Source organism: Acomys russatus, chromosome 4 (genome assembly GCF_903995435.1).
Source record: "Acomys russatus chromosome 4, mAcoRus1.1, whole genome shotgun sequence".
NCBI classification, from domain to species: domain Eukaryota; kingdom Metazoa; phylum Chordata; class Mammalia; order Rodentia; family Muridae; genus Acomys; species Acomys russatus.
In genome coordinates this window covers 27,999,696-28,142,374 of record NC_067140.1, presented here as the reverse complement: position 1 = coordinate 28,142,374, position 142,679 = coordinate 27,999,696, and the positions used below count along the sequence as shown (strand labels likewise).

The 142,679-nt window shown below is 47.1% G+C and overlaps 5 protein-coding genes and 3 pseudogenes across 6 annotated transcripts; 2 read left to right on the top strand and 6 right to left on the bottom strand.

Moving 5' to 3' along the window:
* The window catches only part of LOC127187854 (zinc finger protein 431-like), a 15,223-nt pseudogene extending 7,462 nt beyond the window's left edge, over positions 1-7,761 (bottom strand).
* Positions 4,047-4,845, top strand: LOC127187853 (60S ribosomal protein L4-like; annotated as a pseudogene).
* Positions 7,762-16,971: 9,210 nt separating the features above from the next.
* Positions 16,972-17,897, bottom strand: LOC127187850 (olfactory receptor 4A5-like; annotated as a pseudogene).
* A 9,376-nt stretch (positions 17,898-27,273) lies between these two features.
* Positions 27,274-29,177, top strand: Plcxd1 (phosphatidylinositol specific phospholipase C X domain containing 1). The gene is made up of 5 exons (XM_051144862.1): positions 27,274-27,430; positions 28,016-28,144; positions 28,236-28,391; positions 28,558-28,741; positions 28,909-29,177. Exons 1-5 carry the CDS (start codon positions 27,308-27,310, stop codon positions 29,154-29,156), a joined length of 840 nt encoding a protein of 279 aa, XP_051000819.1. The 5' UTR covers positions 27,274-27,307; the 3' UTR covers positions 29,157-29,177.
* Positions 29,178-29,386: 209 nt separating this feature from the next.
* Gtpbp6 (GTP binding protein 6 (putative)) lies at positions 29,387-32,588 on the bottom strand. The gene is made up of 10 exons (XM_051144063.1): positions 32,130-32,588; positions 31,290-31,427; positions 31,063-31,133; positions 30,848-30,978; positions 30,710-30,771; positions 30,439-30,597; positions 30,146-30,354; positions 29,911-30,059; positions 29,688-29,840; positions 29,387-29,601 (listed from the first exon to the last, which is right to left on the bottom strand). The coding sequence occupies exons 1-10, from the start codon at positions 32,461-32,463 to the stop codon at positions 29,478-29,480; spliced, it is 1,530 nt and encodes a 509-aa protein (XP_051000020.1). The 5' UTR covers positions 32,464-32,588; the 3' UTR covers positions 29,387-29,477.
* Positions 32,589-36,605: 4,017 nt separating this feature from the next.
* On the bottom strand, positions 36,606-39,273 carry Polr3k (RNA polymerase III subunit K). The gene is made up of 3 exons (XM_051144062.1): positions 39,072-39,273; positions 38,103-38,190; positions 36,606-36,936 (listed from the first exon to the last, which is right to left on the bottom strand). The coding sequence occupies exons 1-3, from the start codon at positions 39,180-39,182 to the stop codon at positions 36,809-36,811; spliced, it is 327 nt and encodes a 108-aa protein (XP_051000019.1). The 5' UTR covers positions 39,183-39,273; the 3' UTR covers positions 36,606-36,808.
* A 9,689-nt stretch (positions 39,274-48,962) lies between these two features.
* Pcmtd2 (protein-L-isoaspartate (D-aspartate) O-methyltransferase domain containing 2) lies at positions 48,963-60,948 on the bottom strand. 2 transcript variants are annotated; one of them, XM_051144057.1, is made up of 6 exons: positions 60,685-60,944; positions 59,295-59,609; positions 57,324-57,426; positions 55,757-55,928; positions 52,254-52,377; positions 48,963-49,575 (listed from the first exon to the last, which is right to left on the bottom strand). In XM_051144057.1, exons 2-6 carry the CDS (start codon positions 59,599-59,601, stop codon positions 49,205-49,207), a joined length of 1,077 nt encoding a protein of 358 aa, XP_051000014.1. In that variant the 5' UTR covers positions 59,602-59,609; positions 60,685-60,944; the 3' UTR covers positions 48,963-49,204. The 2 variants fall into 2 exon arrangements, with proteins under 2 accessions (XP_051000014.1, XP_051000015.1); XM_051144058.1 differs by having other exon boundaries at positions 49,310-49,575; positions 52,254-52,381; positions 60,685-60,948.
* Positions 60,949-76,074: 15,126 nt separating this feature from the next.
* Myt1 (myelin transcription factor 1) lies at positions 76,075-138,066 on the bottom strand. The gene is made up of 23 exons (XM_051144056.1): positions 138,040-138,066; positions 122,260-122,360; positions 112,705-112,759; positions 111,697-111,727; positions 108,079-108,141; positions 107,134-107,381; positions 105,020-105,922; positions 102,534-102,668; positions 101,967-102,057; positions 100,491-100,604; positions 98,602-98,816; positions 96,977-97,101; positions 95,993-96,262; positions 94,219-94,373; positions 93,358-93,420; positions 93,135-93,203; positions 89,511-89,573; positions 89,015-89,098; positions 83,474-83,695; positions 81,756-81,847; positions 80,963-81,066; positions 78,276-78,419; positions 76,075-77,909 (listed from the first exon to the last, which is right to left on the bottom strand). The coding sequence occupies exons 3-23, from the start codon at positions 112,757-112,759 to the stop codon at positions 77,769-77,771; spliced, it is 3,387 nt and encodes a 1,128-aa protein (XP_051000013.1). The 5' UTR covers positions 122,260-122,360; positions 138,040-138,066; the 3' UTR covers positions 76,075-77,768.
* Positions 138,067-142,679: the final 4,613 nt, after the last annotated feature.

The following is a 142,679-nucleotide window of genomic DNA, read 5'->3' as shown; positions in this document are numbered from 1 at the left end:
TGCTGCTTTCCTCTACCAACCACGCTCTTTGCGTTTATTTCTGCCCGTGTTGTGGCTTTTCTTCCCTGTAGTCCTGAAGGAGTCGCCGGTAATAACCATTCAAAGGATTCAATACTCCATCTATGAAATCAGCCCATTTTCTTTTTTTAATTCTGCCTTACTTAATTTCTCAGGGCATGAGCAGAATAAAAAAGATTTTGGATTTGGGGAAATATCACACAAATGACCTCCAGCTAAATTTTTCACAAAGTCTATTTCCTGCTGAACTCCTGTGGCCCTGGCTTCCTTTGTAAGCTACCTACTCTTAACACCATGACCTTCCGGGTCCTGCCTGAACAGCCGAGTCAGCTCTGTGGACAGCTTTCTGTGCCTTCTGCCATCTCACTTGCTGATATTTTCCACATTCCTCCAAAAGAGAACTTCCTAGGTTTTGTCCAGCAGCAAAATCACTTTTGTTTGTTTGTTTGTTTAGTTTTACTTGCTTGGGTGCTGCTGTGGTTAAATCCTCCAATCAAGAGCATCTCAGGTAGTAAATGGGAGTTTTGGATGGTTCTGTCAGATCACAGTTTCATCATTTTGGGAGCTTAGAAAATGAGGAAAAGCCCATGGACAAATACTGTTGCCTGGCTTGCTCTCCTGCTTGGTCACTGTCTCATGCTCATCTCTTATCCAGCCCAGGCCCACTTGCTCAGAGATATCGCCACCCTCAGTGGATGAGCCTTCTCAAGTCAATCGTCAGTCAGCACAATCTCTAACAGACATAGCAACCAGCCATTCTAAAGAGAGCACACCCTCAATTGAGGCGCCCTCAGATGACTGGGATTACAGGCGTGTACCACTGCGCCCAGCAACATTTCAGAAATTAAACAGAGAAATGTTCCAGCTAACTGACATACTAAATGAAATGAAGCCAACTGATATTTACAGAACACTCCACCCAAGCACCTCAACAACTCATGGAACTTTCTTCAGAATTGATGACATACTTGAATGCAGTAAAAGCCTCAACAGAAAATGGACATAAGCCCTGCATCCAATCAGACCACTGTGGATTAAAGCTGCACATCATCAGCAACAGAAAGCTTTAAAACTCATGGAAACTGCACAACTCTTTACTGACTAAAAATGGTCAGGACAAAAATAAAGAAAAAATTAAGCCAGACAGTGGTGGTGCACGCCTTTAATCCCAGCATTCGGGAAGCAGAGGCAGGTGAATCTGTGTGGGTTTGAGGCCAGCCTGGATTACATAGTGAGCTCCAGGACAGCCAAGGCTACACAGAGAAACTGTCTCAAAAAACCAAAAAATAAATAAAATAATTACATTAAAAAATAAAAACCTGAACTAAGAAATGGATAATTTAATTGAGAGGTACCACTTACCAAAGTTAAATCAATATTGGATAAACAATTTAAGTAGACCTATAATCACTAGTGAAATAGAAGACATCATTAAAAGACTCCCAAACAAAAAAACCCAGGGCTAGGTGGTTTTAATGCAGAAATCAACCAGACATTCAAAGAAGACTTAACACCAATACTGCTCAAAGTATTCTACAAAATAGAAACAGAAAGAACATAATCCAATTCATTTAATGAAGCCACAGTTCCCTTGATACTCAAAGAATATAAATACTCAACAAAAAAGAATATTCCCCCATGAACATAGATGTTAAAATACTCAATAAAATATTTGCAAACTTAATCAAAGAACAGATTAAAAATATCACACACAATGTTTGAGTAGGCACCATCCCAGAGATGCAGGGATGGATGGTTCAATTTACAAAAATCAGTAAATGTAATTCACCATATAAATAAACTGACAGGAAAAAAAAAGGAAAACACACAGGATCATCTCATTAGACACATACCAAGCCTTTAACAAAATCCAACACCAATTCATGATAAAAGTCTTGGAAAGATTAGGGATACAAGGGACATACCTAAATATAATAAAGGAAACTTACAGCAAGCCAATAGCCAACATCAGAGTAAATGGAGAAAAATTCAAAACAATTCCACTAAAATCAGGAACAAGACAACCCTGTCCACTCCCTCCATATCTATTCAATACTGTATTTGGAGTTCTAGCTAGAGCAATAAGACAACGGAAAGAGATCAAGGGGATATAACCTGGAAAGAATGAAATCAATATGTGCTAATTGGTAGATGACATGATAGCATACAAAATTCCAATATCAAATTTCTACAGCTAATAAGCACTTTCGGGAAAGCCACTAGATCCAAGATTAACTTTTTTAAAAAAAAATCAGTAGCTCTCCTATAAAAAATGACAAAGAAACTGAGAAAGCAACTGGGCAGACAACACCCTTCACAATACACTCAAATAATATAAAATATGTTGGATTAAGTCTAAAGAAGCAAGTGAAAGACTTGTATGATAAAGACTTCAAGTCTTGGGGCTGGAGAGATAGCTCAACAGTTAAGAGTACAGGCTGTTCATCCAAAGGTCCTGAGTTCAATTCCCAGCATCCATGTGGTGGCTCACAACCATCTGTAACGGAATCTGATGTCCTCTTCCATCTGATGCTCTCTTCTGCCATACAGGCATACATGCAATAGAGTGTTTATATATTAAATAAATATTTTTTAAACCCTCATCTTTGAAGGAAAAATTTGAAAAATATATTAGAAGATGTAAAATCTCTTATGTTCATGGCTCAGTAGGAACACAGTAAAAACAGCCATCCTACCAAAACCAATCTATAGATTTAACATAGTTCCCATCAAAATTCCAACAAAATTGTTTACACACCATGAAATAAAATTCCCACCTCATATGGTAAACTTAGGTTAACTAAAACAACCCTGAACAATAAAAGAACTACATGGTGTTGGTATAAAAACACACACATTGATCAATGGAATCGTACTTATACCCAGACATAATTTCACCCACATATGGACACCTGATTTTTGATAAGGAGTTCAGAAATACACGATGGAAAATAGACAGTGCCTTCAACAAATGATGCTGGTTAAACTATCTCTCCAAATAGAGCCATATTCATCACCCTGCACAAAACTCAAGTCCAAGTGGATCAAAGACCTCAAAATAAAACCAGACACACTACACTGATAGAAGAGAAAGTGGGGAGCAGCCCTGAATGTACTGATACAGGAGACAACCTTCAATAGTGCAGGCACTAAAATCAACAGCTAACAAATGGGACTCCGTGACGCTGAAACGCTTCTGTCAGGCAAAAAATACAGTCAAGTGGACAAGGAGACAGCCTAAGGAATGGGAAAAGATGTTTACCATCTCTACAACCAATAGACACCTAATATACAAAATGTGTAAGGAACAAAAAATTGAATTATAAATAGGGTACAGATCTAAATAGAGAATTCTCAAGTCTTTCCTTCTCCTGTGGGAGCAGCCAGGTTGAGAGGAGCACAGCTCTCCTCTCCCTGTCATGACTTGTGCCCGTCCCCTCATATTGCTGTACTCTGAAAGGGGGAGTCATCTGGCAAGAATGTCACATTGCCAGCTGTGTTCAAAGCTCCTATTCTACAAGATCTCGTGAACTTTGTTCACACCAACTTGAGGAAAAACAAAAGACAGTCCTATGCTGTCAGTGAATTAGCAGGCCATTAGACCAGTGCTGAGTCTTGGGGTACTGGCAGAGCCATGGCTCGAATTCAAGGTAGTGGAACCCATCGTTCTGGCCAGGAAATATGTGTTGTGGGGCCACATGTTTGTACCAACTAAAATCTGGCATCATTGGCACTGCATAATGAACACAACCCAAAAACAACATGCCATCTGTTCTGCCTTACCAGCTTTGGTAATGTCTATTTTTCTTTTTCTGTTGTTGTTGTTGTTGTTGTTGTTGGGTTTTTTTGTTTTGTTTTTTTGTTTTGTTTTGTTTTGTTTTTTCGAGACAGGGTTTCTCTTTGTAGCCTTGGCTGTCCTGGACTCTCTCTGTTGAGTAGGCTAGCCTCGAACTCACAGAGATATGCCTGCCTCTGCCTCCTGAGTGCTGGGATTAAAGACATGCTCCAGCACCACCTGGTTTTTGGTAATGTCTAAAGGTCATCCTATTGGGGAAGTTTTGAGCTGCCTTTGGTGACTGAAGACAGGGTTGAAGGTTACAAGAAGACCAAGGAGGCATTCAGCTGCTTAAGAAACTTAAAAGTTAGAATGACATCAAAAATGTCTATGCCGCTCAACGAATGAGAACAGGCAAGGGAAAATTGAGAAACTGACAGCATATCCAGTGCAGGGACCCTGCATCATCCATGATGAAGATACTGCTACCACCAAGGCCTCCAGGAGCATCCCTGGTATTACTCTGCTTAATGTGAGCAAGCTGAACATTTTGAAACATGGCTCCTGGTGGGCATGCGGGGCATTTCTGCATTTGGACTAAAAGTGCTTTCCAGAAATTAGATGAGTCGTAGGGCACTTGGCCTAAGGCTGCTTCCCTCAAGGGTAACTCTAACCTTCCCTCACACAAGATGATGAACACAGACCTTAGCAGAACCTTCAAAAGTCCAGAGAGCCAAAGAGCTCTCCGAGAACCGCGCAAGAAGATTCAGTGTAGAGTCTTGAAGAGGGATCCACTGAAGAGCCTGAGAATCACGTTGAAGCTGAAGCCTTATGCAAAGGCTGCACACAGGGATACCACTCATCACCAGGCCAGAAACCACAAACTCCATGTGGGGAAACTGGCACCACCAACAGCAGCAGCAGCAGCAGCAGCAGCAGCAGCAGCAGCAGCAGCACGGGCAGCCAAGTCAGAGGAGATTCTGCAGAAAAGGGGACTGCAGACAAGCAGCCTACAGTAGGCAAGCAAGAAAAGAGGCCTAGAGTTGTCAAGAAGCTGAAAAACCTGCAGGAGAGAAGGCTGCCCCTTCCATGAAACCAGCAGCCGAGTAGAACCCAGCAAAGAAGAAGCCGACCACAAAGAAAAAGCCTGCTGCATCAACTCTTAACGTGTGTTTGATTCCATGTAGCAAATAGAGTCAAGCCTATTTGAATAAAAACCCAATCTCTAACAGGCCTGGCTAGCATGCTGCTTATCTGTTGGGTATTTTAGAGGCAGTCCTCCCTCAGCTAAAGTCTACTTGGTGTCACTTCATGTCCCCTAAGCATTGGTAAGTCATTTACGTCATCAATTCTACTCTTTCACATCACAGCTTAACATTGTGCCACTCAACACACGAGCACAGATGCAGGCCCCACAGTGAAGTTATTCAGAGCTCACTGCCGGGTCCACGATGCGACAAGGACTAAATGAGACCTCACAGGTGACCTTATGTGGCCACCACCTACCACCCAGCTCCAGGGTGGGCCGCCTGCTACTCCCGGTTGTGGGCAGTGACCCTGCACTCACTATGTCGAGACGTCAGAGCTTGCCTCAACTCCCCTCACAGCACCCAGCTGCAGCGTTTAGAGTACCACACAGCAAGCATTCACGCCTGCTCAGCTACAGGGAACCTGCAGCACCTCACCAGGAAGAACCCGCCTCTGCACATGACCGACAGGTCCACCTGGAGGCCCTGATTGGCCAGTGAGTCTTGAGTGACATGAACACCTCCCAGAATATTAGGGTGTGCTGAAAGGGACACAGCATAGTGAGTCCTGTCCCAGACCTTTTCCAGATCTGCAGAGAAAGTGATTAAACACTCCTCCAAGGCCATTGCCCCTCTAACATTCCCCCCTTCTAAACAATACTAACCTTCATTTTTGTCTCTTACTTCAAACTCTGACCTTGTTGGGCGTGGTGGCCCACGCCTTTAATCTCACCTCACCATTCATCAACTGCCCTACCTCTGGCATTGTACAACCCCCCACCATTTTCATATCACCCTCTTTGGCATGGCAAACTGTTTCAAGCATCTGGGATACGTTCTGTAGGAACGCTACGTTCCCTAGACGGCAACAAAACTATAATCCCCAAGACTTCATCTCAGCCCCAGTGCGCTACTGCTTCTAACACCTTGATTCTTTGTGGTGCTCAGGTTACCATCGTCTACCTGCTGGTTGGTCAGGAGTTTGCACACTGGTGCTTCTCTTCCCCGAGTTGGGGGTAAAACATGCAGAAGAGCCCTTAACAATCCCAGTTGTGGACTCAGCAGCTGCCCATCATAATAAGAGGGTAATTGAAATCTTGCTTCTTCTGGCTACTGAAGAAATCACTGTAGGTATCGGAACTGGGGCAGCAGGACTGGCCATTTCATTAACCTTGTAGTACTGGCTTTCTTCCCAGTTTATCTATGATCTCCAGCAAGTGGCCCAAAACCAACTCTTCAGGGACAAATTGATTCTTTGGCAGCTGTGGTACTCCAAAATCAACAGGGGCTAGACCTCCTTACGGCTAAAAAAAAGAGGTGGCCCTTACCTCTTCCTCTGAGAAGAATGCTGCTTTTATGTCACCCAGTCAGATACAGTAAAAGATAAGATTCAACAGCTTGAAGCTGACCTCCACAGCGAAGGGAACTATGCAATCCCTATAACCCTGGGCCTTTGATAATCTCCTACAGAAATGGATTCCATCCCTCCTGACCCCTCTCCTGCTCACTTTCTTATCCCCTCCCCCCTTTACTATTGGCACCCTGCTTTATTAACTTCCTCTCTACATTCTTACAACACCGAATCCAAAAGATGTTTAACCAAACCGTTAGTCAGTTATTTTTGTGGGATTATCAGCCCCTGGCCACAGAACCAGATGCTAACAATTATTCACTATGCCCTTATGGTGAACAGAGCTACACCCTGAGAGAGGCAATGTCCCTAAATGGCAGGAAACAGCCTGATGAGCATGAACTTCGCCCATGTCCCCTCTGTTCACCATCACCCCTTCCCAGTTCCTCTTTTCTTTCTTTCTTTCTTTCTTGTGTGTGTGTGTGTGTGTGTGTGTGTGTGTGTTACTGTTGCTGCTGCTGCTGCTGCTGCAGATGCTGTTGCTGCTGTTGTTTTTCGATACAGAGTTTCTCTGTGTCTCCTTGGATGTCCTGGACTCGAACTCACAGTGATCCAGCTGCCTCTGTCTCTGGAGTGCTGGGATTAAAGGTGTGCGCCACCACGCCTGGCTCCTCCAGGTTTTTTGGGTTTTGTTTTTTACTAATAACCCAAAGTGAGGAATGTTAACAGTCAGGCATCTCTGTGGCCAACTGCAAGGGACTTACAATGGAGCAACAGGCATCTAGAGGCCATCCCCAGAGACTCAGCAACAGCGGACCGACCGCGCCATCACCAGCTGCCTAAATTGGAAAGTTCCCTACACCGGGTGCGCTCTTCTGTGCATGCGCTGGGGTCGCGCGGTAGAAAGGGACTCGTCCCCTCCGCACCGCTCCTTCCTTCTCCCCAGGGACAGTCTCCGTAACTTCCTTCCCCAGTAAAGCCTCTCATATGGGCCTGAAGAATGGTGTGACTTGTGTGTCCATCACATAGCTGCGCTACATAATCCCAACACTCTCCAAGTGTGGCACCCTGCAAAGGATGTTTCTACACACGAGCCCGTACTGCAAATGCTTTGCACAGCTGCAGCCACTTTGGTGAAGTTATTCAGAGCCCACTGCGAGGTCCAGGGAGTGACTAGGACTGAAAGACACCTCACAGGTGGCCTTATGTGGCCGCCACTTACCACCCAGCTCCAGGGTGGACCGCCTGCTACTCCCCGTAGTGCGAAGTGACCCCTGTGCTCACCATGTCTCAACTTCGAAGCTTGCCGGAACTACCCTCACAGAAACCAGCTCCAACACTGCACAGCTACACAACACCCGCAACTTGGCTCCCGGAAGAACCCGCCTCCTTTTTTGACTGGCAGGTCGGCCTGAAGGTCCTGATTGGCCAGTGAGTCTTGAGTGACATGAACACCACCCATAGCGTTAGAGTGTGCTGAAGGGACACTGAACCGAGTTCTTTGCCCAGGCTTCCAGTCCATGCCCAGACCTCTTGCAGATCTGCAGAGATTTCCATTGCACTGGCACTTGTGCCTGTCTGCCCACCCAGCCCCAGGAAGGACCCACCACTCCAGCTCCCGAAGCTCAGCTGCGCTCTCCCTTTTATGAGCAGTGCTCCTGAGCTCACTAAGTAGAGACCTGGGAGGGTGTCTGAGCTCCGCTCACAGCACTCAGCGGGTACTTCCCCTGCTACCCGTTAGAATCAAGTCGGATAGCTTGCATAGTCCTTTAGAGTCCATTACGCAACCTGCAGTGGTTATCCATCTGTCCCTCAAGTGGAACGGTGCCCAGGATATTAACAATTAAAGGGAGATTTTTAGGAAACAACATTTTTGTTTTGTGGCTTCATGCTGGGTTCAGGCAAACTGCAGCTACTTTTCACCTGGTAAGTGTGATGCCACCCTGGGAGAAAAGCAGGGAAACAGATGACAAACACTATGGAGTACTGTTGGTAGCCTTCACATCTTCCTTCGTAGGAAGAGGCGGGGCGGGGGGAGCTGTGTAAAGGTTCTCTAGATGAATAGACCTGATAGAATAAATCTGTCTGTGTTTGGAGAAAGTGGATTTACTAGGCTGTGGTCCACCTAGTCCAGCAATGGCTGTCTACCAATGGAAAGTTGAAGAATCCAGTAGTGGTTAGGGTTAGGGTCAGACAAGTCAGTGTTCATGCCTGCAAGTTCTTTTTCTCTCCTTACAGTAGGCATAAAACTCAGCAGGGGTATACCTGACATGTGTCCTTGTGGGCTCCCATTGCTGCCTATTTACCACATGGGAGATAAACTCAGCCTTGTAGATTTGGTCAAGTGTTCAACCACTTTGTCAAGACTTGTATTGTCAGTTCTTCTCCTGATCTGTTGTTGTTGTGTGTTTGTTTTTATTCTTCCCTAATTTTGTTGAAATTTAGGCTAGGAAACTTCTTTAAGCACCTTGTCTAAGTTAGTTTCTGATGCTATCAACTTTATATTTCTTCTGGGTCATTGGACTGAGGTAAAGATAAATATAGATCTGGGGCATGGTGGCGCATGCCTTTAATCCCAGCACTGGAAGGCAGAGGGAGGTGGATTGCTGTGAGTTCGAGGCCAGCCTGCTCTACAAATGAGTCCAGGACAGCCAAGGCTACACAGAGAAACCCTGTCTCAAAAACACAAAACAAAACAAACAGAAAGGACAAACTTAGGATGATCCATTCACACCTTACTGCTGTTAATGGTGTTCATGGGGCTGGATGGATGGCTCAGCCCCTAAGAGCGCTGGCTGCTCATCCACAGGACTAACGTTGATTCCCAATACCCAGGAGACAGCTCACAAATGTCTGTAGCTCCAATCACATCATGCAGGGTTGGGCACTCTCTTCCGGCCTCCACGAATACCTGCCATGCACTTGGTGTGCACAGTGGCAAAGCTTATGCACCTAAATTAAATCTGTTTTAGTAAAAAAGAAAAAAATTAAATAACATACATGAAGAAAACCTTTTTACAATAGGGAATCACTTATGTATGTGTCTTTTCACCATTTGCATATCTGGCGTCCCAGGAGGCAGGAAAAATGCATCGGATATCCTAACCTGGAATCACACTAGGAACCAAATTTGGGTACACAAGAGAAGCATTCCAGCGCCCAATACATTATTGTAATGAAATGGATGAAGGTACTCCCTTACTCATCCTGTCTCCCATCACTTGAAGGTGATGAAGTCCCCACTAGGTGGTTGTTGCAGGATTCACTGGATTTCTATCTCTCTGTGAATGGACTCTCCAAATTGTTTATTTTCATTATTAACACAGTTGTCTTAATGTGAGTAAAGATAACAAAAGGTTGGGTTGAAACCAGTCAGATTATATTAGGAAAATATAATTTGAGATATACACTTTGTTTTAGGAGTCTTTTGAGACAGAGTACCTCTACATACATAGCCATGGCTGTCTTAGAACTTGCTATGTGATCAGTGGGCATGGTGGCGCATGTCTTTAATTCCAGCATTTGGGAAGCAGAGGCAGGCAGATCGCTGTGAGTTCTAGGCCAGCCTGGTCTACAAAGCAAGTCCAGGACAATCAAGGCTACACAAAGAGACCCTGTCTCCAAACACCAAAAAAAAAAAAAAGAACTTGCTATGTTGGACCAATCTGGCCTCAAACTCAGAAAGTTGGCTTACCATTGTCTCCCAGGTGCTGGGATTACAAGGATGCACCCTAAATTCCAACTGAGATATGTTTTTAAAGTGATCTATCTTTGAATCAGAGAATGAAGGAATAACATAAAATTTAAAAGGGAACCATCAATTTTTTTATGAATAGTAATACTTATTGAAATTCTACAATAATTTAAACTGCAAAATCATTTCATATGATCTCCATAATTGAATTATTTTCTTTGATTTGTTAATTCCATGCATTTAAAGATGTTTGAAATGTGTTTGTATGTATACACCTGTGCCATGTGTGTGTGTGTGTGTGTGTGTGTGTGTGTGTGTGTGTGTGTGTGGCAATGAGAGGACAATATATTGCTGTCTGTTATCTACTTCCCCTATGTGAGTTCTAGAGATGAAATCTAGGGAATGTTTGGTTCAAGTGACCTCGTTGGCCTTTCCTTGAGTTTACAAACTTTTTGTTTATGTGCTGGTGTGTGAGTGTGCATATGCCACAGCCCACGTGTAGAAGTTGGAGATAAACGTGTAGGAGTGATCTGGGTCTCCCCGAGATTGAACTCAGGTCATCAGGCTCAGCAGTGACCAACTTCACCCTCTGAGACAATTCTCTGGCATCACCTGTGGTTCTGAGAAAGTATAAGATCAAATCTCTAGTGCTACAGATAAACTAACACATGAAAAAAAAAAGATGGCAGGGTACCATTTTCATTTGCAAATATAGTTTATTATTCAAATCATCCTGTTTTATGCCATCCTTAGATGACAATATGTTCACAATCTGAAAAGAAGACAATATTTTACTGATTTAATGTTTCAACTAATCACATCTGAGCATCAGTGAGATGGATCAGCAGGAAATGTCTGTGATGTACAAATCTGCCAACCTGACCTTCAAACCATATAAAGATGGCCAAAAGTAGGTGCCACAAAATTGTCTTTCAGGCTCCACATATCTATCATGGCCTAAAAACCCAAAATTACAGTACACATACAGAAGGATTTTTTAAAATAAATCTCATTGATGATACATTATCTTGCATCTCTAGAGAATTCCCTTAGAAGACACACTTCAAGATGAAGTGACAAATGGTGACTAATGGAACGTGAGGAAGCGTGGAACATCAAATAATATATACATATCCATACCATTCGAGCTATGTTGTGAGATATACAGTTGATTGCTGATTATCCTACTTCATCATAGCTCTACCAGAAAGATGGAAGTGCTGCTTGGATACACATATGAGGTACTTAATGTATCTTATATTCTTTTCTTTTGGGGGGGATTGGGGGGTTGGTTTTTTTTTTTGTTTTGTTTGTTTGTTTGTTTTGGTTTTTCAAGACAGGGTTTTTCTGTTTAGCTTTAGCTGTCCTGGACTTGCTTTGTAGACCAGGCTGGCCTCGAACTCACAGCCATCCACCTGCCTTTGCCTTCCCGAGTACTGGGATTACAGGTGTGCACCACCATTCTGGCAATATTTCAATTCTTAACAGCTATGCCCCAAACAGAAGCGTACTCATCATTGTAAAAGAAGCACTTCTGCAGCAAATTGCACATTGACCCTCAAGCACAGATAGTAGGAGGCGTCGGTATCTCACTCTCACCACCGGACAGGTCCTCCAGACAAAAACTAGACAGAGAAATGCTCCAGCTGACTGACATAATAAATGAAATGAAGCCAACTGATGTTTACAGAACAGTCCACCCAAGCACAATACACTATACCCTCTTCTCAGCAACTCATGGAACTTTCTCCAAATTTGACAATATGCTTGCACACAGTGCAAGTCTCCACAGATACAAGGAAGTTGAATAGTCCTCTGCGTCCTGTCAGGCCCAGTGGATTACAGCTGCCCATCAACCAGAGCTTAAAAACTGATGGAAACTGAAAAACTCTCTACTGACTAAACAATGGTCAATATTGAAATAAAGAAAACAATTAAGGACTTTCTCGATTTCACTGTATACAACCTATCAGAACTTACGGGACACAAGGAAAGTGGTAATAAGAGAACAGTTGATAGCACTAAGATCATGTATGAAAAAAAATTGAGAAATGTCTTACTAGCAACTTAACAGAACACCTGGAAGCTCTAGAGCAAAAAGAAGTAAGGCCATCTGAGGTGGAGAGACAGCTCAGAGGTTAAGAGCACTGGCTGTTCTTCCAAAGATCCTGAGTTCAAGTCCCAGAAGCCATCTATAATGAGATCTGGTGCCCTCTTCTGGCCTGTTGGCTTACATGCAGGCTGAATATTCTATAAGTAATAAGTTTAAAAAAAAAAAAAAAAGGTAAGCACATCTAAAAGGAGTAGACAGCAAGAAACTATTGGCCTGAGTGTCAAAAATCTAAAATAGATAACAAAGAGAATAATATGAAACAGAGTTGATTCTTTGCAAAAATTAACAAAACAGACAAACTCTTATCCGAACTAAAAAGCAAAGAATGTGCAAACTTTTTAAAAATCAGAAACAAAAAGGACCTAAAAACAGATAATGGGGAAATTCCAAGAATCATAAGGACATACAAAATAGAAAAATCTAAAGGAAATAGATAATTTAATTGAGAGCTATCACTTAACAAAGTTATATCAAGATCAGACAATTTAAGTAGACCTATAACCCTTAGTGAAATAGATGAACTCATTACAAGATTCTCAACTAAAACAAAACAAAAACAAAGAAGCACCAGGGCTGGATGATTTTAGTGCAGAGTTCAATCAGAAATTCAAAGACGATGTTGCCACCACTACTTCTCAAAGTATTCTACAAAAAAGAAACAGAAGGAACATTACACAATTCATTTTATGAAGCCACAGTTACCCTGATACCCAAAGTATATAAATACTCAACAAAGAAAGAATATTACAGACCAATTTCCCTCATGAACATAGATGTTAAAATACTCAATAAAATATTTGCAAACTTAATTAAAAACAGATTTTTTAAAAGATCATACACAATGTTCAAGCAGGCTTCATCCCACAAATGCAGGGATGGTTCAACATACAAAAATAAGTAAATGTAATTCACCATATAAATAAACTGACAGGGAAAATAAAACACAGGATCATCTCATTAGACACATACCAAGCCTTTAACAAAATCCAACACCAATTCATGATAAAAAGTCTTGGAGAGATTAGAGATACAAGGGACATACCTAAACATAATAAAGGAAATTTACCACAAACCAATAGCCAACATCAGATTAGATGGAGAAAAACTCAAAACAATATCGCTAAAACCAGGAACAAGACAAGCCTGTCTACTCTCTCCGTATCAACTCAGTACTGCGGTTGAATTTCTAGCTAGAGCGATAGGACAATGGGAAGAGATCAGGCAGATGTAATTTGGAAAGAAACAGCTCACAATATGCTATATGGCCGATGCTATGCTAGCATACATAAACGACTCCAAAAATTCCACTATCAAACTCCTACAAGTGATAAACACTTCCAAGAAAGTGGCTGGATCCAAGATTAACTAAAAATTTTTTTAAAAATCTATAACCTTCCTATATAAAAATGACAAAGGGACTGAGAAAAAAAAATCAGGCAAACAACACCCTTCATAGTGCACTCAAATAATATAAAATATGCTGGAGTAACTCTAAAAAATCAAGTGAAAGACTTGTGTGATGAAAACGTCAAGTCTTTGAAGGAAAAAAAAAACTGAAGAATATATCAGAAAATGTAAAAATCTCTCATATTCATGGATCAATAGGATTAACACAATAAAAATAGCCATCCCACCAAAACCAATCTACAGATTCAATTTAGTTCCTATCACAATTCAACAAAATTGTTTACACATCATGCAAGAAAATTCCCACCTCATATGATAAACTCAGGGTAACTAAAAAAGCCTGAACAATAAAAGTACTGCATGGTATTGATATAAAAACACACACATTGATCACTGGAACAGGATTGAATACCCAGATGTCATTCTACCCACATATGGAGTCCAGAAACGCACAATGGAAAACAGACAATGCCTTCAACAAGTGGTGCTGGTTAGACAGGCTGTCTGCATGTAGAAGAACTGCAAACAGAGGCTGGAGAGATGGCTCAGAGGTTAAGGGCACTGTCTGCTCTTCCAAAGGTCCCAAGTTCAACCCTCAGCAACCACATGGTGGCTCACAGCCATCTATAATGAGATCTGCTTCCCTCTTCTGGTGTGCAGGTGTACATGCAAGCAGAACACTATATAAATAATAAATAAATATTTAAAAAAAAGAATTGCAGCCGGGCGTGGTGGCGCACGCCTTTAATCCCAGCACTCGGGAGGCAGAGGCAGGCGGATCGCTGTGAGTTCGAGGCCAGCCTGGTCTACAAAGTGAGTCCAGGATGGAGAAGGCTACACAGAGAAACCCTGTCTTGGAAAAAAACCAAAAAAAAAAAAAAAAAAAAAAAAAAAAGAATGCAAATAGATCCACATTCATCACCCTGCACAAAACTCAAGCTCAAGTGGATCAAAGACCTCAAAATAAAACCAGACACACTACACTGATAGAAGAGAAAGTGGGAAGCAGCCCTGAATGTACTGTCACAAGAGGCAACCTTCAATAGTACAGGCACTAAAATCAACAGCTAACAAATGGGACTCCGTGAAGCTGAGAAGTTTCGTTCCCTTGATGTTTCTGATAGGTTTGCCATTAAATGTTATTTGGCCCTTTTCCCTTGCAGCTTTTAAATTTTTTTCTTTGTTCTGTATGTTTTGTGTTTTGATTATTATGTGACGGGCAGTTTTTCTTTTCTGATCAATTCTATTTGGTGTTCTGTAGGCCTCTTGTATGTTTATAGGCATCTCTTTCTTTAGATTGGGGAAATTTTCTTCGATGATTTTGTTGAGAATAGTTTCTGGGCCTTGGAGTCTGATATCTTCTCTTTCTTCAATGCCTATTATCCTCAAATTTCTTCTTTTCATGGTGTCCTTAATCTCTTGGATGTTTTGTGTCAGGAGTTTCCCAGATTTGGCATTTTCTTTAATGGTTGCTTCAAGATCTGTGATTGTATCTTCTACACCTGAGATTCGTTCTTCCATCTCTTGGATTCTGTTAGAAAAGCTCACCTCTGTGTTGCTCGCCTTCTTCTCTGAGGTCTCACGTTCTCGTTTTTCTTCTGTCCGTGTGTTTATCATTGACTCCATTTTCATTTTCAGATCTTGAACTGATTTTTTTATTTCTTTCATCTGATTGTTTGTATATTCCTGCAGTTTTTCCAGTTCCCCTCTATGTGCTTCTTTAATGTCTCTCACCTGTTTGTCTGCGTCTTCCTGCATTTGATTACGAATTTTATTTGTTTCCTCCATTACCATCATCATTACTAAGGATTTGAGGTCATTTTCTTGTATTTCCATTGTATTTGAGTTCTCTGGGTTGTTTTCTTTGGGATAGCTGGAAACTGGAGACGCCATGTTGTTTTGGGGTTTTTTGTGTATGCTTTTTCGCTGTCCTTTAGACATCTTGCCGTCTTTGTTTTTGTTGGGTAGCTTCCTGAGTTGGATGGAGGGAGTCTGATGATAGATTCACTTGTTTTCTCAAGATTTCTCTAGGCTGGGAGCTCTAATGCTTCACTGGTGTGGATGTTAGGAGGTTAGCCCTGTTGTTTTGGACTCTCACAGCCAGTGATCTTCAGCTCCCCTGTGTCGTGGGTCCTGCAATTTTTCTGGGTCTCTGAATGAGCGTTGGGTCAGGCCAAGGTAACCACAGCCTTTTGTGTCCCCTGCCAAGTCCAGCCAGGAACACTGGGCCCAAACCACGGGCCGAACTCAGCTAGATTCTCAGGGCCTGAACCATCTGCTGAGCTCAGCTAGGAATTCTGGGCCCAAAATGCACACAGGGTCCAGCCAGAATTTTTGGGCTGGGACTACGCACCAAGCTCAGGTAGGGGTTTTGGCCCAAAGTGCATGCTGTGGTCAGTTATTGACTCAGGGCCGAACTCTCTGCCAATTTCAGCCAGGAATTCTGGATTCAAACTGCACACTGTGTCCAACCAGAATCTTAGAGCTGGTGGAACTGAGCACTCCGCCCAGCCTGCATCACAGCAGAAGAACTGCGGCTGCGCTGAGTCAGCACCGATGGTGGGAACTGAGCGTCCGCCCAGCTGCTTCACAACAGAGAACTGACGGCTGCTCTGATCAGTAGCTGGTGGTGAAACCTGAGTTGCTCCGCCAGCCGGCGTCACAGCAGGAGAGACTGCGGCTGCGATGAGCCTGTTCCGGTGGTGGAACTGAGCGCGTCCGCCCAGCCCTGCGTCACAACAGGAGAACTGCGGCTGCGCTGAATCAGTGCTGGTGGTGAAACTGAGTGCTCCGCCCAGACTGCGTCACCGCAGGGGAGCTGCCCCTGAGCTGAGGTAGTGCCTAGGGTGGAACTGAGTGCTCCGCCAAGCCTGCGCCACAGCAGGGGAGCTGTGGCCCCGCTGAGTTAGTGCCTCGGGCAGAATTGCTTGCTGGGCTGGGCCATAACCCGGGACTCTGGAGCCGAACTGTCTGCCAAGTCCAGTCTGGGTCCGAAGGCACCATGCGACCCAAATCCTGCCCAGAGTCCCCTCTCCCGCAGCAACTCCCACCAGCCACCACAACAATCGCCTCCACCGGAAGGCTATGAGCTGCAAACCTCAGCCACCGCCGCTGGTGCCAATGGTGCTGCTGCCTCTGCCGCTGCCGCTCCGACCCGAGAAAATCCATGTTCCTCCTGTGTGCAGGGGCACGTAGGTCCTCCGCACCCTGGTCCCTCCGAACCGTGGAGCACTCCCGCTGCCGTGGTGTGGGGACCTCGGTGTTCCTGGCTCAGAAATCTGTGCAATTCTCTGAATTGTTCACTGGAGCCTCCAAACACGGTCCACACTGCTCGCCGACATCTTGGATCCCTCAAGACTTTCCATTTTAATCTGCAGGCAGCATTTTACTCCAAAGCTTTTCCATAGAATTTTTCATCTCTGAATTTCTCAAGGTATATATTAAAGGGTTCAACATGGGAGTGATAATTGTATAAAAAACGGTAATGCACTTATCAATAGGAAAGTTATAAACTGGCCTGGCATACATAAAAATACATGGAACAAAAAAGAGGACAACCACCGTGATGTGGGAGATGCACGTAGACAGGGCTTTGCGCCTCCCTTCCTGACTGTGAGTCTTAAGAGACCTTAGGATGACCACATAGGAGCCTAAGAGGAGGATGAAGGTCACAATACACATGGCTCCACCATTCGCGATGACAGTGAGGCCAATGAAGTAGGTGTCTGTGCAGGCAAGTACCAGTAATGGAGACATGTCACAAATGAAATGATCAATGACGTTTGGGCCACAAAAAGGAAGGTTGTACACAAAGACAATTTGAATCAGGGAGTGTGTAAAACCTCCAGTCCAGGCGAATATCAACAAAGTGACGCAAAGCCTTCGATTCATGATGGCTAAATAGTGCAGTATGGCTTACAGATGGCTACATAACGGTCGTAGGCCATCGCCACCAGAATGACAATATCAACACCACCAAATAGATGCTCTATAAAGAGCTGGCTCATACAAGCTGTGAAGGAGATGGTCTTTTGATCACAGAGTAGGTCCATAATCAACTTGGGTGAGATGGCAGTGGAGAAAAGAGCATCCAAGAGCAATAAAGAGGCAAGGAAGAAGTACATCGGGGAGGCCAGGGAAGGACTGGTGATGATGGTCACCACAATGAGCAGGTTGCCCACCATCGTCACAATGTAGATGAGTAAAAACATGACAAATAATGCTTTTCTCCCAGCAGGATCCTGAGTGAGGCCCAGCAGGATAAATTCTGTAATATTACTGTTCTCTCTCATTGTCCTTCTTAGTGGATTGTATCAGAAACGGCAGCTCCAACAGACCCTGCTGTGAAGTTAAGAGCATGGCTTTATTGTGACATGGAGAACATCTTCATCCTTGGCTTCTACAGTGATGAACTGCAATGTGAATTCAGTAAACAAGTCTTTGGTTTCATCAAAAATCTAAATAAAAACTTTCTTTGAATTTTTTATTTCCCTATGGTGGTCTTATCAAGTAGTACTCTGTTTCTCATGACCTCTTTGGCTCTATGTATTATAATCATTCATAAATTGAGAATTATTTAAAATACATTGTACCATAACGGTTGTCAGTAGTGACAGAAAAATAATGCCTACTTTTCAGAAATCTGTCTTCTACATTATCATAAACCTCAATATTTAAATTAATTTGTAAATTGATTTATCTGATAAGATGATTATCAAAATATGACTGATTTCTAGAAGCATGAAGCTCATTGCGAAGATAATGTAACAAGTAGATGACCTGCACTTCTCAAAAGACTAAGTCTGTGTAGAACTGTCATGAAATCTAAAGAGGTATGATTTTAACCTGCATCAAGTAACTACAAATGCACTTGTCACATTTCTACTTATAACAATTATTTCAATTAATTCTTATGGTGCTTCTCTGGATTCTGGCCACACATCCTTGATATTATGAATTTCAAATAACTCAGTAATCTTCTAACACTGGATTACATCAGTTACTATATGAAAAGTTAGCATTTTCTCATTTTTTTAATTTTTTATTATTAATTTATTCTTGTTACATCTCAATGGTTTTCCCATCCCTTGTGTCCTCCCATTCTTCCCTCCCTCCCCTTTTCCCCTTATTCCCCTCCCCTATGACTGTTCCTGAGGGGTATTATCTCCCCCTGTATATGCTCATAGGGTATCAAGTCTCTTCTCGGTAACCTGCTGTCCTTCCTCTGAGTGCCACCAGGTCTCCCCCTCCAGGGGACATGGTCAAATATGAAGCACCATAGTACGTGAGAAAGTCATATCCCACTCTCCACTCAAGTGTGGAGACTGTTCTGACCATTGGCTAGATCTGGGTAGGGGTTTAAAGTTTACCGCCTGTATTGTCCTGGGCTGGTGCCTTAGTTTGAGCGGGACCCCTGGGCCCAAATCTGCCTATCATAATGTTCTACTTGTAGGTTTCTAGGACCCTCTGGATCCTTCTACTTTGCCATTCTCCCATGCTTCTCTCATCTAGAGTCCCAGTAAGATGTCCTCCCCTCTGTCCCAGTTTCCTGGTAAGTGAAGGCTTTCATGGGACATGCCCCTTGGACTAGTATGCAGATATAAGTGAGTATATACCATTTAAGTCTTTCTGCTTCTGGTTAACTCACTCATTATGATCATTTCTAGCTCAATCCATTTATCCACAAATTTCGGGAATTCCTTGTTTTTAATAGCTGAGTAGTATTCTATAGTGTATATGTACCACAGTTTCTTTATCCATTCTTCTACTGAGGGGCATTTAGGCTGTTTCCATGATCTGGCTATTATGAATAAGGCTGCTATGAACATGGTTGAGCAAACTTTCTTGTGTGCTGGAGCATCTTCTGGGTATATTCCAAGGAGTGAAATAGCTGGGTCTTGAGGAAGCCCTATTCCCATTTTTCTGAGATAGCACCAGATAGATTTCCAAAGTGGCTGTACTAGTTTGCATTCCCACCAGCAATGAAGGAGTGTTCCTCTCTCCCCACATCCTCGCCAGCATGTGGTGTCGCTTGAGTTTTTGATCTTAGCCATTCTGATGGGTGTAAAGATGGAATCTCAGAGTTTGTTTTGATTTGCATTTCCCTGATGACTAAGGAGGTTGAGCATTTCTTTAAGTGTTTCTCAGCATTTGATATTCCTCTGTTGAGAATTCTCTGTTTAGTTCCAAGCCCCATTTCTCAATTGGGTTATTTGGTTTGGTGGTGTTTAGCTTCTTGAGTTCTTTATATATTTTGGATATTAGACCTTTGTCAGATGAAGGGTTGGTGAAGATGTTTTCCCATTCTGTAGGCTGTCGCTTTGTTCTCTTGACAGTGTCTCCAGCCTTACAGAAGCTTCTCAGCTACATGAGGTCCCATTTATTAATGGTTGACATTAAGGCCTGGGCTATTGGTGTTCTGTTCAGGAAGTTGTCTCCTGTGCCAATATGTTCCAGGCTCTTCCCCACTTTTTTGTCTAAGTGACTTAGTGTCTCTGGTTTTATGTTAAGGTCTTTAATCCACTTGGATTTGAGTTTTGTGCAAGGTGACAAATATGGGTCCAGTTGCATTTTTTTACACATAGACCTCCACTTAGACCAACACCATTTGTTGAAGATGCTATCCTTTTTCCATTGAATGGATTTGGCTTCTTTGTCAAAAATCAAGTGACCATATGTGTGTGGATTCATATCTGGGTCTTCGATTCGATTCCACTGATCAACCAGCCTGTTGCTGTGCCAGTACCATGCTGTTTTAATTACTATTGCTTTATAGTACAGTTTGAGATCAGGTATGGAGATTCCTCTGGAGCACCTTTTATTGTACAAGACTGTTTTAGCTATTCTGGGTTTTTTGTTTTTCCATATGAAGTTCAGAATTGAACTTTCAATGTCTTTAAAAAAAATTGTATAGGTATTTTGATAGGGATTGCATTGAATCTGTAGATTGCTTTTGGTAGGATGGCCATTTTTACTATGTTAATTCTCCTGATCCATGAGCAAGGAAGATCATTCCATCTTCTCAGGTCATCTTCAATCTCTTTCTTCAGAGTTTTGAAATTTTTTTCAAACAAGTCCTTCACTTGTTTAGTTAGAGTGACTCCTAGATATTTTATATTGCTTGTGGCTAATGTGAAGGGTGTGGTTTTCCTAATTTCTTCCTCTGCAAGCTCGTCATTTGTGTATAGGAAGGCTACAGACTTTTTTGAGTTAATTTTGTATCTAGCTAATTTGCTGAAGGTGTTTATCAGCTTTAGGAGTTCTCTGGTGGAATTTTGAGGGTCACTTATGTACACTATCATATTATCTGCAAATAGGGATAATTTGACTTCCTCCTTTCCCATTTGGATACCCTTGATCTCCTTTTGTTGTCTTATTGCTCTGGCTAGAACTTCGAGTACTATATTGAGAGATATGGGGAGAGTGGGCAGCCTTGCCTTGTTCCCGATTTTAGAGGAATTTCTCCTTGAGTATCTCACCATTTACTTTGATTTTGGCTATTGGCTTGCTGTATATAGCCTTTATAATGTTGAGGAAAGCAGCCAAGTAATATTTCATTGTGTGAATGTACCACATTTTCTTTATCTGAGCTTGTTTCCAGTTTTTCCCCAGTATGAGTAAAGCCGGTATGAAGGTAGTTGAGCAAGTGTCCTTGTGGTAGGATGGAGCATCTTTTGGATATATGCCCTAGAATGTGTGCCTGGGTCTTGAGATAAACTGATTCTGTTTTCTGAGGAACCACAATATTGATTTCCATGGTCTCCAATTCAACTCCATTGATCAACGGGTCTGTTTTTATGCCAATGTCATGCAGGGTTTTTTGCTGTTCTGCTGTTTTGTTGTTGTTTCGTATTGTTGTTGTTATCCTGCATTTTTGTTATTCCACATAGAGTGGGATATGTTCTTTCAATGTCTGTAAGCAATTTTGTTGAAATTTTGATGGAGACTATGTTGAATCTGTAGTTTAGTTTTGGTAGGATGGCCATTTTTACTGTGCTAATCCTACCGATACATGAACATGAGAGATTTTTACATCTTCTGACATATTCTTCAATTTCTTTCTTCAAGGACTTGAAGTTCTTATACAAGACCAACGTATTTCATATTATTTGAGGGTTTTGTGAATGGTGCTGTTTGCCCAATTTCTTTCTCAGTCCATTTGTCATTTCTATATGGGCGATGAATTAGAGGGCTAATGATTCTTTTTTTTTCCTTTTTTGAGTTTAATCTTGAATCCAGCCATTTTCCTGAAAGTGTTTATCAGCTGTAGGAGTTTGGTAGTGGATTTGTTGGGGACCACTATGTGTGTTATTGTATCATCCGCCAATCAGGATACCTGGAGTTCTCACTTTCCGTTCTGTAGCCCCTTCATCTCCTCTAGTTGTGTTTTTGCTCTAGATAGAACTTCAAGTACTATACTGAATAGATGTGGAGGGAGTGGGCAACCTGGTCTTGGTCCTGATTTTAGTGAAACTATTTTGAGTTTCTCTGCACTTAATTTGGTGTTGGCTGTAGGCTTGTTGTACATTTCCTCTACTAAGTTTCCGTGTGTGCCTTGTATTCCTAATATCTCCAAGACTTTTATCATTCATAGTTGTTAGATTTCATCAAAGGCTTGGTAGGTGCCTAATGAGATGATCCTGTGAGTTTTCCTTTTGTTCTTCCAGTTTCTTTACATGCTGGGTCACACTTACTGATTTTCATATGTCGAACCATCTCTGCATCTCTGGGATGATGCCTCCTTGAACATTGTGGTTGACCTTTCTGATCTGTTCCTTGATTCAGTTTGCAAGTATTATATTGAGTGATTTTGCATCTGTGCTCATGAGGGAAATTGATCTGTAGTTATCTTTCATTGTTCAGCCTTTAGGTGCTTTGGGTGTCTGGTTAACTGTGGCTTCCTAAAATAAACTGGGTAATGTTCCTTCCGTTTCTATTTTGTACCATAATTTGAGCAATATTGGTCTTAAGTCTTCTTTGAAAGTCTGGTTGAATTCTGCACTAAAACCATCCAGCCCTGGGTTGTTGTTTTTTGTTTGTTTGTTTGTTTGGTTGGTTGGTTTTTATTGTTTGTTTGTTTGTTTAAGTTGGGAGTCTTGTAATGAATTTTTCTTTTTCACTAAGGTTTTTTTTTAAATTGTCTATCTAATTGTTTATCTAATCTTGCCGTCTATGATAGGCTTTTTATCTTCTCTTCCTGGGTGATGCAGATTTAGGCCATATAAAACCAGATCAAAAGTAGATACAGACAGGTTTATTAGGAGGCAGCTCTCTGGTGAACAGGTGGAGGTCAGTGAAGCTACTTAGGTGAGGAGTGATGATGTGTCAGCTAAGAGCTGGGACTGTGTCCATATGTCATCGTCAGAAACTGAGCCCCTGGGCAGGCACTCTCGAGTGGCTTGCTGGGAATGCAGAAACAAGGAGTGATGACACATTAGCGCCAAGCGGGTGGGGGAGGTTGAGTTTTGGGTTTGGTGGTGGTGGTGGTTTTGTTTTGGTTTTGGTTTGGTTTGGTTTGGTTTTTTTCTGTGCCAGCCAGGTTGAGGGAAGAGGGCAGATGAGGCTTCCAAGTTTGTGCTGGGATAAGCTGGAGTTCCAGCCTAACATTCCAGTCTCTTTGGGTATAAGGTTCAGATCTGGCTACTTCCTGCTGGAGAGGGACAGGGCGGGGTGGGAGTGCCAGGAGTTGGTGAGTTTGTGCTCAGCAGGAGGTATGGGTACAGAAGCAATGGTTTGATAGTTACCTGGGAAACTTTGCAAATCTGTTCGCGGAGAAAGTGGAGGATGCAAAATGCTAGGAGGAACAAACAGATGAGTGTCATAGGCCCTATGAACAGGCTGGGCCACATGAGAAGTAAAGACTGAAAAGGATGGAACGGCCACGTGGCCTGATTGTGTTGGCTGAGGTTTGTTTTCGGGGACGCCCTAAAGGCATACTGACCTCACCTCCCCATGGGAAACATCCAGTCGTCTGTTCCTCCTAACAGGCGTTTGGGGTGCCTTGTGAGAATCTCAAATCCCTATGGCCACATTAAGGGCTTCTAAGGTTACATGCCTCTGCAACCAAACTTGGACAATTTTAAAACTAAACTCTTTTCATTATTGCCAGCAATCTGGTAAAATGGAAGGAAGCTCCCATACCCAGACTTTTTCTTTGCTCTCACAAAATTCTCACAAATTGTCTCTTAAGCCTTTTCTCTTTGCTCTCCCAAGAGTTTCAAATGTACACCTAAAGGGAATTTTCTCCCTAACCTACTAACCTTGTCTTCTGCCCACATATATGTTCCAGTGTCCTGCCAGACTGCCTACATCTGGGACATCGTCAAAGCAGCTGCCCACAAACGCTCCTGTCCAACCTCAGAAATCGTGCCAGCTGAACCTGCACCTTTCCAGCTGCAGATGTTCTCAGACCCTGGACAGCAAATGCCACAGCCTGTTCTTCCAGAACCTGGCCAACATTTCAGCCTTTTAACCTCCTATTGCCGCCCTACTGTCAGCAGGAAGTAGCTAAGACGATTACTTCCTCCCTTATCCATTTGCAAAAGACTGAAATGGTGTGCTCCAGGCCCGGGACAGACAGCAGCTCCAGGTTCCCCCAGCACTCCTCTGTCCCTGTCTGCTGCAGCACATGGCTGACATAGCCTGCTCTCCACCTTGAACTTTCAGGGCAGAACTTTTCCTTCCTCCTCACCATATAATTTGAACATTTTGTTGCTATTGCTTCTCTCTCTCTCTCTCTCTCTCTCTCTCTCTCTCTCTCTCTCTCTCTCCCTCCCTCCCTCCCTCCTTCCCTCTCCTTCCCCTCTCTCTTTACTTCCTCTTTCTCTACTTTCTCTCTGGGATATTCCTCCCACCCTTCCTTCTCCTTCCATGCTCATTTAATAAACTCCATATAACATAATATCTGCTGCCTGGTACCTTCTATCTATCATTGCTTTAATTATTAAATATAAAACCTGCCCCACTCCCATGCCATCTCTTTCTAATAATTTCTTCAAGCTACCTCCCATCCATAATCCCAGATACTTGCTAATTATCATCATCTGGACCAACCCCACAGCATCCACGCCAGCAATGTGCTTCTCCTCCATCTAACCCATGGCACAGCCTTCCTCTTCCTCTCTTCCCCAGTCTCTTCTCTCTCCCAAGCTTCCGTCTCCCCAAGCCCTGGAACCTTAGCTACGCCCATCCCATTTGCCCTGCCCAGGTATTATTGGTCAAACAGGTTAGGCTCTTAGGCAAGGAACAAGGTGGGGCCCAGAGACAACAAGTAGTAATTAGCGCCAAAACACATCAGAGCAACCTCCAACAGGATCTGTACTGCTGATTGACAAAGTCTCACTTTTCATTTCACAATCAATTCTGAAAATTTTTCCATATAGGTCTTTAATCTTTCACTCTGTGTGATAAATATATACATTCTAACACGGGAGAAAAATAGAAGGCAAAATAACTAAAATATAAACCTTCTTTGGATCAAGACCATACATACATATGTACATCCTGTAATCTCTTGTTCAGCCTCAGCTGATAATTTGCTTGGGTATTTAGGTCTTTATCACCTCATAGCGTCTTAAATAAATTACTTAGTTCTTGAATAGTTAATCCACTGTGGCTCTTAGCTAACCAATGTCTTCCGTCACTTTTTGAAATCATTTGGCCTGACCTGATTTGTGCTTTCTGTGGTTGAATCTTTCGGAGACCTAGATTATATCCTAGATAACTAATAGAGTCTCCTCTTTGTTTTTTTTTTTTTTTTTTTTTTTTTTTTTTTTTTTTTTTCAGAAGCAATTTGTAATCCGCAACAAGGCAAAATTCTCTTTACTTAGTCAACATTTTTTCCTATGGAATCTATTTGAATCATCCATAGAATGGTAATTGATGAACTGAGGAAACTGCTTATGAGTCATTTCTAATGGTTGCTGTACAAAACACCGGCAGGAGGAGGGACTATTTGAGATCCCTTGTTGCCAGACTTTCCAATGGTGTGTTGTGGTTGGCACAGGGCGGTTAAACGGGCACCGTGAAAGCACATATTTCTCTATCTTGTTCGTGTAATGGGATTGCAAAAAGTAGAATTTTAAATCAATCGCTATAATAAACCATTCTTTGTTTTATTTTTATAAAACTGTGCTTCTCTTAGCTTCTCTGTTAACCTCGATATCACACAAATAATTGAGACTCTTTTATATTTGTTTAAAATTAAGCTTCACAAAAAAAATAAATAAATAAAATTAAGCTTCACACACAATCTTGGGCAGTTAAGTCTGCTCTTAACCCTCAGTGTCAAAGCAGCTCAGGGCCCTGAACCCGCCGGTAGCAGCGAAGGCTCAGCCCGCTCGGTGAGGAGCCGGCTGTGGAAGCTCGGGGCCCTGAACCCGCGGAGCAGAGGCCGGAGCCCGGGTTCGTCGGGCAGAGAGGACGGCTGCTTGGGGAGCAGAGGGCAGAGCAGCTGGGAGCCACGCGGACACTCCGTGAATGGCAACAGCTCCAGGGTCGGGCTAGCTGATTTACCACCAGCCAAGCTAGCTGTGTGTGCACCGTGTGACCCCGGCACCCGGCCGGAGGCAGAGGCAGAGGAATGGCTGTGAGTCCAGGGTCCGCCGATGACAGAGCTAGAAGCCTACAGAAAGGGGCAGGGCCCGGGAAGGGGCATTGGGGGCGGGGGGGGCGGGAACCTCAGCGTGGTGACATCAGCGCGAGGTGTTCTGGGTAGGCACCGGGCTTATTAGCATGCCCGCATACATTAACCTGGAATTAGCATATACACATACATCAACCAGGCTCATTAGCATCCACGGTCACCCTGAGACCAGAGGAAGAAATGACAAAAGTGGGGAGGGCGTGAGGACTTGGGCGGTGACGTCACCCCCGCCCTGCGCGTAGCTGCAAAGTGACACAACCATAGTCCACGCGGCTATGTCCTTACTGTGCATGACGTCACGCCACGGAGTCAGGGCGGGTCACCCGGGAAGGAGCTCGCAGTAAGGAGCAGTAAGGACAGATGCGCGGGACAGAAGGACGGATGGACAGGGACAGGCTAGCAGGTCAGTGAGTGGGGGGAAGGGGAGGAGGGAGAGGGAGGAGAGAGCGGGTCATGTGGGGCCGGGGCAGGGGTCACAGGGAGAAACTGAGGCAGGGAAGTGTCGGCCCCCTCAGCCTATCACAGAGGGAAACTGAGGCAAGGAAGTGTCAGCCCCCTCAGCCTATTACAGAGGGAAACTGAGGCACCAAGGAAGTTTCAGCCCCCTCAGCCTATCACAGAGGGAAACTGAGGTAGGGAAGTGTCGGCCCCCTCAGCCTATCACAGAGGGAAACTGAGGCAGGGAAGTGTCAGCCCCCTCAGCCTATTACAGAGAGAAACTGAGGCAGGGAAGTGTCAGCCTCCTCAGCCTATCACAGAAGGAAACTGAGGTAGGGAAGTGTCGCCCCTCTCAGCACCATGGACGACGACCTCACCGACTGGATGTCGCAGCTGAGTCCACGCCTGTGGGACGTCCCCCTGCACCTGCTGTCCATCCCAGGTGAGTGGGCGGGCGGGGCCTGTGGGAGCTGTCAGTAACCGGAATGGGAAAGACCCGCCCACACCCAGCCTGTCAATCACAAGGAGCCCTGAGACCCTCTTGGGCCTGGTGGGGAAACCGAGGAAGGCAGGGCCGGTCCTTGTGTGTGACTCCGTGACCCTGCAGGCAGCCACAGCACGATGACCTACAGCCTGACCCGGAAGTCGCAGATCTCCCGTGAGCGCTCACGTCTGCTACGCCTGCTCGGCCAGGTCGCGCCATGTGTCACTGGGCCCGCGGTGCTGCGGTGGGGAGTCACGCAGGTGTGTGCAGTGGGAAGATGGGGTCACGTAGCTCTGTGCAGGGGGAGGTGGAGTCACGCAGGTGTGTACAGGGGGAGGTGGGAATCACGGAGGTGTGTGCAGGGGGAGGTGGGGTCATGCAGGTGTATGCAGGGGGAGGTGGGGTCACACAGGTGTGTGCAGGGGGAGGTGGGAGTCACGGAGGTGTGTGCAGTGGGAAGGTGGGGTCACGCAGGTGTGTGCAGGAGGAGATGGGGTCACACAGGTGTGCGCAGGGGGAAGGTGAGGGTCACACAGGTGTGTGCAGGGGGAGGTGGGGTCACGCAGGTGTGTGCAGGGGGAAATGGGAGTCACGGAGGTGTGTGCAGAGGGAGATGGGGGTCACCCAGGTGCGTGCAGGGGAAGGTGGGGTCACGCAGGTGCATGCAGGGGGACATGTAAGTGTGTGCAGAGGAAGGTGGGGGTCATGCAGGTGTGCCCATGGGTGTGGTAGTGTGACCCCGTGACGTGAGACCCGGGAGGCGGGGCAGGCTAACGGTGAGGAACTGGATGATGTCACCGTCACTGGTCCAACGCCGCACACACCCTGCCCGCCCCAACCCGCAGACCCGTGACGTCACACAGCAGCTGGATGCGGGTGCGCGCTACCTAGACCTATCCGTCGCCCTCGCGCCAGGCGGCTCCGACCAGAACCTGCGCTTCGAGCACGTGACATACAGCACGGCACTGGTGGAGGTGCGTCAAGTGGGCGTGACGTCGTCTGTGATTCAGGAAGTGAGTCCCTAAGGTGACCCCACACACACACACAACCCCTCTCGCCCCACAGGACACGCTGACGGAGGTCGCGGAGTGGCTGGAGTCCCACCCCCGCGAGGTCGTCATCCTTGACTTCCGGGGCTTCGCGGGGATGACGCACATGCTGCACGACCACCTAGTGGGGGCCTTGGCCAACATCTTCGAAGGCGCGATCTGCCCGCGCGCGGTGAGCACAACCTACTCAGCCTGTCCCGCCCCTTCCACCAGGCCACGCCCCCAGCTCCCATGGGCCCTGCCCACCGCACAGGCCGCGCCCTTCTGGCCCCGCCCCCACCCCTTCCGGGCGCCCACCCTCTCAGGCCACACCCCATCAATTTCCCCTATTGAAGGAGGAGGCCCCTACACTGAGGCAGCTGTGGGCACGCGCGCAGCAAGTGATCGTGATGTATGCGGAAGAAGCCGCTGTGCAACGTCATGCGATGCTGTGGCCTGGGGCCTCTCACTGGGAGACCATCGCGGCCAACACACAAGGGCTGCTGGGATACCTGGAGGACATGAAAGGCCAAGGCCGCCCAGGTAGTGTGTGGGGAAGGGGGATATGTGCGGGATCAGGTAGGTCATGGGGTGGTGGGTGGGGCCACGGCCTGTCAGTCATGTGGACATGGCCGGGCGCGGATGTGACATCATCCCACCGGTGAGGTCATGTACCTGTCTCCCCCCCCAAACACTCCCGGGTCCCGCAGGCAGCTTGTTCGTGGCGGACGCAACCCTCACCCCGGACTCCTGGTACGCGCTTGCACACCCAGTCGGGTCTCGGGAGAAGATGGCGCTGCAGGGTCTCCCAGCGCTGACTGCGTGGGTGCGCGCACAGCGCCCTGGACCGGAGCCCGGCTGTACCAACATCATCGCCTGCGACTTCATAGGCTCTGGTGCCAGCTTTGCACGTGACATCATCGCCCTCAACCAGAAGCTACTGCTGCCGCCGCCATGACGTCACCTGCCAGTCACTTCTGGCACCCACAGGACCCGTGGGGGAGGCAGCTGTCAGTCCCCCAGTTACTTTATTTTCGGTCACTTCCGGCCACTAATTAAAAGACCCTGCGGATAACCCTGTGTGCAGATGTGCGCGCGTGCATTTGCGGCTCCTGGAGCCCAGGCTGGACCCGGGGCCACAAGCACCCCAGCATATTATGGGATGCGCTTGTCCTCATCCAGGGGGTGAGAAAGGCCTACACTGTGCATTCAGTGGAGCGGGACTCCGGCCAGGCTCCCATGGCCATTTGCGACGCCATATCCGGTCCAGTGATGTCACTCAGGGGATCCCCGGGAACAGCTTCCGAAACCGGCCCAGGGCGGCCTGGCTGATGAGGACAGTCACGTGGACCGCGTCCGGCAGCTCCTGCACCTGCTGCACTGTGGCCTCATGGTACAGCCAGCTGCGGGGAGAGCGGCTCATGACGGGAGGGCAAGGGCGGCGGGGCATGCTGGGAATGATGGGTGCACGTACCCGCGCGGGACCCACCTGAGCTCGGGCCCACCCGGAGGCAGCCGCAGCGTGGTCACGCGCAGGCCCGTGGCCCGCAGCACCGCGTCCTCCAATGCTGCCTTCAGCTCATCCAGCCCGAGGCCTGAGAGCGCGGACACGGCGATGGCGCCCGGTGTGGGAGGACAGGACCTGCATGCGGAGTGGGCAGGGTCAGCGGACGAGGGACACGGGGAGACGGGGGCTCAAGTCATGCACTCACCCCGACACCAGGTCGGCCTTGGTGTGCACCTCCAGCACCGCGGCCATCTTGGCCTCTGGCAGGCGTAGGCCTCGCAGCGTGGACAGCACCGTGGCCTTCCGCCGCTCGGAGTCCGGGGAGCTTGCGTCACGAACGTGCAGAATCACGTCCTGGGGGTTGGAGCAGGGTCAGGTGTGGGGGCCGGGGGTCAGGACACAAGCATCCCACCCTGGTGCCCCCACGGCTCAGGACCCACCGCGTGCCCCACGTCCTCCAGGGTAGCTGCGAAGGCCCCCACGAGCGCGTGTGGCAGCCGAGACAGGAAGCCCACGGTGTCCACGTAGAGCACACGCAGGCGTGAAGGCAACCACCCCGCGTGGGCTGTGACCTCCAGGGTTGCGAAGGGCCGGTCACACGGGTGCAGGTCAGGGTCACGGGTCAGGGCCTTGATCAGCGAGGTTTTGCCTGTGTCGTGGTCGTGTTACACACTCACGGACATGCCCTGCCCCACCCGCGCCCGCCCACGCACCGCAACACATATGCACGCACCGCTGTTGGTGTACCCCACCACGGCCACAATGGGCAGACCCTTCCGCATACGCTCCTTGCGCAGCAGCCCCCGCCGCTCGCGCAGACGCACTAGCGCCTGGCGGATCCTCCACTCGCGCTCTCGCTGTGCACGGTGATGCAGCTCCGTGGGGGATTCGCCTGTGGGGGGGGGTGGTGAGAGAGAATCCGTAGTGACGTCATCACCACACAACCCGTGTGAACCCTAGCCCTCCTTTGCGTCACCCTCTTGTGACCCGCTGTTGACCCTCACCTGACCCCAGCATGTACCTCGAGCCCCACCCCGCCTGGTCACGGTGGCTGCCTGGACTGCACCTGGGGGAGAACAGGGACGTCATGGCTCTGGGGGCCGCGAGGCATCTTGGGAGCCTGAGGCCCACCACAACGTCACCTGAGCAGTTGCACTTCTGCCAGCGCCAGCTGCAGCCGAGCCTCCCGCGTGCGCGCATGACAGCGGAAGATGTGCAGGACCACGGACAGCCTGTCGAACACGGGCATGCCCCAAGCAGCCTCCAGGGCGGCCTGTGGGAAGGGAGTCAGGGAGGGAGTCAGGTGTGGGACAGGGCGAGGTAGGGTGGCGTAACATGACACAGGGCTCCAGCCCACCTTGGTTGGGGCGGACATCCTCTCCACGTTCAGGAAGACAGAAGTGATGTCGCGACTCCCACGGATTTTCTCTGATGGGTGGAGCAGTGATGTCACATGGTGCCACACCCGAAAGGGCGGGGCCGAAATTTGTCAAGGGCACAGGCTCAGGCACACAAGAAGGGGCGGAGCCAGGTCACCCATGACGTCACAAGGCACGCACAGTGGAAGGGGCGGACCCCGCTCACCTGTTATGTCTCGGAAAGTGCCCTTTCCGAACACCATCTTGCTGTCAGGGACCCGCGTGGGCACGACCAGGGACCGAGTCACCGACCACCCAGGCAGTGCCTGCACTACCGACGACGCCTCTTCCACCTCACTCTCGGCTGCGGGGGGAGCAAGGCGGATCAAGGGGGCGAAATCAGGGGCTTGGCACATGACGTCATTGTCCGGCAGAGACCCAAAGCAAGGTGCCAGAGCCCCCAGGAAACCCAGCTGCTGCCTAGGCCCCACCCCACCACCACCGCGAATAGACTAACCTGTCACTTTAATGGCCCAGGCCCCACCCCCAGACTCCCCAAGCCCCGCCCTCACACCGCCGCGGTGTGCCAAGGCCCCGCCCCCGCAGAGGCCCAGGCCCCGCCCTCCAAGTCGCTGTGCGGTTTCTTGCAATAACCTTACGCACACAGGCTCCTCCCACCCGCGCCCGTCCGGTCACGCTTAAAATCCCGCCCCCAGCAAACTCTGGCTCCGCCCCACAGCAACCTGGCACGTCTATCACACAGAGGCCCCGCCTACAGACCCAGGCCACGCCCATCGCCTAATCCCGACGGAGCACCCAGGCCCCGCCCGCCATCATCCAGGTCTTAACACAGGCCGCTTCCAGGCTGGGTTGTCATTCGTAATTCTCCCTGGGCCCCAGCACCACCTCGACACCATTGATTCCCGTGGCTCCGCCCCTTCTGCCGTCACTTCTGCCGTCATTTCCCGCCCCTTCCGGCCACCCCGGTCCGTTGGGCTCCCTCCTGTTCCTTTAGGGAAAGAATACTGCACACTTAACCCCACGTCCCGCCCCAGCCCCCGGTTACCTGTAGGTCGTGGCGTCCTTCCGGCCGGGCCTCTGACGTCAGGGTGCAAGATGCAAACGCGCTGCGCTGCCACCGGAAGTAGCGGCGGCTCATCGCTCAGGAGTTCCTCCTCTTCCTCCCGTAGCCGCCGCTCATCCTCGTCCTCCTCGCCTTGCTCCTTACCCCGCCGCTCCTCCCAGCTTCCTCGCGCGCGCCCCGCCCACGCGCTGTCGGTGCCGCGGGCTCCCGCGCTGACGTTACGGGCCGGACATGGCGGCCGCGCGCCGGCGTGGATGACGCGGGAAGCACGCAGGATCCGGAGCCCCGAGAGGATGGCGGCCCGCATGGACAGCATGGGAGGGGACAGGCCGGAAGTGTGGGTGGATACAGGAGTCGGGTTCCCAGCGGCTGCCCGGCGTGTTTCCGGGTAAGACCGGAGCGGACAGTGGTGGCCACAGCACGGGAGGGTATGGGGTTAGGCGTCGGTCTTCCGGGGGCTACTAATGGTGTTTCCGGGGAGAACCTGGGGAACATATAGCCACAGACTCGGAAGGAACAAAGGAGCGGAGCGCAGGAGCAGCATGGGAAAGGGCGGTGCCCGGACTTGCGTATCCGGCGGCTGCTAGTGGTGATTGGAAGCGTCCGAGTAGGATCGGCGAATACGATGGAGGGAGGCCCAACCTACTGCCGAGCGGGGACCGGAATAAAAGAGGCGGATCATAGAGTGATGTTCCCCGTTGCTGCACGTGCCGTTCCAGGGAAGAGCGCAGCTGTGTTCACACGGAGACACAGCATGCGGAGGCCCGGGGACACGAGTAGTACTGGCAACTACAGCAAATGGTATTTCCGGTGGCTATGAACGCTATTTCCGGGAAGTGTTCGTCGGACACCCAGGAGCCAGTTACTCCGGAGGAGGATAGTGGCGGCTGTGCTCCAGGGCTCCATGCAGATGGGGAGCCCCAGGAATGGTCCCTGATTGACAGGAGATAGCCCCTCCTGTAGTGGGCGTGTCTGCGGCTTCATTGCCTGTGACTAATATAGTTTTCCCTGCCCCCATGTGTTCCTTGGTGAACCTGTCAGTCATACACCTGACGTCACAACCCATCACCCATAAACCCTGAATCCAGCATACCAGAAGCCTGTCAGTGTCCTGCATTTCAGGGAAGCCCTGAGACTCGTGACTGGAGGAAGGAGCCCATGTCATGTGGGTATGACATCATTGTGTGCACAGTCCCTCACATGTGGAACCTGCCTTGTGCTGAAGTCACTGCCAACGCCCTCAGGATGAAAACCTACGAAAACTATTGCAAAGTACAAACTTGATGTGCCCCTCCCACATGCGGAACCAAGAGCAGGAGCCACAAGAACTCTGGCAGATACCTCCCCTTCAGCACACAGCCTTCAGCACACAGCCTTCGACTGAACCTGGAAGTTCTTCCCCTACACACAGGATATTTAAGCACTGTATGTGCTGCTGCGTGAGTCAGGAACCCTGGCACCCTAGCCCCAAGGAATCAGACACATTAACCCTCAAGCCTCTCCTCACTGCCCAAGCTTTATACATCTCTGATTCATGAAAGTAAAGGTTGGTTAGTTTGCCCTCTCACTCCATGACCGTATGAGCCTCAGCATTTATTCTGGGGAGGAATCGCCACTGGACACCCAGGGCTTGACTGTCAGTCAAGGCAGCGATGCCAGTGAAGCACACACTGGGGCTGTGTCTCTCCAGACCTGCCTCCCAGAGCGGCTGCCCACATCCCTGTGGTGCTTAGCACAGCAGCTTAACCAAGAGCAGTAACACTTAGGTATTATCACAGGCCTTTGGCACACCAGAGTTTCCACGGCTGTCTGATACCAGCAGTTTTATTCTTAAAGATCTAAATTGTGGGCTGGAGAGATGGCTCAGAGGTTAAGAGTGGCTGTTCTTCCAAAGGTCCTGAGTTCAATTCCCAGCAACAACATGATGGCTCACAACCATCTATACTGAGATCTGGTGCCCTCTTCTAGCCTGCAGGTGTACATGCTGGCAGAACACTGTACATAATAAATAAATCTTTAAAAAGATCTAAATTGTAATACTGTTAGAATAAATTCTAGCCTAGGAAGCCAATAACTGACACAGTATGAAACATACTTTAAAGCTGCAAGCACTATGCTGGGCAGACCTAAACTGATTCTAATCTACTCGTAAATTAAAATAAACTACTCTAAACCTCATAATATACATATATCCCGAGCACATGCCAATCTGGTCCTCGGAGACTTCCTCCTTTTCCAGTCAACCATCAACTCCTGGCTCCTCCCCTCCAGGAAGTCCTGCCTCCACTTCTTGCCCTTCTGCCCAGCTGATTGGCTAAATGGCATTTTATTGACAGTTGTTAGATACACTTAAGACACTCCTCCACATCTGTAGAAAACTCTTTCCATAGCCTGGCCTAGTGCAAGGGCCTTACCCTAAAGTGCTCTAGCTGTTTCTGAGAGAAACAAGACCTTTCATCTTAAGGTCCATCTGTTGTTGGACCAACCTGCCAGACACAGAACTCAGGCCACTCCTCCTCCCCCCAGCCGCTGAATGACAGGCTGGCAGAGAAGCTTAGTCAAGGCTGGTGGGTAAGTCAGGACTTCACTCAGCACGAGTGTGGGAGAAACAGCCTTCAGAAATAGTTTTCAGTGAAACAGCTCTTTATCAGGGGAGACCGAGGGCTATGTAAACCTTTGGCAGCGGGCAGTTTCCAGGGTGAATGTACATCACTGGCTGAGGCCGGGGTGCTGGGAACGCTTCCATCTGTATGAAGAGAAATTTCAGGCGCTTGGTGGACATGTCCTTCTAGGAAGAGAGGACGCTGACACTGTAACCTGGCCACCAGGCTGCATGACTGCCTCTAGGGTGTGAGGTGAGTCACAAGGCTTATCACGCTCAGATGTGCAGGCCCAGAGCAGGGAGGAAGCAGTCCTACGCCTTCTCTGGATGAGACCTTCAGGATTTGAACACATCTCCACCTCATCCGTGCCCTAGACTGGCTCCTCGGTCACATGGCTTTCTAGCCCCACAGGTTCTGGGAGCACAAATGAAGATGGTGGCGAAGACTTGCTGAACACTCCCCTTAGGAGGCCGCCCAGATCCTGAGTTTGGCTGTTGTTCAGACACTCGACTAGTGTCTTCGTAACTAACTACCCTGAAATTGTTTTCTGTGGCCTAGTCCAAAATACCAGCTTCACAGAGGAAAGTTCACTGAAAGAAAGCAGGCTGAGACAGGCGGAAGCTTGGCACTGTGTCTTCCCTTCCAGCTGCTCTGCCACTGACAGCCCAAGCTGGACCTCCTCGTGCTCCCGCTCCTGCCTCCTCCTAAGTGGTAACACCGACATCTGTGCCACACCTGAGCATCTTTTTTTTTTCCGAGACAGGGTTTCTCTGTGTAGCCTTGGCTGTCCTGGACTCGCTTTGTAGACCAGGCTGCCCTCGAACTCACAGTGATCCGCCTGCCTCTGCCTCCCAAGTGCTGGGATTACAGGCGTGCGCCACCATGCACCTGAGTGTATCTTAAATACTGATAGTTTGCATTATTGCCCAAGAACTACTGCACCAACTTCTCTTCCCACCAGCCATGTGAGAATGTTCCAGCACTTCCCAACAGTGAGCACCCACCCGCCTTCTCCCCTCCGCCTCTGCCATGCAGGACCAAGAACTAAGCCCAGAACTTGTCCTACGCTAGGCAAGTACTCTAATATTCAAATACACCCTCACTGCAAGAGGACTGTGCACCTCTCCTTCCTAACAGAGTTACTGAACAGAAATAATCAGCAAAGTTCCAAAGGCTTGAAAGCAACCATAGATTAAGATTTCAAAGTCAGCTTTGGTTTTTGAATTATTCATGGTACACTAGTTATTTTGAAGGTATCAGATATGCTATATCCACGGGAGGGCACTATTATTTCAGCTCTTCTATCTGCATTCTTTATCATATGTACAACTGTCCAGTTGTGTGGAAGGGACCAGAACTTCCCACATATAAATATGTCCACCTTACAGATTAATATCATTAGTGGTTTCAACAAATATGTAACTTTTCTAAATGTACTGGGGATGGAGTTCAAGTGCTAGGCACAGGCTCTCCTGTGGACCTTTCTCTCTAGCTGGAAATATAAAATGTTTTGGCTACTTTTAAATTCCTATCAAAATCACCCAGGAAATCCCACTCACAGAACAGTTATTAATCATACAAGATGAACCATGTCAGTCTAGAATTTTAAAGTTATTTTCAGTGTTTTTATAAGTATTTTTAAAATTTAGAGAGAACAAATAAAAACAAGGACAGGAGATCCGGCTCAGTTGGTACAGCACTTATCTAACGTGTGTGAGGCTCAGCACTGCACAAAATGAGCATGGTTCGCATGCCTGTGATCCAAACACTTGTGAGATGGGAAGCAGGAAGATTAGGAGACTCAAGATTATCCTTCGCAGTGGTGGCACACACCCTTGGTCCAAGCTATCCGGAATCGAAGGCAGGCATATCCCTTAGTTCAAGGCCAGCCTGGTCTACAGTGAGTTCCCAGTTCTAATGGAAGTAAGGAACCCTAACCCTGACTTGAATCCAGGTGAGCATCCTTATGTGTACCTCCCATGCGCCTGCTGACTGGCAGGCGGGCTACGTTTACCCTGGTTCTCTACCTTCCGATCACACAGCTAAGACCTCATGCCCTCAGTCCCTCCATCGATGCCCGCACTGAGCGTTGCAGCACTTGTAGAAGGTGGTCATTGGCTCGTCTGCCGAACGGGTCTGAAGCTGCATGAAGTAGGCACGGGGATGCTCACATTTCGGACATGGCTCTGACAAAGAGAAAAACAAGTTCTCCACATTACACAAGCACCATTAGTGAGTAAGCATCCCTCCCCCATGCTGCTAACGCTAAGTGTGTCAATGGCAACACCCTCCCAGAGCGCATCACTAATAAGGAGACTAGAGGCAACAAAAGCAGCGGCTTAAAGCTTTTTTTTTTAAATACTTCACTCTCTGGATCCCACTGCCCTTCTCAAATTTGGTTGAAGAATGGCTAAAAACCTAGCATGGCAAGGGTTGACTACAGTCTGTTTTGTGGGACTGTAACAAAAAAATACCACACAGCTACACTCTAGCACTTGAGAGACAAAGCAAGAGGCTTGCTACAAGGCCAGCCTGGGCAACATAGCAGGATTCTATTGCAAAGATAAGCAAAACCAAACGAACAAAACTTTAAGCCTCTGCTCCTTTTCAACTTTCAGGGCTTTTGTTGCTTTTATAAAACAAGTTCTTGAGGACAGCCTCAGTCACTGGGTAGCTAAGATGCCCCTGAACTCCTGATTCTCCTGTCTCCACCCCTCAAGTTGTACACCACCTAGGAGACCTGTATGTTCCTCTAGAGGGGAAACGACTGCCAGTCACACATGTGCTCTTCTTTCTAACACTGAAGGCCATCTTCTTTCATTCCTTTATTACTTTTAAGACTATCAAACATAAATCAAGACTTAACATATTTACTTTTCAATGCCCCCAGTTGCAACTATTCCCTTAAAGATAATGTTCTTAAATCAATTTATGTGTTTGTTTTGCCCCAGTGCTCTGTGCACCATGTGCCTGCGTGCCCTTGGAGGACAATGATCACCTGAGATAGAAGCACAGAAGGTTGGAGCTGCATGTGGGCAAACACAGCTATTTGTCATTACTTTATTGTTTATATTTTCTTGAATTCTTTTACATTTTGCCTGTGTGTGTGTGTGTGTGTGTGTGTGTGTGTGTGTGTGTGTGTGTTGCGGGGGAGTCAGAAAACAACTTTTCACGAGTCAGCTCTCTCCTTCTACTATCTGGGCTCCATGAATCAAACTCAGGTTAACAGGTGTGGCTTTTACCTGCTGAGCCATCTCACTGGCCCTGATAATAAACATGGTTGTATTATAATAATAAATTTATTAAGTATAGCAATAATAAGCAGGGTTGCGGCGCTGGCCGCACTTCTCACCTGCAGTGGAGTCCACGTTCTCCCAGGCAGCTGCCCCACCAAGCACATCGTCCACTTCTTTTAGCTTTGGATACTTTCGGTTTGTTACCTAACAAAAACAAGCCATGAGGTTTCAAGTGATCACAATTTGACACACGGGCTACCAAACTACAGCATTCCCCCAGCATTCCCTCTCCTGGGTGAACAAATGAAAACAAAGTTTATCTTCTTCAGAATGCAGCACGAGCCACTGAAATGCAGGGGTTTGTGACTGGGGTGTCCCCAAAACAGCACAAGGTTCGATGTCAGAGCCCTCTAGAGACTAGAGGAAACACCAGACAGAACAGGAAGAAAAAAACCAGCTGATCTCATACCGCTAAGACACCTACTATGAAACCAACCACCATCGTTTAGCTGGGTATACGGGATCCCCCAAGGCACATTTGGTTGCTTTCCTAAATTTATCAGGCATACTTCAAATTTCAAAATTAAATTCCTACCACAAATACAACTCTAATGCGCAAACTTTAAGAATGAGCTATCAGGCTGGGTGTGGTGGCCCACGCCTTTAATTCCAGCCCTCGGGAGGCAGAGGCAGGTAGATTTCTGAGTTCAAGTCCAGCCTGGTCTACAAAGCGAGTCCTGGACAGCCAGGACTACACAGAGAAACCCTGTCTCGAACCCCCCCCCCCCTTAAAAAAAAAAAAAAAAGATGAGATATCAAGGCCTGTGATGAGTGGTTATTCAGGGAAGGACCTAACAGTTCTGCGTGCACCGTGAAGATCCTCCAGAATAGTGACAGGGGCTGGGAGCCAGAAAGATACTGAAAGAACGGGATGGCACGAGAGCTCCGTGGGCTGAAGAGTTTGGCCCAGCGCAGAGGTATGAACCGAAATTCTCGCAAAGCGGGCAACGGAGAGCGAGCCGGAGGCGCAGGTCCCTGCGGCGACCAGGAGGGTCGAGTGGGGCGGGCGCCGCCCCGGGACTCACCTTGCGTGTGATGTTGTGCACGTAGGGGCAGGTGTTGCAGGCGAAGCGATGGCAGCGCTGCCCCTCCTCCACAATCAGTCCGTTCCCGCAGCCCGGGCAGAAAAGCAGCATCGCTGCAGCCTGGACAAACCGGCTCCTTCTATCGGCCGGCAAACGCCGCCGCGGACGGACAGGCAGCGCGTTCCCAGCAAGCACTGCGGCCGACGGGCAGCCCGTTCCCAGCAAGCACTGCGGCCGGCAGCTTCGCGCCAGCCGTTGGTCAGCGCGTCCGCCAATGGCAAGTTGTCTGCGCTGTGGTCGGCCCTCGGCGGGGTCACCCGGCGACGAGCCTTGGACCTGTTGGAGGGGTTGGGGGTGCTAACCTACATGGGAAGCGGGTGGGGTGAGGCCTGGGCGGGTTGTTGTTGTTGTTTGTTTGTTGTTGCTGACTAGTTTAGTTCACTGAAGAGAAGAACCCAGTTGAGAAAATGACTCTATAAAATTGACCAGTAAGTAAGTTGCATTTTATTGAGTACAAATTGATAGAAGAGGGCCCAGGCCATTGTGGGTGGTGCCACCACTAAACCGGTGGTCCTGGGTGGCATTAGAAAGCAGGACGAGCCGGGGTGGGGTGCTGCACGCCTTTAATCCCAGCACTCGGGAGATGGAGTAAGGCGGATCGCTGTGAGTTAGAGGCACGCCTGGTCTACAAAGTGACGGAGTCCAGGACAGCCAAGACTACCCAGAGAAACCCTGTCTCGAAAAAAAGAAAGAAAATTTCTGACACACTGTAAAGACACAAATATGTGTATGTTTCTGACGTAGCACACTCATGTCAACTCCAACAATCACTTTATTGTGTATGAAATATAGTCAGTCTTAAATACATAAAATAAAAAGGCTAGTTTTTACAACTACTATATTAATTATTTGAGGCTTTATTTTGCCTGCATGTGTATCTGCAGCATGTGCTTGTCGCACCTGCAGAGGACAGACCAGGCATCAGACACCCTGGGGCTGAAGTGACAGCTATGAGCTACCATGCGGGTGCTGGAATAGAACCTAGGTCCTCTGGAAAAGCAGGCAGTGCTTCTTTTCTTTTTAAAGATTTGTTTATTTATTTATACAGTATTCTGCCCGCCGGCCAGAAGAGGGCACCAGTTCTCATAATAGACACTTGTGAGCTACCATGTGGTTGCTGGTGATTGAACTCAGGACCTTTGGAAGGGCAGCCAGTGCTCTGAGCCATCTCTCCCAGCCCCCAGGCAGTGCTCTTCATCACTGAGCCATACCTCAAATCCCCTAATTTATTATTTTAATAAGGATAAATCTGAATGTAAGAGAAAATAGTGTCTGTGCCTGCTCCTACCATCGTCTGGAGTGCGTCCATTTTCATGCGTGCTGGAGCTGGGGAGTGATTCTTCAGTAGACAGGGCTGCGTGTGTTCCCTCATCAGCCCAATGGTAAGTGGCACAGCATTCTCTCTCTCTCTCTCTCTCTCTCTCTTTCTCTCTCTCTCTCTCTCTCTGTCTCTCTCTCTCTCTCACACACACACACACACACACACACAAAACCACACACACCACACATAACCACACACCATACATACATAACCACACACACACACCATACACACACACACACCATACACACACACACCATACACACACACACCATACACACACACCAACACACACACACCATACACACACACACCATACACACACACACCATACACACACACACCATACACACACACACACCATACACACACACACACCATACACACACACACCATACACACACACACCATACACACACACACCATACACACACACACCATACACACACACACCATACACACAATACACCATACACACATGCCATACATACATAACCACACACACACACCATACACACACACACCATACACACAATACACCATACACACATGCCATACATACATAACCACACACACCACACACAACCACATACCACACACATAACCACACACACACAACCACACACAACCACACGCACGTCCCTCAGCTTCTTTGACAGGCTGGAAACTGATGTGGCATGGTGGCTTTTCATGAAGGAGTGGGGAGCTGTCAGGAACCCGGAGCTCCTCCACCCAGCTTCCACCCTTAGTTCAGAACAGCTGACCTAAAATACAGCTGGGTGGTGGAGGTCCAGACACAGTGACAGCCTGGGCGGCAGCATCAGGTGAGAGGTCTACCAGGTAGATACCGGAGGCCAGTGCTCAGCACCTGCAGTTTTCCTGGTCACAGCAAAGAGGCTGAAGAGCAGAGCTGCTGGTTAGCTCTAGAGAGACTGTGCCTGTTTCTTTGAGGGATCCATGGCAGTACGATGAATTTAGGGATTCTGATCAAGTCTACTTGTGGAAAACTAGGCTAAGCTGAGGCCCCAGTGGGATACCTGGCTTGAGCTTGGTAACAGTTTGAAAGTCAAATACCCTGCTGTTCCTTCAACTTGGCCGGTCAGGGTCCAGAACAAAGCTGTAGTGCCAGCTGGACCCCTCCCTCTAGTGACATCACTTCCTATTCCTTATTTCACTAGGAACTGAGAAACTGCTCCCTTCAGGTGGGAGACTTATCTCATGCCAGGGTTCTTGACAGGAGTGTGAAAACGGGCTAGAGAAGGAATCTCTTTGAGTGTGTGGGCACATAGCCAGCTAAGGTGCTTTGCGGGGGTCACCACAACAGTGGTTAAGGTTCCTCAGAAGCCAGTGACAACAACAAGCATCCATATAAGAAGACATGAAGCCTGGCGTGGAGGCGCACGCCTGCAATCCCAGCACTCAGGAGGCAGAGGCAGGCAGATCGCTGTGAGTTTGAGGCCAGCCTGGTCTACACAGTGAGTCCAGGACAGCCAAGGCTAATACAGGGAGATTCTGTCTCAGAAAGAAAGAAAGAAAGAACGAAAGAAAGAAAGAAGAAATTAGGAAAATGGTTAAACCAGCTAGGGTTAGCATTTGTGGTCCAGTCTCTAAATGTTGAGAAATTCCAGGCTTAATAGAAGTCCTCTGTGGAACAGTCTGAAATGCTGGACCAATAGGAATCAGGAGCTTTCTTCAAAGCTTTCCTGTGAGCTGTTCTATTCTGATTAGGAACAAAAAATGAGGCACTTGTGGCTGGAACATGAAGGATGCAGGATGTCAGCGTCTCAGCATGCTGGAGGAATGGATCCTGTCAGGTCTGATGCAGCATCAGTGTCCGGTTCTTTTGTTCTGAAAACATATAATTTCTCACAAGCGTTATACAGTCCTAAAACTATAAATGCATGAGGTGTGCAGGATGCCAGAACAATCCAGGCTGGTTCTCTGTTCTTTGTATGAGCAGAAGACAGACATCTGTAAACCGGGTGTGGTTGGCACATGCCTTTGAGCCCAGCACTCAGGAGGCAGAGGCAGACGGATCTCTGTGAGTTCGAGGCCAGCCTGGTCTACAAAGCAAGTCCAGGACAGCCAGGACTACAAAAGAAACCCTGTCTCAAAAAAACAAACAAAAAAAGAAAGACTGTAAATCTTCATTCATGCCATACAAAGATGGCACCTAATAAATGATGGAGATTCTGTAACCAACAAGAAGCTTTGGTTCTACACAGACACTCCTGTCTCAGCCAGTCTCAGGATTATTCCCATTTAATGGGATTAGCAATACAGGTTACCTACTTGTTCTGTAGACTGAATTCATGTAAGTATAGACTGACTTAGGTTAGCAGTCTCCCTTCCATCCAGGTCTGTTTCATTTTGACCTCTTTCAAAGAGGATGTATAAGGTTACCATTACCAAAGAACACACAATCATTATCTAACTGAAACCAAAACAAGATGCATAGGTCTAAATGTCCTTCTCTAGGCTCTAGGGTGCCTGATGGATAGGCCAAGCCGCTGTTTCCCAAAAGCACCACTTTCAGAAACAACCTGTTGCCCTGAGCAAAAGAAAAGGCATTACTCTTTAAATAAATATATGCATACCCTAGGCATCTTTTACCTGGCTTTTTACACTTGTTGCGGGTGTTTTTGTATTATCACCCCTTCTCTCCATAGGGGATGGACGCTTCCATCATTTGGGGGTTTTTTCGGGTTGTTTTGTTTTGTTTTGCTGTTTGGTTTTTCGAGGCAGGGTTTCTCCGTGTAGCCTTGGCTGTCCTAGACTCACTTTGTAGACCAGGCTGGACTTGAACACAACAGCCATCTACCTGCCTCTGCCTCCCAAGTGCTGGGATTAAAGGTGTGCGCCACAACACCCAGCTCACCAAAAGGCATATGAACTGTAGCCTTTTAGTTTCTGGGACCTAACTAGGCTGTCATATACTTTGTCACCTGTAAGTCCTCTGTCTCTTTGCATCAGGCATAACTGCCACCTGTCCCCTGTGAAAGTGGTTCATGGTTAGAGGGATAACCCGGCTGCCAGAGCAGTGACATCTCAACTCAGTCAGCATACAAAAGCTTTTTGAGGCGGGAGGCATGCAGCTTGCATGTGTGTCTCTCTGCCCACCCTGGTCCTTACACTGACCAACAGACATATCTGTTGGGCCAGTTACCCTTTGACACCAGTTCTCTCGTGGAAGCTCCACTTTGAAGGAGATTGGCTGGCCTTTTTAGAGCAGTGACATCATTTTTCCTTACATAAACGTAAAATTTATGTGTAGCCATTCTTTAGATCAGTAAGGACATATAATCCATTAAGAAAAAGGAATTTGGGCTGGAGAGATGGCTCAGAGGTTAAGAGCACTGGTTGCTCTTCCAGAGGTCCTGTGTTCAATTCCTAGCAACCACATGGTGGCTCACAACCATCTGTAATGAGATCTGGTTGTGCAGGAATACACACAGGGAGAACATTGAATATATAATAATAAATCTTTAGAAAAGAAAAGAAAAAGGAATTTACAAACCGGGTGTGGTGGTGCATGCCTTTAATCCCAGCACTTGGGAGGCAAAGGCAGGCAATCACTGTGAGTTCAAGGCCAGCCTGGTCTACTAAGTGAGTCTAGGACAGGCAAGGCTACACAGAAAAATTGTCTCAGAAAAAAAAAAGAGGAACTTACATAGTAAATTTAATCTTAAAAAATTGTCATTTTAAATCCTAGGCTGTCTCGGCAAGTAATTTATCAGCAGGGAGTCACGCCCTGACTTACTGTGGAGATCAGGCTGGTTTAGAACTCACAGATATCGACTTTTGTGTTAGGATTAGGGTGTGTGCCACCACTGCCCTGCACAAATATTTTCAGTCAAAATCTTCAGAAATCTCAAGCAAAAATCAAGCAAGTTAACAAAAAAATCCTAAGCCTTGGGTCAGGCTAATTTAGGCTTCAGTACGCAAAGGCCTGTCCATCATTTCTTGGACTTTAGTTATTACTAGCTCACATAGGTGGCCCCTTTCCAGAAAGTGCTCAGGAGCTCTGAATTCCAGCCGCTATCAATTGTGTGGGGCAGAGTTCGGCTCCTTCTTCCCTTTCGTTGTTGGTAACTTAGCCTCGCATCTCAGCTTTCTGCCTTTCTCCCCGAACTTCCTTAGAAAGTAGCTCCTCTGTTAACACCTGCTTTTAGCGTATCAGAAGCTATTTTGCCTCCAAGCTTCCATTTTGATCATAAGGTGAAGTTAAGTTCAAGTTCTCAGGCCCTACATGCCTGAGACCGAGACAATTTAATACTTGCTGCTTAGAATAAAACGTCAGATGTGATAAATGCATGTTCTGCTTGAATGAAAGATACATGTATGTTCTACTAGAGTTAAGGCCGCAGCATCCTGCTATGTTTCTTTCTCCTGGAGTGGTGGGGAACTGGAAAGTCCCCAAGCCTATATCCTAGCCAATCAGCTTGAAACGCTTTGTCTAGCTACCTAAATACAATACACTTGGAACAAAATCAATTGTTTAGCTACTCAAAATGATGTAAAGTTACCCACTTCTCACTTCCTACACCTGGGTACCTGGTTTGTTTGTGTTGTTGTTGTTTTGTGGTTTTGTTTTTTGTTTGGGTTTTTTTGTATAAAAATCTTGCCTTAGAAACAGACCAGCATCATAGCCTGGCTCCCAAGCCCAGATTATGTCCCTGACCAGTCAGTTTTTGTTCAGTATTCAATAAACGTCTGGTGTTCAAGTGGCCAGTGTGGCTACTCTTGAAGCCAGAACATTCACTTCTACATGTGTTCACATAAGCCAACACAAGGGTGTTCCCAGGAGTGGGATACACACACAATGCAAAAATAAAAATTTGCATTCGAAAAGTATGCAAACTACAGTCCTACTGGCCAGAATGGAATTTCAACAAGATCCCCCACAGGATTAAGCATAAAATAAAATTGAAAGTCAGAGGTCATGTGTCCTCAGGCAACCACAGAGCCTGTTAATTGCTTCTAGTTAATGTTGCCTCCTCAGACTATCAAAGAGACCTGCTTTTCCTCTGTTGTTGTTTTGTTTTGTTTTCTGAGACAGGGTTTCTCTGTGTAGCCCTGGCTGTCCTGGACTCGCTTTGTAGACCAGGCTGGCCTCGAACTCACAGAGATCCACCTGCCTCCGCCTCCCCAGTGCTGGGATCAAAGGCGTGCACCACCAAGGCCGGCTCGGGACCTGCTTTTTGTAAAGCCTTGAGTTTACCTTTTGTCTGCCAAAGCAGCCATGTTAAATGGATACGCCTCAATCCCTCTTTGAAATCATCAAACCTTGCAAATGTATTATTATACAGTAAGTCCTAACATTGTTGAAAGACACAAATGTGCTGGGTGGTGGTGGTGGCACCCACCTTTAAGGTAGGCGGATCTCTGTGAGTTTGTGGCCAGCCTGGTCTACAGAGTAAGTTCCAGGACAACCAAGGCAAAAACAGAAACCTTGTGTAAAAATAAAGACAGAAATGTATTCATCTATGTTTCTGACATGGGGCACTCACAACACCCTAAGTGACTTCTTATAATTGCTTTTCTTGTTGTTTGAAATAGTATCCCACTACGTAGGCCAGACTGGCCGTGAGCTCACAATCTGAATGCCTCTACCACCGAAGTGCTGGGACTACAGACGTGTGCCACCGACCCAGACGACCTAAGGACTCCTGATGCTTCAGTCTGTCTGTCGCCATGACATCACTACCTTCCTGCTCCCATCAGTAGTACAGGCCCTTCAACCCATTTGCGTCACTAATTCCTTATGTTCGGTTTTCAGTTAGGTCTCAAAAACGAGAATTCATATTGACATATAGCTTCTATATACGGTTAAACATTTATATATGAATATGAATCTACATAAGAACCACACTAATTAAAGTAAATACCTAATGTATTGCTTTCTCTTTAACATTCTCAAAATATGGGCAACTGAGTTAAAATAGCAAATGAGGATGATCTTCACGGTTCTTTTCAATCTGTCTATTGCAATTCACACTTTTATTTATGAACAGTGGGCAACGGTCCTTCCATCTTATGTAACTATTAGAGATTAAACAATACAAATATCTAGTGAAAGAAAATTTAATAAGGAAAAAAAGGTGTATTAGTAAAATGTGACTAAAGATTTATTTCATGTGATGTGTGTTTTGCCTGCATGGATGCATGTCACCACACCTGTGCCTGTCGTTCACAGGATTTCACAACAAGGATTTGGATCCCATGGAACTGGAGCTGCAGTTGGTTGTGAGCTGCCGTGTGGGTGCTGGGAACCAAGCCCAAGTGTTCCTCGTGAGCCCCGTTATCTCCACCCCATTATCAAGTTTTAAAAAGAATGTAATCAAGAATTCTATACTTAGCCGGGCGTGGTGGCACACACCTGTAATCCCAGCACTCAGGAGGCAGAGGCAGGCGGATCTCTGTGAGTTCGAGGCCAGCCTGGTCTACAAAGTGAGTCCAGGACAGCCAGGGCTACACAGAGAAACCCTGTCTCAAAACAACAACAACAAACAAAAAGAACCCCATACTTGACATAGAAACAATGCTGAGAATAAAATATCGTAACACCTTTTTATTGATTCATTTGTGTTTACCCATATATTTCTCCTCATTAAAAAAAAAATCAGTGTTTCTTATTTCTTGGATTTCCAACTTTAAGCTCCACATTGGCAAATCTATTTTTATGTACACCTTTGATTCTTACATTACAACAGAAATCACATATTTAAAAATACCTACTCCTTAAAACACAGCAGTTGTCACTGTTGTTTACAATACAGATCCTGAAGACAACATCTGAATATATTAAGATTTATTAGTCTGAAAACAAAATGTGGTATATTATTGTATATAACACTGGTATATACTTCTGAATTCTAGCAGCAAAGTGTTTACTTGTGAGAAAATTCCAATTTTCTTCTGGTTTTATAATATAAAGGCCAATCTATTTCTCACTTGTTGCAACTATATTTAACTGAACTATGGTTTAAAATCACAAAGTTTAACATATAAAGGGAAAGTGTCTTATGCATTGTAATTTTTTAAATCCAGCATAAAGGCAAATGTGGCTTTTTAAAATGTAGCCCCTATTCAATAACAGGAAAAAAATTCAGTCAAACCACCTAATGTACAGACTTCACAGATACCATTTATTTAATTTTATGCCCCAAATTTTCCAGGTAACATAAAAGTCTAGCTAACAATTAGAATTAACCTCAGCAAATATCTGCAAACTACAAACACTTGCAAGTCAAGTCAGAGCATGCATCTCCATCTGACAGAAAAGAAGCCCACAGTGAAGTTAAAAGGCAAGTAAAAAACAACTATGGAATTTCTTTAAATAGCTTATATTTAAAGTAATGTTAAGTGTATATTATATTTCTAATGCAGGGCATTATATGTCTTCCCAGCTATACATGCAGGCTATATACTGTGTGGTAAAAATGATTCAACTCACTTTTAAAAAAATACTCATTTAAGCTAGAGAAATCATGGAGCTATCAAACTTCTTCCTGCAAGTCACATGAAGCTAAGCTAAAAGTAAATCATAAAATCTCAGTACTTAATCCAAAATTAACACTCTAATTTGGGTTTATTATTAACAATTTACACTATTTTTTCTTTGGGCTATAAAAACTTTTTTTTTCTTTTAAAGAGACAGCTTTTTGGAATCAGCAATGTAAATTCAAGTCTTGCCCTCTGACAGCCAGAAAGGTTGCTTAAAAAAAAAATTTTTTTTTAAACTTGATAGTTCTCAACGCCAATGGCCTGGAGATAATAGATTTCACAAGTCACTGAGTTAAACTGCTCTAATGCAATGGAGCTAGTAAAATACATATATCCGTTCTTAAGAAAATTTACAAAACTAACAATTTTTCCCAGAATTATAAAAGATAAAAATCTATGAACAGGTACTCTAATATGATCAAAGAAAGACCACAAACTGAGAAGCACGGCTGGCCATAACACCCTGCAGTCTCTCTATCTGCACTGTAAATACCTGACAAAATGTTCTGGTCTTTGCATTTCAGTGACTCATGAATCATTCCTACGGTCCAAGGAAAGCTTATCACTCACACATTTCTTTTTTTTTTTTTTTTTTTTTTTAAGGACTAGAACCTTTATCTTTCAGACAATTCTGTAAGAGATCACTTGATGGTGAGTCCTATAAAGTGACAGAAGGTCTGGGGAGTGGGGAGACAGAGCAATTGCTTGGAAGCCTTTGGAAACGTGAGAGAGGCATCTGGCAGCTTTTACTTTATTCCTCCTCCTGCATCTCATTTTAGTTTCTTTTTAATAATTACAGTTGACATTTCACGTAAGATTTGATTGGGAAGGATTTTCAACATTTTTCAACCTAGAAAATCACAAGAGAAGTTCAGAAGAGCTCAGTGCCAGCAATCAAGCCATCACATAAAATTCAAGCTGGGTGGTGGTTTGTCACCCAAAGAAGAGGGTACACCTTCACAGACTCGCCCCTTGCGTCACACAGGACCCAGTCAGCTCAGGCCTCAAGGCCTTAAGTTTGCCTGCATAAGGAGCAGACATCATGCAGTTCCCAAGGCGCCCAACAAGATGTGCACCTCGCCCCACCCCCAAGGAAGACAATTCTATGTGGTTTCTTGTTGGATTGTGCTTAAATAAATCACACCATTGCATGAAAAATTATAAAGGACAGACAGGGACCAAGAAGGGGATAGATGTATGCATCTGGCCAGCAGTTCCCTCTGGGTACCCGGGCCGCCCCCACTGCTCACTTTTCCCTGTAATACAGCAGGTAGTACTTCAGGGGGTCAGGTAAAGGGAGGCGCAGAACCCTCTGACGAAGGAAGTTCACTGGTGGCTCAGGCTTGGCCTCCCGTAAGGTCCTCTCTGGCACTGGCCGATCCTCCTCAGCATCCTCACAGCTGGTGTCATCCGAGGGGTTAGAAATTCGACTGGCAAAAACCTCTTTGTCCAAAAAGACAATGGTCTCCATTCGCCTGCGACGGACCCGCCTCCTTTTAAACACAGGTGTGCTCTTCAGCCCACCTCCTCTGGTGGCTTCCTGGCGCATAGCCCTCTTGATGCTGCCACGGATGGCAAGCCGGGCCAGGTCCTGCAGGCTGCGCACGGCTGGTGGTGCTGTGGACAGGGGCAGAGCCTGTGGGCGGGGGCGGGGCCGACCCACGCCTAACTTGCTGGAAGGGCTTCAAAAAAGGGGAGCACTCTAACCAGATAGCAACCAGTGGTCTACTCTGCACCACATGTGCTTCTCAAAAGACATTTGCAAATACACTAGTTCTTAACTCTGAAAAGGAAAGAAATGCCTCCGTCTGCGGTAAAATCTGGAACTTGGGGGCTTGTTCTTGCAGCCTAGTTTACAGCTCTACTTACTCTGCTCAATGACCTAACAGCACCCACTCAACAATACAGCAATCTACATTTCTAACACCGTAATCTACTGTAATAGTTTACATGAGTGTAGATAGATTAAGCAGAAAATCTAAATCACTTTTTTTCCAGTACAAACAATAGGCCACCCTATAGAGGAGGTTCTCACGTTATCTACAACATTAGTTACCACCATCATAACCCTGCCTAGAACCCTCCAAATGCCTGTGCCCTGTAGGAATGCAGGTCTACAGACCAGATTCCAACAACAAGCAGGGCCTCCTCCCTCTCTTTGAGGCAGCAACCATTCTCTCTTGTCTTCTGTCCCTGAGAACAGGTCCTCTCTCCAGGATAGCTTTACAGTTCCTTGCCCGCAGGTAAGGCCACGACCTGTAGTGTATCCTGCTCTCAGCAACTCAATTTAAGAAAGATTAGTTCCAGAACCTCTGCAATCCAGCTGTTTCCTCAAGATGCTAAAACAGTCCATCGCTGACCACTGGGCTCCCAAGTGTCAGCTGTGACCTACCCAGCTTTCTCTGGGAGGCACTGGGAATAACTGATTCAGGTCACTATGGGCAGGGTCCCAGCCCTTCTTCTCTATGGCTTCTCTTCCTTAAGCCTTGGAACATTCCCAAAGGTTCAATACACTCCACTGCTCTCTCAGTATGCCTGCTGACCCTTGGCTTAATATCTACTCTGTAAATATAAATAATATAGACAAGTTCCACAAGGTGAATTTAGTCCCAATCAAGTCAAGCCAAACCCAGACTCAGCAAAATACCTTAGGCTCTCCTGCTCCTTCTTAGAAAGGCCATGTGTCCTGGAGCCCTTCCTGTCCAGAGGCTGATGTCGTCAACTGCCTGATGGGGGAAAACCCCATCAACTTTCTGCCTGATTTCTGCCTCTGACCTGCATGTTTGCCATTTAGGAGGATGTTCCAGGCAATGCCATGTCCAAGCTGCGTGGTACCCTGGATGATGGCTTTGCTATATGGTTTCTCTTATTCCTGTGGTCTCTCATCAACTTGAGCAATCTAGGAAAATCTGGGAAGGTAAAAACTGCAAATACCCTACCCAACTAACCACTTTAGTAATTCAACCGAATCACACAAATATTGACACTCAACATTCACAGTGAGCATTTCAGGAGACAGCACGTGCCCAGAGTTCCTACCCAGGCCTGACAAGCCCTCACACAGAGACATTCATTGTAAGCCAGACCTCCAGAGTCTTCCAAATGCTCTCATGAATCCTTGTCTTCCAAAGCAGACACTGTGCCAGAGGATGGTGCACTTCCTTATCATGGGCCACATTTGTTTAGAGAACAAAATTTCAGAGCACCAGTCTGACAAATCCACCATCACATGACTGATAGGGTCATCGCAATACAGATGTGCAGCATCTTCAGTAACATCTGAACCCACATACCAGTCAGCTCTCCCACATGCCCTACAGTGGCCACACCTGGAGTGCGCCTCTTACTTTGCCCTGATTCCACTTTTCCTTTCTACTCTTCCTCTCTTAAGGGAATTCCTTCCCACCCTGAGCACAGCCAAGGACAACATAACACCATCCTCTCCACACCTTCCCAAGTCATCTAAGCTCCTTTATATGTTTCACTGTTGCTATTTAGCAAATTTCAAGACCTTGTCTATGTTATATGACATGCCAATTTGTTACGTTATATGACGATTTGTTAAATGAATTATCTACAAATTGAAGTGTAGTTTTGGAAGAAACTTTCCAAAATGTATGGGTTAGAACTAGGTATAGTAGTTCTCACTCATATTCTCTCTCTCTCTCTCTCTCTCTCTCTCTCTCTCACACACACACACACACACACACACTTTCCAAATGTTTCCAAAAGTGATCGGCAAATGATGAGCACTCGTCATTTGGAAATCCTATTTCTGTTTACAATATGAAAGAGCAGGATGAATGTCACCCTACACCACGCAGCGTCTGCACGGAGATGTCAACACAAAGGAGCCAAGGATGGGAGACTACACAAAATGTCCCTGTCACACAGCAGAACTCACAGCTCAGTGTGAGACAGATTCTGTGAGGAAGAGAGGGCTGTGTTCAGGTCCCACTACACATTCCAAGCAGGCAAACTGCCTGAGGCTCCTAAAGTTAGCTCGTGTGTGTGTGTGTGTGTGTGTGTGTGTGTGTGTGTGTGTGTGTGTCTCAAATTGCTACTTTCAAAGCATTGCCAGCAACCCAGCAACAAATACCTCATACATTTAAAAGATTAAAATCATCTAAGATGGGCTAAATAGAGATACTTTTTAAATGTCTAAAATATCTTGTATAATTTGAGGGTGCAATAGGGGAGGTAAACACTCTTTAATACCAAAAGGGTTCTTGTACATTTTGTTTCTACTCTAGTTCTAATCAGCGATAAGCGACAGGTAGACTGTTTATACTCACGTAGCTGGACAAGCCTGGACTGTCCTGACTCCGAACGGCAGGGCTGGACCAGAGGGGCGAAGGAAACAGCCAGAATCTTTTTTGTCTCCCAAGCAGAAGGGCCTGTGCGTGTTATCTTGGTCAACTATCTCAAAGACAAAACAATGTTGGCTACTGGAAACTTATATTTAAGTGTAATCATTTTTATATATCAAATCTAAAATATGAAGCAGCCTATGTATGCATCACCTAATGTGATATGACCTAACACGAATATTCTTATGCAAATGCTTAACCTGAACATACTCAAGCTCCCTGACCTACCTTCTATTACAACAAATGATAAGCCAGTTAAAAGACTACAAGAAAAAATAATGAAATACGAAGATAAAATTCATACCAAATAACTTTCTAGGGTTATTCGAAACTGTGGCTGGAGGAAGGTTAGGAAGGATGTGTCCCCAGTAAAACTAATCAAAGATGCACAGCAGCTACAGTAGCTCACCAGTCACCCTGAATTTTGTGCGCTGTTCTCAGGGTTAGCTGCAGTAGCATCCGAGACACAAAACATCTGAAGTGCACACTATCTGCACCTGCAGCAGCTAGGGAGCAGGAGAGACCCAAGTGCCAGAGACTACAACCTGGTTGCTGTGACTTTCCTCAATATAAATGTGTCGTTCTAGATGCCTGAGAACTTGTCCTCACTCTCAGGGACGACACTTGCGGGTAGAGTGGCACACGCTGGCTCAATCACAGAAGCATAGGTTGGCAAAGCACTTCATATTGTAGGATTAGCACCAAAGAATCCAATTAAACAACACAGCCTCTGTGTGTTCAATGTGACTAGGACAGTCTACAAATGGCCTTAATAGGTCACAGAACTGAAACCCACCTAACCCAGAAAATCATCGAAAACTAAGATTATCTAAGAGGGTTAAGCAGCACAATTACTAAAGATTAATCATGTTCAGAGATAACAGCAAAAACATTTTCCAGAAAAATTTGAAGATTTTTAAAATTATGTGTGTGTGTGTGTGTGTGTGTGTGTAAACATGTGTGCACATGTGAGTGCCGGTACTCTCACAGTCCAGTAGAGGTATCAGATGCCCAAATCTGGAGTTACAGACCTCTGTGAGCTGTCTGAACTCAAGTCCTCTGTAACATCAGTATGCACTTAACTGCTGAGCCATCTCTTTATCACCCAGAAACTTTTAAAAAATATTTATTATGTGTATAGTGCTCTGCCTGCATGTACTCCTGCAGGCCAGAAGAGGACATCAGATCAATTTATAGATGGCTGTGAGATACCACGTGGTTGCTGGGAATTGAACTCAGGACCTCTGAAAGAGCAGTCAGTGCTCTTAAGCTCTGAGCCATCTCTCCAGCCCCCCAGAAACTTTTTAAGAGTAGAGTTTCTAGCTATAACAAACATCAAATAATTAAATATGATGCATGAATGATATGTGAGACGTTAAATAAAACTATAAAGCTGAGCCAGGCGTGGTGGCACACGCCTTTAATCCCAGCACTCAGAAGGCAGAGGCAGGTGGATCGCTGTGAGTTCGAGGCCAGCCTGGTCTACAAAAGCAAGTCTATGACAGTCAAGGCCACACAGAGAAACTCTGTCTCAAAAAAAAACAAAAAAAAAAAAAAAAAAAAAAAAAAAAACCCATAAAATGAAAAAAAAAAAAAGACTATAAAGCTATATTTCATAATCTTGATAAGTAAATGGAAATAGTATGAGGAAACCTACCCTCTTTAAATTAATCTAGAGCTAAAATGATCTCAATCAAAATTCTGTAGTGATACTAAAAAAAAAACAAAGTCTTATTAGTCACCTCCCTTTGACAAAAAGCCACTACTTAGAAAATTAATAAACGAACACTAATAACCAAAATGTATCCCTAAAGTATTCTCTACGGGAACCAAATCACCAATGAGTGGTTTTCTCTTTATCAAAGTTAACCAGCACCTAAATACAGAAACAAATACAGAATTTAAGTGTATTATTCTACAGTCCTTAATAAAACAATGGATTAGGCTACAATCATTCTACAAAGATGAGTAACCAGAAAAGCTGCTTGTGCCTACTGAAGTGGAGCTGTCCTGGATAGACAAGCGACTGCTACAAAAATATCAAAAAGTCAACAGGGATGTTCTGCTGGTCATTATGCCCTAAGCAGGCAAGAAAAAACTATGTGCACAGCCCTGACACCCTTTCAGATATTAGAAAGCACAAAGGAGGGTATGTGTAGGTTCTATGCCACTAACATACTATGTGGTTTTTAATACGTGGCTTTTATTCTTTTGTTCTCCATCAAAACATGACAAAGGTAAACTCTGCCAAGCCTCTAGATCTAACTACCAACAGGGAGAAAACACAAAGCATAGAACAACACGCAATTCACCACCACCGAGATCTACGGACTGCAAAATCCAGAGTCTAGAAACACCAGGAGACCAAAACCCTAGTTACCAAACAAATCAGTTGCAAAGAAAATATAAAAAGAAAAACAGATTAAAAAATCACAAGGGCTAGGAAGATGGTCTGGTTGATAAAGTCCTTGTCACGCACACACGAAGACCAGAGTTCCCATCCCCAGAACCAGGAGTATGGCCAAGTGGTATGGTCAACCTGCAACCCCAACCTTCAGAAGGTGGAGACAGGAGATCCCCAGAGGCTCCTGAAGGCTGAAAAAACTCAGCCTAGCGTCCCCACCGCGGAACCTACAACAGTCTTCTCTGCTCTGTGTGACCGGCTTGCAGGACAAGCCTCAGTCGGCTTCATCCCCGCCACCAACAGGACCCATAAAAATCAAAAGAAAGGTGTGGGGGAAGCTGGGGTGAAGAGAAGGAAAAGGAGGAAAAAGTAGGGAGAAGGAAAGAAGAAAACAAAGAAAAACAAGTGTGAGAGAAAAAGGCAGTAAGAGAAGGTTCACACATGGTGCAAAGAGTATGGAAGCTCCAGGAACAGCCATACCTGTCCTTGGTTAATAAAATGGCAGCGGCTACATTAAGAGTAACACACACACTGACCCTGAGGGAGACCTTACACAGCGTTGGCTGTGTAGACACACACACTGACCCTGAGGGAGACCTTACACAGCGTCAGCTGTGTAGACACACACAATGACCCTGAGGGAGACCTTACACAGCGTCAGCTGTGTAGACACACACAATGACCCTGAGGGAGACCTTACACAGTGTCAGCTGTGTAGACACACACACTGACCCTGAGGGAGACCTTACACAGCGTTGGCTGTGTAGACACACACACTGACCCTGAGGGAGACCTTACACAGCATTGGCTGTGTAGACACACACACTGACCCTGAGGGAGACCTTACACAATGTCAGCTGTGTAGACACACACATTGACCCTGAGGGAGACCTTACACAATGTCAGCTGTGTAGACACACACACACTGACCCTGAGGGAGACCTTACACAGTGTCAGCTGTGTAGACACACACACTGACCCTGAGGGAGGCCGCACACAGCGCCAGCTATGTGGAAAGCCTGACCTTCTCCTCCAAGGGCATGACGAGGATGCCTCCGACTTTGAGAAGGTTCTTCATGTAATCCTCATGCTCTTTCTGCACTCCAGCCCCACAGTACACACGGTCATACTGGCAGCAGTCTGGGGCAATCTCCAGGCAATTGCCTGTGACAAAGGAAGGTTCACAGAAGTCAAACCTGCAAGGAAAAGAAGTTTTCTGTAACTACATGGATAGCTGCAATGAGTACATACAACAAATGTGTGCTTGCCACAGGCCACATTTTAACTACAGAATCACAGAACAATGTAACTTTGCAGACACAGGAGCTAGAAGCTAAACTTCCAAATAGAAATTTACTATATAAATAGAACCTTATACATTACACACAAAATAGAATGAAAATGAATGTTCCAACAGGATCCAAATACAAAGCAACATCAGCTATTACTTTTCACTATTTTTACAATGATCAGCAACTAGAGATTTTATTAGATTTTGTGTGCACGTGTGTGTGTGTGCATCAGTGTGCCACAGAATGCACGAAGATTTCAGAGGACACCTGTGGGAATCAGTTCTTTTACCAGGTGGGTCCCAGAGATCAAACTCAAGTCATCACTCTGGGGAATAAGTGCCTTTACCTCCCAAGCCATGTTGTCAGCCCCAACAGGGTTTTAAAAAGCACTTTTTTTTTTTTTTAAACAGGCTCTCTCTACTTGCTAGCCCGGGACTTGCCATGAAGACTAAACTGCTCAAACTCACAAAGATTTGCCTGTTTCTCCACCAACAAAAAACAAAACAAAACCTACTTTTTATTCTCTGAAATTCCCTTTTTTGTTTTGCTTTGCTTTGGTTTTGGTTGTTTAGTTTTTCAAGACAGGGTCTCTCTGTGTAGCCCTGGCTATCCTGGACTCATTTTGTAGACCAGCCCGGCCTCGAACTCACAGTGATCTGCCTGCCTGTCTCCTGAGTGCTGGGATTAAAGGCGTGCGCCACCATGCCCAGCTTTAAACTCCCATTCTTTAAGAACTTTAGTGGCACATTTTAAACACAAAGAGCTACTACACAAACTGTTCAAAAACCCATAACTATATTTTTAAAACAATTAGGTGACAAACATTTTCTATAATGGAACATGAAAACTGAACAAAATGAATTTTTTTGTCTTATTATACTAATGGAAAATTGATGTTAAGTATCATAAATTATAAAACACAGAGCTGTCCAGGTGTGGTGTCACATGCTTTTAATTCCAGCACTCAGAAGACGGAGGCAGGTGGATCTCTGTGAGTTTGAGGCCAGCTAGGTCTACACAGTGAGTCCCAGGACAGCCAGGGCTGTTGAAGAGACCTTGTCACAAAGAACCAAAAAATAACAGGGGGGAAAAAAACCCATAAAGCTATTAATACCAGAGAATGTTAAAACAGTAGCTAGGGTAGGTGCACATGTAACCTGGGATCATGCAAGTACGCTTTAACCGTTTGCTGGCATCTGCATGCTAATATAAACTAGCTTTGTCTACCCAAGACTAACACTATCTGTAACTAGTGACTGTATCAAACACTTTGACCCGTCGGGCAGCGTCTGGCCGCACTTGTCAAAGCTGTCACTTGTTCTGATGAACACGTCCAGCTTCTGCTTTGCATACTCAGTCACATCGGAATGAAGCTCCACCCCATGGTTCACACCGAAGGGACCTGAAAGGGTTGAGAATAACAGAGCTCTCAGAAGAGGAAAAGAACTCTTGCTCGTTTGTTTTCTGTACTTTCTTAATTACAACACAGATAATTCTTCAAATGTGTAATTACAGGAACTCACACGGTTCTGTGGTCTCAGCACATTCGTGGCTCTAAACTACCCAAGGGAGTCTTTCAATGAGTAGTATAGCTTCCATCCATTAAAACAGGTCTTTTGTTTGTTTTCTTTTTCTTCCTTTCTTTCTTTCTTTCTTTCTTTCTTTTTTTTTTTTTTTTTTTTTTTTTTTTTTTTTTTTTTTTGATGCCTGGGCTTCCCAAAAAGCTCTCAAAACATTAAATATTTGCAAATTGAAGGGGGGAAGCCAAGAGTAGTAGCTTTTACTGACAAACCCGTATTTACTACTGAAACTTGTAAATGGATTTATCTGTCTTTCAAAGCACATCATCACTGCTGGCGTACTGAGTGCCAGTGTCTCCAGGCTGACTCTTTCCTAGGCATTAAGGTGTGTGTGTGTGTCACACACTTGTGCCTAGATGCACACATCCATGAGTGTTCATGACAGAAGTGAATGTCAGGTACCCCCCATTCCCCACGTTACAGGGTCCCACTGAACCCTGAGGTCACAACTCACCTAAACTGGCCAAGCAACCCTAGAATCCTATCTCTTTTTGGCAGCTCTGAGGTTACAGATACTGCGGCACCTGGCCTTTTTTTTTTAAACATGTGTTCTGGGTGTTTGAACCCAGGTCTTCATGTTTGTATAATATTTACACATCTGAGCCATCTCCTCAGCTTCATAGGCTCTTTTCTTTCTTTGATTTTTTTCAAGACACGGTTTCCCTGTGTAGCCTTGGCTGTCCTAGACTCTCTTTGTAGACCTGGCTGGCCTCAAACTCACATCAGCACTCCTGCCTCTGCCTCCTGAGTACTGGGATTAAAGGCATGTGCCACCATGCCCGGCAGCTCTTTTCAATAGCACTTTAAAAATCTATTTATGTAACTTTGCCTGCATAGGGTTTGGCCTGCATGTATGTCCTGGGTGTTGGATCCTCTGGTATTGGAGTTACAGACAGTTGTGAGCTGCCATCTGTGTGCTGGACACTGAACCCAGGTCCTCTGGAAGAGCAGCCAGTGCTCTTAACCACTGAGCCATCTCTTTAGCCCTTCAATAGTATTTTTAACAGGCAGTTTTATTATCTATTTCCCCTAGTCAAAACCATGGGCTTAGCCAATCAAAGACAAATTAAGATTAAAAATCGTTTCAATTAAGAAGAAAAGCAAGCAACACCTGAAGTCTCTGCCCCACTCTAACATTTTACACACAGCAGGAACTCAATAGCTCTTCAGCTGACACCCTGATAACAGTATCAGAAGTGGCCATACTCATAAGTCCATTCTTACAACTTGTAGAGAAAACAGCCTAAATGTCTCCAAATACAGCAACACAATAAATCACTTCCATCTCTGAAAAGTCCTTTAAAATACATAAACTTATTACTCTTTTAATAGAAAGGAAAAAAAGAAAAGAAAAGAAAAGGAAGAAATTATTACAAAGAACTTCAACTACCAAAGGATTTTAATGACATTCAGTGGAAAAAAAGAGCAAAAGAGTGGTTAGATTAAATCAAGAAATCACATACAGTCATGATTAGCACAGCGCTGCTGGTCTCTACCATTCACAGCAGAGTGCAGCAGTACAGGTGGGAGAAGGCAGAAAAGACACCCCTCCCCCAGCCTACAAGGGGGTATTGCCCGGTCATCCACCACCCGGCTCCAGACAACTGCTGGGACGCCCACGGCCTCCACCAGGGCACGCAGCCAGCCTGTAGGATCTTCTACCTAAAGTGACTGTACCCACACTGCTCACCTAAAATGAGGCCCACCATGGAGCTGAGGTAGCCAGTGCCGCTGCCCAAGTTCAGGAAGGAGAGGCCAGGCTGCAGGTCCAGCGCCTCCATCACCTCCGAGTAGATGCACGGCGCTGAGAGATGAATGTTGCCGTGTTTCCACGCTAAATCTTTGTATGCATTTTCTTTAAATTCTTCAAGATAATAATCTGCTCGGTCAATGGCTCGGAAAGCCTGCTCTACCAAGTCGGTCCGGATGTACTGGGCTTCCTTCAGGTTGTCAATGAGTTCGTCGTTGTCCTCGCCTGCACTCACAGCACCGCCCATGTTCAAGACTGCAGTTAAAGTTTTAATAACTATTTACATTAAGGGCAGGAGCAAAACAACAAGAGCTCTAAACACATGCTCTCCCTACATTATGAGTTCCGAATGTAATAAAGATGGGAGCATCTTTTGTCAATAACTACTTCACCCTCCAAAGATGCTAGGACTGGGCGCAAGGATTACAGGGCCAGAGGGAAAGGTCAGTGGTAAAGCACTTGCCACACAAGGCCCATGACCTGAGCTCACTCCCCAGGACCTAGAAAGTTGCCCTCTGATCTCACTATGCACATGGTGGCACATGTGAGCCCACACACACCGTATATGAGCCCATACACCACACCATGCACACAATGGCTCGTGTGAGCCCACACACACCATAATTTTTTAATTAGAAAAAAAAAGCTCCACTGGAAATTTAAGGTAACCGCAAATAAGCCATTTGATGTTTGATTGAAATTCAATTTTTAAAAAATTTACATTTAGACTACAAAGTAAGTCTAGGACAGCCAAAGCTACACAGAGAAACCCTGTCTCAAAAAAAAAAAAAAAAAAAAAAACAAATTTATATTTATTATTTTATTTAGGAGGTATGTATGCTGGCCCTTAAGTGCCACAATTTGCAAGAGTGACCCCTAGGGATCCTCCGGATGAAACTAAGATCTTTGGGCTGGGTTGCAGATACCTTTACCTGCTGAGCTATCCAGAAATTCAAATTTAAATGGTATCCCAAAATTAACTTAGTCCTACATCTCAATGTACACATGAACTCACTCACAAGAAGTATTCCATCCAACCTACTGATTTGGTTACTCGGATGTTTAATTTTCAGGTAAAAATAACCACAAAACTACACATTATGACAAATACAAAAACTGTAACAAATACAAAATCCCTCTCGAGGCTCAAGTTGAGCAGCAGAAGGGGTCGCTGGCAGCACTTTGTGCCCTACTTCCCTGCAGTTTCCCCTGCTCTCTTAGAAGTTCACTTCTCATCTTCCCTGTCCAGCGAACAGGGAATATCCTTTACCCTGAAGAGGTCTTTTTCTTCCTAGAAAAGGAAAAATATCCTCCCCGGTTTTATACTGACCTCAGGTGACTTTTTCAAACTAATAGCTTTACTTCTTGCAAGACAGTGACGCTGATATAAACTGCTGAGGAGAGGTCTATCGAACCACAAGAAGACGGCAGGCGTTCTGATTCAAAGCAGCTCCTGTTCAGGAGTTCAAGGTCATCTTCAGTGAGTTCCAGGCCACCAGCATGAACTATGTAAGAACCTGTCTCAAACAATACAACAAAAAAACTGTTATGGTCGCTCTTCCCTTAGTTTCTCTCTGGCACACTGGAGACAGGCCCTACACACACCCATGTGCACACTGGAGATAGGCCCTATACACACCCATGTGCACACTGGAGACAGGCCCTACACACACCCATGTGCACACTGGAGACAGGCCCCACACACACCCATGTGCACACTGGAGATAGGCCCTATACACACCCATGTGCACACTGGAGACAGGCCCTAAACACACCCATGTCCACACTGGAGACAGGCCCTAAACACACCCATGTCCACACTGGAGACAGGCCCTACACACACCCATGTGCACACTGGAGACAGGCCCTATACACACCCATGTGCACACTGAGACAGACCCTATACACACCCATATGCACACTGGAGACAGACCCTATACACACCCATATGCACACTGGAGACAGGCCCTATACACACCCATGTGCACACTGGAGACAGGCCCTATACACACCCATGTGCACACTGGAGACAGGCCCTATACACACCCATGTGCACACTGGAGACAGACCGTATACACACCCATGTGCACACTGGAGACAGACCGTATACACACCCATGTGCACACTGGAGACAGGACCTATACACACCCATGTGCACACTGGAGACAGGCCCTATACACACCCATGTGCACACTGGAGACAGGCCCTACACACACCCATTTGCACACTGGAGATAGGCCCTACACACACCCATGTGCACACTGGAGATAGGCCCTATACACACCCATGTGCACACTGGAGACAGGCCCTAAACACACCCATGTCCACACTGGAGACAGGCCCTAAACACACCCATGTCCACACTGGAGACAGGCCCTACACACACCCATGTGCACACTGGAGACAGGCCCTATACACACCCATGTGCACACTGGAGACAGGCCCTACACACACCCATGTGCACACTGGAGACAGGCCCTATACACACCCATGTCCACACTGGAGACAGGCCCTATACACACCCATGTGCACACTGAGACAGACCCTATACACACCCATATGCACACTGGAGACAGACCCTATACACACCCATATGCACACTGGAGACAGGCCCTATACACACCCATGTGCACACTGGAGACAGGCCCTACACACACCCATGTGCACACTGGAGACAGGCCCTATACACACCCATGTCCACACTGGAGACAGGCCCTATACACACCCATGTGCACACTGGAGACAGACCCTACACACACCCATGTGCACACTGGAGACAGACCGTATACACACCCATATGCACACTGGAGACAGACCCTATACACACCCATATGCACACTGGAGACAGGCCCTATACACACCCATGTGCACACTGGAGACAGACCCTATACACACCCATGTGCACACTGGAGACAGGCCCTATACACACCCATGTGCACACTGGAGACAGGCCCTATACACACCCATATGCACACTGGAGACAGGCCCTATACACACCCATGTGCACACTGGAGACAGGCCCTACACACACCCATGTGCACACTGGAGACAGGCCCTATACACACCCATGTCCACACTGGAGACAGGCCCTATACACACCCATGTGCACACTGGAGACAGACCCTACACACACCCATGTGCACACTGGAGACAGACCGTATACACACCCATATGCACACTGGAGACAGACCCTATACACACCCATATGCACACTGGAGACAGGCCCTATACACACCCATGTGCACACTGGAGACAGACCCTATACACACCCATGTGCACACTGGAGACAGGACCTATACACACCCATGTGCACACTGGAGACAGGCCCTACACACACCCATGTGCACACTGGAGATAGGCCCTACACACACCCATGTGCACACTGGAGATAGGCCCTATACACACCCATGTGCACACTGGAGACAGGCCCTAAACACACCCATGTCCACACTGGAGACAGGCCCTAAACACACCCATGTCCACACTGGAGACAGGCCCTACACACACCCATGTGCACACTGGAGACAGGCCCTATACACACCCATGTGCACACTGGAGACAGACCCTATACACACCCATATGCACACTGGAGACAGGCCCTATACACACCCATGTCCACACTGGAGACAGGCCCTATACACACCCATGTGCACACTGAGACAGACCCTATACACACCCATATGCACACTGGAGACAGACCCTATACACACCCATATGCACACTGGAGACAGGCCCTATACACACCCATGTGCACACTGGAGACAGGCCCTACACACACCCATGTGCACACTGGAGACAGGCCCTATACACACCCATGTCCACACTGGAGACAGGCCCTATACACACCCATGTGCACACTGGAGACAGACCCTACACACACCCATGTGCACACTGGAGACAGACCGTATACACACCCATATGCACACTGGAGACAGACCCTATACACACCCATATGCACACTGGAGACAGGCCCTATACACACCCATGTGCACACTGGAGACAGACCCTATACACACCCATGTGCACACTGGAGACAGGCCCTATACACACCCATGTGCACACTGGAGACAGGCCCTATACACACCCATGTGCACACTGGAGACAGGACCTATACACACCCATGTGCACACTGAAGACAGACCCTATACACACCCCTGTGCACACTGGAGACAGGCCCTAAACACACCCATGTGCACACTGGAGACAGGCCCTATACACACCCATGTGCACACTGGAGACAGGCCCTATACACACCCATGTGCACACTGGAGACAGACCGTATACACACCATGTGCACACTGGAGACAGGCCCTATACACACCCATGTGCACACTGGAGACAGACCGTATACACACCATTTGCACACTGGAGACAGGCCCTATACACACCCATGTGCACACTGGAGACAGACCGTATACACACCATGTGCACACTGGAGACAGGCCCTATACACACCCATGTGCACACTGGAGACAGACCGTATACACACCATGTGCACACTGGAGACAGGCCCTATACACACCCATGTGCACACTGGAGACAGACCGTATACACACCCATGTGCATACTGGAGACAGGCCCTATACACACCCATGTGCACACTGGAGACAGGCCCTATAAACACCCATGTGGACAACTGGTCAGAGTAGGAGAACTAAGCCTTTGAGTGAAAATCAGCTACCACTCTGGCACCTTACAACAGGTAAAAACTGTCTTGATACAATTTCTTTTCCATTTTTATGAAATCATCAATACAAATAACAGATTTGGGAGGTGGGGGGTGGGGTGAGACAGGACTTCTCTGTATAGCCCTGGCTGTCCTGGAACTCGCTTTGTGGATCAAAGAATAATTTTTCAAATCATGGTTCAATTACTAAACTTTAACCTACTTTTAAAGTGAATTCAGAGCCCTTGTCCTGGCTTTAACGATTCCCTAGTGCTAATAAGGTCGGGCTTAATCTTGGATAAGCCACTTAGTTACTGCTATGCTCCTGACCTTACACGGTCATGTTCGAATTTGGGACACCAGTTGAAAATAGAGTGATGGATTGCTTACAGGCCAATTTAGGAAAGGACCTTTGAAGATCACATATCCCACTGAATCCAGACTGTCACCCTCGTCACCCTGCATATATTCTGTCTGTGTCTCAGTCCCACCAACTAACAATCTTCAGCAGCTATCACGTTACATGTATTTCATTTTGTTCTAGGTGTTTGTTACTGAACTTTTCCTGATGTGAAATATTACTCTACTGAAGAACAGAATTTCAGGCCGGGTGTGGTGGCGCACGCCTTTAATCCCAGCACTTGGAAAGCAGAGGCAAGCGGACTGCTATGAGTTCGAGGCCAGCCTGGTCTACAAAGCCAGTTCAGGACAGTCAAGGCTACAGTAAAAACAGAAATAATCTTTCATAGTGACCAGCCACCAGTCAACAAGACATTAAACATCAAAAGGTGAGGCAAGCTAGCCTACTTACTAAACTGTTCACAGTCAGGCAGCAAGAGTTGAGGTGAAAGCCAGCACTGTGTAGCCAAAGGCTTGTTTTGTGCTACAGACACACAAATCTACAACAACAAGGTATTCTTTCTTAACTTCTTGTTAATACTTTGTTAATCAAGTATAATGTGCATTTTATCAGTCTATTGTCATGTGCTGTGTAAGTCTGTTGAAAGCAGCCGACGAGAGCAAGGACCTTCTCCTACCAACTCCAACATATTTGCTTCCAGTGGTCGCCAAATGTTCTCCAAGGGACCTTTTCCTGGGTCTGGCGGGTACCTAATCCTATGATGGGGAGAAATGAGGAGCAAAACAGCCCAAAGAGTAAAACGCGGTGTCCTTGAGAATAGCTAAAACGTTAGCCTTTGACAAGAGCAGTGCTTAAGCATGGTATAAAAATGCCTTGGTAGGAACAGGAAGCCGGAAATCCAGCCATGGAAATCTCATGCACGGAGAGGAAGTACTGCTGGCAACTCCGGCTGACGGCCTCACCTTTGAGAGGGCTCTACGTGCCCAGCTTGATGATGCTATCTGCATCTAAGGACCTTGGAGGCCTCCCCTGGGGCTCTCAGATGGGACTTTCTCAGATGACTCCTGCTGTTACTCTTTGTTTCGTCTCTCAATGGGGCTAAATCCCCACTAGATGCTCGCACTCACCTTGACAACGGTTGGCTATCTACTACTTCTGTCACTGTCCACTAGTTCTTTTTACTTTTTCTTACTATGTATACTTAATAAACTCACTCATTTGAAACAGATGGCTGTTGCAGGCCACGCTACAGATGGCAGATCACTCTCTAGACCACATAGACCACCAAGGTGGCCCTGGCCATTGCTGTTGGTGAGGAGTGGGTGAAGGACAGCATCTGATGCTTACTATTAGCTTTGTCTGACAATCTAATGCTGACTTGCATGGAAGCATCGCTGCTTCCTGCTGAGACAGACAGGATCGGCTACCATGTCAACAACAAAACAACGGACAACACATTTGAAAACACTCTCTCCAAACCCAATAATGCAATGCAGGAGATTCCGAACAAAGGCAAAGAATCATTTTTAGGAGAGGCTGCCCTTCCTTCACTACACTACACACTTTACCACTTGCTGCAATGCTTACTACAGTTCCTACTCAGAGGCGATCAGCACGGGACAGCAGAACAGGGGGGCACAGGAAACACTGAGCAGAGGTAGAAAATGGCCAGCGACAACCCAAGTGAAGGCGGACTGAAGGCGCCCTGCTTACACCTGCGCTGCATTTTGGAAAGCCACACAAGCAGGCACGGATGCCACTTCGTAAGGGGACCTCTTGCCGGGGAAATGGGGCCCCCCAAACCATCATCCTGCAAGCAGAACGATGGAAATACCGGAGGCTTCTTGCCTTGACAGCCAGGACTCTTGGAGGGTATGCCCCAAGTGCATACTGTTTGCAGTCTGCATCTGACTCATAGTATATGCTGACTGGGGACAACTCCTCTTGTTTTGTGCATACAAAAGCTTAGGAACTACCAGAATTGGAAAAAAAGAAAGAAAAAAGAATTTCCTCCCATAACTCTGCCAGCAAGGGCCAAGAAAGAAGCCAGAACCCACCACCTCAGAGGGCCCATTTCAATCCCCCCTGCACCTAGCCAGTGCTGGCCTCTTAATTACCTCGTTCTAGGAAGACAGGCTACCAAACAGCAGGACGGGGCCCACTTTTGCCACGTCTTCCATGACAAGAACGGAGAACAACTGTGCGGGCCCAAGGGAGCAGCGGGGAAGATCCTCAGATGACTGTGTCGATGGCAGAGCCCCAGGCCTAATAAAAACCAAACAAAGGGTCCAGGCCCATCCGAGTTCTCTCCAGCCGAGTCATTCCTTTCCCCTCTGCTGGGTACTCTGCCTTTTTCCAAATAACCACCCAAGGTGGACTTTGCTTCAAACCTCCTACGACTTGCCCTCACGCTAATTGCCAACATTTCCTACTTAATCACAAACAGGCAAACAGAGTAAGCAACAGGCAGCTGGGACGGGGGGTGGGGGGACACGCTGGAGGGGAGGTGTGGAGGGTGCTAGGCAGGGAGACGGGGGGGGGGGGGGGAAATGGGAGGACGGGAGGGGAGGGAGAAAGAGGGAGAGGCTCAGGCTCTGGGGTTCGAACTCTCGGAGATGCTAAGAGACAGGGACGCTGGGGGATGGAGAGCCAGAGCTGGAGACGGGATACGGAGAAAGGTCCGAGGGGCAGAGACGGCTCTACCTCGGCGGGCGCTCAGCGGCCCTCTGGCTTAGACCCCGACAGCAGCTCTTCGGGGGCTTCGGTCGCTTCGCGTCGACCTCCGCCGCTGTAAACATCCGCTGCTGCCTCTGCGCCTGCGTGCACCGTGGCTGAACTGAGCATGTGCGGCCGGGGATTCTCTTAAAGGGGCGACACAGCCTCCACGGCAGAAAACGGGTGGCCACGTCTGCAGGAGTCCACTTGCCAGACCACGGGGCCCAGGGCATGGCCATCTGCACACTCAAACCTTGCAACCCTTCAGGGAAGCCTACAAAATAGACCTCAGTCTAAGGGACCTTTAGAGCGACCTGTCGATTGTCCTGAGTTTTGTTCCTCCGGTGCTGAGTGAGAAGCCGCAATCTATTATTCTGTGTCGCTGTGGTTCGACACCTACATCCTCTACACACTGTTGACGAGGTCAAGACCCTGAGACAACATCTGTAAGGGAGTCACTCAGCCTGCTGTGGCTTGTGGCTTGTGGTGTGGGTGGAAAACAAATGATGACACTTTTTTTTTTTTTTTTAAGTTTGTGTAGAATGGCAAAAGACCCAAAATAGATAACACGATAATGATGGAAGAGAACAAAAGTATAGGCCTGACACCATCTGATTTCATGACTTACTACTAAAATTACAGGAACCAAGTGGCCGATGGGGGAAACACATTCACGGTATCAAATATAAAGCCCAGGTTAGACCCATACAAATACAGTAAACTCGCATTTGATAAAAGGACAAACACACTTCAATGGAGGAAGGATGGTCTTTTCAATAAAAGATGCTGGAATAATTACACATCCACAGGTAAGAAATAAGAGAGTAAGCCTAACCCAAATTTGATCCCCAGAACCCAAGTCCTCTTGTAACACCACCTCCAGAGGGGTCTGATGCACCTGGCCTCTGCAGAAACCTGCACACACGCGCGCGCGCGCGCGCACACGCGCACACATAAGTAAAATAAAATCTTTTAAGAACTGGCATCATTTCTATGTAAAATATATAATAAAGAGGTAAGACACAGACTGGAAAACAATATTCTCAAAACATATTTTTTTTTAAAAATCCTTAAAACTCAACAATAAGAAAACAAACGGCACAAATAGAAATGGGTAAAAAAAATATGTACATATGCCTCAGCAAAGAAAACACACATATGTCAAATGAGCATATGAATAGATGTTCAACACCGTTTGTCACTTAAGTAATTGCAGATTTATAAAACATTGAGATATTAATACACACCTATTAGAATAGCCAAAATTATTTATAATTCACCAAATGCTGTGACGATGTAGAGAGGCAACACATCTCCTTTATTGCTGGTGGGAATGAACGATGATAAAGCGACTTCGAAAAATCGTTTGGCAGTTTCTCACAGAACTAAGCAAAATCCTCTAAGATGTGATGGCAAACAACTGTAGTCCCCGCACTTGGTGGTAGAGGAAGAAGGATCAGGGGTTCTAAGGTCACATCCTGGCTGTGTAGTAAGTTCAAGGCTAGCCAGGGCTACATAACACTATTCAAGCCTGTATAAGACTGTTCAAAAAAAAAAAAAAAATCAGCATTTGAGTTCCTAGATCTTTACCACTACACACACACACACACACACACACACACACACACACACACACAGCCCAGAGCTAGTCTATCAGCTTCATTTGTAATCATCAAACATTAAACAGATGGTTGACAAATGACTGGTCTATCCACACAACAGTTTTAACCCATGTTTCTTAAGCGAGCTACTGAGCTGTGAAAAGACATGTAGTAACCTTACATACTTAATTGCTGCTTTAAATTTTTTCTGTGTGTGACATTTGCATGCGTATGTGCTTGTGTGTGCACGCATATATGTAAGTAGGTACACATGTACATGTGGAGGCCACAGATCGATGTCTAACGTCTTCCTTTAATTCTCTCTACCTTTATGTTTTGAAACAAGTATCTCCCAGTAACCCTGGAGTCCTCCTCTCTGAGGTCCCCATGCTTACATGGCAGCCACTTTACCAACTGAGCTCCCTCCCCAGCTTCCAAGTGCTCACTGCTAAGTGAAAGAAGCCCACATGGAAAAGCTGTGATGTACCGTGTGGTCCCAAGGGTAAGATACTGTGGAAGTAACAATTGCGGAAACACTAAGAATCCCAGGGATTGTAAGGGACACGGCAGAGCACAAAAGGCTATCAGGACAGTGAGTGATGCGCTACGGTTTATAAGCGTAGAAACGTAATTAATATTTGGCAAACCCAGGTGGTTATGGGTGTAGCTCAGTGGTAGCGCGAGTGCTCACCTGACTTGAGCAACGCCCCAGCACCACAAAAAGCACATGATGTTCCGCCTAAGGATGACCCTTAAGGGAAACTAATATACGTTGATATCAATTTTAACAGTGTATACTAATGTAAGCTATTAAGAGCAAGAGACTCTGTGCAGAAGGTGGGGATCCATGAAACTATTTTCTGCTGAAATTATCTGTAAACACAAAACTCCCAAATTTAAAATGTACTGCCCTTTTAAATTGGAAAATGTCCAGACATCTAAAAACTAGAAGAATTGAGTAGCAGATCTATACAATGTGAAATAATAAAGTTTTTTTTTTTTTTTTTTTTCAGGCATGAAACCCAGGGATCCATATGGAACTACAGATGTCAGGTACAAAAGCCTCAGGGTTAAGTGTAAGAGGCACCTCTTCTCTTGCGTCTCAGCACTAGCTAAGGGCACCACTTCTTCCCTTACTTATCTCTGGTGTAGTTGTTTTTATAATGACCAAGTATTGCCTTAGGAATTGCAATATTGGTAAAAAGAAAAAAATATATTTTGATGCAATGGGAGTTTCACAGCCTAAACCCTGCTCTTGAGGCACTGTGTGTCTGAACAGCAGACAGCAGCCTGTATGGCTTTACCCCGCTTGGGACTTAGTAAGGGGAAGGCTGTTTCAGTGCTGATACAGGAAAGCCAAGTGTCGGTGTGTTTCCTACTGTTCCATCCCTGTCCTCTGCCCCTTCCCTATCTAACCCTTCTGACGGCTCTTCTGGGTGCTTTCACCTTAGGCTCAGTGCTCTGTGCTCCAGGTGCTTTCACCTTAGGCTCAGTGCTCTGTGCTCCAGGTGCTTTTGCCTTAGGCTCAGTGCTCTGTCCTCTGGGTGCTTTAGCCTTAGGCTCAGTGCTCTGTCCTCCGGGTGCTTTCGCCTTAGGCTCAGTGCTCTGTCCTCACACACACGGCTGCTTTCCACACATACTGAACGCTGTTTGGCTTTATCAGGGCCGCCCTGGAGGCGGGCACAGAATCCCAAGAAAGAATCTTTCCTTACTAGGGAAGGTCAATGTTGGGCAGCTGGGACTGGAAAAATGGCAAGAATAAAATCTGCCACAAGGTGTCACCATTGTGCAGTTGAATTGGAAGAAGAAGCCTTTGTTTCTGAAGACAGTGTGGCCTTGGAACTCACTGTGTCGATCAGGCTGGCCTCGAACTCAGAGATCCTTCTGCCTCTGCCTCCTGAGTGCTGGGATTAAAGGTGTGTACCACCAGGACCCAACTTAAATAGATTATATTTGAGGGAAGAAGAAAGGAATTTCTTCCTCGTTTTAAGACTTTTTAGAATGGAATTAACAGCCTTCAGACAAGTAGCAAAGTCTCTATGTTATTCACTAAAAAGCTACCACAAGAAGCTGCAGATCTAGAAATACATGTGTGGATTAGTTTCTGATCTTAAAACTATTTTTTAAAGATTTATTTATTTTATTTATTGCATATGAGTGCTTTCTCTGCAGAAGAGGGTATCAGATCGCATTATAGATGGTTGTGAGGCGCCATGTGGTTGCTTGGACTTGAACTCAGGACCTCTGGAAGAGCAGGCAGAGCTCTTAACCACTGAGCCATCTCTCCAGCTCTTAAAACTATATATTTTTAAAGAAGAATTAGTCTTACATAGATCCCGGGAAATGTCTCCAAGTATCAATTACATGTCACCTTATCTGGGCCTGCATAAGGACGCTATGTCATCTGTGAAATCCTGCTGACATAGGGTCCTTAAAAAGGCCATCTACAAAGGCGCTTTTAGGTCTCACTTGTCAACTCCTCACTAAACTAGGAGAGGGAAACTCAAGAGGAGGCACCTGTTCCGGAAACTGCAGCCGATGTTAGCCCTAGCCCAGCTAGGAGAAGGTGGCAGCCACAGATGATTCAGCGCAATGGATACCTATGGGAATCAGCCAGGTCTTTAGGTATGAATGGGAGACCCTTGTGTGGTGTTTGTAGGCCCATGTACGTGGACTGTGGCTGCTGTGGCCGCATGTATCTAGTGACCACAAACAACAGGGTGGACTTCAGTCAAGCACGGTAGCTAGCCTAGGTGAGAAGTGCAGAGGTGGTGATGTCCTTTTGGTGTCAAATGTGATGAGGGACCTGCGGCCACTGACTGTGAAAGGCAGGGATGCCAGACACAGGGAGAGATTCCCAGATGCCAGGTCTCCAGAGGCCAGCTCCAAGTTGGCTCCCCACAGGCAACCCCGGGCTAGCATTGTGTGGTGAGTTGCCATGTACATACTCCCTACGCTGTCCCAGCACCCACCCGGGTATCACCAGTGACTCAAGGCTGGCACTGAAGCCCCCTAAGCGCCCTCTCCCTCCATTCACTTACTACTGTGTGCTATTTGTCTATAATGGTAATCTGGACCCGGGAAACAATACATCAGCCTGTCCACTTCTTTTAGCATCTGAGGCACACTAGATAGTGCACAGCTTTCCTGAATCCGCAGAAAAGGACCAATAATCTCTCTCTCTCTCTCTCTCTCTCTCTCTCTTTCTCTCTCTCTCTTTCTCTTCTCTTCTCTCTCCCCCTCCCCCCCCCTTCTACTGACCTGGGAACCATGGTAGCACCTTTACCTCTGGCTTCTTGGACACCCACTGTGTTTGTCTACTTTGTGACGATCCAGCTGATTGGGTAGGTCCACCCTCTTCAAGAAATGGTCCTTAGAGTCTATCACCACCTAAGGCACCAGGCCCAGAGTGAAAGGCCTACAGGTAAGTCTTGTCAACACAGCCAGTCTCTATCTATACAGCTCAGAAAAGTGTCCTGGGCCTCAGTTCCCCTCTCTGTAAATGGGACAGTCTCACTGCCTGTATCACAATAGTTGAGAGATGGCAGGAGCCTGTGCAGGTTTCTCCATCCTGCTCAGGACTGAGGTTTGGTGCCTGAGAGGGATTAGGGTTCCAAAGAAGTGGGGCTGAAGGTCTCACATGGAACTTTCCAGAACTTCTGCTTGGTCTTTATCTCTGTCCTCACCATCTTCAGCCCTAAGCATTATCATATTGTCATCTTCTGTTTGGACTTCTATAAAGAGCTATGACAGAGCTAAAGATAAGAAAAGCATACTTGACCAGGTATAAAAGAAACAAGTAATAGCGTGTCCAATTGGCAGAAGGTACTCCTGGGGCAGAGATGAGTGGGTACAATGAGGGACACTCACTTGCAGGTGCTGGGGATGTGGTGGTGCTGCCCTTGGCTCTCTGCACTGAGAGGCCTCTCATCTTGGTGTTAGTGGGTGCTCTCGAGTGACTCCATAGCGAGTGCTGCCTGCTCCAACTTTGTGGGTTCTGGGTGTACCCTTTGAGACCAGCACTGGCTTGTGAGGCTACAAGGTATAGCCAGTCTTCAGAAGCCCAAACCAGCATAAATAGATACCTTGAGCAACTGTCAAATCTGTTCCAGTGAGGGTGGTACCCTGGAGTTCAGGAGACTCTGAGTCCACCACATAGAGAGGGCACAGCCAGTACCCTAGTAACCATGTTTATATGTTGCCTTCCTAAGGGCACAAATAACCATCCATTCTCCCCCACCCCCAGCCCCACCCCGACCCCCACCCCCTTGGTACACTTGCCCTCTTTGGGACCATTCAATGGCTGGCAATCCAGATAGCAATATTACTGGGTAGATGTTTCAAGGAGACACAGCAGTGATCCACTTTGGTGGCTCTGGTGTGGTCATGGGATCTTGTTTAATGAGTCAGGAGTGGGGAGCAGTTGAAGCTGATGGACACTGATGGCTTGTGAGTCCAGGGACATCCAGACTTGTAGCAGCCAGTGGGGATGTGAAGTAACCAAGTGGGGCTCCTGGGGAAGGTGTCAGAGCTGAAATAGGCAGCCTTGGGGGATGTGTGGGGTTCTCCACTCATTGCGGACATCAGCCTTGGGGATAAGGAGAAGACCCCAAATGTGGGCTGGGAGAATACCAAGGAGCAGCACTAAAGGGCAACTAGGGTGTGGCTGTGGGGAAAAACACCAGGAAGACAAAGCAGTCAGGGTTCAGATCACTCACACTCTGGCTTATCTGCATATTGCAGACACTGATGGGAAAGCAACTGAAGAAGGGACTACAGAATCCTCCAGGAGGGACAGCCTGGGACACTGTTCTGTCAAGTCAGCATCCTAGGACTGGCTGACACACACAAGCACGAATAAGGAGTGAGTCCTGTGGTTCTACTATCTTTACCTAACTTATTCTGAAGCTCTTATTGACAAAGTGCAAAGTCTACTTCCTATTAGGCATGGCAAAGGGACTGCAACCCCTGGGAAATATACCCCATCTTCATTATAAGGCCCACAATCAACTAATCCTTAGGAATCTCTTCACACCTGTGCTATACCAGCCCCCGTGAGGCACTCATAAGGAGTTACTGGGCACGTCCTTCCTAAGCCTGAGGCTCCACTCAGTCGTTGGAGGTTCTGATCCCATGTCGAGATGATCCTCTCAGTATAGCGAGTGGTCTCCTGCTGGGCAGAGAATCCAGCTGATGGGGCCCGGGAGTGTGCAGATGTTCATATGCACCTGTTTTCACCCCCTCTCAAAATTCACCTAGATGGCAGCTTTTCAGGCGCAAATTATAGGGATGGGGAGGTGGGAGATGAGGCAATAATATATTCAGAGGCCAGAAAACTCTTAAGAAGTGGAAGACAAATGGCCCAGGAAACACAAAATACTGAACTCTAGCCAGAGTATAGAAAGCTCAGAAGCAACACAATCTGGATTTTAAATACGGCCCTCAGCCACCCCCCACCACCCCACCACCGCCCCCCACCACCTCCACCAAGAACTGGCAGCACTAGGTTCTGCTGGCCATGTGCAAGTGTTCAAACAAAGATGGCATTGGCAAATGTTTTTAGAAGCTGCAGCCCCCCAGGTCTCAACCATGACTGGAGAATGATCCTCCCCCATAGAGAAACTAGAACTTTATTCTCTGCAAAGAGTAAGAACATTTACTAGCTGGGAGACAAGGCTTCACTATGGAGAGAATGTCACCAAAATGAATTCTAGAATACATCTGCAACTCTATTCCCAGCACCCAGCCAACTACTGGACTGTCTAGCCCCTCAGTGCGAGAGGCAGTGCCTCCTTCACAGTGTTGAGCCTCTCACGCCATTGCCAACTGTGGGGCGGTGCCTCTTCTAATACCTTGGAAATAGCCATGGTCTCATCTTCCTGAGGCTGGAAGAACTACTTGCTCCATAGAACCATGTCCAGGCCTAGGCCTAGGCCTGCTGAGCACAGTGGATTGAACATTTGGGAGCCATGTGGCTCCTGCCCTTCACAAACTGTTTTCACACACCTTGGTGACTTTTGGTACTGCAGTTCTTTGGGATTATTTGGAAGCCCTTTAAGTAAAGCCGTTTGTGTTTCCTGGACCATTTACTCATGTTGTGTATGTTATGAAGAGGCTCTAGGTTTGAGACTAGGGTGGGCAGCTCCCCTGACATGCAGTATTTCAAAGAAGAAGACTATGGGGGAGTGATGGAATAGGGCTAACAATCCAAAAACAAGGCTGCTATTCTCACGTGAGAGCAGATGTGGGCATTTATTCCCACGGCATCTCTTTCTTCCACAGTCCTAGTCTCAGGTGCTTACCTATGTAGGCAGCCACACTGGGACCCTGGAAACACCCTCTTCTCTTTCACTCCATCAAGGGCATCACAGTCCTCACCTCTATGCCCAGTTCTCATGGCCTAGGACAAGCTCAGTTCGCAGCAGAAGTGCTCTGCTTACCCACACCCTGGCCCATGTTACAGCACCTATGCCAATGTGAAGGGTTCAACCACAGACCGCTAACTACTATCTGTGGTCTAACCTTAGCAAGGGAAATGCCCAGGGGCTCTTCCTCAAAGTTGTGAATATTCTCATGGCCCACTGGCATATGGCCCTATCTATCACCTAGGGCCTTGCCTTCCTGGGACAGATGCTGGAAACAAAGCCCAGAGTTGCTAAGAATCTCTCAGGGAAAGGAGGTTCTGTCTCTATATAAGAAGAACTCCACATCTGCCCATAGGCAACATCCCTGGAGACGTCAAGTTGGGTGTGACTTGCCTTAAAGGTAAATCTGAACTTGGGAAAACTAGAACTCCGCCTGTCATAAAAGTGTAACAGTAAAAAAGTATCTCTGAAAGGCACAAAAGCCAAGGCACATGAGCTAAACAGATGAACCCATTGCCTCACGTGTGGGAAGGCCAAGAGTAGACTGCCTTCAGGGTTAGTTAGATCTAATAGCTCTGTGGTCACCAGAGGGCTCTCTCTTTCTCTCCCTTCCAACTCGGTTCTTAGCTCTGCCTTCCTCCAGAACGCTGCGCTCTCACTCGTCCACAGCTGAGGAAGATGGTATGAAGCACAGGTACGCTGCATAACTCTAATCTAGGAACCCAGCATGGACAACTGTTTCTTCCTGACTTGAAGAGAAAAATTCTTGGGGGGTTGGTGGGGGGACATGATTTGGACATGCTTGGCTCATGGGGAAAAGTGGAGTGCAGTAACTTCAACCTTTGAAGAGCCACCCTTGGGGGAAGGCAGGTCCAACAGAAGTGTTGGCTGAGCCGCACTGGTGCCAGAGAAAGATCTAGATGGAAGAGCCCTCTTACCATGACCAGCCCCCCCCCACACACACACACACAACACTCCCCAGAAGCACAAGGAGCAGAGGAGCAGCCTCCTCACAGGCCATCGCACCTACGCACAGTGAGACTTTTATTAGAAATCACCCTCCGAACACACCACGAAGTACTGTGAGTCCAACGTGTTTCCTGAGGAAAGAGGGTCACAGTATTGGGGTATCGAGATCCCGGGCAGCTTGGCCAGTAAGTTCAGGCAACTGCCTAGGACTGACCGTGTCCAGCGCTCCCTCACAGCAACATGAATCATCCATAAGAACCTCCACAAATGCAACACAAGAAACACCAGAGCACACACATCTGCACTACACTTAAATAATAATAAATACAGAATTCCATTTGCTGTTATTGGCTTGACAAAAGGAACCCAAAGGGAAAAAGAAAACCAAAACACCTTTCTCTCTGGTGGACCAATGGGAGAAAACCCAAATTATCAAAATTCCTCAGTTACAAAATACTTTTTTAAAAATTCCATTATTAAAAGAATAAATAACAAAATATATAAAAAATAACTCGGTTGCATCAAAATTATAACTAGGAGTTATATCAAGATTCTTTGTGGCCTATCTTATAGTCAAATAAATGTTTTTGTTTTGATTTAACTTATTTAACTCTTATGGTGCCCTAGTGTGTAGTCTAGTTGAAATAGTATAAAATTAATAAATAAAAATAATAAATAGAAAACATTAACATAAGAGGGTATGAATATAAATACTTATATCATGACAAAATTAAATACTTTACAGAATAAACTAACTACTTTCAGTGTCTTCCAGGAAGTGCAATTTCTCTACTTTTAAATACTAATTTGGAATTGCAGTCACAATTGACTTGGACTCTATTTACACAGTAAGAACATTGTGTTTTTAACACATTAAATTAAAATTTACCCTTTTCACATCTTAAATGAGTCTATAAAGAAGTGAAACCCTGGTGATCTCCCATTGACAATTTACCTCTGACCTCACTATCCCCATTTCAGTCACCTTGGATACAAAGGAAAAGATAACAAGGATGGGTCTAGCACCAGAGGTGTGGCCCAGTGGCCCTGGACTCAGAGCCCAGGCCGGGAGCTTCAAGACTGGAGACAGGAGGAAGCAGACCTGCACAGCCTACAGGCATCTGTTGCCCAGGCAAGTGGCTGATTTTCAGGGCCTCTTAAGTGAAAAAATGCCTTCATCTGACTTTCTATGATGCTCACCTGCTGTGCAGATTGCCAAATGGGAGGCCTGTTCCTAGATTCACCTCTGAAGCAAAAAGTGTTGTGCACCTTTAACACAAAGTTGAATTAAATGAAAACACAAAACATACTTGCCACGTGGGCCTCAGTGAGCGTAGCCAGAAGCCTCGTGGCGCCCTCCCACTGAGACGAACACCCACCGTGTCCATGGCTGCCCTCCCAACCTTGACAGACAATGGAATACTGTGGCTGCAAACTCCAAAACTTCCCTGAGAACCTTGTCCATGAGCTTCCACTGGAGACTTTGAGCTGCTCTTCAGACTTCTTTCAAAAAGCAAAAAATAAGTCACTTTGTAATACTTCAGTACCCCACAGGCACTCACACAGAAAGATCTTCATGCCTGGGCCTAATGAGGACATCACAGGAGACACTGATTGCCAGGCTCCCCTTTGGGTAAGCTGCCCAAGGCTGCTCCCAGGCTGCCAATTACAAGTAGCTATAAGTCAGGGGTCCACACTGGGAGCAGCAGAGCAAGGGACTCCTCTGCACAGTGCAGCCTAGACCTGAATGCCCCTCACGGCTTGCTTGATTGTTTCCAGAAGGCCTTTGTTCTCCGGGTTCTGGTAGCAGTCCTGATTGGAGTACATGTCAGTGAGGGTGTTCACATAGGCGTCAAAATTCTGTTCACATATTGGCTCCTAGAGAACAGAACCATGTTAGCAGGCCCTACTATGGCGGACCCCGTATAGTAGAAAGCAGCGGGGGAAAGCCTTCACCCCGGGGCCAACGGGGCAGCGATAGCAGCCACCCCTACCAAAACTAAAAACCATGGCAACAAGACTCACTGGAACCCTATTATACGCCCAATTCATGAGCTACTCAAGACTAGACCCATTGCCAACAGCTACCCAACTAGAGCACTGAGAACATTGCCAAGGGTACAGAGCCCTTCCCTTAGGACTCAGAAACAGATCCATGAGGTGCACCCACTGTCCCAACCCCAGGACTGTCCCTGGAGTGGCAGCCAGCTCGGCTGCAGTACCTAGAGGTTATTTGCTACCTACCATGTGTGGAAGGCGGATATTGGCAAGACTTTGGATAAGGGCCTGGCTCAGCCCCGACAGTTCCAGAAACAGGGCCTCATTCTGCTCCTCAATGAGCTTGTTCTCCTCCTCGATGTTCTTCAGGTTCTTCTCCATGGAAGAGATCTGTGGCAGAGACACGAAACACTCTGCCTTCCCTCGGCCGTGGCTCATCATGAAAGCCCTGGGCCGTGCCTCACCACGTTCTAGGGACCCACAGCGCTCATTCATGGGAAAGCCACTTGGTCCTGCCCCCACCCCCCAACCCCGCTGCCTCCCCTGTGGGGTAGCCCCCTCCCAGGGGAAGAGATGCCAGAGCCCTGGTCCCTGACTGCAGAGGGCAAAGGTCCTCTGGAAGCTTCCTCTACCCAAAGAAAGTAGGAGCTAGTATGTCAAGTCCTTGATGCTACAATGCGGCTTTCTCTCTCTGCCATGTCTCTACTAGGGACTGGGGTGAAACCACAGACTCCAAGGCCATGGGTTCAATATCGGCTCACTCCAACTGTGCTCTCACTTTGCCAGGTTTCCTGTTCCTTTCTATAGGATGGGAATAATTGCATTAAACTTGTGGGTATTAGGTCGCCCGTTACCCTGAGTCTTTTCCTCCCATAAAAGACCAGCAAGCTGAGAGCCCAGGCTCCAGGCACATCTTCTCCAGACCAAATACAGACAAATTTCTCCATCTTCCACACTCTGACAATAAGCCTACATAGGATTATGCTGTTTCTGGGATTCCCCTGGCTTAATTGTATGTCTCCAAGGAACAACAGACTCAACTCACAGGAAGACAACATGTGACATGAAACAATGACAGTGAGATCCCTTTGGAAGCTGCAGGTGAGGCTGACTGTCCTGCTCTCCCAGTGGCAACTAACGTAGTTCTAGAGACCGGCATTCCTTTTCCTTCAGCTTTCCCACAACTAGCACGGAATGCCCTCAGAGCAATGGTTAGGTCCAGTAAAAACAAAGCAATCAGTTTTTTACAGATAGGCTTCGTGTCATCTCTCTGCACTTCACAGGCTTCTCTTAAACCTATAAGCTCACACAGTCAGTCCTCCTGCCTCAGCCTCCTGAATAGCTGAGTAGCACCACACCAGGTTCTTTTTTAAAAAATGGGTTCCAAGGCTAGTGAGATGGCTAAGTAGTTAAGGCATGCTACTGCTCTCTCAGAGGACCCAAGTCAAGACCCCAGAACCTCTATCAGGTGACTCACTGCTGCCTGTGACTGACTGCATGGAGATCTCTAGCCTCCATAGGCACTTGCACATGCGTGTGTGTGCACTCATCATGCACAATAAATAATAAACACATTTAAAGATCTGAAGAAATGACTCAGAAGTTAAGAGCATGTACTGCTCTTAAATAGGATCCAGGTTCAAAGCCAGGTGTGGTGGTGCACACACCTTTAATCCCAGCACTTGGGAGGCAGAGGCAGGCCTCTGAGTTCGAGGCCAGCCTGGTCTACCGAGTGAGTCTGGGACAGCCAAGGATACACAGAGAGACCCTGTCTTGAACACACACCCCCCCAAAAAGAGGATCCAGGTCCAGTTCCGAGCACCCACATCCGGCAGGTTCATAATCTCACATAACTGCAGCTTCAGGGGATTCAGTGTTCTTCTGGCTTCCATGAGCAATTTACAAATGTGTACAAACCCATACACAGACACGTACAAATACATATAATTAGAAGCAAAAATGAAATCCCTAACAAAAATAAATAAGTCCTTAAAATATGGGTTTGGCAAATAGAGAAATAAGAGGTGCTAATCACAGGATGGAGGCGCTGGGGACCCTGAGAGGTGACCTGGACTCTACTGTGTCTCATCCAGAGACACAGGCAGAGAACACTGATGGTCCCAGCTAAAAGACTGTCCCTCCTGTTGTCCTGGAGGACAACACACCAGCATGTACAAGCTCTTCCTGATCTCATGATTGGTGCTACATACACACAGTCTCTTGAAATGGCCTCAGCCCACAAAGAAACTAGGTCATCAAGGCATGTGGAATGGAACTGCAGCCTCCAGGAAGGGGCCTGCTGTTTTCCTGCTTGGCCTCTCTGCCCTTGATGGGTTCTGTGTACATTTCTTATCCTTTTGTCTCTCCAGCCATTAGGGGCACTCACAGAACACCAGCTCTGCTCTAGACCCAGCGAGCAGCCAGAAGGCAGGGCAGTGGCCCTGTTGCCAAGCAACGGCACTGCTCACCAGCACTCAACACTAAAAAGGCTTTCCTCCAAGAGCGAGCCCTGAACAAGGGAGTAGAAAGGTTTCCATGTAAGCCACATTTTACTGAGGAAAGCAAGCTCTTTAGGCAGGGAAGGGCAAGGCCTACCACTGGTGGATAGCTCTGCTGGTCCAGGCAGGAGCAGAGCAGATGCGAGCTACTGAGACTGGAAACATGAATTGGACACCGAGTGCTAGCAGAGGCGGAACACTAGCAAACTGCTCTTGCCAATGGAACAATCCAAGAGGTTGACCACTACTAGCCAGACCTGGGGACTAGAAGATTCCCAGGCAGTGCACTGAGTGGGCAGCTAACCAGTGCACAGGGCACTCTGTGCTCTGCTCTTTTCTTCCATTTAGTTCAATACCAGTGACACTGATGGAAGGAGCAAGCCACAGCCCGGCTCTGGGTGGCAGGGAGGAGCCAGGTAGAGCAGTGCCACCCACCTGAGACTGCAGCTGCACCATGGCAGCCTCCATCTCCGAATTGGACTCATTCAAGTCTCGTATCTCCTGATTTAGCTGCTTGATCTCCTCATCACTCTCCAGCACTGCCGGAAAACAAAAAAGGAAGGAAGTAAGAAAAAAAGGAAGGAAGGAAGGAGGGAGGGAGGGAGGGAAGAAGGGAAGAGGGAAGGAAAGAAGGAAGGAAGGAAGGAAGGAAGGAAGGAAGGAAGGAAGGAAGGAAACAAAGGAAGAAAACCAGCTGCCATTCTGTCTAAATGCTTTGGAGACAGAAAAGAGATCTTTATACTGAGGTGAGCCTCTTGCTTAGAGCATCTTGGGAAGCCCTAAGCTCCTCTCTCTGGCATGAATATTTGGAAATCTTGTAAATTGAGAACAGTATTATTTTCCTCCTGCCTTGACCTTTGTGGGATGCACAGGTCTCTTCAGAGGCATTAACTGCTATGACCAAAGGGAGATGTGTTCAAAGAGAATCTCCTCGCCTGGACGAGAGAGGCTACACTCTCCACAAACTTACAGGCATGGCTTTGGGTGCCCTCCCATCAGACTCTGATCCATATAGTCACCAAACTCAAAGTCAGAGCCAACATGACTATCAAGTGAAGCCAGGGGTTGCGGACCCAGGCATCGAGAACTTCAGGGCTAAGTTTACTAGGACAATTAGCTCAAGGCAAGAACTACCATGGACAGTTCTCAGGGGAGCTCAGCTTCCCCATCCCAGTTCCCACAGTATAGAGAGAAAGATAAGAAAGGACATCGCAGAACGGCATCTCACCATCGCTTGTCTTGAATTTTGGGCTGAGAATCTCATCCCCTGAGAGTTTTCCTTTCTTTCCGGCAAACGTTGCTCTGGGACAGCCAGACAAACTAGAAGCAGAAGTTACACATCACTGACCAGTTCAGGACATAGTGTACGGGCAGGTCCAGGATCCCATATCAGGACCACATCAGTTCTATTCCATCTCACTCAGACGACCCTGCATGCCTCCCCACTGTGGCACTGCTTTGCCTCAGCTGCCCTGCTTAGAAGGCAAGGCCACACTCCAGTAAAGGGCCCCAGGCAGGTGCCCCCTCAGAGCCTTCCCTGTTTGGCACAGTCATGGCTGGTCACAGGCCCTAAAGGAACCAGAGAATTGCTGCCTCTAGGTGTTATTCCTCTGGGCAGGGGTTGAGGCTTGCACCCACCACCTGCTGGCACTCTGAAGCACTGAACTCTGACAGAGGTCCTCAGAGCTAAGCCCACCCGAGAGATCCTTCAGGATATGGATGGACCGCACTCACAGGTAGATTGCCACACAGTATTTCATGTTTGCACAGTGATTTTGCCCACACCAGTAACTGAAATGTACTTTAGAAGTGCAGAATTCGACTACCCTTTCAACCTGGCCGAGGCTCCTGCAGTCTTTTCTCTGGTCTTCTTGGCGTTACCTTTGCAGTATGTATCCTGTGGTCATCTCAGCTGCCCAAATGAGACACCAATCCCCCCCCCCCGGGTTCCCTACTAGGTCCCTTACCCTCAAAAGCAATTGGCTAGATATTTGCTCACACAGTTCTGCCTCCTTTAAGGAGGGAGGCATTGCATCACCTTGTAGATATGCCAGGTCCTTCCTCCCTAGCTCCAGGTATATGAGGGCTTGCCCTCCACACATCTCAGGGAAAGCTTCTGGATTTTTCTCCGGAGTACTATTTGCCCACTACTCTGCTGTTTCCCTTGATCCCTAGTCACCAGATGCAGCAGCTCTCATTTGTTTATTCTATCAGTCCCTCCCTGCCCCTGCCCAACACACACTCAGGATGGCAATGGCTGGTTGTCCTATTGCTCTCTGCTGTCTCCACTCCTTGATGCTAGCTGGGCTTTCTGTAAATGTTTTTGTTGAATGAATGCGTTAACTTTGTGGGTAGAAGAGGAAATAGGGCGAGGGGGAAGAAAGGGAGAGGGAGGGGGGAGAAAGAAGGGGACAGGCATTGCTTTCACTTCAAACAGAAGTCACTGGACAAGACCAGTAGCTTCTTAGAACAGACCGGAAAGGGACCTGGTGAAGCGAGGCCATCTCAGCCCTATGGCAGCTATTGTGGGAAGGTGATCAAATAAGTACTGCCTAACTGCCTAGACAAGAAGAGGTCTAGTTCCCAGGTCTCTTGCAAATCAAGCAAGAGCCTCTGCCCCCGCCCCCCCAAAAAATTTAAAAACTGGCCCAACGTAAGAGGCAGGGCACAAGGTATACAAAACAAACTTTTTCTGAGAAGTCAAGTATGTGCAGAGAAAGGAATCTGCTCGTGCGTCTTTAACGTAACACTGCTCATAGAGATGATAAGACCAGGGCACAGAGGGACACTCATGTGAACAAACACATGCTGACAGCATCACCAACACTATCTGATACCAACAGCCTCCATGATTTCTTTCTTTCCCTCGCAGAACTGCTGTTCCCATTAAGCACTGGCTTGCTCCCTCCCCCAGGAGCTAATGTCCCGGACACGTGGGTCAGTTACCTTCGGTGAGTGAGGAAACTGCCATTGGCATGGCCAGAGCCGTCGCAACCTGGGGTGGGGCAAGTCGGGCCCTCATTCTTGAGTGACTTCCAGGAGAAAGACGAACCGTTGAGAGCACCCTCTTTCTGCCTCCGAGCAGCCAGCGGGCACCCAGAAGCACTCCTGTGAGAGGCATATTTGCCGCTGATGTGGCCAAGACCCACACAGCCTGGAACCGGGCACCTAGACGCAGAAAGACTGAGGTGATCACAAGGACCTTGGGTAGGAAGATCTGGAAACCCTGCAAAGCCAGGCTCTGGAAACACAGCATTCTGTACTTTGTACTTTTCAGTGAGGCGAGAAGCTAGCTGAGTCTCGTAGCTGGTTTTCTAGATGGAGGTGCTGTCCCTGTCCCTCCTTCCCCTTGGCTCTTGAATAGCAGGGCCTGCAAACCAGGATGGTGGCGAGGTCACCCTAGGCCAGGTAGATCATTAAGGCCTGTTATCCCACGGCTTCAGAGCTGTGACTTAGGGTGGCATGGTACCCATGGGTGTCTGAAGAACACAGAGCTCAGACAGGAAAGTCTTGGCTTTGGCTACCCGTAACCACCCTGCTGGAGGGTTGCCAGAAGCAATGCTTCCTTTGTTCCAGGGATCTGAAGACAGAGACAGAAGCACTATGGCTATAACACAGACGCAGATATGAAAAACTGGTAGGACCAGTGAGATATGGGGCCCAGCCACCCATGCCCCAGAACAAGATCCTCGATCTGAAAACTTGCAGTCCTCCCCAACAAATGCGACTCAATGAAGTCACCCTTCATCAAATGCTCACTATGTGCTAAGAACCAGGCAAATACAGAGGACATGAGGATAGTGCTGCCGTACTTTACAGGGCTCTCTGTGGATGCAAAGAAATTAGGGCAGGACATCTTCAGGAAAACAGAGGGCCAGAAGCAGTCTCCTTCTGCCAGATAGTCTCCTGCTGTATCCTGCTCCTGGGACACGGGGCGTAATTCCCAGCCGGAGAGTAGCAAGGTGACAACAGCAATGTGCTGCCTCATCTCATCTCCAGGAAACCCTTGGAGAGCGTCTCCTATCCACCTTTCCCAAGGCCCTGATTCCTAGATCTGAACAGCCCCTTTCTTCCCTTCCCTTCCTTTCTTGTTCCTCTAGAGCACACAGGCCTCGGACAACACAGAATGTCTGCAAAGTCACCTCAGCCTGAAGCCATTAAGAAGGACACACCAAGAGTAACCCCATAGGGGCTTTGGATGGCTTACATTCAGTGTCTAGTGGATACCCTACCACCATGCTGTCTGGCATACCTGAGGGTTTATATGAGAGGCCTACTGAGTCCCCAATATCGTAAGTTCACGTTGCCAGCTAAAGCGGGCTCTTCAGTCACGCCAGACAGCTGAATTCTTCCAACCGCTTGAAAAGCTCCTAACGTCCTTGCAAAGAGGGGCTGCTGCATTCACTGGAGTCGCCTATATACACAATATTTAGGAGCGATTCCTTTCTCTTCAAAATCATCAGTTTCAGCATTATATTGAGGCATGACTGTGTCATGAGACAACAGGCTGCCATGTTCCTTGGATGAGCTTATCTTTCCCAGAATGACAGTGGGGCACAAGAAGCCATGTATGAAGTAACATGAGACATGGGTCCAGGACAGCAGAGGACAGAGGAATAGCTGTTAGGCACAGGGTGGCTGGGACAACATGGACCTCCAGGAGTGGTGACAAGGACAGGGGAACACCAGCACCTGATCTCTACGCTGGATTCTCTGTTGACTTCTATGACCTCCAAGTGTTGACATGGCTCAGTCTCAAACAGTGCTTATATGAAACACTGAGAGTGAGCGCTCTGCCATGACCCTTGCACAACTACAGTTCACACCCGCCAACCAGATCCCACCCTTCCACAGGACTTGCTATATCCAAGTTTCTGCTTTGGTCTGTACTTGTTTAAAGATGCAGGTCAATTATAAGTACTTTATGAGCAAAGGGAAGCTCTATGGAATGGAGACACCTAGAGGCACCCCACTCTTGCCGGAAGACACTAGGGAACTCTTCACGCAAGCGCTGCATGATATTTAAAGATTTCGGTCGCCTCCTAGTTGCAGAAGTTTTGATTTTTAAAAAGCAAAGTTGTCAGTGCTTTAGAAAGAGGAAAACTATTTTCCCAGCTAATTTGAAAAATACTAATTTTGATGTTAATTATTTGCAAATGCAGCGTAATTCACCAACAGTCTTACAGCCAGCGGAGTCCTTTCTGATATGCTTGATAAATGCTTTGCATCCAGACAAATTCCTGGACTCTTTTTCTTCTTCTTCTTCTTCTTTTTTTTTTTTTTTTTTTTTTTTTTTTTTTTTTTTTTTTTTTTTTTTTTTTTGTTTTTTTTTTCAAGACAGGGTTTCTCTGTGTAGCCCTGGCTGTCCTGGACTCACTTTGTAGACCAGGCTGGCCTCAAACTCACAGCAATCCGCCTGCCTCTGCCTCCTGAGTGCTGGGATTAAATGTGTGTGCCACCAAGCCCAGCTAAATTCCTGGATTCTTAAGAAGAAAAATATTTTTTCAAGCTAAGATTTAACCAGCACGTTTTTTCCATTGTTAATTTTAGCACCCACTACCAGTTTTGTTATAAAGATTTTATTAGACTAAATAAACAGTTGGTGGTGGCAACCTGTTCTGAATGACGCAATACTGGTTAGGCCTCTCCTCTGTGACCAACTAGATTTTGGCCACAGCTGGGACAAGCTATGAGAATAAGAGTAATCCCAGGCCAACTTGTTTTTCTGCTGAGTGTCTGGGTGCTGTTGGCCTAGTAAACAACATAGTCAGGGAAGGCCTGCTTCTTGAAAGCCCACTGGGCCCTGCGCTAACAGGCAGCCTAAGTCCTGATGAACCCTCAAACCAGAGACATCTGCTCCATTTGCCTCCTGGTGGAACACTCTGCTACTTTACGAAGGTCAGCTCTGAAACTCCTATGTCCTGGCTAAATTGGTCAGTGGCTCATCGCTATCTGAGCCTGTGACATGGCATGTCCCACTTGCTAAAGAGTACTGCAGGAAACCAGCTCTCTATGGGAAGAATAATCCTACAATGACACAAGCACTGACTGCATCCCATGTGGTAAAGGTTTGCCCATGAGCCCCTACAAGACATATCACCCCCACCTTGTCCCAGAAAAATGGAAGCAGTCAACTGTATTTTTGCTTCAGGGGCTTGTGTCACTTCAGATCCACAAAGGATGTGGGAACTTTCTGGAACCCTTGGTGGGCAATGGTGCAGTGCTTTGAGCTCTTTTCTGTCTCCTCCTGAAATTCTAGCCCATGCACTGGGTACAGCAAATGATGAAAGAAGCCTCTATAGAATATACATTTGGTGGTCAATCCCAATTTCCCCCAAAAAAATTTGAAAAGGGATTATAGAAGACAGCTCTTGAAGTTCCATCCTGATACCAAATGGAAAAATATTTAAACAAAATCTCCAAGCTTACAGATTTATAGAATGAGGAGAGGGAAAAAGAAAAGACTGCAAAAGTATTTGTAAAAGACACTCCGGCCAAAATGGTAGGAAAGGCGTTATTGGAATGCAAATAAAGATTTCTCAGCTAGCACACGAGCGCTTCCACAGACTGTGCCTGTGTTCACTGGAGCCAGGGCCACAGAAAACAGGTCATTCCTAAGGAGAGATGCCAGAGCTGGAACAGGAAGAAGGTAGTTTAACAGAATATTTTAGGGATTATTTTGACGAGGCATGAAAGATAGCCAGAAAATAACATTCTATGGTGAAGGAAAGCAAGAACCAATTTGAAGCCAAGAGGTATTATCCCTGTCTTAGGTCAGAAGGACCATACTGTTTTTACTCAGTAAGATTTTTTTTTTCCCCACGTGAACATCCAGCACTGTGTGCACTGTGTGCCTTCCGAAAGCCAGCATCTACTCCTAATAACCAAATTATATTTATCGCCTCTCATGATGGTCAAATTATCAAGTGCAGAGATACCAGATGTGTTATAGACAGAGAGATGCCAATTTATTCAACCATTAAAAAAAGATGACTAATCTTCAAGTTCCAGAAAATATCCTTCTCTACCTTGGTAAACTCTCTTGGCAGAAAAGCCCCTTCCTGAGAGGAAGGACTTGGAAGGAATTGACCAAATGCACCTGGTAAAATTGGTGGACTTTTACCTAAGTCAGGAAAGACGGCACCATTGTAACAGAGAACGCCCATGAGGACGATAAGCTACTTGCTACTGTTTTTATTATCCAACTATATAGTGTTTTCAAAGTTAAGTGAAGCATAAACACAAATAAAAGCCCTGACTTTGCCCTTTATGTATGATGACTTCAGTGTCAAGATAAAGTTATGTATCTATACAAGTTTGCCCATGTAGCCCTTGCTGTCCTGGAGTGTACAATGTAGACTAGGCCAGGCTGGCCTCCAAATCACAAAGATCTGCCCGTCTCTGCTTCAAGAGTACGGAGACTAAAGGCATGCCCCCACCATGCCCAGTTTGTAAAAACTGCCTTTAAAAAAAAATTTTACCCTAGATGGGCTGGAGAGATGGCTCAGCAGTTAAGGGCACTGGCTGCTCTTCCAGAGGTCCTGAGTTCGATTCCTGGCACCGACATGGCAGCTCACAGCTGTCTTAATTCCAGTTCCAGAGGATCCGACACCCTCTCACAAACACACACGCAGGCAAAACACCAATGCACATAAAACATATAATCAGTTTTTAAAATTACCCTTGCATCTGATAGGCCACACCTTGGAACTGACTCAGCTGTGTGCACGAACAAGCTAAAACCAAAACGTGTGTGTTTACTTCATGGGATGGTGCTTCACTGTTAAGCTAGGGCGTTTATACTCTGTATGTAACTGGTAACTATAAGAAGAAAACAATTTGTAAAGCAGAGACAATAAAGACGTAGGCGAGCCTCCCTCGTCCAGCATTGGGTCCAGTCTCCAGTGCCCGCTCTTAAAGCTTCCCCTCCTTCAGCAGATATAGACAGACAGATGTGTTGATAGTCAAAGACACAGCATCTTCCTAATGAACTGCCCTCCAAAACTTCATACCTGAGCCCTCTTGCCAGAAAAAAAAAAAAAAATACAGACTACAAGGCCTGTGAGGATCCCAAAACCACTTTGGGGCAGTAGGGTACTTAGCTTCCCAAAGCCCCACGCAAACACCTTTGACCTGAGCCCAGAGAACACACTCTGGATTCAACATCCAGGAATCCATGTGTCAGGTTTCAGTATTTCTGGAAAAATGAAGATTGGCATTCAATCAGTTTAGTGGCCAGACCCAAGGGAAAGTCTAAAATTGTTTCATTTCTGCTTTGTTTTTGAGACGGGCTCTCATTAAGAAGCTCGGGCAGGCTTACACTCAACAATCCTTCTGCTTCTAAACTCCCAACTTCTGGGATTCCGAATTTGTTTTCAAAAGGCATTGTTTTGATTTTTTTTGTTGTTGTTGCTGCTCAGTTATAGCATATTTTTTTAAAATCTCAATTTTTCAAAACAACGAAGGAGCCATCATGACTCAACGTACTTCATCAGCTCGGGGTCCTCCTTGTCCTCCTTGGTGGGCGCCACCTTGAGTCCACTCTTCTTGGCACGTGGGCAGCCTGACAAACTGGTTTTGAAAGAGGAAAATATGCCAGCTCAGTCCCAGAACAGCAGCTCCCTCACTGTCTGCCTCATGCTACTCCCTCAAGTTCTGTGGCCCCCTGCGGGGACGGGAAGGAGGGAAGAACGGATCCATCAGTCAGCTGACTCATTAGCTGGGCTTCCATGTGGAACAGAGCTGGCTCCACAGAGCCTTCAAACAGGGCAACTGAACCATCCAAAGGGGGACCATCTCCAGGAGCCTCTAATCTGATACCTCGTCTTTTGTTTTACCGCATAGAGTTGCCTGAGCCATGCGGGGAGCACCAAGTCAAAAGAGATACAGATGGGCTCTAGTTCGTGGTAACTTTAATATCTTATTCAGAATACTAGACCTTAGTCTAGTTAGAACTTTCGCCACTGCCCCTAGTCCCACTCACCTTCGGTGTGAAGCATAGTTCCCTGTTATATGGCCAGAGCCATCACAGCCAGGTGTGGGGCACCTGCAGAGGAACAGAAGATGAGGCCAGAGCCCATGAAGACATTTCCCCTTTGCACTCAGCTCTCACGTGATAATTATCTTCATGATCTTCAGCCCTAGGCCCCTCAGTCAACCGCCCCCCAACTAAGTACCTCTTTATAAAGGAGCGTCACATACCTTAGCCTGCCACTGTCAGCAACAGGTACACAATAAGACCGTACGGGGACACAGTATGTGTGTACTCACCCCAGCCACTCCCAGGGAAACCCAGAAACCAAGAGGAGGAGAATGAGCCTAGCTTTACTCCGGATGCCACTGGGTCCAGCCTACTGTGTTCAGGGCATGCAAAGCATGCTCCCAGCTTAGCCTTGTGTTGAGTTCCACTCACATCTGGTTATCCAGAACACACCTAAGCCTTAGGTTTAGTCATGAGAACTCAGAAAGGTACCCATGAGTACCTGCTCTGTAGAACTCAGCCAATGGCTTTTATGAGCAGACAGACCCAGCAAGGGTAAAATAAGAAACACAAAATACAAAATTTAAGCCTTAAACGTCCAAAAATGTCTCATGAATATATACTACACAGACTTTAATGGTATGAACATGAGCTTTTCTTGAGTTTCTCTCTCTCTCTCTCTCTCTCTCTCTCTCTCTCTCTCTCTCTCTCTCTCTCTCTCTCTCGCTCTCTCTCGCTCTCTCTGTCTCCCCTAAATGGAAAAGCACAGCAGGTGTTGGCTGAATGAGGCTGACTGGGAGGTAGACCCATCTCTTCAGCTCTGCCATCCTATGGGAAGCAGTGAGCATTTGGTTGGTTTTCCCAAGTGCTGCTCCCTGGCACCCTGGCCCTGGGAAGCCTCTGACTTCCTGCATACAAGTAGCATCTGACCTATGGGATATAGGTCTTCTCACATGAAGAACAGAAGCTAGGAGCCTGGTGCCCCAGAGGATGGCATAGCCGGCATCACTTCTTTTGACTTTCTTTATGCCCCCCAAGAGCTTTTGGGGGGAGTATCATCCCAGACTCCTCAGGTTTCTCAAAGTGTCACATTCCGGATACTTCTTTGTCTCTTAAGACAGCTGACCCACCAAATCTTTCTCTAGTCTTCTTAAGGCGGTGTAGAGGGTGTAGCAGTACGTTAGCACCACGGTGGCCCCCACTGCACAGAAGTCCAAGTACAGAGACCGTAGCAGGGACTGAAAATAGTTCCATTCCGTGGGCAGAAGCTCAGTCCGCGGCCCAGGGCCCCTGCTCCTTGTCCTCATGCCAAGGAAGCATCCGGCAGAGGTTCAGTGCAGCAAAGGGTGGTAGCTCAGTGGCCACAAAGCCACCCAGGCCTCTGCGCTCCGAGAGGCAGATACACTCAGCAGCACCCATGAGGCTTGGGAGGGTCTGTGGCTCCCAGAGAGCAAGCAGGTGCCTAGCACGCAGGGGAGCTCATGCTGTGTATTCCTTGCTAAAGTGTTACTTGATGGCTTTCCTGCAAGTCACACTCAAAGAGGACAATGTCCACATAGTAAGAGGGCTGAGTATCCCCGATATACTCCTTATGGAGAAGCCACAACAGCTAGAGCTGCCTCTACCCTGCCTATCGTCTGATTCTAGGTGCCTTGCCTGGAGAGAAGGAAGACTTCAGACCTAAGTGATGACTCTGCCTTGGTGGTGCCCCAGATCTCCCTCCATGCCTCACTCCTGTGCTGCGGAAGTGCTGCCCACCCTCCTTGTGACCTGACACGCCTCCACTGTACAGAGCACGTATTCACACCACCACCACGCACACACCGTGGTGAACTGAGCAGCTCGAGGCAGCCCCTGATCACACACAGAAAGAGAGGAAATGCCCCCCCCCCCCAGCACTAGCTTAAAAACAGAGAGCATGCTGGTGTCTGCATTTTACCATTTTTAAAGAGGCCACAAAAAGAACTCCGTTTCCACTACGTTGGCCAGTCTGATGCCTGCTCGGACAGAACAAGAATCCCAGGAGCACTGGGGGATCAGGAAATGTGGAAAAGAAGTCACGGTCACCTTCCCCTACGACCACTGTGGAGTCTGGATCAGAGAGGCAATGGGCCCAGAAGGAGCTCTGGAACAAGAAGAGCTTTGGAGGCAGTGGAGACACCTGAGACATATACCCATGCAAGGAGACTTTCCTCGGCTTTGCCCACAGAAATTTTGTGTTAGAGTATTTTACAGGCTTAGAGTACAGACCCTCCCAGGGGCTATCTCCTGACTGGTCAGCCAGATTTCCTCCTGTTGGACCTGAGTAGTCTGATTTAGGGCCACAGAATATATAGTTATACCCTGACATAGAGAGTTCTCTAGGTTCCGGGTTCAAAACCTGTGAGCCTTAATCATACTTGGAAAAGGAAGCACGGTTGGGTATAAAAATAGGCGTGAGTGTAGGAAAGAACACAAGAAAGATGAGGAAAAGTGGGGGGCGGGGCGAGGAGTGTTACAGGGAAGGAGTCACCTGCGTTCTCCAACTTCGACCTTCAGGACAAGTCTACAGTGTTGGTGAGTGAATGAGGAATTATATGGGCGTACAAAGTGTGAACCTGGTTCTCACTACCAGAAGGAATGGAGCTAGAGAGGAACATGGAGTGGGAACTGAACATCCATGGATTTCTGTCCTGGCCTAACGCAGTTCAAGTCCCTTCGGAATTCTATAGCTGCTTGTCCAAACGAGCACCTGTCTGGTCCCAAAACAGATCCAGGGAGCCTTGACCTGAATTCAGAGCCCCTCTGGGGAAACCCTGGCCCTGCTGTGAGGAACTGAATCTTCTTCCAAGGTCTCTACTCAGCTCTGGTCACCTGAAGAAGGTCACCACACCTCAGGATCGTGGAGGCTATGACGTCACAGGTCAACCGAGAAAACGAAAGCCAGAGACCATGGAGGCCCCAGCTCCAACTCCAAGAAAACAAATGCCTGGAAGAAGCACTCCTCACTTCTGAGAACTGTCAGGTGAACCGACAGTTGTGGGTGCCCACAGAGCCTGTCCTGGCCCTGTGTGAAGGCAGAGAGGCACAGAAGCAAGGAGAGATCCGGCAAAGAGGAGGCAAGAGTACTGAGGAGGACCAGGAAGAAAACAAAGCAGCCAAGGCACATGAGGTGGGTGGGGGTGGGGTAGCAAGGAACATTCTCTGGCATTGTTAGTGCCAGTTCATTTGACAAGAGCCCCATGGCCCCTGTAGCCACTAGGCCACAGTCAAGTTCTGGCTTTTCTCAGTATCTAGAGAGAGAGAGAGATACAGAGATACAGTATCTAGGGCTAGCAGGAAGAGCAGGCCAGGCAGCCCCGTCACAGTCTGGGGAAAGAGCTGGAGAGATACAGGAGCTCGGATCCAAAAGTGAGACAGTCGTGCTCAGAGGTCAGATTGCTCAAAGCTGGAGTTACAGGTGCAAGGACAGCCCAGCCAAGCAGAGTCAGTCCTTTCAAGCCTTGCTCCTCTTCCCCATCCCAGGAAAGCAGAGCCAGCCTGGGATGGTACCTGAGAGAAGGCTGAGTTGACAGGAGAGAGCAAAGCCAGGGGGCTGCCCGAGAGACAGGGAGTGGGGGGGGGGGCGGTCAGTGAGCGCAAACATACTTGAGGTCAGCAGAGTGGGCAGCCATGAGGTTTCTTAGGCTCTTGTCAGCAAGAGGGCAACCAGAGAGGCTGAAAGAGAAGAGATGGGTTATGGGATGAGCCAGAGGAGAGCGGAGGAGATGAGGAGGAAACCACCCCCCCAACAACACACAAGCGCATACATGTGCGCACACACGCAAGTACACACAGCACTAGAGCCAGACCAGAGGAGCAGGGCACAAACCTGCGATGGGAGGCATAGTTCCCGGTGATATGGCCACTGCCGTCACAGCCGGGGGTGGGGCAGCTGGACAAAGGAAAAAGAGCGTCAGAACAGAGGGATGTGTGCACCTGCAGGCCCTTCCCCCAGAACAAGTCACCTAAGGGTGGGGGGTCAGGGGTGGGGGTGGGGGGCCATCCTCAGATCACAGCTCTCGCCTCTGAGACTGGAAATTTCTCCTACACAACTTAACTCAAGAAGGAAAAGAACCTTGAAGGTAGGTGCCTCTGAAGCATGGGTGCTGAGTGTGCATGTGTGTGTTACGCATGTGTGCTCAGGAACGTGTGGGTAGGGTACTCCTCCCTTCTCCAGCTCCTAAAACAGAGTGAGAACATTCGCCCAGTCACCCTGGAAGGGCCCAGTAGTGCAGTAGGAAGAAACTAGTGGGCTACAGTATAAGGAAAAGAGGGTCCGTGTGTCCTCCATAAAAGTAGCTCTGAGCACAGATAAGGGTTAGATCAACAGCAGAAAAGGTGCTGTGCATGACGTTGATAGTCTTTCAGGAGCATGTGCCAGCTGCCAGAGGTTGATGACAGGCTCTGCCTGTTCCACTCTGAGGACCAGCCGTTGAGAGTTGGTGTCTGTGAGCCTCTCTGCCCATGACTACAGTAACCATCTTGCCTTGTTCTGTTGACTGTGGGCTGCACCAGAGGAGCCTCCTGGTTCTCAGTCGCTTTCTGAGAGCCATGTTCATACCCAGCTCAGTGCAGAGCTGAGAGAAAACCCACCCCCGTGAACTACCTGGATCTAGGCAGTTGCTGAGTTCTGGGGCAGGGCGGCTTTCCCAGGACTCGTGGGGAGCCAGACTTCTCAGACGTCACTTACGTGAGAAGCTCCCTCTTTATGTCCTTGGCGAGAAACTTCAGCTTAAAGTTGGTCAGGGTGACCTCCCCCGGGTATTTCCGCTCCTCGAAGTTATCTTCTAACACCTCCTGGTCATCTGCTTCAGAAGAAGCAAAGGAGTGTGCTGCTGGCTCTGACTGAAGGGAAAACAAAAACAAAAACAAAAACAGAACAGGGAATGCTTTAACAACGCCAGATTGTCCAACCTAGTGGGAAACACAGAGGAACCCTTCAGTAGTATCCACAGACGTTTTACTACAGAAGACCACTACGAAGGTCAGGACACTGGGCCTTGGCCCATCTCCACCAGACTCTCACAGAGTGAACAACTGGGTGCAGTGTTCCTTAGGGCTCACCTATCAGCAGGTACTAAAGACGGTTGCTTTGCGGCATCTCAAAGATGAGCTGACTTAACACACTAGTAGCTTAATGAGACTCTGGTCCACAGCAGGATGCCTTGATCGGATCAGATCCTTAACAAGCACCACTAACTGAGTCCAGGGCCTGGGAGTATTTTCTCCCTACCCACAGCCTCAGGGGTGTGGTACAGGGAGTAAGGAGCAACAGTTCTTCCATTGAAGGCCAAGGCGGGGGGGGGGGTCCTACAGCCTTAGAATAATAGCTTCTAGCAAAATAAGTCCATGAGATTTTACATTCCAGAAATGTGCCAGCTTGTTAATGGGCTTCAACAGGCTGTTCGGGCGCTGCGTCTGAAAAGATGCAGCCCTTCAGGAAGAGAAACCTGTGACCCTACATCCCACAGGGCAGCTCTGGGGAGCCAGCCTGCGGTGGCTGTGATGGTTCTTGTCAGTAAACAAGACTCTAGGATAGTGATCTGTTTGCCTAAACAATTGGACACAGGTCCTCAGAAGAACACACTTGAGAGAATTCTTCAGGGTCAGTGAAACCAGAAAGTAGAGGCCCTGGACAAAAGGGGCTCAGGGTACACGTGATATCAAGGCAGTTGCTGTCAAAATTGGTAAGCCATTGGGCAAGACTGATGGGAAGGTGTGAGTAACCCAGTGCAGGAACGGGGGTGGGGAATAGGAAAGGCCTGAAACATGACTAGGAAGGGTGAGGAGAGGAAGAATTTGGGGACAATTGGCTCTACAGTCTGTAGGCAGAGCACGGGGCATGCCTCAGCCGGAGGACCTCACACATTTTACACGCAGGTGTGTAGACCAACAGGAAAGGGACTGCTCCGACTCAGACTCTGATGTCAATGTACTGCCTCTCTCCCCGGTCAGATGTGGTCTTGGGGACTCAGGTCATCGCCCACCACCAGGATCCCATGTCCAAGGCCTTTGTTTCAGGAGTTCCTCAGCCCTGGTCCAGGGGACCAGGCATCAAAACCACTGTGTTTGTTGAAATATGTTGGGGGGGGGAAGGGAGCGAGGCAGCCTGGGGAGCCATTGACAAAAGGCTCGCTAAAACAAGAAAACAAGCTTTCTCTAAATCATCCCCCAGAAGACAGGACACATTCCTCTCCTCTTTGGAAAAATCTACACTGTTGCTAGCCACTAAACTCTGCTAAGGTGAAGAGACCTGCCCTCTTTACGGGACAAGACTGAGCACAACAACGCAGGAGAAACCCTTGCTGGAGGCTGTGGCCTGCATTTAAGAATCCTGTGTGAGGAGGATTCTATATAGAGGCCCTATATGAACTTCTCAGGGAACAGACATTTAAGAAGTAAGCAGTGTTCGCAGGCCACGAAAGCTTACATATTCAGGCTACACACAGGGCCCTGGCACCCACCTCCTCAGGCTCTTCGTCTCGAAGCCGACTAGGTTTGGTGTAGTCTAGGGGACGGGCCCACTCATCCTGGCGGGAGGCCTGGCTGGACTGGGGCGAGGTCATGGAGCTGCTGGGGGCACTGGCACTGCTCTGGCGCTGAGAGACATCAGGAGACTTGACACCGGGGCTGCTGCTGCAGCTGCTACTGCTGGGGAAAGCATTTTCCCGCTTGCGGTGTTTATGCATGCTCAGGTCCAGAGTTCCGTTTTCATCGACCTCAATGTCCACAGCCTGCAAACGTGAGGATTAAGAATACTGGTGAGAAAATCAATCAATCAATCAATCAATAAATAAATAAATAAAAATTTAAAAGTAAATAAATAAGAAATAAAAATAATGAAAAAGAATACTGGTCAGAGGACCCGGCCCATTCCTTGAGAGTGTCTTCTGATCAGAACACTGACTCTCACAGGAGGAAATGATGACCTGCTGAGAGGAGAGAACCAGTGCCTCACCCTGACCTCACGCCTCTCCTCGACAGATCAGGAGGCCGGCCCCTTGAGACCATGGCAAGCTTTAGTCCTTGACCCCTCCCCCAAGACATGTCAGGAGCACAGCAGGAGCCTGACCTTGAGCTGCACAGCACACCAACTCTTTTCACTGCCAGTTACCTTCCATTTTGGATTATCTGAGCCATTACTAGAAGGTCAGAATGTAATTTTAAAAAAACGATCAGCTAAGTGCTAGAGAGATGTCTCCGTGGTCATGCACTACTCTTGCAGAGGGCCAGGTTTAATTCAGTTCCCAGCACCAACATCAAACATCTCACTACAGCCTATAGCCCCAGGTGCAGGTGTTCTGGCATAAATAAATAAAACACAGATATTTTCAAATAAACATCAATTAGTTCCCAGTTCCTCTTGGCACCAGCCACAGCCTGGCTGCAAATTTCTCGGTATAGGCGGTATACCCCATTCTTCTCAACCCAAAGGAGGGCACGCTCACCTTGCTAGGAAGGTCCTGTGGCTTTGTGCTGAGGTTCTCTGGCATCTCCCAGCACCGAGTGGAGAGGTTCAAGATGGCTGTCGCAGCCATGTGTGCAGCCTCGGCATCGTGAGAGTAGTCGAAGCCTACAGAAGATAAAGCACTGTTGTTATAAAACCACTGGAAGGTGGGTACCTGGAGGAAGTGACTTTGGTAAAAGCTGGATGCTATAAGGGAACAACCCAGACTAATATAGACTTAGACAGATGGGGAGAGAGAGCTAGGGGTCAGGGCACAGTACTCCCACATTATCACACACTCCTCCAGCACTGAAAAGGCATCCCATTTCTGACCTGGTCAACATTTGGCAGAAATAACAAAACTCTATGAAATATACTCTTAACAAACTTGGTCATTCCAAACTAGCAAATAATGGGGGGAGGGGGGGCGGGGAGAAAAACCTTGCCCATCAACAAATAATTCTGTAAATAGGATATATATTTGCAATGCTAAACACACAGAAAATATTGTGTCATCGTATCGAAAGATATGCTGTGTTTTTGCTGACACTGTGTCCTCAGTAATTACTGCTTCCTTAACAAAGCATCATGGCCGTAAGTAAGGTACCATAGCTTCAGGCTTAATACTATTCTTTAGTGCTTATGCTGCAGCTTTAAAATCACTCTCAGCCTGGCGTGGTGGCACACACCTTTAATCTCAGCACTTGGGAGGCAGAGGTAGGTGGATCGATGTGAGTTCAAGGCCATCCTGATCTACAAAGTGAGTCCAGGACAGCTAAGACTACACAGAAAAACCCTGTCTTGAAAACCCAAAAAATAAAATAATAAAATAAAATCACTCTCAGAAATGATATTGTGAAGAAACCACTGGTATTTCCAGAAATGAAAAACTCCTTTCAAGCCCCTCTCAGCCATCACAGCTTCTAAGCAGGTGTATGTGCTTAGGAGACATTTGAGGATGACCAGCAGAGTCTTCTGGAGTTCAAAAAAGACTCATCCCAGGGGCTACTAACCCTCAGACCTGTAATCCTAACAAGCTAGAAATTTGTCCTTGCCATCTGTAGAGCTGACAAGATCAGCTGGAAGATCTCTGGTACTTTTCTATCTTGCATGCATTTCCAAGGCTAACCACAAAGAAGTTCAGTAAGTGGCAAGAAGAGGCAGGGTTGATTATTCTAGAACATTTCCAGGAATTACTTTTGTCAGTGTAACTGCCCTTAAAATGTGCTGCTAATGTCACAGAAAATACCATTTCCAGTAAGATGGTCCCCATTCAGGAAACCGAGAAGCTTCCTGCCACGGTACCATCCTGTCCTGTTGTACCCTCCTTAAAGGTAATGCTGGAAGTGGACACCCCAGGACATACCACATTAGTGAAGTGATTCTTAAGCCACTGGACATAAACACCCATAACAGACCCAGGATTTTTCTTCACAAATAATTAGGAAACACATAAAGGCTCAAAGTGGGTAAGATACGAGCCCTAAGGATGCCACAACTGTCCCACTGGGGCAGCTGAAGAGGGTGTGGGGCTGAGGCTCCTAGCTCCCAAGAGAATCCCTCTCCCACTGCCCCTCTCAGGAGCAACGTGAGAGAAGAGACATTAAACGATTCTCCCCAACTTACATTGGAAGGCTTTGGGTGAGGTTTCGCTGGTCTGAATCTTTGGGGCAAGCATACGTTTGCCAAACACCTGAGCATCAAAACTTGCGTAGTCGAAGGTGACTTTGGAGAGCTTCTCCAGTTCCTTGGCCAAGTTGGCCCTGGGCGTGGTTGGAGCCACATTGGGTCGGTAGCTCCCATAAGGAGGAACCTCAAGTTGCTTCACAAAGCACATGGGCCTGGGGTGTGAGACAGAAATGCAGAGCCTGTGAGGGTGGGACCCAAAGATCCCATGCTACCTCTCTCACACCCTCCAAAGGCCCAAGCCTGGACTTCATACATCCAGGTGATAAGAAAGGCCCAGAGAGATACACACATACCCAAAACCCTGCCCCTAATGTTTGGTCAGAATTCTGCCTCCCAGGAATAAGGACCCTGGGATAGGCCTATAATCAGTATAAATAATTGCCTATAAGGAAGAAACAATAGACCCGAAAGAAATTATAATGTGTTCTCATGTAAGTAGTAGGTCAATGTAGCTAGCCTGAACTTCCTTCACAATGTAAGAGAGCAAATTTCCAAGAGCTTAACTACACAACCAGTGAGTTTCTGAGCAGGGTGCTCTGAGGTGGAGAGGACACGGAAGAGGGAAGAGAGAGCCAGTAAATGCCCCAGCCTGCCTTGCTCCTGTCTAGAATAAGCAATGACCTCAGTGATCAGCGGTACTTGACAATGACAGACTCTCAGTGAGGACCTCTTAAGGTCCTGTAAAGATCACATAACAGCGGTGGTGGGATTGACCTATCCTGGAAAAATCTAGTCTGGACACTAGCTCAGCAACTTCTGATGAAATTACAAGAGCAAGTTCACTTGATACCAACAAAAATTCGTTTAATTTGACTTCTACGTTGGTGTCGGTCATTGGTGAAAGGATCAACTGACAAGAAGCTGGAAGAAGTAACAAATAAGATGGACAACAATGGCCACGAATGGGACACAGCACTGCACAGAGCAGAAAAATAAGTTCCCAGACCCCTAGGCTGTGGTCTGTGATGACAAACCTACTGAGGAACCCCTTGGAGTAGGCCAGGGAATGACCAGGGCATGCCACTTCCAAGAAAAGCAGCCGAGAAGGAACACAGTGGTCAGGGTCCTGCAAAGAGGCCATAGTGCCGTGTCAGCCAGTGACGGGCTTTGCTGAGTACATGGTCCTGTCTCCCACACTGCATGTGCAAAGAAAAACATGGAACAGGAGTCCAAGGACTAGGGAGAAGGGGTTGGGAGTTCTATTTTCTCAGGGAAACGGAGTGAAGACCAAAGGTGGCAGCGTACTCTCAGGTGATGACTCAAATGGACCCCCAGCCCCGGAAGGGGACTGTAGTTGACTTCAAATGCATCTTTGTTCTGTCAGAAGGCATCTCAATGATAGCATGCACACACATGCATTAGAACACATTTGTGTGCACATATAAAAGGCATGCACAGGCAGGCACGCATGCACACACCTCCATGCACCTAGGCCCGCTGCTGTCTCAGATGCCTCGTACCCACAAGCAGCAGCAGTCACGGAAGCAAGTCCTGTGCCCTCCTTTCCTCTGCCACAGAACAGGATCTACACTGGGGTGGGGAAATCTGTAGAGTGAAGGCCTCAACTGGTGCAGTCTGCCACACAGGCTCCACACACTAAGCCTGAATAACTTCACTGACCGTATCAGATGCCTTAGGAGAAAGAAAGGCAGAGCACACTGTGGCTAAGGCTAGGCAGCTGTCTGCACCTCAGACAAGGCTCTGTGGGTGTGAGAGAAGTATCCCTGTGTGACAAGAGGCACTTGTATACCACACAGCCCCAACGCTGACGTTCCTGCAGACACTTAGAAGGTAGCTCCTTCGGCCTTGCTGTTCATCTCACCCACCTGAGGATCCGATCTGAATTGGAGTTATTTTTGGGAGGATCTCCTGTCTGCAGTTGCTGCTTCTCATGGGATTTGGCTAGTTTTTCGGCTGCAGCTATGGGACATCCGGACAAACTAGAGGAAGGAAAAGGAGAGGCATTTGAGCCTTTTTTTTTCCCCTCTCTCTCTCTCCAGGACATGTCTGTCCCAGGTTGCCAACTATGTGGTCCTGGGAAGAACATCATTCAGACGCAAGAGCTCTAGGTGCGTAAAGCCCAGGCAAGTAACACACCTGTCATTTCTACAGTTCGGATCGCCTCCCCAGCTCTGTCCTCAACCCACAGAGGACAAATTTCTCAGGCCATTTCTATTTGGGATAATTCACAGATGGAGAAATATACCCTAAAGCTCTGCAAACTGTGAACAAAGGGTCCTTCCACATGGATAGGTACCAGACTCAGTCCTCCCCCCCCCTTCTCTCTCTCTCTCTCTCCCTCTCTCTCTCTCTCTCTCTCCCTCCCTCCCTCCCTCCCTCCCTCCCTCCCTCCCTCCCTCCCTCCCTCTCTCTCTCTCTCTCTCTCTCTCTCTCTCTCTCTCTCTCTCTCTCTCTCTCTTTTCTCCCTTCTCTCCCTCCTCTCCAGTGCCTGGGCTGGATTCTAGAACCATGTCTACATCGTATTCTGTAGAATAACTCAGGGAGACCAAAGGCTATATTAAGACCACAACCTGGTTACTGTCCCTGAAGCACACTAGCCCGTCTCAGGATCTACTGTGAGCTCAGTACCAGCTCCTGGGCCAGCACATCTCTAGGGAACTCGGCCTCTTTTCCAACAAAATGCCCTCTAAAGCTTATGTATTCCTCCCAATTAAGTAACTACTGCAGCCTAGACAGAACCTGTCATGCCTGTAACACTCTTGGTGGGGTATGATCCCCTCTTGGATAAGAAGATGAGTCAACAAATAAATCTGTACAATAGCCTGAAATCCCATGTCCACCTGATCTTAGCACCCCCTCAGAGTAACTCTAGGCATCCCTGTCCATGTCCACGGTTGTCCTTCCATCTGTGAGCAAGAGCTAGTATGCAAGGACAGGCATGGTGGCGCACGCCTTTAACTCCAGCACTTCAGAGGCAGAGGCAGGTAGATCTCTGTGAGTTCAAGCCCGGCCTGGTCTACACAGAGAAACCTGTCTCAAAAACAAAACAAACAAACGAAAAAAACAAACAAACAGAGAGCTAGTATGCAGAGGTCTTCTGAAAACGGGCAAGACACAAAGCCTCCACTTTCTTTCATCACAGCTGTATCAGACTTCTCACGTGATCACGTAAGTTCACACGGCACTTGAAGCAACACCAGAGACTGCCACCCCCACCCCACCCCCGCCACTGAGCTGCCACCCGTTCAGACCCCATGCCAAATAAGGGCTCATGGCCCAGGCAAGGACACGCTCTACTGGCCAGCCCTAATTTCCTACCATGTCCCAGCTCAGTGCGCTACCTTCTGTGGGTGTTGCGGTTGCTGTTCACATGGCCTTGGCCGGTGCATCCAGGAGTGGGGCACTTCAGCACATTTTCATGCATGGCCAAGACTGTAAGAGAACCGGGGACAACAAATAATGAGGACAGCCCGAGAGAGGTGCAGGGGTCCTGCGTAAAGACTGCAGCTGTGCAAGCAGAGTGCCATGGCACTCTGAGCCTAAGGAAACTCAGTCAGGCGTCTCCTTCCCACTTGGACCCTGCCTCCCAGAGAAGAAACTAGACTCTCCTTTCTTTCTGACTCATGACTCTAAACTTAATTTTCATAGTTTCTGCTTCTAGCTAAGACTAAGGGCAGACATCCATCCACGTCCTAAGCTTTTCGAACAAAGAGGCAACTGTGTGAAGGCCTCCACTTGCCCAGCTCAGTGACGACAGACACCCCCTCCCACAGTCAGTCTGTATTTGTTTATAGTCTTCCGACGCAGGCTGGTGCCTATAGGTGGACACTTGAGCAGACTGTCCCCTGCCTTACACCACAGAACTCTGAACTTTAGCCTTTGGGCTAACCCTGCATGGAGCTACTCACTCTCTGGAGGGATTCTATCCTTGTGGGGACAGCCAGACAGGCTGCGGTGATGAGGGTACAACCCAGTAACATGGCCAGTGCCATCACAGCCAGGTGTCGGACACTTGATTTCACGTTTCTCCACCCTGGAAGGATCTAAAACACATAGGACATATTACGCAAAGCCAGGAGACTGGGAAGGGGGAGGTAGGAACAGTTCCTGTCTCCACTTTTAGTGATCCAAGAAAGGCAGAGGCTGGCAGTGAGGCAGCTCTAGAAAAGCTGCTCCGGAGCCCAGGGAATGTCCCTTCCACCCCACACAGCAGGATGGGACACTAGCTGGAGCCTTGCAAGAAAAGTATCTATCAATACCCCCTGAGAAAAGGCATCCTTGAGACTTGACAAAGTGAAGGAGACACAGGGCCACGTGACATAGCTAAAGCTGTATCGCTGTTAAATACCCGAGCAGAAATTTAAACGCCAAACTTCAGTTGCCAACCTCACCTCGGCAGGCCCGAGTTGGCTAGTAAGCATGGCGATCAGAAGGAAATGGAGGGCCTTCATGATGCCTCAGGGAAATCTATTCTTGAGGGGCCATGGTGGAGCCAGAAATCCAGCAGAAAGAAGGCCTGCCCAGCCTTTCCGGGCTAAGTGTAGGAAGCCAGATTTCTACAATCCAGGCAAGTGGTGATATCCTAAGGGACTCAACCCTATGCCCAACACCTGCCTCGGCCCCAACAGTCCTGCTGTCTGTCCCTCTGTGTGTTAACATGCATATGGTCCCATAACCTAAAGGCACTGTCTAGTGTCCTGTACATCTAACCCTGAACTGCACCTGGCCCCTAATGTTTACCCAAAGGTGAAAGGTCCTTGGTGTTAGCAGGCATCGGTGCCCCACCAAAGCCTTGTCTTTTCTAAGGACCCAAGGTCTGACCAGCTCAAACTCCCATAACCTATTCTTAATCTGTCTCACCTTCAACCTCTACACTCTAGGTACCATTGGCCTCAAGGCCTAAACTTGGAGATACTGACTTAACTCTGCCCCTTCAGATGGCTACCCTAATCTGACTCACCCTTAAGGGCTACCCTCCATGTCTACCTCACCCAGAAAACATGTTCCCAACCAATCTGTTCTCTTACCTCACACACATGAGTAGTCTCAGAGAGTGTGTTCTCGTGTCTCCAACAAATCCCTGGTGAATTCTCGCTCCTGTAATTTTCTTACTGTGGTCTGTCTTCCCATGACCCAAGTGTACCTCCCAGAGCTCCCTACATATATATCATATATGTCCCACGCCTTCTTGGCTCCTGACTTCATTGTCTGATTTACCCTACTTACCCTACCCTTGCTTTGTCTCTCTGTCTCTCTGCCTCTCTGTTTCTTCTCTGTCTGTCTATCTGTCTCTGTCTGTGTCTCTTCTTGGAAGCAGGCTGTGGAAGGGCCCAGAGTTTGATCCACAGAAGAAAGTTTTGCTGGGACAGGGAAAGAAGAGGCTGAAGTCAGGACAGCTGCCTGATCTTAGAGACATCAGGCCTAGAGAAACCTAGGGTAGCTCAAACTTGGCCTACCCAAGGCCTGGCCTTCTAGCACTGTGAGGCTGACTCTCTGGGAAGAAGCTCCACGCACCTGTTCTGAGCCAAGGAGACACTTGAGATGAGCAGATTGCAAGCAGCGCATGGCCAGCCCGCCCTGCAAATTTAGCACCCACGTCAGAACTATGGCTATACCATTTGCTCAGAGTCCACCCTTAGCTCTGACTTCCAGTTTCCAGCCTTCTCTGCTATTTCAGTCCAGACCGAATCCCTTACACTAGCCCAGTCTGACCGCCCTCTTCTAGACATTAGCTCCTCAGTGAAGATATGTGATTCTGTCCCTAAGTCCAGACTTTAGTGACAAATCCAAGTAGAACGTAGAGCTAGCAACAGGCTGTGACCTTCAGGGGAGCAAGGGAGAGATGACTCAACTCAGCTTGACAGTCCCAACTCCATAGAGAAATGCTGAGGCTGACCAAAAATGGCCTCAAAAACAGCTCTCAAAGGTTCTGTCACTGGACAATCCCTGCTGCAGGTTTAGGCCAGGGTGGCAGGATGGTGACTAAGTGGCACAGCAGTTATCAGCCTTCCTGTCTTTCTTTTCCTCTCCTACCTGGCCCATTCACACACACCTCAGCTCCACGCGTCTCTACAGAGCACCCTACATGAGACAGTATGAGCCCACGTCCTCTGTCCTCGACCCAAGCTCTGAGGTTATCTGTCCTAGATTGCTTTCAATTTTCTTTCCACTCCAGCCTATAAAAGGTTATAAGCTATGGCTTCCTGGGACCGTTCATTGGTGACTTCAGTGACCTTCTCGACATCCTCTGGCTGTATAAAGAGGCCGTCATCACTGGTGGCCCTCACTGCAGGCTCATCCCGAAGCCTATGTTTCTCCCCAGCCTCCATCTGCACCCTCAGGAAAGGTAATGGGACAACAGGGTGGGCGATCAGAGCAGGCCACTGTAGCCTACCTTTACTAAAGCAGCTCTTCCTCACCACGTCCAAGGGCTTTGCCACCTTCCCTGGCTCTCCTGGGCCCACATGGCCCTGCTCAGCAGGTGGGCAGCCGGGCTCACAGACAGCTCGCACCTGCTCAGCCTTCAGGGCGATGGCCTGCTCCAGAAGGCCCAGGTTCCCCCGGGTCATCACGTCATACATCTCTGATTCATCGGTGACTGCTGACTTCTGGGAGTGTGCATCCTCATCCTTGTCCTCATCAGAACGCACCTCCACAATGACTGAGTACTCAGGCTTGGAACTAGGCAGCTCTGGGCCTCGGAACTCAGAGGAAGCCTTCTGGGCAGAGGTATGGGAGGTGTCTTCCCCAAAGATCATATTTGGAGCTGCTTCCTCTTCTTCCTCTTCCTCCTCTTCCTCCTCCTCTTCTTCCTCCTCTTCCTCCTCTTCTTCTTCCTCCTCCTCCTCTACCTCTTCTCCCTCTTCCTCCTCCTCCTCTTCCTCTTCTTCTTCATCATCATCCTCTCCCTCCTCCTCACGACCTAGTGCACCTTTCTGCTTACTCGACTCCTCACTAACCATATCCTCCAGAGACTCGGGGCATGGCTCCTGGGAACGTTCACTGGTGACTTCAACGACCTCCTCGACATCCTCTGGCTGTAGAAAGAGGTCCTCCTTTTCACCCTCATCACTGGTGGCCCTCACCGCAGCTTCACCCTGAAGCTGATGAACAACAGTGGAGCCCAACTTAGCTACTGAGACCGAGTCTTCCTGCACAAGGCTCTCCTCAGCAATCTGGCCCAGATTTAGGAGGGACGTGGCAATGATACCCTGGTAGCTGCTGTAGCCGCCCTTGGAGAAGCCAGAAGGGCTTATGGTGGGGTTGGATCCAAAGTGGGGCTTGATGAGGCTTTTTCCTGCATAAAACAAAAATCATCGTGGGGGCTAGAAGAGAATATGGGGTGTAGGGGTGGGGGTGCGGGGGTGGGGGGGGCGATGTCTCCAAGCCTCTGCTCTCAACAGTAGCCAGCCCTCCACCTAGCACCATCTGCCCACCCTCAACACTATAGTCCAGGAAACATGGGAATGAAGCACAAGCTATCCTGGCAGCCTTCCACCTAGATCCAGGAAACATGGAGAATCTATTCTAGCTGGATTACTTTGATGTTTTTCTATCCATGCTCATTTTCCATCATTTATTTTCTCAAGTCAGATATATCTGCATTTTATATGATGGAACTTAAAGAGAAAAAAAATCAGATGAAAAGCCATCTCATAATTGAAAAGCTCTTACATTTTGAAAGGACACGAATTTAAGTCTTTTAAACACAGTAACAGATCTTTTCACTACATGCTGGTCCTGTAGAACTCATAAACCAGTGTTCTCAGCACCAGCAGGAGCTAGCACCCTAAGAGGCAGGTCAGTGGGGGTCTTTTCTACATGGAACACAAGCTCATTGTATTCCATGGTCCATGCGCTCACTTGAGTCCCAAGAAGGAAACCAGTAAGGGCTCAGCACAGACTGTTTCAAATATATGGTAAAACTATCTCAAGTGTTCAAAGTCAGCTGATCCCAGAAGGCTGGGAAGTCAGCAGACTCTGAGCTGCCTTCTTCCTCTCCTGGCTTCTATGAGCAGCCTTCCTTCAGAGGGCTGATTCATCCTAAGGTGAGGTATTTCCTCAGTACCAGCCCTTGGCATCTGAGAAAAAAGATCCAGCGCTGTCAACTCTCAAGAGCCAGGCAGCATGGGCTCTATCTAAGAGCCTCTCACAGACAGAGGCACATCAGCTGTCTTTGTTTCTCATGCACATGTAGACATGCCTCCAAATCAAACTTCTGAGAGCACATGAAAGTGCAAGGTCCATGTACAGATCCCACTTTCCCATTTCTCCCCTGCACACAGTGTTCACACACACTACAGTGCCTCACTCCCGGCCCCCCCATCGTGGGCAGGCCCCTTTTCCAGGAAGCTGCACATGTCAGGACAAGACATTCCTTGTTCTCAAGTCAGCTTTCCACACTGAGCTGAGCTTCCCCGACCGCCCCCCCCCAGCCCCCTCCCAGGCTGCAATTCTCCAGGGCCACACTAAGCAGCCTGTATTCAAAAGAAAAGAGCAACATAGTACCTTCAGCTGTCTGCGGGTGATGAATCTCCTCCTGTCCTGACATCTCAGCCTCAGCCTCCTCCAGGGTTCCTTCTGATTCATCTGAAACAGAGGCCTCCTTCACTTCAGCATCCTCGCTGCCATCGCTGTCCATGCGGTAGCCCTCATCCAGAGCCAGCCTCAAAGGGTGTGACTTCCTCTTGGATACCAGGTGCTCAGCCTCAGCATCCTCCAGCTTTCTCTTCTTGGCCAGAGGGCAACTCTGCAAGCTGAAAGGGAGGACGGATGATGCCAACAGCCAGGCCAGCTCCCTGAGACACCCAGGAGGAGGCCATTCTCAGAGTCCCTCCTTCTACAGCCATTCTCAGCCGGAAGCCTCGAATGCTAATGTATTTAAATTTTTACATCTAATGACACACTTCTAAAAGTTCCCGATTGTGTTTTAAATTGCATTACAGTGCTCCAAGCCCAGACTGCTACCCTCTAGGCCACTCCTCAGACCGAAACCCCATCCCACATGTACCCCAAGCTTGTTTCAGCCCATCTCCTGGGCCCTTTGCTTCTCCACACCTATACCCATCCAGGAATGTGACGCTACAGCCCCCTGGGAAATTTAGCTGACCATAGGGAATGACTGTTCTGACAACTGTAGCTTACATTCTCATGAGCACAAAGCCCGCTTTAAGCTCTGCCATACAGATATACCTAAGACCCAAAAATAGTTGCTCTGGAAAAACAAAGATGCCCAGGACAGGGAGCCTAGCACCACTGTTCAGGGCAGGCTCCTGGCCAGGCTCACCTTGGTAAAGACACCAGAGGAACACAACCCAGTGGGAGGACATTAGGGCTTAGAAGAGTCGCAGACAAAGCAAAGTTTTTAATCTACAAAAGAACCCCTATCTGGGAAGAGAACCCCAAACCTCCTTCCTGGGAGCCTTTGATGGTATTTATTGGCAGGCATCTTACCTTCTATGTCTAGAGTACTTGCCCCGGATGTGTCCTGAGCCAGTACATCCTGGGGTAGGACAGCTGGAGGAAAAAACAGAAGAGGTCACCTTGGGCATCAGAACCAAATGGCTCATCTTAAAATGGACACTGGCAGTTTGCTTAAAAAGTAGTGAAATAACTCAGCCCATTTAAACTATCTAGTTATAACTTTATGAATATGTTTAATTAAAGATCTGTACACACAAGATTAAAGCATCTACTGGGTGGGTTAATTTTTCCCACGGCAGACATTCCACTAGCTTCCGCCAGGCTTTCATGGGGTTTGGGATGCAATTATCCTCTCTACAGGGGCCTCATGGCTTGTCTGATGCAAGTCCAGAGCACAGAGATTGAATTTGTCCATGTCCATCACTGGTGTTGTGATGCCTCAGCATCTGGGGCTATCTATAGTCTGCCCTCTCTTTCTATAAAGATTGGGCTGCAATCAGGAAGGGATCTGTGCAGCCCAAGCCAGAGCCACAGCTTGTGGGAAGGACCCTGTTCTGGTACCCACAGCCTGGTGTAGGTCTCCACTTCCACAAAGGAAAGGAAGCGGTGGGAAGAATCCACTAAGAGGCGCCCGTCCTGCCTGCTACAAAACGTGTTGGATACGCTAAGGTCAGTCCCTGGCCCATCCAACAGCTGGTTAAGTTCAAGAGGATAGATGTGAGACTCTCAAAAGTACATCACCTTCAGCTATCAACATTACCAAACCGGTGAAAACTTCCAAACATGAGCACTAGCTCTGACCACACAGCCCAGCCAAGGGGTCTGTCTACAGGAATACTCAGGTTAGAACAGCTGTAGGGGCACGCAAGGGTCCATCACTGCTCAGAGCTCTGTGGGTGCAAGAAGCTGCCACTAATTCATGGTATTGTGGACCAGTGATGGCCTGTGAAAGGGGACATCAGATCTCAGCCCCTTGTCGGCCAGAAAGCAAAGACAAAAGAACCCATTTCTAGCAGAACTGGCATCATAGACCTGAGTGTCTGTCTAGGATCAGTACTGGTTCTCCTGAAATATGTCCCATCTTCTCAAAGTCTGCAAAGAAAGGCAGATGGGGAGTGGCTCTTTGACCTAAGAAAAGGCCACCCCACCTCTGTCCAGATACCCTGGATAGTTTCCAGAAGGAAATAGTAGAAAGGTGTTTTATCAAATTTCTTCTCCAAATGGGAAATCCTTTCTACCCCTGGACAGCCTATTGTAAAATCCAGGTTCACAATTGCTTTCACTCCCTCAGGAAGTAGCTTGGAGACTTTTCACAAACAGTTCCTTGTTACTGGGATTTAAAGCTGAGGTCACAATTAGTCAATTAATCACTTAGTTCATCAGGCAATTAGGCCACAGCTGCTGTGGAGGCCTGTGGAGGACTGGCACTATCCCAGTGTCACTGTACCAAGTAACTCTGCCTCCCCGCTCAGAAAAGTACAGAAACTGTCACCAGCCAGGTAAGTCTGCACCACCCAGCTCTGAGCCTAAGTGCATGAAACTAGCAAGGCCATCTGGTCAGAAATTAGAAACTCCTTAGACACAGGAACAGGAAACATCGAGCGAAGTGACATGAGATCCGGCCAGGGCCTCCAGATACTGTAATGGGAGCAGACATCAGTGTTGAGCCTCCCAGGGTAATCTGTGAGCACCCAGGAGTGCACACTGGCATGAAAACCCACTTATAAGAACATGTGAGTAGCTGGGCATGGTAGTGCGTGCCTAACAGGCTCACTTGCAGGCAGAGGCAGCCGGATCTCTGCAAGTTTGAGCACACAGGAGTATTTACAGCTGACCGAGGATTCGTGCGCATTAGCTGATAATGCCTCCAAACTCCTAGGGTTGGACATAAGTGGGTGACTGACAAGGACACCAGGCCTCCTGAGTCTGCTCTACATAGTAGGAGTGAAGCCAAAGCCAAAGTGATCCTTCCTCTAACACTTGGTGCCATGTGTTCTCATAAAGTTGTAGGTGTTCACGTGTGCTCTTGGGCAATTCTAGGCAAACAGATATCTGTGTGTGCTCATAAGCACTCAAAAGCAAAGTCCCTGGATCACTCAGTCTGCTCTTGGATCCCATGTAACTGAAGCCAGGATCAGAGACACAGTAGAGATGGAGCAGCTAGAAAGCCAAGGGATGGCTGCCGGCCTCCTCTCAATAGGCACTTTGGATGTGGCTCTGAAGAGTCCAAACACAAGCCACAGGCATCTAGGACCCCAGTTTTGGGGAGAGTCCAAATCCCAGGTCAGAGCACCACATTCTGACTACTCCCCTTTCAAAGGGATTGACTCCCTTCCACTGCGGTGGGGGATAGGGGTCTTGTGCTCACCCGGCCTCTGGGAAGAAGCTTGGCTATGGCTCAAAGAGGAAGGACCCCAGATGAAGAAAGGTGAGCTGCAGGGCACATTTAGGGCAACCCTAACCAGCCTACCGACGTGGCCCTGAGATATTGCTCTCAGCTCCTGCCTCAGCAGAGACTCTTTGTAATGGATGCTGAACTCCACCAAAATACAAACTGGCGTAAATGTCAGTCCCTCCAAGGATGCTAAAGAAAAGCCATTACATCTATTTCTTCTCCTAGGAGCTAGTGTTAAATTCAGGACACGGGAACATTTATAGAGGGCCAAGAGGCCTCACTAGGTCTTTCTTGTTCCAGCCTGAGCTCCTCAGATAATCTTGTAGCAACCACCCTTCAGCCTCCCAGAAGAACAAATATCATTTCCAGAGCTCTGCCTAAGCTATGGGGTAGCCCAAGGCTGAGTGTCCTGAAAGAGAGTAATCCTGAGCCTAAGGGGCATAAATCCATCAGCCAGGAAGAGTCCCACAAGCAGGGATTGACTCAAATGAGTTTACCTAACATCATGATTTGCACATACATATAATATTCTTCTCCCAAGCCCTTTGTGAGTCGAGGTCTCTGTTCTGGCACCCTACAGTGTGAGCCCCACCCAAACATAAGTCTTGCTTGCTTATCAGATCAGAGCAACACTGTCCTGGTAAAGAGTCCCTTGGAGAAGAAAAAGGGCATGCGCCAGTGGGAAACAGATAATAGCACATCCAGACATGGCGTCACGCACAGTTAATCACAGCCCTTGGGAAGCAGGGACAAGTGGATCTCTGTGATTTGGGGGCCATTGTGGTCTATATAGGAAGCTCCAGGCCATCTAGAACACACAATGAGACTCTGTCTCAAAAAACAGAAATGTCCCCACCATAGCCCGTGTACAATCAGCCAAAGTGAGCTATGCATACCATAGGTCATCCCCACATGGCTCTGTGGACAGAAAACACACGATGTCACACTACACGCTTCACCATTCACCAGCCAATGGCACTGTCTGCAAAAATTCCCCCAAAGGAAACTTGTTGTGGTTTGAGAACCGTGGCGAAAGTCTAGATTTCAGTGGGGAACAGTATGAGGGTCACCTGTGGTAGGGACAATTTAGAGCTAAGGAAGAGCATAGGTGGATTGCACACAGCAAGATATGGCACAAGGGAAAGTTGTTTCCTTGTAGAAAACAAGAGTTTGTGGGAAATTTTATAACAACTCCAAGGTTACAGGCAAGGAGATGGTGAGCGGTGCTCATGCCCACAGGGTTACTCTCTTACCTGAGGTCTGCAGCTGCTGTCTCTGAGGGTCCTGGGTAAGACAAAGAGAGAAACAAATACACACAACATAGCACTTAGACTTTCAGAAGAATGTTTCCCGAAAACTATAAACCTAATGATTAAGACAGCTGAGATCTTTCCAAGGACAAGATGTCACCCTTTCCTGACCTACAAGGGCCTCCCCTGAGGTCAGTAGACAGAGCAGCACCCCCCCCAGCTTGCTCTAAGACCCCTACACACACACACACACACACACACACACACACACACACACCAGAGTTTTCAGAGAAGACCTGATAGTCTCTCCACCCTCAGGCTCAGGGTATCATCTCTCTCTAATTGCAGATAGATGTCAGCTTTTGGCAGGAGATACTACCTACCAGACCAAGTTGGACAAAGACCAGAACCAACAGAGACGTGGCCTGTCACAATGATGGTCACTAGCTACAAGATACATAGGAGTCCAACCAGAATAGGCAGCTCTCACATATTTTCAAAACTCTTGGATACTCTGTGAAGCCCAACAGGAAGCTCCAGGTGAAAGAGTTGGGTTGGGGGGTGGGGCAGTGGGAGTGGCCAAGCAAGTAAGGTTCAGTTTTAATAAACAGAACCTAGCCCCTCCCCTGCACGCACTGTCAAGTCTGCTCAACAGCCTCCGAATACCCACCAGCACCAATTGTGATGTCTGGGAAGAAAGGGGCCACTGACCAAAGGCCAGGAGTGGCCAAAGGACTGGTACTTTTCCTTTCCAAGTTAGGCAGGCTCCTGGCTGGACTTTGCTTTCTCTACTCCTGCACTGGTCCCCACATTTCTGCCTGAGGGAAGTCTGTATGAGCCGAAAAGGACTTCAGGAAACCCTTAACTACTGCACTGAGGAACAGTTGAAGAGCCCTGAAGTTCCAGGAGCCTAGTATGGACCAAAGGCTACCAGGAAGCTGAGCATCTCATGATGTCGACAGTTTCAGAGAGGGCAGCCAGGGGACCAGGCCAGACTGCGTTGGTACTCACCTCGGAGGGTCTTAGACCGTGTGCGGGCTCGCTTGTCATCGCTTTCTAAGCTCATCTGCAAAGAAAATCAAACACAGTGTTAAGAAGCACCCAAGGCAAGTATCTGCCATGTCCATCAGGGACACTTGGTCATCTTTTGACTTAAGTTTTGTTGATGGCAGGAAGGGTATCTGTCAATGACAAGAATGGGGCCAAAAGAACCAAGCTAGGAGAGTATTGGGGGTTCTGCTGGGCAGAGACCACCAGGCTTAACAACATCTCCTCCATACCTCCTAGTGCCTCACAGTGCTCCCCTGACACTGCTCCAGTTCCTGTCTGCCCACAAAAGCCACAGCCTCATGTGCATAGGTATCCCATGATTCAAGGGGCTCCTGGCATAAAGAGCAACACCCACTGTTTATCTTACCAGTCATGCATGAGGGCATGTTGCTAATACAGATCCAACCGCTGGAGATGGAACTGGCCTTAAACACAGTCCAGGGCCTGGCTCTCATGGACATCTCCTTCCTACTCGACACAGGTTTTAATGTTCCTAAGATACTAGTGTCATATTGATAGAAACTGGTGGCCTGAGCAACACTGGCCCACATGTCCTCTGGCCTCTAAAAGACTGCCAAGTCCATTAGAATCCTCACGCACCTAGAGAAGCCTCTGTACAGCTGCTGCCCTCACCATGATCCTTTGAGAAAACCAGGGAAGAGCTACTATGAAGGTGGCAGCCATAGGTAGGGCACACCTGAGTGTTGGGGGTTGGTCTGATGTGTTTTGATGCTAATTAATAAAAGCCATCACGCATGGTCAGGGCAGATGGGATAGGCGTGGCGAAGGTTCCCAGGCTGGGGGAGACAGAGAGGATCTTGGGAAGAAGAGAATCCAGAGGAAAAAAGAGGAGAAAGAAGGCCGCCATGGGTTAGATGGAAGAGAAGCACATGGCCGGCATGGATGGAGGATTTGGCCCAGATGAAGAACATTAGCAAGTATGTGGGATTACGGATGGGAGTAGCTTGATAGACATTATTAGAAGTAGCTGGCATGGGATTGGGGCAGGTATCCCATATCTACCCCACTATGCGAAATAGTTTAAGGGATTGATATCTGCCCTGCCCCAGGTTAACTAAGGCTTATTTTAAAATATAAGAAGTGTCTGTGTCTTGATTGGTTGCTAGCGGATTAGAAAATACTGCTGTAATAATAAGTATAGGCCTAATAATACACATTATTAGGTCGTACTGATAAATTAACAACAAGTGGATCCCTCACCCCCAACACCTGAGGATGAGGTGACTCCCCAAGTGGGTGGATCCGTATCTTGAGTCACCACGGCAAAAATGAAAGAACAGATAAAATACTGGCAAACTCTGTGACATAGGAAACACTCCTCTTACAGACAGCATGACCAGGAGGGGCAGGTGTGTGCCCAAGCAGAGTAGTGGCCAGTCCAGAGGTCACTGCCTGTCTCCACAGTCAGGAAAGACAGGGGGCAAACCGCCGTCTGTCCCAAGCCATAGATTCCACCAGGACAACAAAGTTCTGTGTAAGTGGTTTGGCGAAAGAGAGGAGGGGGGAGGGGGGAGGGGGGGAGGGAGCAAGAGAATGGCATGTACTGCAGAAGGAGGGAATAGCTAGCTAAAGACAAAACCTCTACCTTGCCAACTAGGAAGAAAGAAAACAGAATTAATTCCTCAGTTGGCAGATGAAATTCACGAGCGAGCTCTCTCATGAAGCAGTTAAGCACACAACAATTTATGTAATTTGTTAAAGAAGAAAAATCAAAACCAGGGTAATTTATGCAACCTGTCGGCTCCAGGCTGTGGAGCACAGTGCTGTCAGCCATTTGTTTATTACAGCCATAGACCAGAGACAATTGCTATAATTTCTATTTTTAAAGCAGAGGCTCCCCGTGGGCCAATGGCTCACATTTAAAGTAAAGAGAGGAGCAGGTGTCAAAGGGACGTCATTACATCGACTGCACTGAGCCAGCACACACCTCCTTCTGAGGCAGGGCACACAGCGCATCTGATTGCCCCATGCCTGTGTCAGCTGAAATGTAATCTATAGCTTTTTGTGTCAATTTTCCCAAGGAAATTGGCAGGCATTCTGCTAGATTAAAGTATGCCTTGGCAATTTGGATTTCCTGTGGATAAATTATTCAAAAGGCAGAGACTAGAGAGGGTTACAGGGATGTGTAATGGGCATTGCGTGCACACTGTGAGGCCCCATTGACGGAGCCGACAGCTGTGGCGCTCACTGGCCTGAGCACATTGACGGAGCCGACAGCTGTGGCACTCACTGGCCTGAGCACCCTTCTCTCTGCGAACTGCTTGCATCAAATACTCAACGTACGACAAGTTCTCTTTGGTGTGCATAGCTTTGATGTAAGAGTGAAACTCCTGACGCTGTAGGAGAGTAGCCAGACTTTTTAACATGATGAGAGTATGTTTATAGGACCTGGATGGCCTGTGAATTCAATGCCGAGGGACGATTTTCCTCTCACTTTTGGAACTGGCGGTGGTAGCTGCTGTAGAGGCATCTGGCAGAATATGTGGGCGATTCATATGCTTTACTGGGCAAAGCACTGCAGAAGATATCTACAAGCATCTTACGTGGAGGTAGTATACCCATTAGGCCATCGTGCCCAGGGAAGCACTGTGCCTAGCACGGCCCAGACTCACGGACTAATTTGTCTGGCAACAGACCCCAAGACTTCCTGCTTACTCCATACAGGATTGGTCCCTCCCTGCCTTCGGGGCAACTTCACTGATGCAAAGGCAGTGAGATGCTTCTTGATTTTTTTCCCTTGATTTATTTTTTTAAAACCGTTTACTTCTTTCAAGCATAAACAGGACCTGTTTTTGCACAACCCACACACGATGAAATGGCCTCTTGCCTTGAGGGTGAAAGAGTCCCTTTGTTGAGACAGATGATCTTGCCCCACTGTGAGATCAGGGATCTTTCTCAGGAGCAACATCTGCTCTGTGGCTCTAACATCAGTTTCATACTGCTGATACGGCACGCCTTTAGTTCTGACATTTTATCAGTTTTACCTTGTATAAGAATTGGAGAAAATAACTTCCAAATGAAAACACTTTGTGTTCAGCCATAGCTAGTACATTAGCCTGAGAGAACTACCTCCTTCCAGGCGCTAAACTTGATTTCTCAGTACTATTCTTAAAACTGGTCTCACTGGAGGGTGTTTTTTGGTTTGAACTGTTATGCATTGCTTTAGTAAAAGCAAGACCAGTCGTGCAGGCTCTTTTTGTTGTTGCATGTACACAGCTGTTGGTTTATTCAGCTGCCAAGCTGGGGAAAAGTTTCCTTTTAAGTGAATATAGAACAATGCATTCATGACCAAGTCACTTTTATATACAGAGAAATGAACCCACTATGGATATAGAAGCATCAACATATTTTAATTTTCAGATCTTTACCTATTTCACCCCCACCTCCTCTGAAAAAGGGAAACAGGTTCCTTTAATGTTAAAAAAAAAAAATCATTTCACAGAGCATCTACTAAGACAAGTTTCTGATCTACTGTTATACTGATAGCGTGTCATTTTAAATCAATAATCTTTATGAACACTTTTTCTCTACTAAAATACACCCCTTTATCCTTAAGACAGGACAAATAGGGTTCAGCAGCCTTTACTATCCTAAAATATGCTAAATTTTACACAGTTACTATTCCATTACTGTTTCAATTTTTACTTACATTTTGCTCTCAGTTGTGGGGAATACAAAAAAACTAAAATGAAGACACACACATGCACACATACACACACACATGCATGAACACGCACACATGCACACATGCACACCCATGCATGTACACGCACACACACATACACACAGCTTGTTTTGACTTAGATGCTCAGTTATCCAGAATTACACATAAGTTTTACTATTTTAGGTTATATAAAAAGATTTAACAATCCTATGCATTTTCCATATGTTGATACCTGTTTTCGCTCAAACAAACGCAGCAGGACACCTTCGTAAGCACATATATTATCCTTATCCAGATCCCCCTACACAAACATGCACACAAAATGTTGAAAATTAATCTACTCAGAAAACAATGCTGTTAATAAAACTCTTAATTTCAGATCAGGATAATTTTATAAGAAGTTTCTTTAAAGTTGGAGGATTTTTGAAATGTTTGCAATAAATGTTGGAAGTGCAAAAAGTTCTGTTCCAGAAAATTAACACAGGTAAAATATTTTAACCATTTTGCAGTTAATACTAAAAACACTAATTCCAGAGAAAGTTGGTTATTTATATAATCTGAATACATTTATTTGAAAAAGTCTTGATACGAAGATTTAAGAGATAACCTGCACCCCCGGCACACTCAAACAACCAAGATTACTCCTTCTCAAGGCTCTGAGGGAGTTGAAGACCAGGTAGCTTAGTTTTACAATGAAACTTAATTGTTTAGGGGTTAAGATGTTTTTAGGCCTAGATAGGTGTTTCAAGTTAATAATGGCAATATGCGATAGAGATTGATTTACATTCAGAAATTTAGATGCACCAAGACAGGGAAGATGCCTTCTTCAAGGCTGTCAAATACAAATAGCCAAAACACTAAGAATGTAACATTTACATAATTCCTGATTGTGTCATGGTTCTTCTTGCTATAAGTAGTTTATTGTATATATGTGTGATAATATACATGTATATGTAAAAATAAAAAATATTAAAAAGAGAAAAAACAAAAACAAAATATATATGATTTGTGCATGCCCTCTCAGACATAAGTTTTTAGAAATTCTTTTTTTTTTTTTTGGTTCTTCGAGACAGGGTTTCTCTGTGTAGCCTTGGCCATCCTGGACTCACTTTGTAGACCAGGCTGGCCTCGAACTCACAGCGATCCGCCTGCCTCTGCCTCCCGAGTGCTGGGATTAAAGGCGTGCGCCACCACGCCCGGCTCAGACATAAGTTTTTAAGAGGTAATTGAAATAACAATTATACAAACAAAAATCTGTTATAGTCATGTCACACCCGTCGAAGGTTCTTGTGTCTTGTGGGAGTGCAGTTTCAAACTTAGCCTACTGTACTCCAAGCCTAGTAAAGGCACCAGCAATTGCTTGATGGACACTCTGTGTCATAGGCCTCCACCAGACTATCTCAAGCTAATTTGGCCTGTGAGATCATACTCTAGATTTAAACAGATTTCTGTGCAGGCTCTTTTTAAACACAACGACCAGCCCCTTTTCACACTCGCTTGCCAAGCTGAGCTCCCTGTGTTGAACTTTTGCAAAGTCAAGTAGCAACATAACAAATGCAGCAAGCAGCCTCTAAACCTGCAGATTACTCCTGGCTCTGTTTTGACTCTGAGGAATAAACTCAGAACTCAACACAGCCAAAACAACAAACAGCTGGTCTTTAAGAAGAAACCGTGGGGCCAGGTGTGGTGGTGCATACCTTTATTCCCAGCCCTGGGGAAGGCGAGGCAGGCAGAGCTCTGTGTTCAAGGCCAGCCTGGTCTATATTCCAGGCCACCCAGAACTATATTCTGGAACTTTGCCTCAAAAAAGAAGAAGTGGGGGGGGGGGGAATAATAGCCATGAGTTTGGTTTTCTAGAGGTCCAGGGATTCCTTAGGTCAGTTAGTTTTTGTTGACCCTGACTTTGATATCTGAAGCCAAGTGCCCACACCCTCCACGATGAAGGGCTCCCCACCCACATCTTGCCTTTCTGCACTGATGGCCAAGGACTACCCAAGGACAGAACCTGTGTTGAAACTCGAGCCAAGAAACAAAAGCAAGCCTTAGGAGGTTTGCACATCTTTCTGGAAAAGGCTGTTCAGGAAAGAACACAAAGATAAAGAAGCTTCTGAGACCTGAGAGCCTGAGTGCAGATAGGAACAGTGAGCTCACAAGAGAATACCTACAACTGTCCACGAGACACACCTCAGCAGCGGGGTGAGTTATCCCCAGAGGCCAACTCAGACTCAATGGTCAGACCCCTGCCACCCCTCTGACAACATCTGACTGTTCTCAACCGGCTCGTTTCCTGAAAGATCCCTGTGTCATGCTGAGGAGAGCTCCCATTTCCACAAACGTGAGGTCATGCACCGCCTCCTGCAGAGAGCTGATCACGCGTCAGGCACGAAGAGCAGATGGTGGAAAGAGTGAGTGTGTGGAGCAGTCAAAACTATCTCAGAAGCCGGTGCTGGCAGAGCAGGTATATGTCAGAGGAGCTGAGCAGGCTGCAGAGCCTTGCTTGGAGATTCTGAGCCTCTTGACACCATGGACCATTCATTCTAGCTCTGCCCTGGAAGGAGAGACTTTGGTGTTGTATTTTACTTAAAATGTACTCTAGCAAAGAGTGGTGACGCACATCCTTAATCCCAGCAGGATTCAAGAGAGGCAGAAGCAGACATGGCTCTGTGAGTTCAAAGCTAGTCTGATCTACATAGCAAGTTCCAGGCCCAGGACAGCTAAGGATACTTAGTGAGACCCTACATCAAGGGGGAAAAAAATGTGCTCTGATAACCAGAAATGCTGAAAAATTAGAATAGATTTAGGAAAAATATAAATCCATAGGAGCATGTGGATTACAGTGTTCTAATAGAAGACTAAGGCTTTTGTACAACACACTTCCTCTGGAGACCTGGGGAGGCTATCTGCTGCACCCCTGCCCAGAGGGAGGGGCTGGAATAGACCCAGAGCGGCCATTACACACCCTGCTTCACGTGGCAGTATCCTACCCGCTCCGCTGAGAGTAAAGCGAAACACAATGCTATGCCTTGGTTTTGGCTCTCCTTGTAGCAGTCAAAAGAAATACTGTCTGTCTGGAATCCTGACAGTAGTGTTAACCCACGTAGGCCCAAGTCCACGTCCACCACTGGGATAAGGAAGGGGGCCCTCCACTTAGAATTCACGAGCAACCTTCAAGCACCAGACTTACTTTCTTCTTCATAAAAACTCTAACAGGGACCCTCAGAGTCCCCAGCCCACTTACTGATCACCATTATGGTCGCCTTTGCTTTTGTATATGAGTTCAAAGCCTCCATCCAGGTCGGCTCATAGGCACAGAAAAAGGCCAAAAATTTTTCCTTGGAGGTCTAATATACATTCTATTTTCTATTATCTGAATCTATGTGACTAAGCCATGTGCCCATGCCTCTGTATCTCTCTGGGAGTCACCACAGTACTTCCTGGGTCATTGCAGTGTCGGTTCTAGTCCCCTCTGAGGGAAATCCTACTGTGCATTTGACGTTGCTTTCACAGTCCTTCCACCAATTATGCAATCTACTTACAGGTAGGTAGACCAGCCTAGAAATGTGCGGAACAGAGATTACATCACCCATGGGGTACTATTCAGGAAATGCTTCCAGAGGGCAGGGGAGGGCACCTTTTATCAATTCTAAGCATGGGATCTTAGCTCACTCCAAGCCCCAACTAAAAAATTATAACCACAATTAGGCTGCCTTGTAAAGCAGCCATATCTGTTTCAAACTTCACAAGAGAAATTTCTCTCTTTGTTTCTTCTTTGAGACATGGTTTTGCCATATAGCCTGAACTGGACTTGAACTATTGGCCCAAGTGCTGGGATTACAAGTGTACCTAGTTATAAATGGAATTTGTATCTCTCCAGGGTAAAAACCAAACAATGTCAAGTCAGACAGCTAGAAAGGGGAGTCACATCTCTCTGAAGGTACTTTTCAATTAACTGTCCTTGTCAGAGACCCTTGTTCCTTAACCAATTGTTCACTAAGTACCAAATGCTTTGGGACCAAAGATTTTGTTCTTTCAGGTTCAGAAGAGGCCCAAGGATGCCATCTGTGCCTAACACACCAGCACAGGCTTTCCAGACAGGCCTGCCTGGTCCTGAGCTATCCAACTACCTGACCTGTGCTGAATTCCGAGGGTGAGGATCACACCACTGGTCTTCTTGGGTGGGCCATTCCATAGTCCTCCAAGCTGGCTCCTCATCTTACTCACGTGCCTTCTAGGTCACTAGCCCATGCCATTTCTGTTAATCTCCTCTGTCAAAAGATGTCACCTGTGCCACCCTCACTTCTCCCCCAGCAAGCTATTCACATGCATTCCCTCTCCTCTACTGGCCTGTTCCTCATCTTAGTTTGTTTGTTTGTTTGTGTCTTTGTTTTTCGAGACAGGGTTTCTCTGTGTAGCCCTGGCTGTCCTGGACTCACTTTGTAGACCAGGCTGGCCTCGAACTCACAGCAATCCGCCTGCTTCTGCTTCCCAAGTGCTGGGATCAAAGGTGTGCACCACCACACCTGGCTCCTTATCTTATTTTTTGTTTGTGTCTTTCTTCCCTCCCTCCTTCCTTCCTTCCTTTCTTTCTTTCTTTTTGAGTCCCACCATGTAATGACTGTCTTGGAACTCACTATGTAGTTCCACTTGGCTGGCCTTAAACTCACAGAGATTTGTCCAAAGCAAAGGAGACTCCTTACAGATGACACAGATACAAAGCTGTAGTGCTGCTAAGAGGGTCCAAGTGTCAGTTGCAAGCTCATTATCTGCACCTGCATCTGAACAGTCATATGTAGCTCATGGTAGGCTCAAACCCTCTGTGTATGTTGTGTTTGAACTGCTGGGGAACCAGAGCCCTGCTACCACAGTCTGACAGGGTACCAGGCAACCACAGGAACTACTTTGCTCAGAGCCGAGGTCAAGCCACTTTCATGGTCACATGACCATGACACCCATGCCTCTTGGGGAATCCTCTGAGCTTGGGTAGGCTGAAGTGAGAGAGGGCAAAAATTCAGTGATGGAGATAAATAATATCTTACCATATTTAGGTCACTGTGCTGATAATCTTCAGCACTTACATTTCCACCACCAGACACAAAGGAAAAATAGTGTATTCTAATAGTAAAATGCAAGCACTCTGAGATGTCGTCCTGTCTTGAACTACATGGTCTTTTCTATCTGTATTTGGACGGCTCTGTCCTGGCGGCCATGCCTGCATGCTGGATGAGACACTCAACGCAAAGTTTCAACATGTCAGATAATAAGTTGACACATGGACACCAGCAAGATGGCTCAGTGGTTAACAGCACCTGTTGCTCTTTCAGAGGACCCAGGTTCGGTTTCCAGCACTCACTTAGCGGCTCACAACCATCTGTAACTCTAGTTCCAGACAATCCAGTGCCCTCTTCTGACCTCTGCAAGTACCAGGCACACACATGGCACACAAGCACACATACAACCGAGACATCCACAGACATAAAATAAGAGAATCTAAAATATTTTTAAAGATGTTAGCATCTGACTTCTAGGTATGGATGTCCCATGTTTCTCTGTACCCTGACTCCCAGCTCTAATGTCAACTGTTCTGGAGAGCTGGTCTCAGACAGAGCAAGTCAGTGGGAAGTGGTAGAATTAGAAGGTTGGTGGCCAAAGTCACGGCCACAGACATAAGCACTATGCCCAAGAGCAGGGGTATCCCTGGGAAGCAAGACCCTGCATCACCTCTATGGCCTCCTGGGCAGGGGAAACAAGATCCTACATCACGTCTATGGCCTCCTTGGCAGGGGACCTTGACCCTCATCTAGACTCTGAAGAACCCATGACCAAACCCTTACCTTGCTGTGTCTACACAGGAAATGTCTCTCAGTTCTGCAGCTGGTGGTCTTGTCTTCCTGTGTCCACCTCTGGGTTAGAAGTTTGCCCCGGAACTCATTTTCTGAGGGTTTAAAAGAACAGAGGTTCAGAAAAGGGGAGCTCTGACAAATATCAGCCAGGCAGACTCAAGAAGAGAAAGAAGAAAATGCAGGAGACTTTTCAGTATAGCAATTATACAATCTCTGGAATTCGTCAGAAAGTCAAACAAATTCACCGCTCATGGTTGTTCCAGAAAAAGAAAAGGAAAGAAACCTTCTCTCTGGAAGCAGAGGTTCTAGACCATGGTCTCATTTCTAATGGCTACTTTTCTGTACATGTGTCACAAGGTGTAGACATCCATGAACATGGCTATTCTAACTAAGGGCACTAGTGTGAATTATATAAGACCCGCCTTGGGGGAAAAGCTGGCATTGAGGAATTTTTTTAAATTAACTGACCAATGAATAAATAATTGCTCCATCATAACTGCATGTTTTATTATCTCAAACGAATCCAGAATACAGGCTTGGCTTGCCTTTAATCCCAGCACTTGGGAGGCAGAGGCAGACAGATCTCTGTGAGTTCAAGGCCAGCCTAGTCTACAAAGTGAGTCTAGGACAGCCAAGGCTACACAGAGAAACCATGTCACAAAAAAACCAGAAGAAAGAAAATAAGGAAAGCAGGAAAAAAATGTGCAATTCAGTTCCATCTGATTTTACAATGTATAACATCATCCAGCTTCTCATGAGCCCCTGACTGAGAAAGCCCATCCCGTGGGCCTGATCAGCTCTGATAACACCAGATCCCACGAGGAACCCTGTGCCCAGCAGCACTCAGTGCTGCTTTCAGTGTGTTTTCTCCTCCTGGTTACTATTTCTCTCCAGAGCAATGCCTACTGTTAATATTTAATTCTCATAATCCACACAAATTCCCACATCTAAGCAGAGACTGAGTACATCAGCTGGACACGACAAAGAAATTCATTGTGTACCTGTTCCCTGAACGTCATTCCCTGTCTCCATGACAACCTGCTTTTTACCCTGCAGTGTTTCAAAGGAAGGTCATTAGTAACCAACAATAAAAACAGGAAATGAATATTTCTACATTCTGTCTTCTTCTCCTTGGAAACATGTTTAGATTCAGCTAAAGACACATCGAGTACATATTATCATAAACACCAACTTCCCCACCACTACCCCATATTTTTAACGGGGTGCATCCCCAAAGCTGTTTTCATCCAGAATTCTACCACTCCTGGCCTCAGTAACCCTGGATCTTGACCAGAGCATCCTCTTGTTCCTTGAAAATATCTCCATCTCCCTAAAGGGCCTCAGAGACCTTCTTGAGCCAAGATAAAGAAGGGATTAGATGTAGCTGCCAAAGGTACAAAGTCTTTAAAGAAACAATGAATCTACGGGACTTGGCACATCCTAAATGTACCTACTATATGCCTTCCTCTCTTTGAACCCTGAGTTCCCTACATGGAAATGCTGAGGACAGGCTTCAGCTGACCATAAAGGAGGGAGTTGCAGGACCTTTCTCACAATTCAAGGTCCCTGGGTTCCATCTATAGAGGGAAATTAATGGCCATCATCAAGGAGCAGGTATCAGATACACACACACACACACACACACACACACACAGACAGACACACAGACACACACACACACATACATACATACACACACACACATACACACACACACACACATACATACACACACACACACACACACACACACACACACACACACACACACACATCCTTGTAGCAGGAATAGTAACCTAGCACTTGGGCACTGACAACACCATTAGGCAACTGCCACCAAAAACGTAAGTTGTCTAAGAATGGAGCCCTTGCAGCATTGGTTTCATAAGTGAACAGCCAAGAATTGTGCCGGCCAGTAACTCTTTATGGGAATTGCCATATAAGGGTTATCATGTGTCTCCACTGCACCATTAAGGAACTGGGAGATAAGCAGACCCGAAAGTGCTCAGGGTTTTATTCTGAAAATCTGTGCCAGGGAAGATGATATAGAAGCCTGGGCACTGGCTGGTTCACGAGGCTCAATCAGAATTATTTGCTAGGGTGACATACACAAACTGGGACATGGCTCAAGGACAATTGGAGGGAAGTACTTAAAGTCTGTATTATGAAAGGTCGCCCAGAAGCTACCTGCCCTCACACTTCTCCTGTAGGTCTCTGCTGTTCTTAGCATAACCTATATATTATCTGAAAAGGGCCTCCAATGTTCTGCATGACGAGAGATCAGCAGTGTACAGCACTTCTGCAACCTGTCACCGTCCCTAAGAACTTGGAAATCAGCCCTCCACATTTAGCCCGAGAACTACTGTTTTAACTCAGCCTGAGACACCACATCTGCAAAGCACCAAGACCTCCCTAAAGGGTCGCTCCTCCTATCTATCAGTAGTAACAAAGCAAATGAGCATTTCAGAACAAGAGCAAAACACAGGCCTTTCCTCACACCCCCTAGATACAGGGCGTACAGTTCAGCAAAGTGCTGACACCCACATCAGAACTTTGTATAAAAGGACCTGAAACTATCATGACACAACTTTACTTCCTTCGTCCCGGAAGTTTCTTGAAACAATAAGAGTCATTACAAGGAGTCCGTAGTGTGAGGTTCTCCTACGGTCCCTTTGTTCTACACTGGGACCTAAATACAGCCATGTCCTGCCTTGTGAATTATGCATGCTATAACCTTAGTTTACTGTCCAGACGACAATGTCCATAGCCCTGGCCACACACTAAGCCCAACAGCATGTAGATCCAACCAATACGAGGACAGCCCTAGCAGGAGTGTGGAGGCCAGCAGGTATGCTTTCCATAGACTCACACTGGCACCACCAAGTAGCCCATAGTTCATGCTGACCTGACCCTAGGGTCACCTTGATCTCTATGAGAGTAACTACTTGGAGATTGAGAAGCATTTGAAAAAGAGCCCTCAGTGATGCTTGAGAGAGCGGTGTTGTCACGTCACCACCTTTACCACCATAAGTTGACTGAGGAAGAGGTTTTGATCAAGCAAGCCGATTTTGGGGATTCTAGGGTCTCTGATGAGGTTATCTGAATCCTATTCCTCTACGTGAACAGCCTTCATATCACAGAACAACGCTGCTCAGAAACAGCACCCTGCAGCCAGGGTGGAATGTTCATTGTAATCTTTTTTGGGGACCATAAGCCTTCCTCTGTGTTTGTCCCACAGGGGTCCTTGATCCACAGTTACAGGACTCTGTGGAACAAAAAAAAAACCTCAGCAAAGTAACCAGGGACTGCTCAGCCTGAGCCACATGGAAGGCAGCCATCCTTTATAAGACTAAGACCTCCCATGCAAGATAGGAGAAAGTCAGAACACAAAGACAGCGCAGTTGTCCTCAGATGACAGGACCCACATCCTTCCTCTCAGCTGTCTTGTAGACCCATGCCTGGGAGCAGCATTCTCAGGAAGAGCACGAGAACCGACCTGCTGGTCCCTGTCTCGGGTCTAGGACACCCTGGTACCCGAATGTACAACCTCATCGAAGACAAGACACCCATGATTGTTTCCCAAGATTTCAATTTGATTTTTTTCCATCACCTTGACTCAAGCCAAGCTACCTGGGGAGCTTGTGCCTCGAGGGACCACAAGAGATTGACTTGGGGGACCTACTAAGGAAACATTCTCTTTAAGGAAGCCCCCTTTGACCCTTCCATTCCCTATTGGAGGGCTTGACTCCCAGCTGTGTACATCAGTCCATCTGGCTGTTGGCTAAGGGATCCCAGGAGTATCAGTGCCACCCATTCCTCCACAGCATCGAACCTTTCCCCCACTCTTCATCACACTGAGGCAGATAAATATATAAAGCACAGTTTGTCTGGACCTCATTCCTCTCCCTGTCACAGCCTTCCCAAACACAGACCGTATGCTCCCAAGGACGTGGGTAGCTCCTGCCTGGTCAGCCTCTCCTGGTCTCCCAGGCAGACTTCAGAAGCCCTGTTCTATGCCCCTCTCTCCAAATCTACTGCTGCTCATATAACCAAAGCTTTCTGAATGCCACTGCACTCCAGAAGAGGGCACCAGGTCTCATCATAGATGGTTGTGGGCCACCATGTGGTTGCTGGGAATTGAACTCAGGACCTTGGGAAGAGCAGCCAGTGGTCTTAACCTCTGACCCATCTCTCCAGGCCCCCAAAACAAATTTTCAAAGAACTCACCTCCCTGTTTCAAACTTACCGTAAGACTAGAGTTACCAAGATAATATTGTATCCCCACAGAATGGACGTGCAGATAAAGGTACACAGGTAAGTAAACTTTGCGTTTTTATCAGTAGATATTCAACAATGGCGCTTGAATGATTTACTGGGAGAATAATATTTTTAACAAATATGCTGAAATGACTGGCATCCAAAAGAATGGAAATAGACCTCACACAATATAAAAAAAAAATGCAATTCACAATATATCACAGATCTATCTACAAAACTAAAAATTTTAGAAACCCTGAAAGAAAACCCTATTGACTCTGGATTAGGCAGTGGGTTATTTGTTATATACAACACCGAAAGTACTAGCCATAAACCAAAACCATGTGTGGTAACACATGCTTGTATCCCAACACTGTGAAGACTGAGGCAGGAGGATTACAAGTTCAAGGCCATCCTGGACTACATAGAAAAACTGAATCTCAAGACAACAAAAAAATTACATAGGTCTGGAGAGATGACTCAGTGGTTAAGATCACCTGCTGTTTTTGCAAAGTGCCTGGGTTCCGTTCCCAGCATCAACATGGCAGCTAACAACCATGTGTAATCTCAGTTCCAGAAGACCCAGTGTCCTCTTCTGGCTTCTGCAGGCCCTGCATGCCCGAGCTGCGTAAGCACATGAGGACCAAACACCCACACATATAAAATAAAAACAGATAAATGTTTTTAATTGCTATATATTGGACTTGGTCCTGGTTAGCTTTTTGTCTCCTTGAGACAAGCTAGAGTTATCTGAGAGGAGGAAACTGCAATTGAGAAGATGCCTCCATAAGATTGGCCTGCGGGTGCCAGGCAGTGTTGGCGCACACTTTTATTCCCAGCACTTGGGAGGCAGATCTCTGAGTTCAAGGCCAGCCTGGTTTACAGTGAGAGTTCCAGGACATCCAGAGCTACACAGAGAAGCCCTGTCTCAAAAGCAAAAGCAAAACACATTTGTCTTCAAATAATACCATCAATAAAATTCTCCTAGATGTTTGCAAATCACATATTTGATAAAGGATTTTTTAAAAAACTCATAACTCTTTAATAAGACAAATGAACCACTTTAAAAAAAAAAAAAAGTCAAAGAACTTGAAAAGACATTTCTCCAAAGACAATATATAAATGGATAATATACACGGAAAAAGACCTCAATATCTAGTCATGAGTTAAGGTAAATCAACTGTAAGGATATCACTCAACTCTCGCTAAGATGGTTACAAGAAGATTAAAGCAGACGAGTCTGAGTCTGTAGAGCCTGGAGTCTTCATCATTGTTGACAGACATGTGAAACAGCAGTCACTTTGAAAACATTCTTGGAATTCTCAAGGTGTTTTTTGTTTTAAGATTTATTTTTATCTATTTATCTATTTTATTTTATGTGTATGAGCGCCTTGCCTGCTTGTGTATCTCTGCACCATGTGCAAGCCTGGTACCCACAGAGTTCAGAAGAGGGCATCAAACCCCTAGAACTTGGGTCCTTTGCAAGAGCAACAAGTGCTCTAAATCACTGAGCCACCTCTCCACCCCCAGTTCTTAAGATGTAAATACAGTTACTATCTGGCCCAACAATTCTATTCCTAGATATCTGTGGTGGTTTGAATAAGAACCACATAGGCTCATATATTTGAATGCTTAGTCCCCAGGGAGTGGCTCAGTCCCCAGGGAGTGGCTCAGTCACCAGGGAGTGGCACCATTTGAAAGGATTAGAAGGGTTAAGACATATAACCTTGCTGAAGGAAATAATGTCACTAGGGGTGAGGGTTGAGACTTGAGAAGCCCATGCCAGACCTAGGCTCCCTCCCTCTCTGCCCACAGATCAGGATGTAGCTCTCAGCTATTGCGCTAGTGCCTGCCTGCATGTCACCATGCTCCTTGCCAAAATAATAATGGGCTTAACATCTAAAACTGTAAGCAACCCCCCCCCCCCCCAGTTAATGCTTTCTTTCATAAGAGTTGCGTTGGTCATGGTCTCTTCACAGCAATGGAACAGTGACTAAGACAAATATCTACCCAAGAGAAATGAATAATGCAAAATGCGATCGCAAGGCACTCATCAGTAAAACAGAACCCTGTGCTCAAGTAGTCTACATGTGGGCAAATCTTAAAAACATGACCAGTAAAATAAGTCAGATACAAAAACCTGTATGATCAGAGCAGGCAAATCCATAGACTCAGAAATAGGCCCGTGGCTGCCTGGACTAAGAGGAGAGGGGCAGGTGGGAATGACTCAGGGTAAAGGGTTTCTCTTTGGGATAATAAGTGTCCTAAAATTATACTGTGGCAATGGGCTGCAAATCCATAAATATGCTAATATTACTCACTTGAACAGGTCCGGTAAGTGAACTGAAGTTAGATAAAAATTATATTCCAAGCCAGGCCATGGTAGTGCACGCCTTTAATCCCAGCATTCAGGAGGCAAAGGGAGGCAGATCTCTGAGTTCAAGCCTAGCCTCATCTACAGAGTGAATTCTAGGACAGGTAGGGCCACACAGATAAACCCTTTCTCCAAAAAATATATTTCAATAAATCTGCTTTTTAAAAAAGCCAATGGTGCACACAAGTGTTCCATGCAGGACTTGCACACATATGTACGGTCCCAGAGGTAGTCCCACAACAGGGGAGAGGCTCATGAACACATCTGGTCAGGAAAGGAATCACCTGTCACAAGGCCTTAAGTGCCTCAGACCCCTGAGAATAAAAGATATAAAAGGAATGCATGTCTTACATAGTGAACTAAAAAGATAAGGCAAGGATTCAATTTTCAGTATGAGGCTGGCTAAGGGGAAGATTCTAGATTTGCTTCAAGAGAATTATCAAGTGAGTGTTTACATTAAAAAAAGTATTCTGGGTGCTGGAGAGAGAGAGTTCCGTGGTTAAGATAACTTGATGCTCTTGCAAAGGTCCTAGGTTCAGTTCCCAATGCACACACGGCCGCTCATAGTCATCCCTAACCTTGTTCCGAGTGGATCCAAAATCCTCTTCCAGCATCTGCAGGCACCAGGCATACACACGAGGCACACACACATACAAGTATACATATAAAATAAAAATTAATTAATTAAAAAAATAACATTGTGACAATAAGAACTTCCCAGAAGAGATAAACTTCCTCCAATAAGTGTGTGAGTCTCAGGTCTTTAAAGCATGACAACAATTTGTGGGCTACCTCTGGGGACTGTTGTACAGTGCACAAGTCCCAGCATGCCACCTTTGTTTCGTTTTGTTTTGTTTTGTTTTGTTTTGTTTTTCTTTCTATCCCAGGCCTCAGAACTTATGTCCACATTCAGCTTAGTCCGTAATGGCCCAGGGAACGCTGGACTAGGGATGCAGGAAAAAGATGATTCCATAAAACCTGCTCACCACAGAGAGCAGGTAGGACCTGCCTATCCTGTTCCTTGCCCAGGGACAGTCATAGCTCCATGCAACCAACGTGAGCCAAAGGGGACAGCTGTGTCCGCAAGCCAGGAAGTCCCATGACCCAGATAGTTACAGATGCTCCTCTACTTATGCCAGAGCAGTGTCAGGGAACATCAGTGGTTAATCTGCATCTGAGCATAAGGCTGGACGGTCCTGCCTGATGACCAACCAGCCATACAGTAGCCTCCCTGTAGCTGCCTATGCGGTTGCTCTGCAGAGCAAGGCTGTGCAGCTCCAAAGGTAAAATTTCTTTCCTTTTTATCTCAGTCCCTCATCTTCCTTTCCTTGCTACTGTCCAGGTTTAAGGCAAAGCTGAGAAAGTCAAGAAGGAAAAGTCAAGCAAAATAATAAATAACATAAAGGCCACAAAGCCAGCCACAGCTCGCTGTAGACTTTGGGACGCTACCCCGTAGGGTCCTGAGAGACAATGACCTAACCCTGACATTTTACTAAATGAACCCAGCACTGGGGCCACGGGCTACCGTCTGTTCTCCAGTACAATACACTGGGGCACAGAGGAAGAAGACAGAACAAGGAAATCTGCGGGAAATCAGGAATGGCCTGCGCATCAAAGTAAGGCTGGTGACTCATTGGTCAAAATACTAGATTATGAGACTACACAGATGTCCTTAAAACGTAACAAACCGAGGGATCTGGACAGACGGCTGAAGAGGTGGATTAGTGGCTAAGAGCACTGGCTGCTCGTCCACAAGTCCTGAGTTCAATTCCCAGCACCCGGATGGTGGGTCACAATCGTCTATAACTGTATCCCGAGGGGTTCTGGTGCAGATGTACATGCATATAAAACACCCTCATGCGTAAAACACATAAACAAACAAGTCTTTAAAAACAAAACAACAACAAAAATTAGTGAGCTGAGAGTCAAAGGGAAGAGGATGCCTCCCCGGTGTCTAAATGCTTCCTTCTAAATTCTAACTAATTGCAGATGGAAAAGATTGACATTGGGGATATACTGGGACGGCCCATCTGAATGAGTGTAAAGTTAGCAAGGACATGGGCTCAGGCAAGGAGAGAAGAATGTCACTTGGGTTTTCTATGTATAACCTAAGTTTGATCCCAGGCAACATCAGACAAACCCAAACTGAAGGGCATGTTCCAGCGCTCTTCAAACGGCTCACCATCGTGAAAGACGTATCACGGAAGTCATTCCTACTTCAAACTGGCCAAGGTAAGACGCCAGGATCCAGCACACCCCTCGATGGTCTGAAAACCAAGCTAGCAAAGGTAAGAAAGGTTCTTCCCTGCGAGATATGCCTGCCAGGACCCTAGCATCACACTCTCACGGGGTTCAGAAGAAATGGTTTTCTTCTATACTTGAAATATTTCTGTGGGTTTGAAATTGTCAAAATTTTAAACAGCATGGGTAAGGAAAATAATTTAAGTTATCAGTGATCAGTAGAGTTCTCTGTGAAGAAGCAAGCTTGAAGCAGAACAAGAGGGGAGGGTCAGGCACGGCCTCCTAAGTGCCTGCCCTCTGTGGAGGCCCCTCTGCGCCTCCAAATCACAACTCTTCTGCACAGGCCCAGCCCCTCTCATCCTTTCTGAATTGCTACTTGGAACTCTGCTTCTGGCCTAGTAAAAAGCCAGAAATCACCCCTAGACCAGAAAGTCTGGCAGTCTAGAAATATAAGAGGAAAACAGACACTGAAGGTTTCGTGGAGATGGCATGGCTGCCTCCACCCACACAGAACGCTTTTGCACCCTTGCCTTCTTGCTCTGCCTTCTGGAGTCCTTGAAGCTCCCAAACTGCGACCCCTTCTGCCCCAACCATGCCAGTCTTGGAAAAATACAGTTGCAATAGCTGGTTCTGGCCCTAGCCTTGGTGGGTAGGCGTGGACAAATCCAGGGACAAAATAGCTTTTAGCAGGAAACAAACAGGGCTGAAAGAGAGACCAGGGGCAAGTTTTGCTGCTCTTTTTCTTTCCTGTCTTTTTTTTTTTTTTTTTTAAACTGGGCTGGGTGTGGTGGTGCACACCTTTAATCCCAGCACTTGGGCGGCAGGTGGATCGCTGTGAGTTCAAGGCCAACCTGGTCTACAAAGCAAGTCTAGGACATCCAAGGCTACACAGAGAAACCCTGTGTTGAAGAAACAAAAGAAGGGGGGGTTCAAGCGGGGGTGGAGGCTAGGGGGATGGAGGGCTGGGGGGGGTGGCTCACACCTTTAATTCCAGCACTCGGGAGGCAGAGGCAGGTGGATCGCTGTGAGTTTGAGGCCAGCCTGGTCTACAGCAAAGGCTACACAGAGAAGAAACCCTGTCTTGAAAAAACACACAAAAAAAATATAAATAAATAAATAAATAAATCTGGATCCAAAGAGTAGGATACTTGCTGAGTGGAGCAGACGGACCTGCTTTTGCTGAGTTTAGGTGAAAATGAGAGAAGAGAAGAGAGGTGGGGGCAGGGGAGTCAAGAATTCTATAGCTTTGCACATTTCTCTCATTATTTTGCTTCTAAATCAGCCTCGCTAGTACTTTCTCTATTCAGTGAAAGCCAAATGCAAGCCATGTCCCCTAATCTCGCCAACAGCAGCTCACCGCTGAGAAAATAACACACGTGTAACTTCCAACATCACACACTTTCTTTTTCATTTATATGCAAATAGTGACCTTTCACCCAGGCTGTCTCAAAGAAATGTTTCCTTAAAAATGCAAATAGCATGTTGCAGGCAGTTACTACGGCTGAGTCTTTCTTATATTATTATCATTATTCCTTTTAACCTTACCAGTGCCGCAAAAACAACAGCTAAACTGCTCCGCAGTAATAATGACTTTTCAAACCAAATCACAGGACTGTCACTGGAGGCTGCCAGCAGAGGAGGAGGCTGTCCAACCCAGGCAGCAGTGACCCCAATAGACAGCGTTACACTGCTTCTGCCCAGCAGTGCCTGTGACAGAGGCACAGCTATGGGGCCGAGTCTCATCCCCGAAAAAGACACCAGTAGGACCACTCTGACCTACCCACTCTGGCCCAAGCAGAGCTCTACAACGTGCAGCCCTGACCTGCACTGGGCTGGAGAGAACGCAAGATGCTCTTGGAGCCTCAAGAGTCACCATGCAAAACCCATGCAGAACAGGAAAAGGTGAACACTCTATACAGAAGAGGCTCCAAAAGCCACTTAGGGCAGCGGGAAGTGTGCCAAAGAAACAGCTTAGAGGAAGAAACAGGCACAATCAGCCTGTTCAGGGACACGGTAGGGCTCGTTCCTGACTTGATTAGGCCAGGCCACAGCCTCCCACTGCGGCTTCCCCTGAAGAGCTGGTTGGGTTAGGAAAGCAGGCAGGCTATCTGGCCTTACCGAGTCAGGCTTAGACCAAGCACAGAATGACTTGCCATGTGAACCCCAAGGCCGACACAGGCTCTGCTCTTCTCCTCAGGACATAAGAGGCACGCTGAGTTCAGAACTACCCATTGTAGTCTGGGAATTACTCAGATAGCCTCGCTGTAAGACCAAATAAGGCAGCTGTATCTAGACTGGTGCTCTCACCCACAAGTACCAGAAACTGTCCTGGCCAAGTAGTCTATCTCAGACAGGAGCAGGCTCTCTCTTGTTCCTCCTTCCTTCAAGATCTCAGAGGTGCTAGTTTTAAAAATAGCTCCATTTTCCTCTAATTCTAAGACACACATACACACACCCGCCCAAAATCAAATTTGGCTAAATAAGAGCAAGCCCAGGCAGCTGCATCCTGCCTACAGCCTTACCACCGTGCTCTAAAGTGACGCCTGAGCTCAGCAAGAGCCCACTGCAGACTTTCAGACTTAGCACTATGGAAAGCGGGTGCGAACTCTTCCAAAACGGATACACAGTACTCACTGCAGGTGCCAACAGAAGGTTTTGGAGAGAAGACACGAATGTGCCAAACCTTCAAGAAGTCTTGTTTCTTGAGTGACTGGCTGACAAAGAGAAGGGTGTCCAGCGTGAGGGGTTAGCAGTGAGTCCAGCAGGTCCCCAGAGCATAGCCCCCTGCACTAACTCACAGCTCACAGAGCCTTCAGGGGTTCTGTAGGAAAAGTTGAGTTCTACCTCTTGATCAATGCCAACTTAAATTCACACTCATTCCACATAGTACTGACTGCCACCAGGTTGAGGCTGGGCACATAGAGCACCTGCCAACAGCTTAGATTACAAAGTACCCCCATTCCTCCTCCTCTCCCTCCTCCCCTCCCCCTCCCCCTCCTCCTCTCCCCCTCCCCCTCCTCCCCCCCTCCTCCCTTCTCCCTCCCCCCCTCCTCCTTCCCCTCCTCCTCACACTTGGGTCATAGGATGTAATTCCCACTTTGGCCAGCCATCTTGTTCAATGTGACCCCAGGTGGCCTCTGCATATTCACACTAGCCCTCCAAAAATCTGTCTACCTGCACTCTCCTGGCACAGGCAGTGTTTCCAGGCCACAGTCCCACACGGACCCAATTCTCCCTGAATACATCTATACAAACCCAAACTCAGTCAGTCACCCCTGTACACAAAACCATACTCCTGAAGACAAGGCAAAGACGAGGGGTGTCAAAAAAAACCCCAACACTGTATCTGACAAACTGTCCTCCTTCTAAAGGTGGGCCAAACAGATGTTCTGGCTGAGCAAATTAAAATGTCTTTGGAGCCAGGCACGGTGGCACATGCCTTTAATACCAGCACTTAGGAGACAGAGGTAGACAAATCTCAGTGAGTTCAAGGCTACCCTGGTCTACACGGCATTATCCAGGTCAGCTAGGGCTACACAGAAAGACCATGTCTCACAAAGGCAAAAATAAGGAGGTGGAGATATGACTCAGCAGTTAAGAGCACGTGCTGCTCTTCCACAGGACAGGGGTTTGGTTCCCAGCACCCACATGGCAGTTCGCACCTGTCTGTAGCTTCAAGGCAAGATGATCTGATGCCTTCTTATGGCCTTTACATGTGGTCTACGCAAAACACCCACACACATAAAACAGCATTCAAAAATAATAATAAAATGTCTTGCGAGCTATAGTCATTACTTCTTATTAAAATAGCATTGAGTCTTTTTGAAATTAAACAAAAAAGATTAAGCAATAAATGCAGTTAGTCTTCTTACGAGAAAAGTGCACTCACTCCCAAAGGCATTAACCACGAGGAGAGGTAAGTGAAACCGCGCTGGATAGGTTCTACGAACACAAAACACTGGTTTTTGTTTTTTTTTTTTACACCAAACATTTTAATTCAAGTGAAAACACCTCTCACACCGTTTTGCTTTTGTTTTTAAGTGGCATTTGGGGAAATTGGACATCCATAGAGAACACAAAATATGCATCAACCTAAAATGACTGTTGAGAGCACCTTCTACCTGGGTCTCTAGAACTTGCTCTCAGCTAATCAGTGGACAATCTGTGGCGTCTTCAGAAAGCAGGAAGTCCAAGGGCACAGCAACAGCAGCTACTCTCTTCCTTTCAGAGAAAGGCAGCAATTTTCTTTTTCTTGGGTTTCATATATCCTAATACTCAAATTTACTATATAGTCAAGGATGATGGTGAACTTTCGATCATCCTGTCTCTGATTCCCAAGGGCTGGGGTTACAGGTGTATGGCACCATACCCAGCTTACGCGCAGTACCGAGGATCAAACACCGCCTTCATACATGCTAGGCAGGCATTCTGACAATTAAGCCACACCCATAGCCCTTCAGTCTCTTAGCTTCCCTCAGCCCCTGAGCTGGGCACCAAACCCAGGACATCGTGCTGGCTGGGCAAGGGCTCTTCCACTGAGCTTAATCTTCCTCTCAAAAACTTTTTAATGCTGTCCATCCCCAGATTTTTTCTTATAAATTCAGACCCCAAATTTCCAGTAAAAAATTCATCTGTAACCAATGAACTTTTAATTACTCATGAATAAGTTCACAAGAAAAGCAGAAAGCCAGTCCTAAGACAGGAAGGCTTCCAGAGCTAGAGGGAAGGAAAGAGAACCTATCTGCTCAGGGCCCCATAGAGAAAAGCCAATGAACCCTAGCTATACACTGGTTTTCTAGGGTTAGGATAGCAGAGCACAAGGGACCTGAGTGCGTCCCGTTCTCAGAATACCCGTGAACCAGGACCACCAGAAGCAGCCTCGTCTGTCATCTCTCTACGCCCTGTCTCATGACACTCTGGATCCAGTGCTGACCAAGGTATTCTGACTGCTCCTGAACCCACCTTTACCTCCAGCCCAGGCAGTAATATCACTCTGCCCCAAAGAACCTGTTTTTCCAAAGCAGAAGTGCCCTTCACATGGGTTTATCTAGGAAAGGCTCAGTCCTTAACAATGTGCTTGCTCCCAGGGAGCAGCTATCGGAGGCCTAATCGGTTCTTGGCACTTTGTCAGTCTGCAGGCTCCTTGCCTATTGTGATCACCCAGGGCTGGGTCATGCAAACCAGCATTCCAAACAGTCCAGCTACTGCTGGGCCTAGCCATGCAGAGGTGGACTGCAGGGTCTGAGCCAGTCTTTCTACATGGCTAGCACTGGCTTCCTCCACTCCGTGCCCCATGTTCACACACAATATCACCCATATTATCATCTGCATACTCGATAGTCAGGACCAAGAGAGGACCAAAGAAAGGCAGTGAGAGCTCAAGCCTGTGGAAGTCATGTGTGGAAGTCAGTGGCCCACAGCAGTCAAGCCTGGACTTGCATGCCAGCACACCCTGACAATCCTTCCTGACATCTCCGAACACTCACAAGTATTTAAGCAGAAACTTCTAGAACACCAGCACAGAACAACTTTGCAGTTCCAAAAGTGAGAAAGGTCTTCTCAAAACAGGCTTCCATCATCTAAGCCCTGAGGGTTTTAAGGCAATAATGCAAAATCTATACATCTGGGGGTTGCCCAGGCCTGCAGGCAACACCCTCAGCCGCTCTTCAAACAGAAGCTGGAGGAACTCCCAGGACTATATCTGGGCTCTATACTCCAAAGGGCATGAAAAGCAGGTTGACTCAGAATGGAAAAGCTTACAGAGCCTTGAACTCCTGAAGGCTTATTGCTTAGCAAATCCCTTGAAGTCCAGCATCAATCACCAAAGTATCTGGAAGTCAGGTGCCCTTCCTACAAAAGAGCCTGCGAAGCTGCTTCTTTCTTTCTGAAAGTAAACTGACTCAGATGCCCTCTTCTGTACAAGGGACACAACTTAGGGAGGGGTAGGACCATAGCTCAGTTGACAAAAGCATCCCACTGGGTGCATAAGACTAACTTTGCTTTCCACTCTTTTGTTTCTTGTTAGCTAACGTAGCCATATGGACTGAGGTAAGAAGTCCCAGCGGCAAAGAGCCTAGGGCTGAAGGGAACCCCACACAATTTGCCAGGTAGGTGCCCAACACCCCCCACTGCTGTCACCTCAGAAACTATCACATCCTTTACTGCCAAGTAGATGCTCCCCTCCCAAGTTTGCCTCAGCACCGTCCGATTTTTGTTCACTTGGCCTTAGAGATATCCTCAGGACTAAGATTTTTTTTTTTAGTCCACTGGGATAAAATTCATCCTCTTCCTCTCCCAAAAGGACAATTTAAACAGTCACAGCAGTATTATTATTATTATTATTATTATTATTATTATTATTATTATTATTATTATTATTATTATTACAGCTACACAGTCTGATGCTTTAAGACCAAATGCATGTAATCTTCAAGCCACTTCTTAGAAGCTTTATTTCAGAAATTAAACAACCAACTTTACCAGCCAATGACGTCCACTGATTCAAAGGTGATATCGAGACAAGAAAGCCTCGGTGACTCAAAGGAGCAGGCAAGGAGCAGCTATAGCACTGACATGCAAACTTCTCTATACTTTTTTATTTTCCTGATTTATAAAAAAAATATGTCCCCATGAACAGAGAGCCAAAGTCCTCCACACTGTGTGCAATGGCATCACTGCGTTCAAAGCTCAAACTGACTTCCTGGTTTTAAACATAAAAATCCAGTTACACTGGCACCACAAACAACCACACAAACGCACACAAGGAGGAACTGAAAACAGCCACACCATATGCTACCCATGGACCTCATAGGCACATGCACCCTGGGTACTGCTCCTGAAGTTTGGGAGAAGTATGTGACAGGAAGACAAAATACTCCTAGATCGTCTCTGCTGGGTACCTGGGGTGTGTGTCCCACAAGAAACAGCGGAGCTCCAAGTCCCTGCTCCAGATAGATCTGCTTATGGGGTCAGCATCCTTCCTGGACACAGAGCTTCTGAGTCCCGTGGCCCAGGCACATCTGTGTTCCTTTTCCAGGAATACAGATAAAGTTTCTTGCCTTAATCCACAGTCTCCTTCTCCCCTAACGCCTTTGCTGTCTGGCACACAACATGCCCATGAGAATCTCAGAAATGCGGGAAGGGCAGAGAAAGAGGAGGAACACAGAGCCCAGGCAGACGGGGAGAAGAAAGCCCTTGTCCTTCAGAACAGTTTAAAAAGACATTCCCCCCAACCTGCTTTTTCTGCAAAGAGAGCCTTCTTAGAAATCCTCTCTGCTCTAGCCCTCCCCTCTCTGTCCAAGGGGAAAAGCTAAGCCCTGGGTATCTGCCTTTGTCAGCAAAAGAACATAACATTGACTTACCTTTCCCACAGCTATTGTCTGTCCTCTTTCAAAATGACATCACGGAAAGCAATCATGAAATTTACATGGGGGGGTATGGGGGGGAGGACGGGGGAGGGGAAGGCAGCTGCCTCCCTCACTGCAGTCACGTGTGGGGAAGCCTGTGTGTGGGTTTCAATTAAATATCTTCTCCCCTCAGTGTGCGAACTCCTAAGCCAGCTAAAGGCGATGTCTCATTTACTTAATGACCGCTCTCATTAGCAGCGGTGGCACGGGGCTGGCGGAGGAGGCTCCTTTGTAAATACGCTACCCATGAACCCTTGGGGCTCCAATATATCTGTTTACTCTCTGAGGTGAAATAAATTTACAGTATAACATCAGAAAGATGGATCTGCCAAACTGAAGGTGAGAGGTGCCCCAGACCAGTAGATTTCCTGTTCACTGTTCTTAGCCTCCGCAACAGAACGTGCCCATATCTGCCTAAACAGATCTATAGACAATATACAGCATCATTGGGTTTCCTCAAATGTGAAACACACAAAAGAGCAAGAAGCATTATGCCAGCCACGCTCACTCCCCTCTTCGTTCTCTGCCAGTGGTTCAGTCCAATAATTCCTAATAGCGGCGACCGGAATGACAGATGCCCTGGGTTAGCATGGCTCTGGCGAAAGTGCTTTACAATATTTATTGGTGGTCAGGAATACAACCTCCCATCATAAAGAACAGATTGCAGAATTTATTTCTCAAATGAACTAAGAGTTTTAGATGGGTTCATCTGCATATGGAAGCACCAGGAATTTAGGTGGAATTTTTTTTTCATGAATGATACTTAAGGCCAAAGATTAAAACAGTAAAGTATACTCACAAGGAAGAGAGCAGAAAAGATATTCTTCTATTGTTAGACTTTCCATTTTTATTTTACTGTTTTAGTGCGAAAGGTCTCCTAAAGAGTACTAAGAAAACCTTAAGTACTGTTATCCTAACCCTAAAAACATAAATTCACTGTTTGCAAGGAGCTATCCCAAAAACACCAAGAAGAGAAGTCTCTGGAATAAACATCCTAACCTGCCAATTCTTGATTTTTCTCACATTTACAGGGATGAACACAGGAACAACCTCAAGAGAAACCAGGGTGCTCTTGTTTGTTTCCCCAAAACTATTCCTCACACTGACAAATCGGAATTGGACATTTCACTGGGAAACACAAAAGTGAAAACGGAATCAAGACCCTGAGAAGACAGCTCTGCCACAGCTAGGAAACAGGACGTGCACAGCTCAGAAGTGACTTCAGGTTTTATCATGATGCCCTGCACAGTTATCAGAGATAGGCTTGGGCCCCCAGAAGTCTGGACAAGATGGAGCGGGTGTGTTAGCTTCTTCAAGGAAAGACGGTTGTAAAGGACCTTGGAGAATGTTAGCAGAAGCCTCTCTTTCATGAGTAATTATTTCTAAAACACAGTTCGTTCTCTATTTATTATACATAAACCAAGAAGCCTTGTCCCAATAAGCAAGTAGGTATGCCATTTCTTACACATACAAGTGAAATACAAAGTGCATACAGGGCATTTATTTAGATCAAGCAGAAATGACACAAACGCAAGCCTGCAGTGGTCAAATAAGATGAAATATTAATTAGCCCAGGGAGAACATTTGAGACTCCTACAGTGATTGCCCACCATTTTCCTGTTCTTTCATGAACTCATATCCATTAGCATAAAAGGACACATTCAGCTGAGAGCACTCCTGAAAATCCACCTCTATCTCCTCTGAACAAGCTGCCTGGGCTGGATATTTTACACCCCAAATCTTTGGCATTCAGAAATTCTATTAAAGTCTTATCGGTAGAATGCAGGCACAGGCCGGCACTGTGTGCCATTGTTACAATAAGAAGGTGGGATACAAGGGAGAGCCTGTGTTGAATTAACCCTCCTACCCAAGAGTATTCAGGCTCCAGCAAAGCCATTTTATTCAGATACATGATAATCAAACTCAAGAAATAACACAAAACAGAGAAGACAAAAGGGAGAAGCCAATATGTGCGACCAAAAAGTCCTTGTGGGCCATCATTATTTTCCGAGGGAATGGAAAGTGTCTTTGCACAAACCCCAGTTTGTCAGCATCTCCTATCCCTTTAAGCAGCCACAGGCTTCAAGGAGTTTTAGCTCGGCGGACTAGACCACGCTCCAGACCCTGCCTGGGGCTGCCCTTTGAATATGCAAGGAACTCGCAAATCAGCAGCCAGGCAGAGCCCAGGACTGGCAGCCCAACTGGTAAGTTAAGAGGCATCCAGGGTTTTCAAGTTGACTTCAGGAGTAAAGGTTCAAGATCTTTGTTTGACAGTGTTGGAAGAACAAAGCAGGAGTCCCAGAAAAAGAAGCAGACTGGAGAATTTCTCCAGCAAGTCTTGGGTTTCATCAACCTCCCTTCGGCCCTGAAAGGAGCTGAGCGAGAGTGGAGGCGCGCCGCAGGCTGATCAGCACTCTGGACAGCGCCTCCCCTCCCCCCCCCAACCCACGTAGCTGCTGGCCTTTGTTCTCCGCTCACCAAAGCCTTCCGTAAGCACTAGGTCCTCAGTCGCCAGTAATCCTAGCAAAGCAAAGCAATCCCAAAAGTGTACTGCCAACTCAAAAACCCCTGCTTGTGACAACAGCAAGGTATAAACCTAAAACCTTTTTTCCTATATGAGATAAAATTTTGTCAGTATTTTAAAGAATCAGACTTTTTTTTTTCCTCAATAGCACACTGTTCCTTTAAGCTTTATTTCGTAAAAATTTGAAGGCAGGTTTCAAGTGCCATTTTAAGTTTGGGAAGTTCTACAGGTAAACAAATTTCTGTTGGGTTGGTGGGGCCACAGACTTCTCCTGGGAGGGAAAGAGAGATTTGAAAAGCTAAAACTATGACTACTGCCGGCTCACTCGGAAAGTGCTTTGTGTGCACTGGGAGAGCAGACTTAATTGTTGCTTAACTGGTAGGATCATTTCAAATAAGGTGTAATTACTTGTGCAAATCCACACACAGGCATTCCAAGTGTCAGTTCATTTGCTTCATAAAAACTCTTTCAAGTAATTTTGTTCTAAACTTTCTGCATCTGTAATTGGCACCACCTTCTCCAGTGACCAGCTGGGGGTGAGGTTTTCTTGTTTCCTTCTGAAAGCTTCCCGCAGATGGGCGCCTGCCTTAATGCTGCCGGCGACAATTAGGGCGTTGTGTGCGCAGCCGAGATGGTCAGCATTAATATTGTATAGAACAGCTGAGGGCTGGGGGGTGCTGCCCCAGGCAGGCCCTGGCAGATGGAGCAAACAAAACCGGGAGCCACTTTACCCACACTCCAGGCTGACTTTGTGTGCTTGTCTCACACTCACAAACATTTGGCAACTAGTTTATGACACTCACACACACACACACACACACACATGCACACTCATGTCCTGCAACTGTGAGTGTGATTAGGACGTATGTAACAGAAGAAGACACAAGAAGACGGATATAGATGTCCCCACTCACACAAAGACATGAGAAGTCACAGTTCACCACCACTTTCCCAGCCTCCTGGGTCAGGGGCTGCTAAAATCCATCCCTCATTTTGACCAACCAGGAGACCTAAAGAGAAACCAAAACACAAGGAGACCCTCTAGTACCATCCAGCCCATTTCCAACAGTGGGTAAACCGTATGGTTTTCACAGGGTTCTGTGCTGTCAGCACTTCTGCCGAAAGGGACCCAAGATGTCCCCAGGGTGCCTGGCTGGCATTCAAGAGGAGTGCATGTCTATCACTTTCTCAGCTGCCCAGGAAAGAGCACTGAGCACTGACAGGGCATCCTGGCAGAACTCTGAACAGCCTGGGAAGGGGTGCAAGGGACTGGGGATGGTACGCACCCAGGAAGCTCCCGCAGAGCGTCATCCTGGCCAGATGGATGAACCTCTTCTCTGGAGCCTGGATACAAGTCACTTCATGCTGGAAAAAAAGTTGCTGTACAAACTTCTATGTCCCAGGACCCCGGGAGCACAGACCACAACCAGCCAATCACGACAGAGAACACATAATCACAAATTGATGCCGGCTGCCTGCCAATGAGGCGCCCTTCCACACACAATGGTCTCGGGCACAGACAATGGGTGCCCCCCCCCCCCCCCCGCCCCCCGCGCCTGCAGGGCCAGAGCAGGGGAGTAGGCGAGGCAAAGGCAGCCCCTCCCTACAC

What these genes read in the sequence shown, in the direction of transcription:
- Plcxd1 (XM_051144862.1), top strand. Translation starts at nt 27,308, where the DNA reads ATGACCTACAGCCTGACCCGGAAGTCGCAGATCTCCCGTGAGCGCTCA. An exon ending in ACAGCACGGCACTGGTGGAG is followed by an intron (nt 28,145 to 28,235) that starts GTGCGTCAAGTG and finishes CTCGCCCCACAG; the next exon opens with GACACGCTGACGGAGGTCGC. An exon ending in GCGCGATCTGCCCGCGCGCG is followed by an intron (nt 28,392 to 28,557) that starts GTGAGCACAACC and finishes CTATTGAAGGAG; the next exon opens with GAGGCCCCTACACTGAGGCA.
- Gtpbp6 (XM_051144063.1), bottom strand. Translation starts at nt 32,463, where the DNA reads ATGCTGTCCATGCGGGCCGCCATCCTCTCGGGGCTCCGGATCCTGCGT. An exon ending in AAGGCCGACCTGGTGTCGGG is followed by an intron (nt 29,841 to 29,910) that starts GTGAGTGCATGA and finishes CTCCGCATGCAG; the next exon opens with GTCCTGTCCTCCCACACCGG. An exon ending in CCGGGTGGGCCCGAGCTCAG is followed by an intron (nt 29,602 to 29,687) that starts GTGGGTCCCGCG and finishes CTCTCCCCGCAG; the next exon opens with CTGGCTGTACCATGAGGCCA.
- Polr3k (XM_051144062.1), bottom strand. Translation starts at nt 39,182, where the DNA reads ATGCTGCTTTTCTGCCCGGGCTGCGGGAACGGACTGATTGTGGAGGAG. An exon ending in TGCACAACATCACACGCAAG is followed by an intron (nt 38,191 to 39,071) that starts GTGAGTCCCGGG and finishes TGTTTTTGTTAG; the next exon opens with GTAACAAACCGAAAGTATCC. An exon ending in GAACGTGGACTCCACTGCAG is followed by an intron (nt 36,937 to 38,102) that starts GTGAGAAGTGCG and finishes TCTCTTTGTCAG; the next exon opens with AGCCATGTCCGAAATGTGAG.
- Pcmtd2 (XM_051144057.1), bottom strand. Translation starts at nt 59,601, where the DNA reads ATGGGCGGTGCTGTGAGTGCAGGCGAGGACAACGACGAACTCATTGAC. An exon ending in CATGGTGGGCCTCATTTTAG is followed by an intron (nt 57,427 to 59,294) that starts GTGAGCAGTGTG and finishes CAACCCTTTCAG; the next exon opens with GTCCCTTCGGTGTGAACCAT. An exon ending in TCATGCCCTTGGAGGAGAAG is followed by an intron (nt 52,378 to 55,756) that starts GTCAGGCTTTCC and finishes TCTTTGAGATAG; the next exon opens with TTGACCAAGATAACACGCAC.
- Myt1 (XM_051144056.1), bottom strand. Translation starts at nt 112,759, where the DNA reads ATGAGCTTAGAAAGCGATGACAAGCGAGCCCGCACACGGTCTAAGACC. An exon ending in ACAGCAGCTGCAGACCTCAG is followed by an intron (nt 108,142 to 111,696) that starts GTAAGAGAGTAA and finishes TTTTTCCTCCAG; the next exon opens with CTGTCCTACCCCAGGATGTA. An exon ending in ATATCCGCCTTCCACACATG is followed by an intron (nt 77,910 to 78,275) that starts GTAGGTAGCAAA and finishes TCTGTTCTCTAG; the next exon opens with GAGCCAATATGTGAACAGAA.